Below are 115,937 nucleotides of genomic sequence, written 5' to 3' on the forward strand. Positions count from 1 at the left end.
TTATTGAAACTTGATTGTAGAGAGAAGTGAAGTTATAAGAAATAATGTGAAAATGTTAAAAATGACATTGTTTTTATAGTTGATTTTTGACTGGTTCGGGAAACTTAATGGATTGTAGGTAGTTTCGAGTCCCATTCATCCGTACTGGTCCTCGTTCCGGGCTTAAGTCAAATCTGTCGAGATCTCAAGTTGGTGAGATGAAACGAAGGGACCCAATTTCAGGGGTCCTTTCTGTATGATTATCTACCAACTGGATAAGAATCGAATATGACCAGAAGACAGATGTCAATTTACAAAGAAGTGCACACAAATAATTAATTGAAACAGATCTATATCACACAGACCGAATACCAACACTAGTTGTTAGTACACACAGTAGTGATCTTTCGATACACTACACCGGATAAATATTTCTCAGATCCTCATAGCTTTTACCATTTTTAAACGAGTCTTCAAAATCATAAAATATGTCACTGAACTGGTCCTTGCAAAGAGGGACCACTCCACTAAAAACTACACATGCACCACCAGAGTTACGCAACAAGATGATGCTACAGAGATTACAATGAAATTTGAACCGTATAATTAAATTCAAAGGGAAAAAACACCCAAAATGGTCCTTGAAATTACAACATTACGACCAGAAATATATACATTTTACAACACTTAGATGTAAAGACGATTCCATAAATACAAAAAGAAACAAAAGATTATTTATTTCGGCCATCATTGTCTCAGAAATTCTGAAATAGCTTCAATAAGCAGACTTCAAGATGTACAAGAATTTACATTTTTTTGGATAGAAATTATATTTACCTTCCCCTGTTTCTACCTAAAGCTTAAACCTCTGCCAGTAATAAATCACAGCTGGGTTCTTATCAGAGGTGGAATAAACCACACAAGCCGCTAAATATGAAATTTTGAACAATCATTTCTTGATCCAGAATGATAATTCCCCAAGAGTTGATCACTGCCCAGCCTTTTGGAGAAAACGCAAATGAATTACCTCACATGCGTATCATAAGCATCAAATAGAGTATCAGGGACCACCAGAGGCAGTTTTTCAACATACAAGAACAGTCGCTTCAAATTCTCCCTTGTTATAGCCCCCATGTCTATCACATCTTTGCTATCCAGAAATATCCATAGATCGCCAGAGTTAACCCTCTTTAAACTGTCACGGCAAAAGGGACAAGATTGTGATCTTGAGTGCCTGCACTTAGAAGAGCTTTCATGTTACTAACCAGAAGTAAAAAATCGATGAAATGGAGAAGCAAACAGCAGCAGATGCATAACATGCTATGAAAGAATGGCATCTCTACTCTCCACAACATTGTGTGAGCCCACATGTATAAGATTCACAAAATCGGTACAATAAATTCCGATTTCTGACAACCAATGCTTGTAACATGGAACTAACTCAGTGGAGGCCTCAAAATTTCCTCTGCCAATGAATTATGAACTTTACAATAGAACACAAGTAAATGTAGGAAAAGAAGAGCGATTCAGAAGACACGATTACTGTCTCTCTCATTTTATCAGAAATATTCCATAGACACCTATGACCAGACAGGTAAAAAAGTTACGAATTTCCTATGTATTGATCATAGGACATGGGAGATCAGGAAAGCACGGACAAGACACTCCAAGAATGAAATTAACAAAATTGTATGTTTCTTCACACGGATCCAAGAGACATACATAAAAAAAGTAGGGGGCAGAACGTACCAGTCCCGATAGCATTTAAGGCACATGGCATGGTTGCAGTTTGGTAGGACTACCTTACTGTTCATTTCCATGCAAATTCCACATTCTTCTTCCCTTTCAATATCTAAATCAGAACAGTGCCTATGTTCTTCTTCATCTCTTCTCCTGTATCTCTCGAAACATACAGCTTTCTGCTTTTTATCTTCTGAATCAGTAACACCTCTTTGAAGTTGCAATAAAGAGGGATAAATAATGGCTGGAAAGAAGACATAATTGCACATCAGAATCCACATCACTTGTAGGCCTCTTTAAGTTAAATTGCTATCTGCAAGCAAAAATTAAGCTTACCGTAAAATTCCCTAATGCTGGCTTTCCTCTCATAAGTGGACATGGTGGTGGTGCCATCAACATATACCTGCGCCATGGTCCAGTTTGATCAATTGATTGCATGCATTCTTGGGCAAGAGAAGGTAAATGCTTCGAGGACAACAAGTACCAACACCTTTAGGTTGAAGGTACTTTACACAAAAAATAACGGGAGGTGGGCGATAAACAAACACTCACTTTATATATCAGGATTCTCAATAATCCAAGTGCACCAGCAAGGTGGCAGTCAGTCCACTGCACCAAGAAAAGGAAAAAGTGCGCCGCTGGACTATACGACATCCTCATTTGTAGGCAAGCGCCATCATACTCACGTGAAAATTCAGATGCCCTACAATGCCAATGAAATTTCCAATTTTTCAAAATATGAAATTTTCGACAGAGTATCTAGCTCGTACAAAGCAAAAAACACTATAAGAAATCAGTCAAAAACTGCCAATAAACATATCAACAAGTATAACAGACACAAGAAAATTTAGCAAAAACTTCAATCCATCTAGACGCAAATTGATTCCATATCATCACAGAGCTCATCACTAGAAATCATGAACAAACCTCAAATGCTCCTAAGCAAACAATTCAAAATTTCAAAACAACAGTTAGTTGGAGCTGAAAATGATACTTTTATCACAAAAAGAAGCAACCGAGAAAGATCCAGCCCAGCATTATTCAATTAAACCTTCCTTAATATCTAATTCAAGTCGAGTAAAAAGACGGGCCTAAAAATGAAAATATCTAATTCTCAACGGCCAGTGCTCCAGTACTTGAAGGCTAGAAAGACAAAAAAAATTCGGGGAAAAAGAAAAGAAAAGAAAAGAAAACACCTAAAAACTACAGATTTTTTTGTTAAAAAAAAAAAAACAATAAGCAATTAACAAACAGAAACTCAAACCAAAAAGTGAACAAAATAGACTGATCATCAACTACTTTTACAAAAACAAATTGCTCATAAAGACCAAAAAAATTGAAAATTTCGTAATCAGATACAAAGGAGGATCGGTTACAGAGTATTAGCATGCTGAATATCTGCTTCAAGCAATTTCAGCGAATCCTTAAACGACTTCCTCACTTGAGCACCGCCGCCGCTAACGTACATCTCGGCCACCACTCCTCTAACTTAATTATACCTCGGGAGATATATGAATGAAATGACCATCAATTTTGATCAGTTACCCTAAAGTAGATGAAGATTAATTTATCCAGTGAAGGTGGGAAGAGTGAGAAGATATTTCTGAATTTTCATTTATTAATAATAAATAATAATAATAATATTTGGTTTGTCTCTCTAGAAAGTTTCCAAGCGAAAATATTATTGTTTTATTATTTAAATAATTATTTTTAATAAAAAAAATTTATTTTTATTATGTACTTTTATATTATTATCACATAATAATAAAGTTATTATTTTAATTATTAATATTAGATATTAATTGATATATAAATGATAGTGATTTGTTTATTTTGATATTTTAATTTTTATAATTATAATTATAACAAAATATTATCATTTTTATAAGATATAAATGTATATTAGTTAAGTTAAACATTTTATAAATATAGAATGAGTGGGAATGTCGCTACCAAGCATGCCCTTATCTTCGGTAGGACACAATTCATGGATAATATTCTTTTTTTTATTATTATTATATTAAGAAAGCATATTTTCAGTTATTTTTGGCAATTTTTTTGAATATATACGAATTCCAAACAATTGATTTGGAAAGAAAGAGAGATACGATTCAAAATGGAATCCAATATTTTGTTTGATGGATGGTGGGGATATTGAATTTTGAGTATGTCTTTTGTGAGACGGTCTCATTAATATTTATCTGTGAGATGGTCAACCCTACCGACATTCACAATAAAAAGTAATACTCTTAACATAAAAAGTAATAACTTTTCATGGATGACCCAAATAAAATATGATATGTGAGACCGTCTCACACAAGTTTTTACCTCGAATTTTTAGGTCATATTTTGATTTTTTTTCATAAATATATTTAAATCAAATGAAATTGTTATTCGAGGAGTTTTAGGAGGATTGCTAACCGACCCACTTATTTTTCAATTTTTTTAAAAAAAAATAATATGGTTGTTAAAAGATATTTGGTGTTTTTTTTCTTTTATTTGTTTTATTTTTGTTTTATTAGTTTATCTCTATTTTTCATAATTATAGTGATTTAATTTAAATATAACTAATTCAAATTGCAACGTGTAATAATTTCAAATTGTATTTGGACCATTATTAATTTTTACAATAATAAGATTACTCATATTTAATATAAATCTAATTAATTATAGAAAATAATGTATGCACAAATATATATAATGAAATGTTTATGTATATATATAAACTAATGTCCCGCTTACTTAATATATTATTATTATTATTATTATATATACACATATCTTATCGTATAATTATTTTATGAGTAATAAATTATAGTTTTTTTTTTATTTATAAATAGGCACATAGTGGGTTCTCTTGTTTTATTCTTTTGTCTATTATAGTGGTTACGTTAGGTTTACGTCTCGTCCTGTTGATTGTTACATTGAATTAGTTTTACTTTTATACCCAATTTTTTAATATCCATTTAAAAAAAAAGACAATTCGTATAATAAAATAAAATAAAATTGATGGGTTTGAATATTTTAATCTTGAAATCATAATACTAATAAAACTATAATCTTGAAATCATAATACTAATAAAACTATCTTCCGGTGATGAGGAATAAAATTTGGCATGATTTATAATTAATTAAAGCGAAAAATTAATAAAATATTTTTTTAAAATAAAATTTGGCATGATTTATAATTAATTAAAGCGAAAAATTAATAAAATATTTTTTTAAAATAAAATTTGGCATGATTTATAATTAATTAAAGCGAAAAATTAATAAAATATTTTTATATATATACAAAAAAAGGAGCACCTGCTCCTGTAAAATACTCTCTGATTCATAAGATTATCACCGGTTCAATTTTCATATTTAGGACATGTATCCTGTAAATAGTAATCAATTTAGAACATAATAGTTACAACAATTTTTACATCACAAAAAATTTAATTTATTAAAATCTCATGATATATTAAATACAAAATCTCACGAAATCTCAAATTCATCATATGATACTTATAATTTATTTCAAATTTACTCACAAATCTGTGATATGTTGAATCATGACTCTGTGTTCCCATAACATAAAATTATTCACCATTAAATGCACCCTTAAAATAATACTCTAAAGGTAACTTGAAATTTTGAACATGGAATTGTATTAATAGTAGGATATTCATGGCGGTATGGATTTTGCAAACAAGTATTAAAATGAAATTACGTTTCTCGCCATAATTATATATGCCAATTTTGATATCTATGTTCACTAGAAAATGGGTGGGCACGGATGCATAGTCAGCAGTTAAAAAAAAAAAAAAAACCCATTTTAAAAATACGTCAAGATACATTTACTGACGAAAGTGAACCAGATTACTATTACATGGTAATTTACCTATTCAACTTTGACGTAAGGCATACTTACATTCGACACAACAAATCAACGCCACACATTATCAATTAATCCCTAGTCCTGGGTTAGTGAAGTCAGCCATGGTAGCATACAAATACATGATACTCGGATATCACCCTCGATGCCTAAATTGTATGTTGTAGACACCCTACTGTACTGTTCCCTATATGCTGTTTATGGTACACCTAAGTTCCAGCTACTTACAGAAACAAATGATTCACGTAGCATACAGTCTTTTTCATGTGCAAGGTCAAAGGAGGAGTCATTGCTCCGAGTTGTTCTCGCTACATACATCTATCTTCAAAAGAAACCGTACCTTCCATGAATAAGCAAGCCACATGTGACATATTCAAGATCATTAGCGTGTTGTAGAACAGAAAAGTTCAACAGATGCTACACAACTCGAACCCATGTTCCACTACACATGGGACAGCCATATGCCCAGCGGCTGATCCACCACGTCTCCTTCTCATTCTGATTAGTATTGCCCGCACCTGGAGATGCAAAAGCAGATGTCTGCCGCAGGCATCTGATGCACTGGATCAGTAACAAAGAAGATAGATGAGTACATACATGTATCAAGGATCCACAAATAAGACAAGACTACAACTTAGTTTATTGTATTTGAATAGCAAAGATATAACGTTTTTGGATATTATCCTTCATGGGACAATAAGCTTTAACTATATACATCAAGTTTGAACAATAACAAGCGGCTGGATGAATGACTTTCCACTATACCAATTCGGGCAATTAAATGTTACACATGGAAATTCAATTTACCGCGTCATTTCCAATTATGGATGAAGCAATTCAAAATAGATAAAAATAAAACAGAAATAAGTTGCAACATTCAAAAATTTTAAATATTCATCTGGGACGTTAAAAAAGAGTCATTATGCTCAGGTTAGACTTCTATTGACCATAAACATCTTTCTATTGATCATAATCATCTTTCTATTAATACACACACATACATATATGCAAAGAAACTTTTAACAAGACATTATGGCACTAAAAGAAAGCTGAGAAAATAATTGCTGCTTTATGGATAACAATGGCGAAGAAAAAGAATGATAGGCCAACAGTATGTTGAGTTCAACATGACCAATATGGCTATACCTTGTACCACACTCCTTCAAGTCCAGTTTTCCAAACAGCTGTTACAACGTCTCTTCTGGATCCCATGATACCATAATAAGCTCCTAAACCAACTGATGTGTTCAGTCCAAACGCTGCATCTCTTTCAGAGATCCTACGCTTCCTTGGCCACAAGCCATAAACTCCATTATAAGCATCACCATTCTCAGATGAAGCAGAGTCGAGTAAATCCATTGAGGTGCTAAATTTAGAACTATCATCTGAGAGACTCGTGTCATCAGGATCAGACCAGGGTCCACCAAACATATTCCTCTTGTGCCACTCTTCAGCTGGAGGATGTAGTTCCAACTCCCTGAGAAGCAGACCTGCAGCATCTGCACCTCTAGGCCGGGGCATATTCTGCTAAAAAAGAACGATTTTTATGGATGAAAATGTGCATCTTTCAAATCAAGATATTGGCTCGTAAATTCATAGGCTACGCGTTTAGGGTGTAATTTCACCCCAGAAAACTGGTGGCTGATGGTACAAGAAGCCATCAACTAGGAAAAATGTTCTGTATCAAAAGACAAGTACCTGCATATGAGGGCCAAGTGATGCTTCCACAACCTCTGGTAAAACAGTATAGTTTCCATCAATATAATGAAGTCGAACTTGAATGTTGCTGCTCCCCACCTGGGAAACTGGTAGAGGATGTACCAAACCTGATGTCCTCCGACAGAGATCCATAAGTATAAGAAATAGAACCTTCACCTGCATGACAGTCGTAATAAAACTAAGACAATTAAGAGGACAGAGTATCCAAAAATAAAAACTTCCAAAAACAAAGGTTCCCCTTGTGACCCAATGGCTGCAAACAACCAATGTGAAATCGGTCTTATTCTTAGCTGGATGCATAATCTAATTCATACAGTTAAGCCTTCAATATCTTGGTTCTCAATGACGAATCTAGTGCTTCCTTCCCCACCCCCAAAAATAAGAATAAGGCCCATTTTATGCGAGGTTTGAATTAAGTAAGAAAGAGAAATCTTCCTTTTCATTTTCCCCTTTTCCATAAGATGACATCATATGATAACTTTAAAAAGTCTGCCACATCCGTTCTTGTTGCTCATTTTTTCCATGTAAATTTTGCATGTATTTGCGTACCTCCTCAAAGGTGTATCCTTGACCAGCATTGCCAGAACCTAATCTTGACCGACTGGTTGGACCTTCTTCAGGTCCCTTTGGTCCATTTCCCACCTGTGCAGTTCTTGCGGCTTGTGTTTCATCCAACCTGACTACAGCCATAGCTGGTTTTGCAGTAACTGTGTGTGTTTCTTCTGATTTGCCTTGCACCCCAGGTTGGGGTTTTTGGATTGTTGAATCAGTATTTCGTTGAGCAGCCCCAATAAACCGCGGTAATTGTGTTCGCCGGAAGAAAAAACAGAACAGTAGAAGTTGGCATAGCCGGTGAAGAAAATGACAGTCTCCAATAAGTCTAACAGCTGGAGTTCCTGGAAATGTTCCAGTGTTGATACTTATTGGCATAAAAGTTGAAGGACCACTTATGGGGTTTGGTGCAGAACTAGGAACCCCTTCAGGTGTATTACTGATCTTGGCAATTGCTCCTTGTACCCAAGCTTGCATCTGAGTGCTTCCTGTAGAGCTTACAGTTCCACCTTGCGCACCTGAGCATAAAAAAAAAATCAGCTTGCGTCAGACATCGGAATAGAGAAAATAGAGAGGCCAAGCTAAGAATTAAGAAGAATAGAACATGAAGTCAGTCATTCACATCCATACTTAGGTCTTAGTCGGCAGTCACCAAAATCAGGCACACCAGGAATGACAGTGATATTTTCGTGTTTAAACACTGGAAATGAAACGCGGGGTTTTTAACTGAAAAAACAACAGTACATTTCCAATGTTCTGACCAAATGCAGAAAATAGTCCACGACAGGACAAAAATATAAAACGAGGAAAACTGCAAACAAGCACATACGAGAGAATAGCACCTAAAACAACACACATGAAACAACATGCTGCTGCACTTTTTACACACGACTTATGCCTCGAGAAAGGTATTCACGTAGATAAATCTTTGGAAAGGGAGGTGCCAGAAGGTTCCTGGGAGCCACAGCTGCGGCCAGAGAAGCTAGGTGCACCCCCTTAATAACTGTGATTAAACTTACATGCTACTGAGGCTAAAATAATAGCAAAACTTGAATTCTAGAGTGGACTTACCCGAAGTTGTAGCCGGTGTAGAAGTGCTTTGGGTAGGGCTTGTCACCACATTACGGTTCCCGCCCGTGCCTGCAGTGGCAGCATGACTTGCCAAAGTGCGGCAGAAACTCGCATAACGTCGCAGACGTGTGATGAAGTGTGATGCTAGATCAAGGACTGCATCAACATAAGCCTGCAATATAGGATGGCATAATTAGTTCAAAAACAAGTCAGACAGGGATATAATGGGAAATTGAAGTGTCTAAAACTACACCTGGATGCTAAGGACTAGAGATGGGTCAACAGCCATTGATTCAGGATCAATACCAGACAATGTCTCGCCTGATGCTTGCCATGGTTCTTGCACCAAGGCAGATGGATTCATTAATGCTGATTCAATTCCTTTGCCAAGCATGTCCAATAACAACCTTGCTTGCATGTCAAGCACCATAGCTCGAACCTCTTGAGCTGTAGTACCTTCTAGTAGCCTGCATTTTATTCTGTCCAGACTCTGCATCATCCATACACATCATAAGATACTAAGAAGAATTGGGTTAAAAAGTAGCTCATCAACGCACAAGCTTAAATAAAAATACTAAGCATGAACATGACAAGCAACCAAAAAGTGCCTCGTCAAAGTACAAGCTTAACTAAAAATACAAAGCATGAACATGACCATCAATCAGACTTACAGGTCCATACTGCTCTCTGTGTTGAGTGGACGGAAGGGAGTGGAAATCAGCATCCAACACAGCAATAACACTGTTCAATGAAACTAGAATACCATATTGGACCGTCAGCGAGAGACAAAAATCAGGAAGCAAGGATATGATTCCTATGAGGCAGAAGCCATATGGATGAGATATTTTTTTGGCTTCTTAAACTTGTCGTCATATAGAATCCTTAGCAGACTAAAACATATAATTATCATTAAATTCTCTTACGGAACACTGACCACTGTACCCTTGTTTGAACTATTTCTCCATTACGGAACAGCACTGACCACTGTACCCTTGTTTGAACTATTTCTTCATAACGGAACAGACCCCTTAGTAGAATGATAATGTGCATTATACTTGGAAGATTAAGATAAGATTCTGTTTTAGACAAAAATATCCTCCCTCCCCTACTGAATTGAATAGCATAAACATTATCATAGAAGTATCGATCATAGAGTCATTTTACTCTGTCGCATGAACACATTTCACCCCTTCTCATCACGTCTGGCCATTTGTCCTTCACCTACACTCTCAAGTCACCATGGAATTGGACAGAATAGCTCTCCCATCAATACAGATTAAATATACGTACCAATACGATTCTCTGCGGCACTCTGAGTACAGCCAACAGCATCCCACCAATCAACCCCCACCAATAGACTCCACCAAAATCTGCCAAGAAAAGACAACAGCAAAACATTAAGTATCTTCACACCAAGATGCCATAAACACCAAATCGACTCACAATAAAATCAAGATTTTATCTGAGACTGTCCTATGTGACCAAATTCAGCGACAAACTCACAACTAATTATTAGGGTACCTCTCTGCAATAGCCCTCTCCCATGAAGCAGAATTAACTTTCGCCTGGCTGATAGGACCAGGAGGTGGAAGAACACGGATAATTTTTAGTATAGTGCAATCACTGCTTGTATCGTGCCAAACAGAAGCAGAACAGCAACTTGTAGAAGAGAAAGCAGGAGCAGCTATAGCAGAGCCAACATGAATCTGATAGTTATCAACAGATGTGAAGTTTGCACCAGAGAAGACATGAACTCCACCCCGTAGAAAAGAAACCGCAATTTCACCACCATGCGCAGAATACACAATTCGCGCAAGAGTTCTAACATCACTAGGAAGATCAAAAGGATCGAAACTGACCCTCTTCGAAGCCTCGGGAACAAATTCTGGTGTATTTTTCCCATCAGAGACTGATCCAACTGTTGCTGCTATAGGACCCTTGAATTCGCTGGATGCTGGAACGCATTTGATTACTTTACTCACCCAAACTGTCTGCTTAGGTGCCTGCCCACCAAAGCTGGAACTAGGGTTTCCAAATATCTGATGGATCACTACGTTCTCAACAGATGATTCCCAACGTTGAACTCTCCATCCAGTGACAGAAGGACCCTCATCAGGATCATAAGGGGACATGTATTGCCCTGTACAATCAACATAACAGACCAATGTATCAATAAACACAAAAGGAAATATGCCCGAAGGACGATAACGAGGATGCTGATAACTGATGCTTTAAAACAGATGTAAAACACTCTGAATTCAAATCCATCGAGAGCACATAAGAAGCCAGTAAATTATATTATACAAGAATGATTCAAGAATAGTAGATGAAGAAACATTTTGATATTTCTTTTCCTTTTCCCATGTTATGTATCAATGTCGACCGCAGTTAATAGGGTGAAGGGCAGAGATAAGGAGCGGAAGACAGAGACAATGGAGAAAGAAAAAAACGGGATGGATAGAGATCGGCAATAGCAAATGAAATCTAAAAGGCAAGACTGGATCCGCCAATAAACTTTGATGCCGCATCAAAAGACCAACAACTTGGACCACCAAATAGTAAATCAATCAGCAGGTACATAATTCTATATATATATATATACACACACGCGCGCTCAGCTTGCATTTCCGCAAAAGAATACCTTCAACTATGACAACTGATATCACTGAACCACCACGTGTTGGATCAAAGGCAACTGCAGTAACACTAGAACCCCAAGTTGTAGTCGCAGCTGATTGAGCTGCAGCCTCAGGACTCACGTATGCAGAAAAGTTTGAAACTGGAGAACAATGAAGTGCTACAATATCACTGCAATCATGTTCAGCTTGTTTCTTGCCATGCTTTGCTTCTAATAACAGATACTCCTGCCACCTAAACAAATATGCAGCCAATGGAGCATAACCATCCCAGGAAGGAGGGCTAAGTGATGGTGGTGGGACTTCATTATTCACACTTGCTTTTGGAGTAACGTGAAAACCATTCCCAGGGCCAGGAGTGACTTCCCAAACAACAACAGTTGAGGGGTTCACAATCGGAACACCAGCCACATGCATGGCTCCAGAATCCGTCACAATAGCATCAGCAGCCATAATCCCACTAGGCCCAGCTCCCAAAAGCCCTTTACTTGTACAAAACCACTTAGATGGCGCACCACTCTGATTAGGTGGCCACTGAGACCAATGGATCTGAACAGAGCCCGATGAGAAAACAGTGCAGACACAGAGAAAATTTGGCCAACCAGCTGTTGCCAAAACCAAAGGAAACTGCTCAGAGACGAATAAACACACAATTTTGATCCATAAAGAATTGACGGTGTATAGTTGCTAATTTAATCAAATGATGAACTGGTACATTTGCAAATAGTCAATTAAAAGAGTAATAGCTTTGAATTTCAGATTTTTATCAACTGCATCTTGTGGTAAATATATTGCTATATGCAGGAAAGGTGATGCACAGAGGAAAGCGCAACATCATAAGCAGATTGAAAGCATAGATGGAACTTGGAAATGACAATTGTGAGCAGCGACTGATGGACTACTAAGTCCGAAATTTAGCTTTGGCCAATTAAATAATTGCAAATCATACATAACTGTAAATAACATCTAGTAGATCGTGAAGAGCGTGTTTATTCTTAATCAATGCATGCTATATAAGTTAAAGTTCTATGATTCAACAATTTGTGACTAGAATAATTTTCTATTTTCTCTGATGAGTTTCTCTCAATTCTTACATTCAATCTCAAAGAAGCATCTTCAAAAACAAATTCTTCATTCTTCCACAATTGTTTCTCTCTCTTACATTTAGGGTCAAAGTAATTTTTCGTTCTTTTTTCTTTGTAGACGGGTGAGAGGGTTGATGACCTTTTACTCATAATTGGCAAAGAATAGAATATCAATTATAACAAAAGTTTTAATTGGCAAACCACTGTCATGGTCACATATATCAATAGTCTAATACTCGCAAGAAACATAATGCACCTTGTATAAACAGTGTCCACTCTAGTTTTATTTCCTTACAAGGCCTCCCAGGTTTGGCCCCAACTAGCAAACAACTACCAAGTATTGCAAACTGAGCAGTTTTACCTATCTGCTGCAAACTGTAAAGTATAAACCAGGATAAATCTCGCCCAGTTTCAACCCCTAACGGAGAACAACACCGACCATTGAAATCTAAGGATTTTCATATCATGTGTGAAAACATGTGAAGGAAAAACTGAATCTCAAATCTGATGAAAATAATCAGTAAGCTAGGCGAGAAATATGAACCTGGAGCATGAGGTTGCTGTGAAAGAAATTTCTCCTCAAATGTGGACTTTGTTGAACCGCTTGACCTAACCGAGAGCCACCTATACTAATTTTATACAAAACATGTCAACAGCAAACCAAATGTATTAAATACAAAATACTTACATTTAAATGAACAAAAAATAAAAGGTTCCGTACTGGAGAAACTCCTGAAAGCCACTTTGTAACCACTGCAATATCCTGGCGCCACTCATATTCCAGCTGCCAGCAACTAGCATCTTTTACAAGATTTGCAGGTCCCTGACAATCAAAACAGTCAGATACAAAGAAGGCAATCAGAAATCTCGTGTACAACCAAGAAACAGTAAAAACCCAATTATAACAGTTACGGGAAAACATAATTTCTCAATAGGTTAACAATCATTGAGACAGTTCATGGTTATTTCCTTATTCAAGGTGCTCAACATGAGTAGCACACCTGAGAAGGTTGAGTCCATATGGTTATCCTCCCGTGGAAATTAGCTGCCAGCAGCGCTCGAGGGCATGATGTCGGGGACCACTCAATGAACTGAATAGAATCACGAGGAGAATCTGTCAAACATCAAATATCAGAGGGAGAAAATTCACAACAAAAAAATATAAGTATCCCACCAGAAGAGATGGTCAAATAATCGTCAATCTCCGATAGAGTGATGATTTACGTTTCTAGCAGTGTTATAAATGGCGGTCGAGGCAGCCGCCTAGGCGATAGGCGGCCCTCGACCGCACCGCCTATACATGAGGCGGGTGTTTTAGCGGCCCAAGCTATATGACGTCGGGGAGGCGGGCGAGGCGGCGAGCAGGCGGGCGAGGCGGACAGTCAAGATTTTGAAGTTGTAGTCAACAAATTTAAAAACCTAGTCAAACTCAACTAATTTTAAATATCAAAACCCTAGCATACCTCACTTTCTTTATTTTATTTTTGGTTTTCACTCTCAAGTCTCAACCACCACACACAGTCTGTCGCCCACTGCCCGCCGCCGCCGACCGCCGCCGGCAGTCAGAATATTTAGGTTAGGCATTGCATATTTATTATTTATCATATTTTTTTATAATATTTCAGATTTTGTGATTTCAAAAATTAATTTTTTTCCTATTATTATTTTATTATTGATTTATTGTTGAAGATTAATGACGGAAAAAGATAAACAACTGGAGTTGGAATTTAAGCTAAAGTCTAATGATATTGTTTGGGAATATGGGGTGTTGTATAATAAAGAGAAAAAAGATTGGATCACATGCAAGTTTTGTAAGGGGCTTATTAAAGGAGGAGTTTATAGGATGAAGCATCATAGTGCGGGTATTGTAAGACAAGTTGAAGCATGTCCTAAAGCGTCCGATGAGGACAAAAAATTATTGAGAGACTACTTGTTCTAACGATGGATAATCGATTGAAACTTTGAAATTTAAACTTAATTTTTTGGTAAAAGTAATTATATTACTTTGTTAGCATAATAGCATTAATATGATGATGAATCTTTATTAATTGCACATTATCTAGATGATATTATATTGTATGAAACTTCTTTGTGCTTAAACATTATTTAATTGCATATTTTAAATAAAAAAATGATAACTATTTATGATTATATTGCATGATTATCTAAAAAAATTACTTAAAAAATTCAACCATCTAGGCACCGCCTAGGCGGCCAAGGCGATAGGCGTTCACCGACCGCCCCGCCACCGCCTCCCGTCATTTACAACCTTGGTTTTTAGTGGTACAGAAGTTACTATTTTCAAAAGAATCTCATAATTCATTGGGTTTAAATTATAAGACCCACAAATGCATGTCTTAAACATTGTCATGTTTCTATTTCGGTGCTCCAGCTCATCCTATTTAATAAAACTGACATTATGCACTTCAAAATATGTGCAGTTAAGTTCACAACCCGATTGTCATCTCATTGTTCAACATGTCAGAATGATGTTAAGAGACTTTCAATAACTCAACACACATCAGGTAATAACTTGTGAATCAATACAGGGTAGATGAGTCAGTATATCAATAACTGTAAAACTAAGCCCGGATGATCTGAAAACCTGCCCGCTTAAGTAAACGGTCATATTGTGCAAACACCGAATAATTCAGCATCACAACACAATATCATGAGTAAGTTGCAAGGATACCTGCTATAACATTAAAAACTGTGCATTCAGTCGGTCGCTCTGGAATGACTATATGTATAGGGATCCAAAATGGAGGATTGGAAGACAAACTACACAGAAAATGATAATGAATCAGGGTTCGATAACAAGTTGAGCTATCAGGTCATCTATGAGCAAATTGCATCAATGAAAAACCTTTCCAACTTTAGAAAGAAAAACAACAGAGTGAAAATAAAACCTCGGGATTCTCGCACAAGTTTCTGAGGCACAAGCTATGGCATTTAACTTCCCACACCAAGCAACAGCACTGCAATATAAAAAAAATGGCTCCTCAAAAGGGTAATAAAAATGAAGACCTGACAGAAACAAGAAGAATATAAAGAAACAAATGGTAGCGCCAACTTTTCGAAAAGAATACGAAAAATAAATATATGGATTCATGTTACAATGATTCCAAACAATTTGTTTCTCCGTGACCAAGATTGGAATACTTCAAATAACAAATAATCTGTTCTTCAGTATAATAAAAGTGTAGCAGTGTAAAGCATGGTCAACACCGCAAACAGACCGCAGCATCTAGCAGCTTATATTTATAATTAAAAAAAAAAAAACTCATCAACCATCATCAACAACTGTAAAATTACAATTAGAAGGCAAAAATTTTTGCATCTCGAAATTGAAGATAAGTCAAGATTCAAGACCACATAGAAACCTTATAACTGTCCAATTATCCATCCCCCTGCCTGTAGGCTTTCATTGCCAACATTACTGACACATAGAGTACCGAGTAGTATAAATAAAACCCAATATCGAGAAACCAAGCTTCATACTGAAAACCAGTAGAAATACAAGACCCAAGTTCTTGAACCATACCAAATTTCCAAATCGAGAATTGCACGCATCAAATATTATTCAAACTACAATTCATTAGACGAAACCATTCCATCAAGCTCCAAAACACAAGAACGTCACCTAAAAGTGCGGCAGAGCTCGGGAACACTCATTTTATGCAGCAAATTGGACTTCGGCTGGTTAAGCTTTATGCAGAAAACAGTAGCTGGAGTCACAAAATCCTCATCAACGGGATCATCGGCGGAATTCAACAACGCAGCCGCCGAATCCTTCTCGGGTGCGACCTCCATCACCACGTCGTCTTCGCAAGCTAAGTTGTCGGATGTTTCCGCAGAAGGAGGTTCTGGGAGGGCATACGTGGCGGTAGGGAAGTCTTCCTCGGAGTCCTTGGCACCCGCAACTGGTGGTTGTGGGGACTGGGTCGAATTGGCTTTATTATTAGTATTATTCATCTAGGATACCAAATGACCAAAAACCCTAAAATATAATATAGTTGCGTGTGTGAAGGTGGGATGGGAAAGGCCCAATTGAAGGCGACAGCAAGTACTGTAGTTGGGAAAGAGAAAGGAGTTTCGCTCGGCGGGCGGTGGGGTTAGGGTTTCTTTAAGACGACCACGCAAGCCACTTGGGGTCTATGCCCAACAATGGGATACAAGGTTGGGTATAATAGGCCTGATGGAATATCTTGTGTGTCATAACGCTTCAATTCGGAAGGTTGAGCAATTTTTTTCAATCGGCTAACTTTTATAAGCCCGATCGACGATTAACTACATGAATCTAAGAACTCGACAAATTTTATCTTCGATCCAACCTATGTGGCTCGACATCGATTGTAAAAAATTTAGAAATCCATAACCATTGTTCAATTTCTTCTTAACTTGTTTCCGAATTATAATATAGATTCTTTGAATTTTAAGCCATCATTGAAAAAAATAGGGATAGATATCAAGAGAATAATTAGTTAGCATTTTATTTCTCAGTTGTTTTTATAGCTACAAGAGACATGATCATGTTTGTTAAATTAATGATATGACAAAGCATATGAGAAGGTGCTACATCGAGTTTTCAAGTATTATGACATCTGACCATGACTTTAAATAATGATTAAATAATGAGAGTCGATATTTACACTATATTTTGTGTTGTCTATATTTTACTTCATGTGTAAAATATGTGTAAAATTTATCCACAAATGGTGTGCAAATAACAAAAAAAATGATTTGTAAATATAAATTCTCTTAAATAATATATGGATTTTTTTAGCAATTATCAGAGGCCGAAAACTTGTATGAGACAGTCTCACGAATCGTATTTTGTGAGACAGATCTCTTATTTGAGTCATCCAAGAAATACTATTACTTTTTATGCTAAGATTATTACTTTTTATTGTGAATATCGATAGGGTTGACCCGTCTCACAGATAAAGATTCGTGAAATTGTCTCACAAAAAACCTACTCTTATTAGAGATAACAATTTCCTTTCAACTCGACGGATATTTTGATACCCAACTCGAGTGAAGGAGAGTATGTATGGGATTTTTTTTACCAAATTAAATAAGTGAGTGATTCGTATGGGGATTTTTCGGATATGAAGATGGAGTTCTCAAGGAATCCTACTCATGTCTGACCCGAATACCTGATTAAATTTTTATATATTAACATATACATACATACATACATATGGCTAAAACTTGTGTGAGACGGTCTCACGGGTCGTATTTTGTGAGACGGATCTCTTATTTGGGTCATCCATGAAAAATATTATTTTGTGCTAAGAGTATTACTTTTTATTGTGAATATCGGTAGGGTTGACCCGTCTCACAGATAAAGATTCACGAGACCGTTTCACAAAAAACTTACTCTATATATATAGTTAATTCTAATGTAGTTTGTCGAATGATATCAAATGAATGGAATGAATAGATTTATTATTATAGAATTTATGTTATTTTTTAGGATAATGATATTAAGATAAATAATTTTTAATATTTTGTTGAATAATGTTTAATTTGATAATTTTTATATTTGATTTTTTTCTTTATTATTCTCGACAATTTAATAGATATTCACAGTTTACTCGAAATAATTCAACGTTAGAAAAATACAATTATATGTGGTAATAGGATAAGATATAAATATCTCAATCTCATCCGACATGGATGATAACGAGGATGAAATTGACATCCAACGAGGACGAAGATGTAAAATCATACTCAAACTCGACATATTGTCATCCCTAGCAATTATGCACTTTTGTTTCGAAGCCTTAAAAAGTTTATCTCACTCGATAACTTCATTATGTATTGTATATATAAACTACTTATGAATCAATAACTCGTTTTATTTCAAGGGAATATTAGCTAAAATTTTAGCACAAGCTCCAAAATTCCAATATAATCTGGCATATTTATTGCTATCAGACTCATATACGAGTATAGCACGTCAAATTTTTTGTGGCTATTTATCGATACTCAGAAAAAAAGTTACATTTTAAAATATGTTATTTTTCTTTCCCACATTCAAACAGGCATATCGGACACAAATATTAAACTATTTTTTAATTGAACATAATTAACAAACAAATTTCCCCCCACGTGACAACTGATCCTGGTTATACAATGAATATCATTTATTACAAATTCGGAATATGTAATATGTAATAAAATAAATGACCAGTGATCCTCGTTAAAATTTTGACAACAAATGTCATCATTCTCGTGTTAGGTATCGAAGTGAGCAAGCATATATTTATAAACTCTTATACTATGTATTTTGGAGAAACATTTGTCGATTGTAACATGGATTATTTCAATTGTATTATCATGTAATCCATAAAAAAAATTATTCACAGATGTCGGTATCAAATTAAAATTAAAAACCAGAGTGCAATGTCATTCAATTTATATGTGAAAATGAACAGACGTTTTAGAATTTTTGCTTCAATAATAATTTATTTTTTTAAAAAAAAATACAATTTTTGAATGAAATTGAAACTTATTTACGTTGCGTATTATTATTTTGGCAAAAACATATGCAAGACGGTCTCACGGATCGTATTTTATGAGACATATATCTTATTTGGGTCATCCATGAAAAAGTATTACTTTTTATGCTAAGAGTATTATTTTTTATTGTGAATATCGGTATGGTTAATCCGTCTCACAGATAAAGATACGTGAGACCATCTCACAAAAACATACTATATTATTTTTGCACTTGATAAGAAAAGCAAGTGTCAAATACACTAAATACAATGTACATGTTATTGAATTGGATTGGACCAGTTCCAAAACAAATTACACTGTTTCGAATGGCATGATAATTAAACCCGTTCCCATTATAATGAAAGTGAATCAAACTCTCATTTGATACGATACCATATCGGAATTACCAGATCTGTCACCCAATCAAATTAAAACATAATTTGAATCAATTTTTTAATTTTTTCAATGACTATGTTATTTATAGAGTAAAACAAACAAAAGAAATATATAATTGAATCATATCAATCACACCAAATTAATATGATTATGAATTCACTTCCTACCAACTCAATCTGATTCAATATCCATGCAAGATTCATTTCAATCCGAACTCGGTTCATATCGGTTTCGAAATCTGACCAATAAAAATCTCAAATATAGAGAACATGAACGCAAAAAAACATTTTTTTTATATCCGTAACGGATGTCATCCTATTCTTTTCCGAACAATGTCTTTGGGATTTATTCCCTCTTTATTGTTTTCTTTTCCAAGAGCATATAATGGGAACGGGTTTCGTTTGGTTGTTTAAATGGTCAACCGAATAATTATCTCGTGGGTACCCAACATTATATCTTTTTCCAGTTTTTCTATATAAGAGGCCATTGTTCTAGCTAAAATCCAGATAAAGACTTATATTCTATCAATTGACAATTTCATATGTGCAATGTGAAAAGTTAACTTTTCTAAATTTAAAAAAAAAAAACGTATTGAGCAACTCAACATTTTCTTTTAAGAAAATTTCCATTTTCTACTGTCAGTTTTATGAAGGAAAAAAATTTTTAGAATTTGGAAGTTCAAATTGGGACTAAATAGATAATGATATTTTTAAAATCTTGTATTTATAAAATTCAAATGTAAAACTCCTTAAAAAATGTACATGAACAAGGTTTGAATAAAAATTTAATTTTATATATGAGTTTTATGTTTTTTTGGTTTTTTACGACATGACATACGGACATTAAAACGAGATGACATGCAAAACATTCTTGCGACTCGCTTTGTAAACTTAAGGAAGATGGAGACATGAGTATTGAGATTTTGTTGGCTTGAAACAATGTATTTTTTGCTAAGACACTTTGGATGATACACAAACAGACTGACTGGTTCATTGTTTGTTAAATGAGTTTGTCGAACTCGCATCAAATTTGAAACTACCTGGGATTGGAGATGCCACAAGGATGAATCACCACGTATTAAACAACTATTGAAAATCCACGACAAATTGATTGTGGGCAGGGGTCGGTTGGGAATGCAACAACAATACTTGAGAGTTGGTTCTATCATTGTAGAGGAATAAGTCGTGCATATGATTTCTTTGTACACAAAGTTGGGAATTGGCTTTGGAAACCTCTAGTGTGGAAACAATGCATCCTGCCAAAATATCGTGTCACACTTCGGTTGTTCGCTCATGGAAGCTCCTCACACGAGACCGACAATGCTATATTCATGATAAGAAATGTGTTTTTTGCAACGGGGAGGATGAATCAACATCACATTTAATCTTCTGCTTGAGGTAATAAAGTTGATTTGAAACTAGATTCGAGAGTGGCTTAGAATGAAGAAATTCATGGGACCGACCAATACAATTTTGAAGGCATTTCATGTTAACTACAGGAAATGGCGGAGCCAGGATTTTAAGTATACGCGGACTAGAATTCTAACGAAAAATAAAATAATATATGACAATTAAAATAATAAGATATATGTTCATTGTAATCTAAAAACGTTTCTCATTAATAAGATCTTCCATATTTTTGCTATAAAACTCGTAAAATTTGAAAAATTCGGTCAAAACTGTGACATTGTAATATTTTATATCTCCATCACCTTGCAAAGAAATTTATGAAGTTTAAATAAAATGGTTATATTTAAATATTTCTTAACTAAAAGATAAAAAGATGAGCTGAACAGACATACTATATTACTGAATATGTGATTTAATATTGTTTAAATACAATATTTATTAGTTATAAAATCTTAGTCAATACTTAAACAAACTCTCTTTCGCTCAATACCGATCAGATTATAAGGTTGCAATTTTTTTTTTTTTGTTTCAAACAACTCTCGGCACAAATCACAATTATGAGATAATGGATATTTTCTAAAAATTCTCGTGACAAATTACATCGAGCTTATAATGTTAAAGCTGACACCTCAAATGATGCTTTTCATATTCCATAAGGTGCTCCTTTTTAGCGATAGTAGAAATCTTGTCAATGTCGAACCATTTAAAATATTCTTTTGGTTCCAAACCTAAGCTAAACATAAGTAGAAAATAATGCAACTGAAGCAAGTTTATGAGTTCAAATAGAATAAGACGAGGTCAGCTCAAATATTAATACATATTCATTTATAAATTGGAATTAATCGAAATGATACAATGAATTGGCAAGATTTCAAAACTCGAAAAGAACATAAGATTTGAGGTGATGATTTTACCCAACTTTGTACAAATATATAGTTAGTATACTTTAGCAAATTGGTTTAAGGTTGAGGATTCGAGTGATTGAGAACAAGACAAATCTAATTACAATTTCGTATCTTGAATGTTTTCATCTTTAGGGTAGTATCATGAAGCTGAATGAAATGGATCCAAGTTAAGATCGTTGGACTCTTTTATTTATGGATATGTCAACGAGCTAGAAAATCATTTAGTTTAACTTAATACATAATTTTAAAAAAAATAGCACCCGGACTACACCCTAGGTACTCTTACATGTAGCTCCGCCCGTGACTACAGGGGTACATCTACGTTGACGAAGATGAGATCCACCATGCTATCAGCTTGCATTTATGAAGTTCGGAATGTCAGGAACCGTGCACTCTTTAAAAATGAAAACCAGCTATCGAAAAATAGCAAGGGAAATAAAGATCTTCACTCTAAATATGCTATCAAACATGCTGAAGTCTTTTACTGTGTTGAAAACACATCATTAAGTGATGTACATTTTTTACACGACATGATCACATGATCATCTTGTTTAATCTGACAACTTTATCCATGCATTCGACGCAATGTTACATTTTTATTGGATTTTTCCTTAAAAAAAATAATAATAAAACGCGGTGGAATGAGTCAAACTAATGTTGTTCAGGGTGTCAATTGCATTGGTTTAATTTTTGAGTTCGCATACCGCTCGGGCTAGAAATGACTCTTGACACTTTCTCTCTATTCTCGCCAAAGTTCTTCGCCTCTACAGCGACCAAAAACGCGATTCCACACCGTATGATTGAATCGCTACACGCGATACGCCCAAGTTTGCTGGCGCTCTTCGCTCTCCAGCTGCAGCTTTCAGAGTTCGCAGTCTCCTTCATTCTTATCGAGCTCCGATCTCGCTGAATAATTTGTTAGTATCTGTATTGACTGCTGAATTTTACTTGTTTGTGTGTTTACTAATTGTTTTAGTGCCCCTGGGTTTGTGTTGCCCGCTGAAATTCAAGTTAGGCGAATTGTGTCTAAATCAAAGGTAGGCGATCTCGGTGGAGTGGTTGCCTTGCTTTTCTGTATGCACCTTCTAGTGTTATCAAGAGGAGTGTGCACTAATCTGGTCAAAATATGATACCGGTTTAATCTTGTGATTCTAAGAGGTTAAGCGTTGTGTTCGTGGTTCGTGTGTTTATCTGAGCGTAGGCGGGCGTGGGGTGGAACTTGGTTGGTTAGTCAACTGGTGCATTGGAACTCGTTACTGTAAAATTTTCATGTTTGGAAATTGTGATGCTGAACCTTTGTAAATATTTGCATGAAAATAGTTGAGTTTTGCCAAATTAATTCTGAAACCAGGGATTTGAGGGATGGAGGGCAATAGACGTGAAGTGGAGGCTTAACATATTTGGGAAGTGATCCTTTGATTTTTGAAATTACTATAAATTACCAATGGATACCAAATTCCAATTCGCTGTATGAACTGTGCTGTCCTTTCGCGAGATAACAAGAGAATGCTGTTCGCAACACGTGAACTTTTGAATACAATCATGCTTTGGATAGTGTGCTGGGCTAGCTGATGGCTGGAGAAATTCTGTGGAAAAAACTAGTGATGTCTGATAGAAATGTCTCATCTAGCTCTTTGTTCTACAGATTGAGACACCAGCGTTGGAGTAGGCAGATTAGTGCAATAGACCAGTCAGGGACATGGGCTGTTGCTGCTTTGGTGCCTTAACTTTGCACCAGAAGAAACAGAATAAAGATGCTCGTCAGTCGACAGAAGACCAAGAAGGTTTGTTCTTCTTAACTCATCCACATTCTTTGCAATGTTCAATGTAAAACTACTAAGTTCTAAAGGTTCCGCATTGTAGTTTTTGGTGAAGATACACCCTTTATGCCAGAGGCAGAGGGTGGGATTTCATGATTGCTTTTAATTTCCACGGATGCTGATTGCTCAGTCACAAAGCGGCTTCATCATGTTGGCATTGTTGCTTTTTGTGAAAGATGACTAACTTCTAACTCAAAATTTTCCACCATGTAGACCATTAACTGAAGATTTTGTTTGCGCTATTGATAGTTTGGTGAAGTTGGATGAAGAGGCTGTAAGTTTGGAATGCTAAAAAGAACCGTTTGAAGTTATGTAGATGGAAAACGAGGATTCACATTGAGGACCTTACTTAAGGATGTGATCTGATGTGAATATTTTGAATGTAGCGAGATGATTAGTGTTGTGACAATGGCTATAGTAGCAATCATATTGACATTTCAGTAATAAAGCATCAATAAGTATTTCAAAATATCACCGATGTAACAAGTTACGAGCTTTACATCACCGAACCAATTGTTCAATCATTATGAGATGCTCAATGGTCTTTGAGCATTGGAATTTAAACACTTGATCAAATAAATTACATGAAATGAACCTCATTCACTGTTGTATTGTCATGTGCTGCCACAGATATATGAATGTTTGGACTGCATGGAAATAAATCTGAGTGTTTAACATCAACTTAACCTGATTCTACCACACAAAGTAGGTAAGGTTGCCGTGGGAAACGTGAGTATGAATGAGCTTGCATGTGTGACACACTCGTTGAACTATCTCCAACTTTCATCTATAACATATTTGGGATCTGGGCAAGTGCTTGGATGTGTAAACGTCAATCTTAATTTAAGAAACATGTAGGGGTACTGAAAATATAATCATGTGGTTGGTAATGGTGCTTATTTCCATTCAGTATTTTTCTAACGACGGTCCAGAAATTATTACTTGGTATATTTTTTTCCTTTGATTGATTGATTTATTTTATATATCTGTCTAGGGCCCCAAATTGGTAAGACAAAGAACTTCTCATACAATGAGTTAAGAGAAGCAACAAACAACTTCCATCGCAGTAACAAAATAGGACGAGGAGGTTTTGGGACAGTTTACAAGGTATTAACTCAATGCTGCATAGTTTCTATTCATCATGTCTGAACGACGAACTTTAAAATGTAAATATTACACAGCAAAATTTCATCTTTCAGCCAGTATGTAATCTGATTTTCACCACCCTTTGCTGGTATTAAGATATAACATGCATTGAAGCTCTAACTACTTTCTTACTGTTTATCATCTTTCTAATTTAAGCAAATAAACATGCATAGAGGAAATCAAAGAATCTCCAGGCTGGTTTTTCTCTTAATGGTCTGTATTGTAGGCAGAGAAAATTGCTTCAACCAGTACTATTTTGTTTGATTGTCGCATATTTATGAACTATTAAGTTGATGGGACATTGAAACGTTCAACTATCATTCCTGCATTGTTATTTTCTTCGTATTAAACCCACTGCAATCTCACAGGGAACCCTAAAAAATGGAAAGAAAGTTGCTGTGAAGACACTTTCTACCGGGTCAAAGCAAGGAGTGCGTGAGTTTTTAACTGAGATTGACACCATATCCAATGTTAAACACCCAAATCTAGTTGAGTTAGTTGGGTGCTGCGTTAACGGTACCAACCACATTTTGGTCTATGAATATTTAGAGAATAAGAGCATCGATCGAGTGTTGTTAGGTAATTGGATAGAGTACTGTGACATTTGAATCTATTTAAAAGATTCCCACAGTATCCAATGTAGACTGAACATAATGCTTGCCTGTATTTCAGGTATGAACAGGTCTGTTAATCTGAACTGGGAAAAGAGGTCTAACATCTGCTTGGGAACTGCTCGTGGACTTGCATATCTTCATGAAGAACTTGTACCTCGCATTGTGCACAGAGATATCAAAGCTAGTAATATACTCCTGGACGAGGACTTCCGACCTAAAATTGGAGACTTTGGATTAGCTAAACTTTTCCCTGAAGATATCACCCACATCAGCACAAAAATAGCAGGAACAACGTATGTCTCATTTTCCTCTTTGATTCTACACCACAACAAATAATGGCACTGTAATCCTGACAGCTAATTGAAAGTTGTATTTACTGAAACGTTGAAAGTTATGGTCCTAATTTGTACCTTGGGGTTGTTCTAAGCAGTGGCTACCTGGCACCTGAATATGCATTAGGTGGCCAGTTAACTATGAAGGCCGATGTATACAGCTTTGGGGTTCTAACTCTCGAAGTTGTAAGTGGCAGGAGCAGTGGAAACACCAATCATGGGGGAATGCACAAATTGCTTGTCGAATGGGTTAGGAATATTTGGTTGTAATTTTTTGTTTCACTTTTGATGTTAATTATCCTCTGATAACTGAACAGCAAAAATGAGATTGAGTCATTTACCCTTTGTCTATACAGTATCTCCTCGTAAGTTGATAAAATGGACTGCTCGAAATTGCTTATTTTTTTCCTGAAGTTGCATCCTTCCAAGCCATTATATTATTTTGAGTTCTTTTTATTGTTTGTGCCTATTACTATAATTCCTTCTCTCATCGGCATTGGTTGCTTCACAGGCATGGGAGCTACACGAAGAAGGTAAACTCTTGGATCTAGTCGACCCAGAATTGGAAGCATTTCCAGAGGACCAGGTTCTTAGGTACATGAAAGTGGCCCTTTTCTGCACCCAAGCAAATGGTAGCAGGAGGCCCTTAATGAGCCAGGTCATTGAAATGCTCTCCAAAAATGTACGTCTTAACGAAAAGCAACTCACACCTCCCGGTTTCTTTGAAACCTCAGGTCTGGTAAGTGGCACAACGGTTAATAACAAGTCTTCAGAAGCTTCAACTAGCCATCAAATGAGTACTTTTCCTACGACAATCACTCATGTGACCCCAAGATAACACCTGAATTTTCGTAAATATTCCTTTTCATTATTTGCAAGCGCAGATGGGATCCTAGGTTCTAAGAAACCAACTGATTATTGGGATTGTTGGTTGGTCACACCCTTGGATTTATTTGATGGAGAAAGATGCATAGACTTGGGAGAGGACGTTTCAGTGACCAAAAAAGGTTATGCTGTTGAGTTGATAGGATTGCACGACTTTAAATTGCATGGGTGTTAATTCTTTTTCTATTCGTTTCCTGGTATAAGAATACATCACACGGTGGCAACTTTTGATCTTCCGGAGTTAGGGGTGTCAATCGGGTCGGATGAGTCGGGTTTCGGGTCAACCCGCGAAATTTTTTTTCAACCCGAACCCAACCCAAACCCGAAGCAACCCGAAAACCCCCAACTCAAACACGAACCCGCCTAACCCGCCTAACCCGAATTTTATTTATTTATTTTTAAAAAAATTAATGAAAAAATTCGAAAAAATAAAAAATAATAATATTTTAATTTAAACACATAATAACAAAATTTTCGATTTAAATTTGAAAATTTAATTGTAAAAAATTAAAATATATTTACTAAATCAAATAAACAGTTGTTAAAAAAATAAAAATATACAAAATAAATATTAAATGATGAAAATTTATCATATAAATATACAATAAATTTTGTTCAAACATACAATATATAAAATATAGGTAATATTTTCAAAAAAAAAAAAGTTTTCGGGTCAACACGCGACCCAACCCGAAACCCGTCTAATCTTGCACTAACTCGAACCCATCCAACCCGAACCGAACCCGAAAAACATCAACTCGAACCTGATTTTTTTCGTGTTGGATTGTGTCGGATTGACGGGTTGTGTTGTATTTTGACAGCTTTATCCGGAGTTCATTGTTTTCAAGCATTTTTCAGTGATATATATATCAAACAAATCATACACCCCTCGTGTGGAACTTTACATTCCAGATAGCAAAATTAACGGTGAAACAAAATGATGATAGCTTTTGTAAATTCGTGTAAATTTATATAAATCAATGACATGCATTACACTGATCAGGTTACTCTGAATACATCATAAATTAAACTATTTTATGTTATAATTAGGCTGTGTTTCCTGTTAATAATCGGAAGAAATAAGCATATAGTCATTACTCTCAAATCAATTAAAATTGTGCGTGTGAAGGGATGATCTTATTTTAGGTTTATTAGCTGTACTTGTATTGGAAAATAAGAAAGTGAGGAAAATGGAATCCGGGGTTTTCGGATTATTCTATTGGTATTTTTTCCTCAGTGATGTGGTTCAACATTAACCTTTGAATTACCAAGTACCACCAACATATATTTCAACTTACATAAGAGATCCACACAATCTAATGGCATTAGAATAAGAGATGAACAATCCCCGTGAAGCATAAACTAAACAGCTGTTTTTTTTATTTTTTCAGGATTTTAGCATCTTCCAAAATGATCCTTTTTTAAACTTAGTTTGTATAGTTTCTCTGTTATATTTAACAAAAATATTCCTTCCGAAACAATATTTAAATATGAGACAAGCCTAAATGCTATCTCTTGTATTAGGCACACTTAATTCTATATAAGTTGAAGGGATAAGAATTTATTTATTTTTTAACTTGACACATATTTCGAAAATTCCTCCCGTAAATAAAATTGATTTCCATGACTTACAACTTATTCCCTCGGAAAAAAAAAAACAAGACAACTTGTTTCTTCATGCTATGTTGTTATTCGTGCTTTATGTCGAAATCAGTTATCTTAAATAGGAACAGATGTGTATCTATAACGTCAGCTATCGATTCAATCAAGGGCATGTACATGATGATATATAATCACGACGATGCATAATCCCATCGCTTGAGAAATGAATTCTGTTGATTGAGCAATGAAAGAGAAGAACTGTTGGACCCATCATTTCTATTATCACCAGTTTGATTGTCAGTATTATTTTCCTGATTATTCCCATGCATTGATTCATGATCCTTCCTCGAAAATATCCCACTATTGGATTCCAATCCGATTCCATACGAAGAGGATATTATGCTGCCCGGCATGGCCGTGGATAATTCGTATATTATGTGTGGATTACCATGAATCCCAGATAACATATGGTAACAGATCGATTTTCCGCTGTCGTCATGTATGAAACTGTGATTCGAGCCGGGTTTAACCATCCCCGGATAGGGATGATGAAACATGTTCATGGTTTGTGATGGAATCGAAACAAACATGTCTTCCATATTAGATCGATCGCCACTTTCGCTTTCGTCTATAGGTCTGGTAGTGGACTAGTGGTAGATGTGTTTTTCTTGAAAATCCGGCATAAAACCCAATCATCAAGCTATAATTCATAAACCCAAAAATCAATCAGTAAAACCACTAATTACGTTAAATAAATTTAAGTAGGATACTAACTATATGGTTGCTGCAAATTAAGATCTGCCAACATCTCTAATGTCTATCTTTCCTATTTAATGAAATGGTAACATAAATCATGACACGAAAAGTGACTAAAATTTGGAAACAATATCCTTATTATATAACATTGTTTTTATTTGAAATCATTACATTCTACTGCTTTAGGTCTCAATGTTTCTTGGTAAGGTAAATTTTTTTCCTTAGAAGCAAACTTACCCTTAAAGATCCCTTGCTGCTAAAGGGCATCCCAGGGACTTTAACGTTGAAATTATTTTCAACTAGACGATATTCATGCATTATCCAATCAGTCTTGATGTCTTTTGGTGGCTTCCAACAATAGAAAACCAAGGGTTTCTTCACTCCAACCTTTTGAGTCTGATCCTTAGCTGTGAATACGGGCTTGTCCGTGCCTGTGGCCTTCCAATAGCCCGAAGTGGCGGCCCGATTCGGCGGGGCTCCGTTAGGGTATTTCCGATCTCTCGGGCTGAAGAAGTACCATTCTTGATCTCCAAAACTCGCCTTACCTAATACCAGAAGCATCAGCAATTAATGTTACTACTTACTAGCTACTACTAATTCCAAGAGTTGAAGTTGGTGGAAAATTGACCAGGTGAGATATACATGCACACTTATGTATACTTGTTTTAATATATATAATATACATACATACTTGGAAGTTCCCATGGATCATATTTATAGAGATCAACTTCTGTTATGATTGTGTTCGCGGGCAAAGGCTCTGAGGCAGCTCTTTTCTTGAGATAGTGAACTAGGGATGGCAATTTTCTCCGAACCCGTTGGAGGATCCGATACCCGATCCGAATAGAAGAGGGTATGGAGGGATTTTTAGACCCGATTAAATAATTGGGTAATCGGGTATGGGGATTTTCGGGTTTGGGTATGGAGGCGGGTTTGATATTATCCGACCCACACCCGACCCGAATACCCTTTTAAAATTTATATATATATATATATATATATAGTGAAAGTGAAAGGGAAGAGAAAAGAAAAAGTACCGATTCATCTTCTCAAATACAAGCAAATCGGTACTTTTTCTTTTCTCTTCACTTTCACTTTCACTTTTACGTGTCAATGTTTTCCCACTTTTTTATTTTTCATTCAATTTCTCATCTTACCCACTGGATAAGTTTATTTCATGTTTGACTTCAAAAATTGAAAAATACTTTATTTCTTGATTATGGTTCATTGTATTCCTTTTTTGTTTGCATATTTCTCAATTCATTTTAGGATTTTTTTAACCAATTAATTTTGGGATTTTGAAATGTACGTGACTTTGTTTTTTTATTGGTTTTGGTTTTGGTTTTTTTTTTAACTTAGGCTATTTTTAATATTTTGTTATTTTTTCTGTAAAGTTTATTTTGCAAATTTTTATCATTAATAATTTTTCTTATTTTTCATTTAAATAATTTTTTAAATATTTATAACTTCGTTGAAACAATTTAAATTTGAAAAAATTCAATTGTATATGATAATAGGGTATTTGGGTAGGATATGAGTATCCGATAATCCGATAGATATGGGGATGTGGATGAAATTCAATACCCGATGGATATGGGGATGAGTATGGAGATGAATTTAATAAATGGGTATGGGGATGGATGTATGAAATCCGACCCATACCCTACCCATTGTCATCCCTAGAGTGAATCACAAGTTCCTCGTCCGTGGGGTGGAAACGAAATCCTGGCGGCAGATGCGGTTGTCCGCAGCTCGAACTCGGGCTCTCCATGGATATTCAGATCAATTTCTAAGAATCTCTGATGCCTGACCTGTATTATAGATTCTCTCGTACTTTTCTTTTGGTAATAAAGAAGATTTTTACTAGGGTTAAACCTTAATCATGAATGAATACAAAATGATGAGAGGCGGTTGCTTAGACCACTAGCTAACCTTATACACACACACATGCGTTTTTTAGTGGAGGAGCAAATATATATAAGAGTAGTCTTTTGGAGCCAAGCTTTTAGTAATCCAATCTTATATTCGGGTAGACATTCACTTTGATATATATAAGAATTGAAACAATGACGAAATTTGGATATTTAGTTGTTTGATCAACTTTCTTATATAAAAGTTGAAAGGAATATTTTGTTAACACCGATACACAGTATCAAAATCTGATACACACAATTTGCTTTGTTTCTGCAATTTTATGTTAAACAACCCTTACAAAAATTATAAAAATGACTCGATTAATTTTCATAATTCAATATTTGAGATTAGTGGATACTTGACAAATTTGGTTCCGTCCATCCCTTATCATTAGCATGAAAACTTGAATAGATTTAGTTTATGCTAATAGAAAAATGAGGAAAAATTATCATTTTCCTTAGAATATTGGGCAACAAAATCTGTATCCAGACATATGTCGTTAGAATGGTTTTAATCAAGAAACCAAATTTTTTTTGTAAACATGTAAGAATAAGTTTTGGGAACTATAAATTAAATAGTGTAAAGTTTCTAGGACTGAGAATTCGTGGGGTATATGTATAACAAGGAGTATTTCTTAAATGATTCATCTGTTTCTGTTTCTGTTTCTGTTTCGAGTGGTTGATATTTACTGGAAAACCCACTTAATCGGACCACTTTTAAAGTGGGCTCTTCCAACAATTTCATCTGCCCATTTTGGTGTTAAACTTACTAATCTCAATTTCAAGATAATCATGGACTGGAAATTAACGGGGTGGGGGTGCGAGCTTACTTAATGGGCCTAGTCAGTTTTTACTTATATTAGGCCCACCAATTATGTAGATTGGAAATATTTCAACCCAATCTACCATAAGTTGCCGGTTAGAGAGACCGACCAATCAAAAATTCAAGACAAAAACTTGTGTGAGACAATCTCACGAGTCGTATTTTGTGAGATGAATATCTTATTTGGGTCATCCATGAAAAAATATTACTTTTTATGTCAAGAATATTATTTTTTATTGTGAATATCGGTAGAGTTGACCCGTTTCACAAATAAATATTCGTGAGATCGTCTCACAAGAGACTTACCCAAAATTGAAAGGTAAAAAAACTAAAGAAAAACCAACTATATATATACATTTATAATCCATATAATAATAATTATATTTAATCAAATGATTCAATAATTAATATCAGTAGCATAAGAAATTAAGAGTAATTAAAATTAAAAAAATGTCTTAAAAACTAAATAAATAATATGTATTTGAGATAATAATAATATTATTTGTTTTTAATATGTTTTTTCCAAATAATAAAATTTGTTTTTAATATAATAAAATTAATGTGTGTAACAAAAGTCTCAGACACACACATACACATATATAATAAAATTTGTTTTTGATATAATAAAATTAATATGGTGCAGGTTCCTGCTGATCCAAACTTTATTATGATTCTTCTCTTCAGAGAAGCAAAATCAGGCTGATGGCAATGACACCAATCTGGTGTAGATATTTATAGGTATTATGTGACATATATACTTTTGATTATTCTTTTGTTATTTCGTTGATATATACATTTCGATGCTTATAATGATATTTACGATAGATTTGAAATAAATTTAATACAAATATCATTTCAAACTGATTTTCAAATCAATCTCCTAACTTTAAATCGAATTATTCTATTCAAACACAACTTTTGCTTGTTGCCTCTCTCCCGCCACTATTAGGCATCATACTAGAATTTATATATAAATGATGGTCGCGAATGGATCGACTAATATATCGAGTTCATGTACTGACTGATGCGATTCAAGATCGAATTAGCACATTAAAATATTTCTAGTTTTTATTCTATTCAATTTGTTTATATCTATGTTACTATTAGTTGATCTCAGATGAAAAATAAAGTAATAGTCTAAAAATGAAATCTCTATTTTTTTTAACAGGGATAAAAAATTTGAAAGAAGCCAACAATCAAGATTACAATGATTTATTTGTCTAATGTACCCACCTTCCTACAAAGGGACAGGACAACCCAACTAACATGTCCCCATTTACCTCCAAATAAAGCAATGCACATTATTTCTCTTTGGACCACACAACTTGTATTTATTTATTGTTCACTGGTTAGAAAGAGTAGGTTTTTTATGAGTCGGTTTCACGAATATTTATCTGTAAGACGGGTCAATCATACCGATATTCACAATAAAAATTAATATTTTTAGCATAAAAAATAATACTTTTCTCATGGATGACTCAAATAAGATATCTGTATCACAAAATACGACCCGTGAGATCGTCTCACATGAGTTTTTGCCAACTAGAAAAGGTTATCATCATTAATGGTTTCTATGGAATGTTAGTTTAAGTAAAATTCTTGAAATGGTTCAAATTTTCCTCTAAAAAGAGTCAAATAAAAATTTCTACAAATCTTTAATGTGTTTTCTTTGAATATTAAAAAGAGCAAAAAATTTATACTCTATTGCGAAAACGAAATAAAAACTCTTGTAGATAATTAATTTTGCTCGATTCTTGATCGTTTGTAATCAATCTGCGTGCATTTTTCACATCTAGGATGCGTTTTTTTTTTTCCGTCAAATCCTCTAATTATTAGCAAGTGACTCTATTACGTTAAAATGTCCTTTTTTTTTTGTCTGATTCAATACTTAAATATGACCAATAGTCATATTTTTGTTTTTAAATATGACCAGTATTGTCGACAATAAAATTCAAATATTATATTATAAAGATAAAGGTGCAGGAAAAACTCCAATTTCTAATAATAAATTTTTAAAAATTTTAGAGTGTACTCGAGATGAATCTGAAATTTATGTATTTCTATTATAGAAAATGAAACAATATATCTTATTAATTTATATATCAGTTACATAAAATAGAATGAATTTCAAATAACATCATTATCTGGTTATTTTGAATTACATCATAATTACTATAGACAAAAACTTGTGTGAGACGGTTTAACGGGTCGTATTTTGTGAGACAGTTATCTTATTTGGGTTACCCATGAAAAATATTACTTTTTATGCTAAGAGTATTACTTTTTATTGTGAATATCGGTAGAATTGACCCGTCTCACAGATAAAGATTTGTGAGATCGTATTACAAGAGACTTACTCATTAATATAAAACACTATATAAATATGTAAATGTGAATTTGAAGTCTATGATTTTACTTTTTTTAAACAAAAAAATATATTTTAATACATTTGAAATTCATTGTCCAAATGCAAAGCATATCAAACAAAATATTGAAAAAAAAAAGGAATTTGAGCTATAATAAACTCATCTTGTACTCAAAATTTTAATTTCGTTAAAATAAATTTTAAATATTAAAATATTTTATTTTTGAGATGAAGCTCGTGTATGGATCGTGCTCGTCGAAATTCGAAAACCTCTTGAAAAGCAATTGTAAAATAATGGTGGGAGGTGGGGACAACGTGAAGATTGGGCCCCGTATCCATATAATCTAATCAAGACAACCGCTCCTTCGCTGAAAACCTCCAATCCAATCCAATTTCCAACTCCATCGCTCTCTCTTTCACCAGTTTAACACAGATCCCATGTGGACTGCTGCATCAATTCTGGCTGGCTTTTTCTCATCCAGTTAAGACTTTGAAAAGCTTGTAAATGTCACATTCAATGAACTCGTACTCGTGACATATTACAATCTTAGAAGTTCATTCATTTATCATCTTTCTTGATTGTGAGTGAGTATGGATTCGAAGACCCTTCTTGACTACGCTCTGTTTCAGCTCACGCCAACAAGAACAAGGTACACTTTTTCTTGCTGCCCTCTTTGGTGCAAATATCGTGAAATGTGTGTTTATTTTTAGTTCTCTGGGTGAAATTTTGAAAATTTGTTTACTTTTTTGATGTGGCATATGATGAAATTGATAAAAGATGCGATCTTGTGGTGTTTTCTGGGAAGATAAGTGAGAAAATTGCATCTGGGCTTGTGGAACCATTTATCTCTCACTTGAACTATGCAAAAGATCAGATTTCAAAAGGTGGGTATTCGATAAAACTTCTTCCAACGGCTGCTGATGATGCTTCATGGTTCACCGTAGCCACATTTCAGAGGTAATTTAACAATATCTCAATTAGTCTCTGAAATTTTGAACCTCACTCAAGCAGATCTTTTTTTCCCGACTTTGATGCAATATCGAAAAATCTATTGCTGTTGCTGTGAACTCTTAACTGGTTTTGGTTTAATCGCAATAGTTTTAGTTGAAAACGGTGATAGATTTTGATAACAAGATTTTTAGTTGACTAAATTACAAATGTTGAAGATGAAATTTGAGATCCAAATCATAGGAAGTCACTTCTTGGGTTTAGATCAAATTCTTCTGTGAGTTTTGTGAGAGGTTTTATGATACATATCAAAGAAGATTCAATTTACTAACACGAACTTGTTTCTTTTCCGCTTCATGGTAGGTTTGTGCGATTTGTGAGCACACCTGAAATTCTTGAAACGGTTGTTCGAATAGAACGAGAAATTTCACAGATTGAAAGTGCAATTCAATCTAATGAAGTTCTTAAGAAGGAGGTGACAGAACATCCAGGGGAAGGTAAGCTGCGGCGTGTACTTATTGAAAGTATATGGTTTACATACACGTTCATGAACACAAAAAAGATAAAACATATTGCACACTTTCTAGTTCTGTAATATTTCACTCATGTCAGACATTTGTATCAGTCTTCAAGCATGATGCCAATATCTTGATCTATAGCTATGTGTGTAGTGTTCGAATATTTACCAAGCTACTTGTTTTTTGGCCTTTTTTTAGAGAAGCTACTTGTTTTATCAGTAGGAAGTTTATCGGCTGTTGATGGGATCACAAAGAAGTCGGTCAATTCCACGAAGGTATTTTATTTTGATGTCAATAAGTGGTTAGTAGTTCAGAGCATCTTTGTTACTTTCCCCCCCTTACACCCTTTATTTCCTCGTGGCTCTTCTAGTCATCCTCTGAAGAAGGACTTAACGGGGCTGCACCGGAAGAAAATTCCAGGTATCTGTTGTCACTTGTCAAATGTAGTGCATCACTACTGTATTTAATAGCTCTGTTATGTGAATCAGTAAGTCGTTGTTTTGGGTAGGATTCGCCTCCAACGTGTTATGGATACTCGAAAAGGATTACTCCTTAAAGAGCAAGCCATGGCTTATGCTCGTGCAGTTGTAGCAGGATATGAAATGGACACCATTGATGATCTCATTTCCTTTGCAGACACATTTGGAGCCACACGTTTGAGGTGAACTTTTATCGATCTTCCTTTTGTTGTGCACGCGTGCGTGCATGAAGAGATGCTTCAAACTTATTTCCTTATTTACTTACAATATTCATGTTTTTATCCTGGTCTTTCCATTTCAAAGTTCTTGCAGAAGGAAAAAGAATGTTTAGTTTTTGTTATATTTTGTCAATGATTTTTTTATTGCATAACTTGTTCTACAAATATGTTTTTTTTCTCTAAATGTTTTTACATTGTGGAACACAGTACATGTGTCAATGGCTTGGTAGTCTGGCTCAAATATAAGATTCTAAATGCTAGGCTAAGATATTGATTTCTTTAATCATTCAAATGTTTTCCTCAATAAGAGTTATTTCTTGAATTGTTTGTATAAAGTAAAATAATTGAGCCCGTTTTAATGTGCATGATCTTATATTGTCAAAGGTGGATTTTTTTAAACTAACTGTATTATTATAAAAAAAAAAATTGTTGTATAGAGAAGCATGCATTGATTTTAAGGAGCTGTACAAGCAGAAGCAGTCAGATGACCAATGGATGGATGAATTAGCAGCAATGCAAGCATCTGCTGCAACTGAATTCTCATATATGGGATCACCTGGAATTTTGCTCGCGAGTGAAAGGATTAATGGGAATGGTTTTTCCACTGGCTTATCTGAATCTCTCTCTGATTTGGCTTCCACTCCAATTTCAGATGGAAGTAAAGGTGCTTTTTACTTCCTTTCTTTTTGTTTTTACAAATTCTTGACTGGATGTTTTTGTCTATCAATGCTTATGAGACAAATTTCTTGGCTTGCATAGCATGGGTAGTGAGTATCCCTTTCAGAAAACTTGAACGTTTTATGAGAAAATTGGGATCATGTGTATCATACAATTGATATGTCTTAAATCTTTAAAATTTTCTCCCACAGCGAGTAATCTGCCTGCACCAGAGCAGACACCTCAGCCGCAGTTACCATGGACGAACCAGATTCCTCAATATATGCACAACTTCCAGGGTTATCCTTTTCCAGGGATGCAGCCATATTATCCAGGGCATATGGGATGGTCATATCCCGGTGGGATTGTTCCACAATCAAAAGATAGTCAAAACCGGAAATCACATAAGAAGAAAGAGAAACCTTCGGATGCAAAAGGGACAGATACATCTGAAGGGGATGAACAAACTGAATCTAGTGACTCCTATTCTGGGACAGATTTTGAAGAGGTTAAAGAGAATGATAAGAAGCATTATTCAAAGGGGCAAGGATATGTTAAAAAGAACAAGAAAAAGTCCTCCAAAACAGTCGTTATCCGGAACATAAATTACATAACTTCCCAGAGGCACAACGGAGAGGAGAATGAAATCTCGGATGGTTCATTGGGAGGGGCTTTTCCGTTTGATGAAGAGTCCATTAGAGAGGGGGTAGACAATGCACTTGCGAAAGCACGTAAGAATAAGGGGCCACGGGGAATCCATGTGCAGAATGGATCAAACAGTCATGATGAACAGAATCTAGAAAACGAGTTTGATGCTAATATTTCTGGAGGGAAAGTAAATAATACTTGGGATGCTTTTCAGAATCTTCTAATGAGTCATGAGGAGCCAACTTCTAATGGTGTAACTTCAGACTTTGAATCCGAGAAAATTAAGAAACAACCTTTGAATGTTGATGATTCTGTTTTTGCCATTCAGAGAGGTGGAGACTATGATGGAACAGAAATGACAGATTTTATGAACGTTGAAAATATTCGTCCCGGTATAAAGAAAATTGTTTCTCAAGATGAGAGTGCGATGTTTTCACGACAACTAGAAGACTCAAGAATGAGTCAACTGGGAACTCCCGTAGATTTTGCTGCCGAATCATCTGTTCTGAAAAACCACAAAGAAGAAGATCGGTTTGTTGCTAATTTGTCCCAAGTTTCAAGAACAGGTGACATTAAACGAGTAGAATTTAATGATCATGGCCCTGCGCCCTATGAAGGGGGCTTTGTTAAAAAAGAAACAGCTGTTAAAACTCCCGTGGTTGATGATTCCTTCATAATACAGTCTAGATCAGCAGTTGATGAACCTTATGTTTCTGACTGGAAAACTGATATTAGCATGGTTTCAGAAGTTGAAAACTCAACACATCCCGGAATTGGAGATTCAAATATTTCCAGGTTTGAAAAATCGGTGTCCAGTGAGCCTGATGACCTTTGTATGGTTTTTGTTAGGGAGTCGCAGGATTCAACGGGGGCATCCTGGGCTCCAGAAATGGATTATCAACTTGAAATTTCTTTCGCTGAAACTGATAAAAAATATCCAACCGTTGAAGCCAATGGTCCCGTGGGAAAAGGACTTCCTGTGAATGGTAAGAGCACCAATGGCAAGAAGGCTTCAAGCTCCCCTGCAAAAAATCCTAAACCTTTGGCGGGATCTCTTGTCAAGAGCAGGACAGACCTTTTATCCAAGAGCAAGAAAACATCCTCCACGAGTAGATCAACTGTTCAAAAGAGCAAGCTTGAAAAGGTATCGCAACCATGTATCTTCGAGGTGATTTGACTGTTATTTATCATCCTTTATTTTTGTTTGACATTGAGTAAGATGCATTTTTTTTCCTTGCAGGAGGAAGAGGAGCGCAGAAGAAAGGAAGAATCGTTGCTTGAGCGCCAAAAGAGAATCGCTGAAAGAACAGCTGCTCGAGGTTCGACTCCTGCAGTAACTAAGAAAATTCCAGTCGCTAAGAAGTAGAGTAGCTCTTTCAAAGCTCAAAAAATAGGCCTCAATCCGCAGTGAATGAATTTTAAAAGATAATTCATCCTACAAATACAACACGGTCCAAAACAGAACATTAGTGCATCTTGTCACCTATCGAGAAAAGCTGAAGTAACATGCTTCGAGCTCTATTCAACATGTATCCATTGATGTTATATCTTCCATTCTTCATTCCGCCTAGCCCCTTGTACAGTATCATTTCCTGTTTTTGCCTTCCACATTCATTTACCTAGTCTTCAGCAGGTTTGGATTGTTTACAACAAAAAAATGTGTTGAATTAAAATGCACAGTGCTTGATCAATGGCGTGAGATTATATTTTTTTCCACTGGCCAGAGATGCATCCAGAAATTGATATGTTTTGGATGGATTTCGCTCCTTGGTAATTTTAAAGAGCATTTGTTATTAAATTTACATTGGGTTTGTATAAAGCATAAACAAATTGTGTGCAAGTTTGTGTTATAATTTTGGGTTTGTATAAAGCATAAACAAATTGTGTGCAAGTTTGTGTTATAATTTGTGTGACGCATATATGTTGATTTTTTAGTGTCTTGCTTATATCATTCATTATTATCCACATCGATAAAGAATGTGTTTTCCTTTTCTTTTCTTTGTCTCTGCTTCTATTCATTCACTCCCTTGATCTTTTCATTTTGTTTAGTAATAATAAAACTAACATGGTCCTTGTATCATTATGGAATAATTTGATTATCATAACATGCAACGTCGATTGACAATTTCCATCGACATACATTCTTGAAGTAGTTTAGTGAAAAAAAAAGAAAAAAAAAAACAACTAAATTGCCGCAACATATATTGAAAAAATCAAGAATAGATCTTTTGAGAAACAGTCTCACGAATTTTTATCTGTAAAACGGATCAACCCTACCGATATTCACAATAAAAAATAATACGCTTAGCTGGATGACTCAATTAAAAGATATGTCACACAAAATACGACCCGTGAGACCGTCTCACACAAGTTTTTGCCAAAAATCAAATGGATAGCTCATTAGTATTTCTAAATTTCAAATTAAATGATAATTAAGAAGCTAAACAAATTCATAATAACAGACTAAAAGGAACAATATCTCAATGTTCAGGTACTTAAAGTTTTAAATTAAGGATAAGATAAATTAATGATAAATAGATAAAGATAGCTTAATGAGATTTAAAGCATAAAAAAAGAGAGAAATAATATTGCAGTTGTTTTGATTATGAAAGACTGGATTATAATGTTTTAACTCAATGAAATGCCTTGAATACTCTTGATAAATAAATAAAAAAGAATACATAAATTGATCAAAAATCCATATGAGAAGATCGACGTTGCATGACGTAATCAACATAAAAGCCAATTGATGCTGCATGCCGTAATCTAATGGGCCAGGAAAATATGCAACCAAAAGATTAGATTATCAAATATAAAATAATCAGTGAAGCACCTGTCATAAACTTCAAACAAATCCTCGGAAATATTATACGAGAGTAGTATACCATAAAAGATCTGTAGGAATACAGGAAGGATTTGCACTCGAATGTCATCAAACATAAACGCACTACACATAGTACAAGGATTCTTCAAAATGTCACAGCACGCAAGTTTAGCATGAGAACTTGCGCACACCTAAAACTTGAAATTTTTCTTCTTTGATTTGTTCTCCTTTTCCTGCATCTTTCGTTTTCTTTTGTTCTCATTCTGGACAAATGTCAAAACAAGTTAAAGAAGCTCTTCCCTACAAAACATGGAGAGAAAAACAAAGGAATAAATGATTGTACCTCGGCAACCATGTCACTGAAATCCTCCCGCTGTGTACGCAACTTCTCTTCTTCTCTCGCCTCCTCGTACCTGGAAATAAATGGCATAAGAATAGATTATAATACAATCTGCAGTCACGTGAATGAAACAAATGAGCGCTAGATTTACTTGGCAGGCAAAACATTGTCCATGAGTTCCAACTCTTCGGGGGCTAATGTGACATCGACTTTATCTGCTTTCTGACCTCTAAGCAAATCAACCTGATGAAAATAAACAGTAAGATTATCTATATTATCAAATAAGTATGCAAAGCTAGTAAACTTTAATTGAATTTCAGTTCACGCTCAAAATAATAGAAACTGAAGTCACACTTTACGTGTAACATTTCAATTCCATCGCATATATTCCTCCAATGTAGACTGCGGAATTTTTAGGCTGCATCAAATACCCCAATCACTGAACCAACAGGAGATAATAACATGCAACTGCAAATTCAGGGTATGTGTGGTCAAAGAAGATAAATCTCCAAGCCATCGGTCGCCTGATCAAAAATAGATTGAGGGAGAAAGTTCAAATGGAAAAGAATGCATTTTGAATTAAAAATCAAAGGCCATCACAACAGCTTAAGCACAGTTAAATAATGTTAACACTACGCTTCCAGGATATTCACAGGATGCCTACGAATGAATCATGTTCGTTTTATATTTTAGCCAATTAAATAGTCAGACAGGCCAACAAGAGTCCTTTTGCATTTCATTGTTTCATCACCCGAGAGAAAGTTATGGTCAGATCGAATAAATCTTAACTACAGAAACACTAATCAGATTTAATTAACAGCAGGGGTCTACTAAACGAGATGGTTGCCAAATAACATCACCATCACAACTTGTAGCCATGCAATCAATAAATTCAAGAAAAAGAACCAAGATATCAATTTTCTCACTCTTTTAGCACCAGCCTTGTCCTGTGTGCCAGTGTTAATCACGTACCTGACAAGAAATGAGTCTAATATCAGCTCAAATTTCAAAATGCAAAAGTTCAATTCACAAAGAGGTCGATGCTTTACGTATGGCTTGTTCCAAGTAAGGTTCCTGGCGCTATCTTCTCTTCTTTTTCTTCAAGCACCTTCACCAAACACAAAACAAATATAATTTGCTTCAGAAGCAATAAAAGAAAGTGTTCCCCAACAATTAAGAAAAATGTCAAAAAATGTATTTACTTGATAGAGAGGCCTATCAGGTTCTTTCCTCTGTTGCTTACGAAGGTCGATAACATCCGGAGTTTCAACGCCAGTAGGAGTACTAAAGCACCAACAAGAACGAAGCAAAAGGTGAGAGAACTTCAGGTCAAGTAGAAAAAGGAAATATACACCAAAAGGCCACATACTTTTATGCCTACAATGACAGTGGTCATTCCCAATTCACAAATTTGTGAAATATTTTAATCTCAAGGAAGACATCAACCAAGGGAGTAAAGCAGATAATTACCTTGAAAGGCTATCAACAGATTGAATGCCATCTTCCAGTTCCTCTTCCTCAATCTGTTCTTCCTCTTCCTCTTCTTCTTCCTCCTCCTCCTCTTCTTCCTCCAAATCACCCCAGTGCTTGGTCTTATCAACTGGTTCCTCCTAAAAGTCAATTCAGTATGTAGAGTAAGAGGAGAAGAAAGCCGGAAAGAAAATATATATAATTTTGTTATTATAGAGCAAAAAAGCGAGCATAGAGTACTATTGTTATCAATTTTCACATTTTGTTTACCTCATAATTAGGCTGTTCTTGTTGCAAAACACCAAAAACATCTCCATACAGAGGGCGTCCATACTATTCATAGTTAAAAATAACATGAGGTCAGGGGAACTTAAAAAATAAACAGAACAGATTGAAGTAACCAATAAATAAAGATAAAACCCACTTCATCAACAGGAGGTTTACCCCAGTCTCCATGGCCATATCCAAATTTAGCTCCAGCAGGAATTGGAGCGTTGAGACCAGGGATTTTCAGATGAGGGTAAGAAGGTGGAGGACCATATCTCTGCCATGGGAAAAGAAACAACTAATAATAAGCTTATTGAATCTGTTACTTGGAAAATGGCAAGAGACCTCACAGCAGTATAGATAAAGAAACTGAAAATACAGTACTAAGTGAGACTGCTAAACCTGCATATTGATGAGCCAAGGTGGAGGGGCACCTTCAGGAATGCCTAGAGCCTCCTTTAACTCTTGCGACAACATGCCTGGTTTCATTTCTCTGAGTTTAACCTGTGCATGATCATGATCCAAATAAAAGAGAATGACAGAGACTTGAATCAGAATAAGATCGATTGCACTGATAGTGTATGATTTGTGAAACTGTAACACAATCTCTCCATTCAACAGAAAGAATAAAATATATGTACATATGTATGTGTATATATATAGTCCACAGCTTATTCATTAACAATCACCTTTTAAAGTCCAAACACAAACACCAATATTTCATTGCACAATCATTAAGGCAGCAAATTTAGTTTAACGCCATAACCCAAAATATTAGATTGTATCACAACTAAAATCATAGGTAACATTATAAATACAAATAAAACTTACACAAGTATATCATAGAAAACCAATAGGAGTGTATCATTAATCTTAAAGGATGGTCATCTCAGAATTATCACAGCTTTGGATAACACATATGATATGAATTTCATACCTCAAATTCCTTTCCCTCATAATACAGATCACCATGCGATGTCAACTTGGGTTTAGTTTGATGCTTGAAGAAGGCATCATGAAGGACCTATAAAAATTAAACAGATAGGAGTGTGTAGAAACTACAATTGAAAATTTTAATAAGACAAGGCAAGATTTCCTGAGCTTGTTGACATAAATGAAGACCTGATAATCGATGTCCATTTTTCCCATTTTTGGCAGCATCCTCTCACGCTGTTTTTGTTTCAGCTTCTTACTGTCTTCCTTTTCGATGTATGCCTGGCATATAAACGCCAAAACACAGGAAATTGTTAACAGACATAAGACAAAACTACAAGACAAAGATCCAAGAGAAAATGCACCATGATTGTAGCATAACTTGTCTAGGTGAGTGTCAAGTGAAAACCACAACTATACAATGGCATAAAGCTAATTTCATTCAACATATTGTCACGGATTGGAGATTAAATATGTCATGGATCAAAGATTCAAATATTGCACCAGCAACAAAATATAATTTAATCATCACATAAGCTTTGAAAACGTGAACATCCAAGAACAAGGTGAAAAATTAACCAAAATAAGGTGAAGTATACGGAAGCCGCAATCTTTGATATAAATCATAATATCAAATAACAGACAAAGAGAAGACAGATATAGACCACAGTATACAAGTGTTTGACGAGCATTTATGATGTGATTGGCTGGGACGGGTGCCTCATAGTGTCATACAATGTGCATACTTTGTGGGGCTTTTTTGGTACAACAAAATAAAAGGCCAATAACAGGCTTTCACAATCCTCAAACCACCATTAGCTTGCTGCAGAGTACAGAATGGAATATATATGTCATGTATGCAGATACGCATTTAATAAATGTGATGCTGGCCCATAAAACTAATAATTCAACTAATATTATACCTGGGCTACCGATTCCACCATTATCAAACACTTAGATTAACAAGAAACAAATACCATTACAGAGAGGAGATAAGTCTCACTTGTCTTATTTTCTCAATTCCCGTGGCAGCGATAAAGTCGGGTAGTTGAAAGGGCAGCTTTTCTATACCTCGCTTTCCCTGAAAATCAATAAAACAAGAAGATGATGAAAGAGAAAACAACTAAAAAGACAACGAATTGTAGACAGATGTACCAACAAAATCAGTATAAAAATCTTAGGAAAGACTAGAGAGCATGGGTGCGTAACAAAATCTCAAGAAATTCATTGTCATCCTGCTGCCAAAAATTACAGAATTAGATCCTGAATGGAGTACTTTCCTATGGCACTTTCATTTATTACGACAGAACATTATAAATGAATCAAACCCCAGCCCAAACTAGCAAAGTCTACAAAAGGAAGTTCTTGCAAGGTTCCCCTTGCCAAACACCTACATGTTGAGGCTCCACAAATGCCACAGCCGCTCCCCTGCAAGAACCACATATAGGTATAAGACAAAACCTCATTGACTTTATCATCCATCACACTCTTCCCTAAACCCATCATGTAATCAGACCCAAATTTTCCCTTCCAGAAAAATTCTAACAGATAGATTATACACAAACCTCGGTTATACAAAGGTATATTTAATGAACTGAGTATATCATCTGCGGTAGCTCACCTGTAAAAATTTCCTCTTCTGACACCAGTGTCGGGGAACCGCAACAGAATTGCGATATGATTTCAAATACACCAGCAGCTTAGGGTCTGAAGAAGTGGCATCCCACACCTAGAAAGTCAATAAGTGTTGGATAATTACTGCCACAGAATTGATTTTGAAACAATAACCATCACAAAATTAGGTTCAACAGAAATTGATCGTCACGTCTTCATCACACTGACATAAGTGCCTAATATAAAAGAATATGATTCCCTGTTCTCAAGAAAGGAGGTTTTCATGACTTGGAAAATCAACATGGTTGCAATTTGTTTAGGAAAAACCATTTGCTAAAACTATTACCAAAAAACTTAAATGGGGTTGGGAGGTCTAACTCTAGGTTTCACGCCAAAGTAAAATGTAAGTGCCAACATAAAATATCAAAGGCAAAAGAGTGCTCAATTATCAAAATTTGAAAACAAAAATTACATTAAGCACAATGTCCACAAAGTATCTAAAATGTCAAACAAGTATCATTAATGCGAACATACCTCAACAACATCAGGCCGGGTGGATAATTGCTTCAGTTCAGCAATCTTCATTCGACGTTGGAGCTATAAACAGCAAGGGTGGTTTAGCTTGGTAATGTCATTGAAGATTTCACACAAATAACAATTTGATTAAAAAACACCTCCTTCTCAAAAGATGCAAAAAACAGTTGCATCATGAATAGAGTATAAAGTAGCAACCTTTTTCTTTTTGTTAGAGATCCCTTTCTCCTTTTGTTGAGTATCTTGTTCCTCCTCTTCAGAATCTGAGTCACCCATCTTCTTGGCTGCTGCATCAGGTGCAGAATCATCCTTTTTTATATTCTCCTAAAAATTGGAGTTATTACTACCCAGAAGAACATGGAACAAGAAAACGAGGAAGAAGGAAACCTCAAGAACCCAAAATTAACATCAAATCAAGTAAATTATACTTCACATTCTCACCTCAGAAACAGCATTTTCCTTGAAATTAAATTTCTCAAAGACTTTTCTGAATTCTTCAGTTAATTCACCATCTAATTCTGCCTTTTCTGGCACATACTCAACCTCTACTAGCTCTTGAAGCTGTCAATTAATGACCATAAACAGAAAGTAATGGTAAAATCCATGATAAAGCTGACATCATCTTAATCACGTCCATGCTATCACATTATTAAAACAGATAATAGTTTCATCTACAGTCAAAGATAGATATTATTTTTAGTTCCCACAGAGAAAAATAAATGAACAACATTAGGGAAAAAAAGTTTTCAGAATAACAATAAATCATGATCGTTCCTGGTGCTTCTTACAGTTTCTATAAGATGAGAAGATTCAAGGTTTTGTCACCAACCTAACAAAAAAGAGAGGCCTTGCACACATAGTGGTGACAAATCACGCATGAAATATACATATTAGAATGAATTAGTTAATAGGATTTCAAGAAAATATTAAGAAACACCAGGACACATATCTCATCATCAAAATAAATATTCAATGGAAAGACATAGATTATTTTTCTCGATCACGAAAGGTTTAAACAAAACAAGCATCACCGCAAGTGTTTATAATGTAATATAATATAATATCATCAGTAATATATTTTTATCCAAGAAACTAGGGTTACAACCTTCAGCGGATCGAAGTTTTCTTTGGAGTTGTCACCAACAGTTCCCTTAACGTCCTCCGCAGCGGTGCCACTGTCATCATCGGCGGGGTCATTTTTTGACGCCTTGTTCTTCTTCTGCTTCCTCCGCCTCCGGCGCCCATCGCCATCCCGTGATTTCTTGGTGGCATAGCCAATGTCTTGAGATTTCAAATCACCTTTCTGGTACGAGACAGTGTCGATAACACCGTTAGCCATTTCCGCTGGCATCTTTAGGCTCACTTGCAATTTTGTGTGAATTCGAACGAACGATATGCGGTCGCGGTCTTGCTGATAACGCAGGAAATAAAAATAAAATTGGACAAGAATTTATATAGTTTTGTATGGGCCTGATTTGGGCCCACGCGTGGTCCAAATTATACTACCTTTAATGGGCTTCTTTCCTCTAAATTTTAAAAAAAAATCCAACTTCACTCAAAATCATATGGTATTTAGGCAGCCTCATGATTTTTATCTAAGATCTATAAATATAAATCAACGATGCAAAATGATTTTCATTGCATAAATTTTTAATAATCATAAACAACAGATATGAGCAATTGCTTGTTCCTCAAAACATTAAACACCTTTTTATATTCTATAATAATAATCTAATTTACTGACACACACACACACATATATATATATATATATATATATTATTTTTTTTTTTTAAATCGTTATTTTTTCATGTGAACAGACACAAGCTTACATTAATTTAATACAAAGAAAAATGTAATAATATTAGGTTCCAGAGGAATACACATACTTATAATATATGATATAATAAACTAATTCAACATTGTAACAAGAATTGATTTTTGATTTATATATTGTCTTGACTATATAAAATATATATAAATGTGGTACCTAAACCTTTCATATTCATCGGTGACCACTTTTAACTTCACTGCAACTCAATACATTTAGTATCCTGAGTGCTCATTAATATTTATTCGTAAGACAAATCAATAATACTCATATTTATAATAAAAAAATAATATTTTTAATATAAAAATAATACGATTTCATAAATAATATAAATAAATCTCATAAAATTAAATTATGAAATAATCTTATAATAATTTTTTACTCATAAAACAATCTCACAGTAATGATTTTTTCTATTGATGTGTGATTGATTATTGACTTGCCAATAATGTGTGCACAATTATTTCAGCTAACAGCAACTACTAAAGATTGCACATATTCTTTTATAAACCTCGTGTTCTTGCATCTATCTGTAAACATTATTGGCGATAATGGAAGAAATAAAGCACGAGCACGTACTAGTCAATGGACTGAAGCTCCACGTGGCGCAAATAGGGAACTCTTCCTCGCCGCCTGTTGTTTTCTTGCACGGCTTTCCTGAAATTTGGTACTCGTGGCGCCACCAAATGATCGCCGTCGCCACGGCTGGTTTCCGAGCCGTTGCATTCGATTACAGAGGATATGGGTTATCCGACCCGCCTCCGGAACCCGAGAACGCCTCTTTCTTGGACTTTGTGGCTGACCTCCTTGCTCTTCTGGACGCCCTTGCAATCTCCAAGGTACATTATAATGGGAGGTTCAACTCGAGGTGTTAGAAAAAACTGTGGGGTAATTATTTTTTTTATCTTTTATGTTTTTGGGTGAAATTGGTGTCTGAATTGTATTCAATAAATATCAGGTGTTTCTGATCGGGAAAGATTTTGGAGCTGCCGTTGTGTCACTCTTTTGCCTACTCCACGGAGAAAGGGTTTCTGGATTTGTGACCTTAGGCGTGCCGTTCATGCTGCCGCGGCCTCCCATACATCATCAGACTCTACCTGAGGGCTTCTATATTCGAAGATGGCAGGTTATTTCAATAATATTTATATAGCCAGACTTCTAACTTCGGGAATTAATGTTTGACCCATATGCGATCTCTATTTCCTAAGTTAAGAGACTGATTGCATTATGAGAACAAGATTAGGATGAAAAGTCCACCTGAAAATATGGCCGCAAAACCCGTTTCAAAGACAAGCCAAAAGCCCCCATCATCTTCATCGTGGGTGGAATATCAAATAGAACAAACACAATTGATAAAACACAATTTGAAGTGAACTAGATTTACAATTATTTTGAGTAGTTGTATGTGGAGTTTTAGAGGGGAAGCTCGTAATCCAATAAGTATTCTTAGTAGGAGAAAGGGTATTTTTGGATTCATGTAGTGGATGTACAAATTTAGTTCTATAAAGTCAGGTCTTCTCACTTAACATACAAGTGAGAGAGGAGGGTGTGAGCTTCATTTTTCAGAATCTGCAGGGTTTTTTAACCTATTCGTTTCAACATGGTTTTTGGCCAATTTCATCTTAATGTGGTTTTACTAGTGTAGTGTACCCATTTCAACTCTTGTTAACTTTTCTCATAGGAACCTGGGCGTGCAGAAGCTGATTTTGGTCGACTCGATGCGAAAACAGTGGTTAGGAATGTCTATATTCTCTTTTCCAAGAGTGATATTCCGATAGCCAGTGAAAACCAAGAGATCATGGACTTGGTGGAGCCATCGGATCCTCTGCCTCATTGGTTTAGTGAGGAAGATCTTGCAGTCTATGGAGAATTGTATGAGAAATCGGGTTTCAGAACTGCATTGAAGGTTCCATATAGGTAATTGGTCTCTACTATTATTATGCAGGAAAATATTCTAATGTTAACACAGGTGTTGAGAATATATGCCTGTGCCTTGTAAGACTTGTGATACCTTAATTGCGGATGTGCAATGTCAAATATAAACTATAAGTGGTTATGAGCTTAGAGTGAGAAACTTATGTGTTTTATCAGACATCCAACTTGGGTAGTGGTAATATAGCTGAATTAGGCAGCCTTACGTGATGTCCTATGGCACGAGGGTGCGACATTTGGCATTAGTGACTACCTTTTGATGCTATCTATGTGGAGCTGGGTAAGAGTCGTGGACGAGTCTTCATTAGACTTCATGTTCTACCTCTCTGCATGGGGGGATGCATATAGTGAAGTTGGCCAAATTTGGGTATTGGATAAGGAGCTGAGATTGTGTAAGGTAGAAAACTTAATTTGGTGGTGATTTAAACAAACGAATTCCAGGATGCACTCATCGAACTTTGTGACAACTCTCATGTATAAGTAGCTTGCTGACTTGAGAGCGTGTTCTCCAAAAGCCCAAACCTCCCTCGAGCCACCATGGACCATACCACGCCCAGCCCCTCCTGGACCCTAACTGACAGTACCCTGACCAGCGCACCAGCCGCTCGTCCCTGCATCAAGCCACGCGCACCTCTCCTCTATTCCCCAAAGTCGCGGCTCACCCTAACCAGAGCCACCTTGGACCATGTGACCTTTTCTATAACTACGCAACGAAAATCAGAAAACGCTTCGGTTTGACCATGTGTCATCCACGCTGACTCTTTTTGTTTGATGGGAACGGAACAAATCTAACGGGATTGATACATAGACAATTACAGGATTAAGACAGTATATTGATATGATTCAGTTTCTGTGATGGCTCATGATTGTACATGCCGCTGTAGGTCATTCGGTTTGGAGCTTGATATACCAGATCCGAAAGTTGAAGTCCCAGCTCTGCTGATAATGGGCGAGAAAGACTATGTCTTTAAATTTCCAGGAATAAGTGACTACATAAAGAGCGGAACGGTGAAATCGTTTGTTCCGAACCTGGAAATAGTGTACTTGCCCGAAGGAACTCATTTTGTTCAAGAGCAATCGCCTGATGAAGTGAACGACCTTATCATCAACTTCCTTAAAGGCCATGTCTAATTACCATGCTGTATTCGGGTTGATGCTGTTGAAGAAGGACTTTGCAGTACCAGTACTATAACTTGTGTGTGTAATAACTTATGTTTTCTACTGCAGTACCAGTACTGTATCTTGTGTGTGTAATAACTTATGTTTTCTACTTGTGAGACTCGATCCCTCCTTATATGTACAATTTGAGCTCTATTTGATTTCGGAATGTGGTGAAAATAACTAAATTTCATCGGATATTCATGGCAAATGACATTAAATAGCGGCTATATAGTTGAACTTGAGACTTCACTTAATCGATTTTGTGTGAGTGACAAGAAAATCTGTCGAAACCAAAATGAACCTTGTAGCAGTTGGTTTAAGTCCAAGTTCCCATCAAATTTTGCTTTGGCAATTTAGTTTGGCTATTAATCATTTTCGTCGATATTGTGTCAATGGAAAATACATATATTTATAATGGTATGTCATTATCTATTTTAAGTACAAACTCTCGTAGATTTGTTTTTGGACTTTACCCAAAATGTCTCATACAAGTGAAAATATTATTTCATTGATCTTCTTGATCTTCTAACTTGAAAAATTGGGTGTATTTCTAATAATTCTCCCATCAAATGAAGTTTCACCATTTTTTAAGTTTTTTTAAGGTTTGGGCCTCTCCTCATGTCTTATTCGTCCTCCAAACGAGATCACTTCTCTTCGCCACGTTGGGGAGAACGTTTAGGATTTTTACCAAGAGCCCTCATCTCCTTCATTTAAGTATCCGAGTATTCCACCAATATTATTCGATCTATATTATGGTTCTGATACTATTTGTTGTGTTATGAAACACACATATCTTCACAATGTAATGATATTGTCCATTTTGGACATAAATCTTCATGGATTTATTTTTGGACTCTAAACCAAAAAATGTCATGTCATTGGAATATCATTTCATCTTATTAACATATTATCTCCTTTTATATATATATTTCAACATGGAACTTTAGCTGCATTTCCAACTTTTCATTTGCAAAGTTGATAAATTTTTCAGGAGATTTCAAACTCACGGAAAATTACATTTTTCGACCAAAGCTTAACAGTGTGTTTGGCAATCAGGATTTAGGAGGATTTTATTGGATTTGGAATTGGAGGATTTGAAATTCCATCTGGTATTTGGTTTAAAATTTAAAAATGGTATTTACAAATCCATTTCTTGTTTGGAGAAAAAAAGATTCGAATTTGGAATTGTAAAATTTTACTAAATTACCCTTAGAAATCATATAAACAAAATTAACCCAAAGAAATTTAGAAATTAATAATTCTTCTCTATTATTTGTGTTTGTAAATTCAAAAATTAATTATTATTTATTAATCATAGTGCACATAAAATAATAAATAAAAAATCATCAAACAACTTCAAACTTTAACATAAAATTAATTATTAAACGTAAAAAGAGACTTTGGTAATTACTATAATTTTTATTATATTAATCAGTAAATAACACACGAAATTTATAAAATTTAAACGAAATCTTTCAATTTCAAAAAAAAGTAAAAGGAAAAAAAAATTTAACCATGTAGAAATTTTTGGTGGAGAAAATTGACTATGAAAATGATGTGTTGAATGGAATGATGTGTTGGATAAAAAAGTAATTGTATGTTTTTAAAATCCAAATCCCACCAAATCGTATCAAATTTGATAGGATTTGGATATACTTATTAAAATCCCATGAAATTTTAAACAAATCCGAATTCTTATTTTGAATCATCTTGCCAAACAGTAAAAATAGGATTTTGAAATCCAAATTCCATGAAATCCTCTCAAATCCTGATTGCCAAATACACTGGAAGGATTATCTTTCTAGTTATTTCTTCGTTGTCAGAAAAAGCGGTTGAATATGACTCATTCTTACATAACGTGAAGTCCATGATTTTACATGACCTCACAAGTGAGAATTTTAAATAATACCATAATGCTAGCATCTAATTAATCAAAAAAAACTATAACATTCAAAAAATTGAAGATGGGTTTAATTGATACGTTACATTTTTCATTGCACCATATATTTTCTGATTTGTATATAGATAGATACTTGAGCAAATTATCAATAATTTTTCATCACAAATAGTTAAATGTGTGTACAGTTCTTATCCGACCGATTCTCTCTCTGCAGCCCCTGAATAAAACAAAAAATATTATGTACTCTCTGGGCTCACGTGTGTTTTTCGGATGAAATTCGATACAAAATATTAAAAATCTGGAACAAATGTAAGATATTTTAGAAGTGAATAGTTTATATCTGACACTAACTAATATATGATTTTTGTGTACCTTTTTATATTAATAACACACGTCTTTTCGAATGAAAATTTGATACAAAACCTGAAAAAGACTATTATTATATGATATTTGAGTACTAAATGTTCCAGATATGATACTAATATATGATTTCTGAGTATCCAATCATGTATAACAAATTTTAGTATTAATTAATGACACATTTTTTCGGTTGAAAATTCGGTATAAAATATTGAAAATATGATGTTGATATATGACATTTGAATATTAAATGTTTTAGATTTGACACTAATATATGATTTTTGAATACACAAACATGTATAACAAATTTTGGTATTAATGACATGTTTTTTCGGATGAAAATTGATGCAAAACATTAGAATTGTACTAATATGTAATATTTCAGTATAAAACTCTTTCAGATCATGTACTAATATATGATATTTGAACACACAGACAAGTGTATAAAATATTGAAATTAATATAATTATTTCAATTTTATACTCAATATTTTATCTTTTGAAGTTTGAACCATAACTAAAACAATTTTTTCTACAATATCATATACATGTTTTAGATTTTCAATGTTTTGTACAAAATTCTATCAAAAAAATAATTGTGGGTCAGGGAGTGCGTAAACATTTTTTGTCTGAATAGATTGCAGATAAATTATTTTCGGTCTGACAGAGACCGATCACACATTTAACTACAATGTTAGAAATTTAAAAGAAATTCCCCATATATACTCGAGGGGAATAAATAAAACCATTTTAGCAACTATTGTAATTTCAATTTAATCAATTATTTAGTCATGATTAACAGATCATATCGATCGGGAACCGGTTCGGCATAATCCGGTTCAATCTGAAACCAGTTACTATGGTTTAGGGTTAAAGCAAATTCGATATTCTAATTGGATTGGAATGGTTCTTAAAAAACTTGATTCGGAACCAATTTGGACCACTACAATCAGGTCCTGAACTGGTTTTTAAAAAATAATTTTGGTACTTTGTTGTTTAATAATTGTCACTTGTAGTCTTACCTGTATAAAAAAGAATCTGATTTTTAATACATTGCTTGATAAATGAAAAATTCGGGTGCATATTGATTGAAGATAAAAAAAAAATTTTGATTTCAATCCAATCTTAACCAGCTCCTATACTATTTAATCCAAGTCAAATCCAATCAAATCTAGGAAAACCGGTTTCATTTTGAATTGCTTTTGGTTTGAATCATACACATAATCTCATAAATCCGAAACCAATCTAATCCATTATGCTATTGGATTGGTTTGGCCTTTTTACTTTATATAATCCGAAATCGGTTCAATCCGATCCGATGAAATTCCTACAACTATTTGTGTTGCAAAATAAAACAAGACAAAAACCTGTGTGAAACGATATAACGGATCGTATTTTGTGAGACAAATCTCTTATTTAGATCATCCATAAAAAAATATTATTTTTTTTACTACTTTTTATTTTAAACATGAAATAGATAAAGATTTGTTACTATCTCATCGTACTAAGCAGATTAATTGGGTAAATACATGAACTGTCCCCAATCCACAGTAGTAAACCAATTAGATTACTGGAAGGTCAATCAAGGAGGGTGAGATTAACATCTTTAGATGGGGTTATGAAGGCGAAAGCTGATGTCATTGTTCTGGATCGTTGTTGGGCAACTCGCTGATATCCAAGCCATGGTAAATCCCTCGACTCCTCCGCCGTGGCCAAAACCCAGTTGAAAACGAAGAATAATGATGTTGTTTCACGTTGTTGAACCCGAATTTATTCCAACTATGAGCAGATTTTATCATGGATTTGTAGTATTTACTTACTTTTGTAGTTATGTTTCCGACCCATCATCCGAATCTATAATTGTGCCAATATTTATTTTTTCTGTTGTTTACTTTTCTTCTTTGTCTGATTTGGTTTGGAAATGCATATTGAGTATGGCGTTGGATATTATGAAATTCTTGATGATGAATAAATTTTTTTGTCGGAATAATGCCTTGTTGCATACGTCTTTACGGGTTCATAGTCGGAAAGATTAGAGGAATTCATCTTTCTTCCTTTGGGTTTAGGGTTTATATTTTTCTAATCGCATGGTTGATTATTTATTAATCTTACCACTGATAAATGCCTGTTTTCTGTAGGGTATTTTGATTATTTTAAATGTATTTACTTTGTAGATTGGTTAATGTTTGCAGACTACATCAAAGAAAGTTATAACTAGGGATGAATGGGAGAAGAGGCTCAGTGATGTCAAGGTTAGAAAAGAGGATATGAACAAATTGGTGATGAACTTTCTGGTGACCGAGGGTTATGTGGAGGCTGCTGAAAAATTCCGAATGGAATCTGGGACTGAACGTATCCTTTTATCAATTTTTTTTTAAGTGATAATTTTTTGTGCAAATCTTTTCATATTTTGTGGCAGTCATGTTTTCTAAAAGTACATTTGATTCTCCTTATTGAAATATACAGCAGAAATCGATCTTGCAACCATCACTGACCGCATGGCAGTGAAGAAGGCAGTGCAAAGTGGTAATGTGGAGGATGCTATTGAGAAAGTTAACGATTTGAACCCCGAGGTGTGTTTGATCTTTATTTGGTTCTTCTGGTTGTTTTCATGAGAATTAAATTGGTTTAATTTTGACAATCTAGAAGAACTTGGAATTGTTTGGTCGGTTAATTTCCACACTAGGTGATCAAGATTTTGATTTTAATATTTTTTGGTATTTTTGGTCGCATAATCAGTGAACTACATGATAATATTTGACAGTTGTAAAGATCTTCCCTGGGATCCGATGCGATCATTCTCTTCATGCCTTGTTTGTAGTTGTTTGTTTTACATTCACAATTTTATTCGAGGAATTTGATAGTTTATCTGGGAATTCATAATTACGGTAAGTTGAGATGTTCGCTACCTGGAGTTTTTATGCAGTCTAGTCTTGAATTTTTATTAAATACAATTACACTAGCTGCAATAACTTGATTTGACAGCTTGCTTTTCGGGTTTTAATATTGCAAGTATGAATTTAGATGTTTTTGAATGCAGATATTGGATACAAATCCCCAACTGTTTTTCCATCTCCAACAGCAACGGTTGATAGAATTGATCCGTAATGGAAAGGTGGAAGAGGCTTTGGAGTTTGCTCAAGAGGAACTTGCTCCAAGAGGAGAGGAAAATGTACTTTTTATTATTTGTTTGTTTTGATGTAGATCTAAAGAGTTTCAGCACTATTTAAGGATTCTGTCTAGGTGTATTTTTAATCTGCGTGCCTGCAGTCATGTTTTCCCAAACATTGTGCTGTAGTGTTAGAATGTTCCTTTAAAAAAAAAACTGATGCTCATTAAGAACTGTTTATCGATTCAGCGAGTCTTTCTAGAAGAGTTGGAGAGAACTGTTGCGTTGCTTGCTTTTGAAGATGTCAACAACTGCCCCGTGGGTGACCTGTTAGATATATCACAGCGTCTTAAGACTGCTAGTGAGGTGAATGCAGCCATCCTTACCAGCCAAAGCCATGAAAAAGGTCAGTCTGACACATATCATCAAATTTATAAAGTTTTGAGATCTTCGTTGCCTCTGCTCAATATTGTAAATCCTTGCCGTTTTTTACTTTTTAGGAACTGACGACTCTAGGTAAAGGAAAATGATTATTTCATGTGGTGATCTATGAGCCCATTTAATTTTTTTGTTTGTTTTGCCAAAAGAGTGGCACTAGGACAGACTGAAGCAAGGCCATGTTTCTCTCTCTGATGACCTTCTGTTTTTTTTTTTAAAATAGTTTTCTCGGAATACTTTTAATGATGTTACCTTTCTTTAATTTTTATTAAGCGGTTATAAAAAGTGCATGATGATGCATCCTGAAAACTAGGTAACTTTTTGCCCTGATATTTTTTGGAGATGAAAATCCTCGTCTCTCTATTTTTTTCCGACAATGTGTACCATCACCGATTTTTGGAGAAAAATATCTCCATTTTTCAAAGCATGAATCATTCCCAACTCATTCATCATTTTTGAAGTACAGCAACTGCAAGACTAGTGTATTCCTAAAATTTTCCCAACGGAGGATTAAATTAGTTGTCACCATATTACATTCACTCTAAAAGAATATCACCAGACACCCATCTCAAGAATTTCAGTAATTTAAGTTATTTGTGAGTTTACGTCTTTCAATATTTTTACAGCAGTTTAATTAGTTCAACTTCCCCATGTTGGTATTAACCACTCCCATGCTCCAAACCCTTTTGCTCAGGTGTTCATGGAGCGTGTTCTTGATATTTAATTCTGCATTGTTGTCATTGTTGACATTTCATATTTCTATGATTCTACGAATAACTATTGAGATTGCTTTCATTTGGTATTGTCACAAAAAAAATGTTACAATTGTCTCATTTGCCACGAAGCTGCTGCATTATATGGAAAAGTGAGGGGAATTAATTCTGTTATGCATTTGATTTTAACAGATCCTAAGCTTCCAAGCTTATTGAAAATACTGACATGGGTGCAAAACCAGCTAGACGAGAAAGTTTCTTATCCTCGAATCAATGATTTTTCTACAGCTATGCTCGAAGATCCTGCTGTCTGAACAATTCAGGTTTCCCCACCTGGTGGTGCGGAAAATGTATGAAAGCTCCAAATGGTCGGAAGCAGGTGAGATGATTCGAAGGGAATTTACGTAGTCCTCTACTTATAAGATCATGTGCTGGTGTTAGGAGCATTTGATTTTTTATTTTTTTAAGGTTCGTGTATAGACTCTCATAAGATTATGTAAATGTGGATTATTGGATTCTTAGAGTTGAACTCTTACACAGTTACACTAGATGCTTTCTGACAATTAATGTAGTTCGTGTTGGACGTAAATTGTTTTGTGTTTCCTGAACATAGAACTAGAGTTGTCAAAATGGACAAGTCCATCTCACTAAATAGGTGTGTTCGGTCGACAATTTCTTGAGCTCATCTTATCCCACCAAATGGTGGGTCGGCAGGTCATCCCACCTTGACCTGCCTAATATAACTAAAACCTGTCTAGGTCTGTCCTGCCATTGGGTTGATGATCCGGTTTGCTAGCTCCAAAGAGCTCAGCTGCCCAAATCAAGTTTTCAATGTGGATTTCAAATGGGTTACAAGATGTTCTTTAAAAAAAATAAATAAATAAATTACAAGACGAAAACAATATAAAATGAATGGCAACAGTGAACAGCTACTCAGATCCGATCCAAATGCCTCTTCTTCTGATTAGATATTTAGATCCCTCCAAATTTTATCAGGTTATTGAACCAAACGGCATGTGGAGTATGACAACATCGAAACCACCGCCGGCACCTCCACGTGCCACCCTCCTTCGCCTTCTGTTCGACCTCGACGCAACCGTATCCCTCCACATCTACACCTTCTTCCATCCAATCATCCCCTTCCCACTCCTCAAATCCCTATAATTTTCCGGCGACGGCCATCTCTTGTTACCCGTCATTCTTTCTCTCCTCACCACCGCCACCGCCAATCTTCTTCTATCAAACCTTTTACTCGGATCCTTGTTAGACCTTCTCTTAATTGGCCTCCTCAAGCACCTGATCCAGGGCCCCCGCCCTGTTTACAACGAGAACATGTTCCTTTCTTTTGCAGTTGACCATTGGTCTTTTCCCAGTGGCCACTCCTCCCGAGTCTCATTCATCGCCACCTTATTTTATTTTTTTTCCGATCACGTGAGGCAAGTTTTTGTTGCCCTTTTGAAAATCGACGCCGAGACCGAGTTTGTGAAGTATTTCGTTGTGATTGTGGGGTTATGGGCTGGAATCACATCGGCTTCTAGAGTTCTTCTTGGCCGGCATTTCATCCTCGATGTGGTCGTTGGTTCGTGTTTGGGTGTTGCTGAAGGGTCCTTCGTCGTTCGGGTCTTTAACTACGATAAACTGAGCTCCTTACTTAGATGACAAAGGGATGCATCGACTGTAAGTCTTTCAAATGGTTTGTTATGAATTAGTTGACCCACAAGATTGATGGCTTCTTCCTTTCCTGTTGTCTAAAACTGAGCTTTGGAGGGTTAATTGCATGCAACTCTAAGCATTATAATGAATCTGCTTCATTACTGCTTTCATCTGCCACAATGAGCGCCTGCACTCTTTCTTGCCATAACTCTGCAACCAGACGAAATTTCCAACAGACCCCATTATTCAAAATGAGCAAACTACATTCGAACTTGGTTTTGAAATACAAGATTATACCCGAACCTCCAAATCTCTGAGCAGAAGAAATTAGAGGTTCTGCAATGGAAGTGTTTTGTGAAAATAGTTTATTGAGGCCAGGAATACACAAACTGTATGAACTTAATACGCTTTTTGTGACTTCTGGAATGCCAAAACGTTGTAACGAACAATAATGATTTAATTTATGGTTGCGCTTGAATAGTAAGATTTGAAATTCATGTGCTTGAATGGAAAGATTTGAAATTATGGTTGCGCTTTAAAAAGTTATTATGCTATGTGTTGATCGGTCTACGACTTCTGTAGAATTGAACGCTGGTTGTTTATGAAAAAAATATATCCGATTGTAACATGATATTATAATATTTTGCATTGTACAACAGCTCAAACACAGTACATGAATTATTTAAATCGTATAGCAACTCAAACACCGTGTTTCGATTGCTCAACTCAGCAGGGACAATAATTATTACACCTGATACTCTCCCTCCCAATAATTGCACTCATTTTAATTAACGAGAATCGAACCTGCAACCTTGACAATAATGTCAATTGTAGAAGCAAGTGTTTGCCGTTTTATCAAAAATTAGAACTCGCGGATACAAAGCAACTCTAATCTTTAAAATCATATTACGTTTCAAATTGTTTTACCGAAGAATTTCTAAATTTCTGAATTCCACTGTGAATATAATTTGAATTGTGATTGTTACTCATTTCAAAGCCAATTTTCAAATTTATTCCCAAATCAAATCACTTCGTTTAAATGATCTATCCAAGAACATCCTAAAAATGGTTAGAAATTTATTGGCGATGATCACAATCCTAGTAGATAGCTATATCAAATGTTTCTTCTTCTTTTTTTTCCTTTTTCTTTTAAGTGGGGGAAAAAAGATAAGTTGCTTTTGATTTTGTCTTCCATTATCACTTTTTATCCATGGTTTTTAGAGGCAAAATAATTGATATTTGGGACCTCGTCACAGATTAAAGTTATTTTCCCTGTCTCACTCGATCATTTTCTTATTTTTTTTACACTACACTCGCGGCAGCCTATTTTTTTTGACTCGTACGCTGTAATTTGATTATCTTTGATCTACGGCTCAGAAAACTTATAAAGGAATCTGTGCCGTTGATTAAGGAACGATTCCTATGAGACATTGTCTCGTTTGTGTTGTGGGTGGAAACCTCAGAAGGCCCGCAATTTTGGAGAGTTCATGTGTCGGCTGGATGTTGATTATTTTAATCAAAATTAACTTTTTATTTATTTTTATTTTTGGCTTTACTAAATAAATTATTTAGTATTTTTAAAAAAAAAAACTAATAAATTATTTAATTTTGAATTTTATATAAACAATGAAGCCGAGGTCGAATTATAAATCATTAATATATTCGAATTTGATAAAGTTTTATTTTAAAAAATATACACAATTAATTCACACGTTATATATTCTCGAGAAAATTACTCCAAAATCTACTCTTAAAAATATTAATATGTTAAAAAAAATTTCTAAAGCGTATTTTTAAAAAAAGAATGTATTCTGCTATTGTTAACACAGTAAACACCTTATTTATTAAAATCTGATTATTTTTGTTTTTCAATCAACTTTCTCTTAATGAACTTCATCCATCATTAAGATTTGTACTTCCCACTTGAGGGAATGAGTAAAATTTGAACTTTTGAAAAGGTCGGTACGACTAGGGTATGTTAAAATCAATTATTTTGGAGTAATTTTTTTTTTTGTGACGGTGTCATGAATTTTTATCTTTAAGAGATGTTAACCCTACTGATAAAATCAATTATTTTGGAGTAATTCTTTCGTGAGACGGTTTCACGAATTTTTATCTGTAAGAGATGTCAACCCTACTGATATTCAAATTAAAAAGTAATAATTTTAGCATAAAAAATAATACTTTTTCATTGATGACCCAAATAAGAGACTCGTCTCACAAAATACGACTCATGAGACCGTCTCGCACAAGTTTTTGCTATTATATTGATTATTGGATGACTCAACTCTTGCAAATATTGGATAGGATCAAAATGTTCAAATTCAGTAAAATTTGAGTTTGAGTATAAATATAAATACAAATAGAATTTGATTCGTTTGCTGCTACGATATTGTTTGTAAGAACTAAAAAAATCAACTTCTAAACACAATTTTCAAACATTTAATTTGTTAAAAACTAAAAAATACTTAAAATAAGCTCTTGCAGATATTACTTAAACAGAGAGCTCATAATTATTGAAATCACAAATCGAGTAGAGTAATTTGCAAGTTGTTGAAGACTGAGAAGTGTAATTTCATTCCTTGAGTTTAAAATTATGATATTATTGCATGCTTTTTGGGGCCACAAATGTTCGCTGGTTCCTTCGGCACCTTTCCTTCGATAAGTCAAATCCATAATTTTGTTTTCTCTTGTCTCCAAATCGACCAACTTAACCTAATTTTCTTTTATTTTTCGCAATCCAAAAAAAAAAATATTAAAACTAACCCCACTGATAACTCATATCTTAAATTATATCATTATCACAAATTATAACTTTTGATAAAACGACAAACATTCGATCTTACAAAAATAACAGATTCGAGATTTAGCTATAACCAATCTTCCATCAGCATTAAAACACTAACGAAAGGTTCATTTTTTCAGTTCAATAAATTTATGTGTATTGTGATGTTTATATCAAGTTTAGAACAAAATATGTGTATTTGATGATGCCATCGCCAATTATTTTGCTAGGTTTGTACCTTATAGATGTGAGGGATTGCAATTATAGAAAGTTTGAGCTAACTTGTAATTGACGATCGACTGCTTTATTTGCATTAGAATATCTTAATTGCATTAACTCATTCCACACAACTTCTTGGTATCAAAAAAATTTGTTAGCTAATTGTTAGAGACCGGTTTTAGTATCCGGTTAAATTAGCGACCAAATTTACTGCATCGGTCACATCAATATTCCGATAAAAAAACAAATTATAACTTAACTTACATGATTAAAACTCAAATTCAAAATATCATTTTGTCTATTTTCTAACGTATATCTACCATTTTATAAATGACATGGATGGTGATATCTTAATATTTAAATTATACTATGTATTTATTATCTAAATCAAGCAAAACCAAACTATAACCACCTTGTTATACAAACAATTAACTTTAATACTGATATTTAACTTTTAAGAGTGTGAATATTAGATTTTTGGATCTATTTCGAGCAGTGTTTTAAAAAGCCCGTTTAAGCGCGTTTAAGCTCGAAGCTCGACAAAAACGCTCCGCTTCGGAGAAAAAAAGAAAAAGCGATTAAACTGTAGTTTGATCGAATTAAGCATAATTAAGACGTTTAATAAGTGTGTTTAAGTATAATTAATCACATTTATTTATTTTTAGATTTTTTTATTTTGAAGGTATGTCTTTTTATTTTAAAATAATAAATTAGGTTTATAATTCAGATGTTTATTTTTTTAATTATGATTATGATTAAACATGTCTGGGATGATTCGATAAATATTTAGCATTTTTTAATGTGGTCTAGTTGCAAAAACGAAGGATTTTTTTAAAAATAATTTAATTTTAAAATTAATTTCAAAAATAATTTTAAAAAAAAGGTTTGCAAAATTATCACAATCCGCGTTTACGAAGCGCGGACACTGCTCACGTGGGTAGCGTCCGTGCTTCGTAAACGCGGACGCTGCACACGTGGAGCCACGCCAGCGCGACGAAATATTTAGCGACGAAATATATAAAAAAACGTCGCTAAAATTGAATCCGCGACGATTTTTCAGAACCGTCGCTAAAATTAAATCCGCGACGGTTTTTCAGAACCGTCGCTAAAATTAAATCCGCGACGGTTAATAAACCGTCGCTCATATTACCGTCACTATTCTGAAATTTTGGAATTTTCATTAACGTCGTACATTGCACGTTACGGATAATTGTATTAACGGCGTACATATGCACGCCACAGATAATAGTATTAACAGCGTGCAGATGTACGCCGCGGATAATCTTGAACTTTCAACGGTTTGCATCTTTGCAGCATGGAATGTGCGCTGCGGAAAATGAAATTGCGCGCTGCGAAAAACCATTTTTGTAGTAGTGAAGACAGAGAAAAAAAACAGACAAAAATTCATCACGAAAAAAGTTTTTTCAGGAACCTCTACTATCCAACCTTGTTTTTTCAGTGATTCAGGGGATGACTGACTTTATTGTCTGTTTTTTTCTATGTTGAATAATAGAGGTTCCTGAAAAAATCAGTTTGAATAGTAGAGGTTCCTGAAAAAACTTATTTCGTGATGAATTTTTGTCTGTTTTTTTCTATGTCTTCACTACAACAAAAATGGTTTTTCGCAGCGCGTAAATTCATTTTTCGCAGCGCATATTGTATGCTGCAAAGATGCAAGCCGTTGAAAGTTCAAGATTATCCGCAGCGTACATGTGCACGCTGTTAATACTATTATCTGCGTCGTGTATATGCACGTCGTTAATACAATTATCCGTAGCGTTACGATGGAAATTCCAAAATTTCGGAATAAACCGTCGCTGATCTCATTTTAGCGACGGTTGTCAAAAACCGTCGTTGATTCAATTTTAGCGTAGGTTGTCAAAAACCGTTGCGGATTCAATTTTAGCGACGGTTGTAAAAAACCGTCGCGGATTCTATTTTAGCGACGACTTTTTTTATATATTCCGTCGCTAAATGTTCCGTCGCGCGGACGTGGCTCCACGTGTGCAGCGTCCGCGCTTACGAAGCACGGACGCAGCTCCACGTGAGCAGCGTCCGCGCTTCGTAAACGCGGATTGTGGTAGTTTTGCAAACCTTTTTTTTTTAAATTATTTTTGAAATTAATTTTAAAAATTAAATTATTTTTAAAAAAACCCCAAAAACGAATAAAGATTGCAATTTTGTGATTTTTATGATTTTATAAAAATTAGAATTAATGCATCAGACTTAAATTTATCATATTTATGTATTATTTTATCTATTTATTAGTTTGAGATAATTTAAATTACACTAAAAATAAAAAAAAAACGTTTTTTCACGCTTAAACATGTGCTAATCTCGTTTAAGCTTAAAAAACTTGGAGCTCGATATCCGCGTTTCAGGGCGCTTCGGGCTTTTTAGAACCTTGACTTCGAGGAGACAAGAATTCCTAATAAACAATAATCATTATGAAATAATTAAAACCCAGAAATTTACAGTAAAGCAAAAAGCATGTATGATAGCAATAAAGTGTAATTCAAATAGCTCGTAAATTTATTTTATTTAATATTTTATAAGCATAATAAAATTTGTACGAGTTTGGGGACTTGATTAATTAAACTCTTTAATGATTTTTGTTTTTTAAAAAATTAAAAATAAAATATAGAAAATTATTATTATTCAATTATATTATATATGCTATAGCGAGTGGCAATGCTAAACTTAGGCAGATGTCAAAAAACGCGGCGGCAGCATCAGAGGTACGCTGTTTTCCAATCCTTCATTGAAGACTTGAGGCAATCGATTTCCCCTCTAAGCTCCAAATCCCAAAGCTTCACTTTTTTTTTCCAATCTCCGCCTCTTTCCAAAAATTCAAGTCACCCCATGTTGCTAGTCTTCACCTCTCTGTCTTTGTTTAGTCAAAGAACCTTGCGCATCACCACGATTTGAAACGACTCGTGCTTTCATAAAATGCGTGTTCATGCCCCCTGGAAAAGCTTCCGCCCGTCTTCTTAAACTGTCCCAATTGTATGTTGAAAGAGTGTGTTTTCGGGTATGCTTTACCCACAAAAATCCATTGTTTTAATTTTTAAGATGGTAAAGCTGGAATCTTGCTGGGAATAACTCTGTGTTGAATGTGCTGAAGCTTAACTCTTGTGCGAGGGCACGAGGCGAAATACTTGAAGAGGAGTTTACGTTCCAATATGGGAAGTGAAGGAGAGGGTTTCGGGGAATGGCAGCTGCCGCTGGCGCCTAGTGGTGCGCCGTTGTACTTGCAGAGAGATGAACATCTGACGCATTTTGATAATTCTGTGAATGCAGTTTCTTTTGGGTTTGTTGCCACTGCTATTCTCATTTCCATGTTTATTGTGATGGCCATATTTGAAAAGTTCATTAGAACTACCTCACCAGAGGCCTCGCCACCCCGTGGTGGCCGACGGGGACTTTCCGACGTTGAGGCGCAAAGTCATGTTGGAGGCTTAAATTCTAAGGTCGGCTCTAATTCTCCTAAAGTATGTTTCTTATTCGTTTCACTGTTTTTGCCATATCGGTGGTATGTTTGACACTTCCGATGACAAATTGTGATAGTTGTCTGGTGATGATTACTATTACTACAGAAAGTCGTTTCTAGTTTCCTTTTTCTTCCCTTTTCCTACGTTATCTATTTGACAACATTGCTTATTTTTAAAAGTTAGTTTTTCTTCACGTTTTTTCTGTTTCCCAACCTGCATTCTCTTTTTCATTGACTGAAGTGTGGAGGGGAAAAAATCCAAATAAATTATATTGAAATCAGAGTTGAGTGAAGCAACTTGTATAATTCCTTTGAGGGGTCTTTGTTCGGACCCACAAGAACACTATGATATATATAACACATGCAGTGCTATTGTTTTCGAGGCATTTGTTTCCGGACTCTATAGGTCCCATGAGGCCCAGAATTTTCGAAGAGCAAGTGTGCGTGCGAATATCCTGAAATCTGTAGGTTCTGATTGACGTAGTTTTGCTATGGATCTATCTAGTGGAATTCGGGAATAATATGCCCTTTTTTCCCCTTTAAACCTGGTTGTTGATCGGTATTTGGTAAGCTATTGCCTAGAACAAAATTAGATAAGAGTAAACTTTAAGTAAATATGGAAAAAATTTAGGCAACTTTAGGATTGTTGAGATCTGGTTTTAGAAAAAGTCTTGGTAATATCAGAGCTCTGCAAAACATACACAGAAACAGCCTTTCCATGAAATTGTTTTGCTGGTCGATTGGTCTACATTTCCATTTCAAGTCTTGTACTACATTTGTTGTTGCATTGTCTCAATACGAACATGCTAAATGTTCAGAGGTGGGATTGATACAGTATACCTGAAGCTATGATCGATCAGCCTGACTACGGTTCTTTGTTCTGGGGATCAGTCTCGACGATGTATATAATCTGCTCTTGGCCCAGTGCCCATCATCGCTGTTTATGATTGATGTAATCGGTCCATATCCTGGGAATTTCATCGTTTCTCTGTTCAGTTATTTCCTTCCATTCACCTTTATCATATCATACAAAGAAGCCCTTGAATAGCTTCAACAACTGTGTATGTTCCCACGAGTGTTTACATGTGAGTTTAGTAAGATATGGTGCCTTGAAAGGAACTGCCCTGTCTTTACATTGGAGAACATGCGCAAGAATGCAAAGTTTTATGTCCTGGATTATGACTTCAGCTGAGATTTAGGCTTTAGGTAAGATACATATGCAATTAAGCTCAATAATCAGGGTCGACTAGTCCGCTTTTGGTTTGATCAGTCCTTATTTTAAGGTGTTGTTATAATAGGGAAGGAAATTTACATATGATGTAGAGGAAGTATCACCAAGGGATACAGCATGGATGGTTTTTGGCCAAAGGTGCTGCTTCTAAGCACCAAATTAAAACCATTCATTTCTCTTTTATAACTCTCATCTAAATTTTGTTGGGATTTCAGATATCTATCCAACCCAAAGTTATTTCTGTTGTGATGCCCGGTGACAGTGTTCCAAAGTTCATTGCAAATCCTGCCCCTGTTCCATTGCCTCCAGAGCAGGTTTCATGGCCTTCCCATCAACAGGAACGACTATAAAGTATTGCTTTTTTACCGATTTCTACCTGAAAACATCGTGCCAGTATTTAGAATGTGGATATCTTTAGACATTGAGCCCAACTTGAACTTTATGATATGATGAATTGATGTCGCGTATATAATCTATAAACTAGCACTTGACTAGTGTTTCTAAAATTGTATATAGTGTTGAATCTAGTCGAGTTCCAAGACTTTTTGTATCTAGCTATTTGCGCTTTTCGCTTGTTTTGTTTATAAGATATTTCGAAACTAAAAAGGTGCAAGTATTTGGTATAACATTTAGTCCGGTTGAGGTGGAAGTTCTTGGTAGAAAGCGCAAATGTCATCTCAAATGAAGTGGACCATTTCAAATGAAGTGGACTTCACTGTCTTGTTCTAGAATTGACAATAAACTCATTCAAATCCTATCCATTTTTTTTTCATTTACTCCTGCTTCCAATATTCATATTTGAAAATGTCTGCGATACACGTAGACTGTAGATCAGAGCCATAAGATTGAGCTTGAGCTTCTCGGCTCCTGACTCATTCCATTGGATTTTTATTAAATTAATTACACCTTTCTATGATTAATCAAGAGCTTTTAAGCATAATATTCGAAATATTGATTATAGATGAACCACTGTTGTAATTGTAAATTACAATACAATTAATAGTAAAATAAATTAGACTTCATATAATAATTGAATTAATGCATACCGATTATGCAGAGATAAAGTTAAAAGAAAACGAAATCAAACTGAGGTATGTAATATGTTACAGTTTCCTTAAAATATATTTGTCATCTCCTATGGTGCTCGGAGGTTTATTGTGGATAATTGTTTACAAGGATGCAATGGTGATACCTGCAAAAACTCAGCAGAAAGTTTGATATGAGAGAGATGAACATTACTTGAATTTTATCACGATTTAGAAGAAATTGCAATGACATAAATCGAGAGGAGAAGAAAGTTCAGACATGAAGTTTTTTCAAGTTTTCTTTTTGAAAATGAAGAGGATATGAATACATATAAGAAAAAAATCGACTTTTCAGAATGTCAAATCAGAATGTCAAATGTTATTTGACATTTCAAAAAAAAATGTGATTTAATCATTCATAAAATGTTATTTGGCCTCTCATAAAATCAAAGATCATTTATTCTTTCATAAAAGCAAATATTATTAACATTTTAAAAAGTAAAGGTTATTTGACATTTCATAAAGTCAAATGTGATTTAAAACCCAATATATATGTACATCTCATTTAATAAAAAATGATATGGTTCAAGCCCAATATATGAGCTATTTAATTTTCATTCACTATAAGAAAAATCAACAATTCCCCATATGAATAAGAATTTAAAGGTATATGGAAATTATCATGATAAAAGTTCAAGAGTTGAATATTTCATATGATAGGTAGTTGTGACCCTTTGAACATTTTCTTATGAAAATACTTTTATTTATTAGCTGACATTGGACGTGGTGTCCTTGAACTGTTATGCGTTTTGTGTAATTTAAAAAATACTTCACACAAGATTCTCTTTGATATAGTTCAATTATCACAATTTTGTTTTTTATGACAATGACCACACGCCTGGTTCTGCGAGATGATCCAAAATTGAGCCATGCAATTCTTTCGAAGCAATCCCGCTTCTCGATCAAATAGCTGATTCTAAATTAAGAATAATCAATATTGTTCCGCTCAATTATTGACACATAAGAATCATAAAAAGTCATATAATTATCCTCCAAATTTACCGTTTCACCTTAGAAATGGATGATGGATAACTCCCCCATAGTGATTCACCAAATCAGTGCAATTAGGTTACCCCATTGAACATGGTTCTTGTGATCTCCAATCAGCATGTGTTTGGTTTTCCTACGCACCAATTTATTATAAGGCTTCGGTGTCATTCATGTAGATGGTTACACAACCAACTCTCCGTTTAACCATTTGGTCAGTGAATCCGCTAGATTATCTTTTGACTTTACACAATCAACATTGATAACTCCAGTTGAGAGTAGTTGTCATACGATATTATGTTTACGATATATATGTCTAGACTTATCGTTATACATATTGGTTTGTACCATTTAAATTGCAAATTGGCTATCACAAAGAATACATATAGTTATCATAGGTTTTTCCCATCCAGAAATATCTTCTAAGAATAGGATTTAACCATTCAGCCTCTTCATCACATTTTTCAAGGGATATAAATTCAAATTCCATTGTAGATCTGACTATTAAAGTCTAGTTAGAAGATTTTCGTGCAATTTTTGCACCTCTTAGTGTGAATACAAATCCACTAGTAGAGTTTGAGTATTTCATATCAGATATCCAGTTCGCATCGCTTTATCCTCTAGTTATAGCATGATATATGATATACTGCATTCTATAATCACGAGTGTACCTTAGCAATATCACGATTGCTTTTCAATGTTCAGTTCTTGGATTACTCATGAATATACTCACTTTGCTCACTACACAAGTGATGTCTAGTATTGTACAAATCATTAAGTACATCAAACTTCCAATGACCCGAGAATATTCTAATTGAGACACTCATTCACTTTGATTCTTCGATAGATAATGATTAAAATATATCAGAGTTACAGCAAATACAGAATCATTCTTGTTGAATTTCTCAAGTGCAGAATCATTCTTGTTGAATTTCTCAAAAATTTTGTCAACATAATGGCTCAGAAGAAGTCCTTATGAGATTATGTGGATTTTAATTCCACGAATCACATGAGCCAATATCTTATGTCTTTCATACAAAATCTTGAGTTCAACAAATTTTTTGTGGATTTAATCATCTTATCATTGCTCTTAATGATAATCATATTATCTACATAAAAACATAACATAACATAGGCATTTTCATTGTTTTTAACATGTGCACATTTATCGCACTCGTTGATCTTAAATTCACTGTCTATCACGATTTTATCGAATTTCTCGCACCATTGGTTTGGTGCTTGTTTTAAGCTATACAAAGAATTCACCAGTTTACAAACCTTGTTTTCATGTCCAGGCGCAGAAAAGCCTTCAGATTGTTTCATGTAAATTTTCTCTTCTAAATCTTCATTTAGAAAAACTATTTTTACATCTATTCGGCGTACTTCAAGATTCCACCAAGTGGTAATTGCAAGTATCACTCGAATTGATGTTATTCTCATTACCGGAGAATAATAAGTGTCAAAGTATTCAAGCTCTTCATGTTGATGGTAATCCTTGATTACGAACATGAAAGTAAAAAAAATCTGGGCCAAAGGATTTTTCCACCCAAGCTCTCTTACTATGTTTGGGTTCAACTTCATTATGAATTTCTTGTTCGTTTTCCATTGTCAGATATGTTGTTTTAGAGAAACTTGATTCTTCTTAAATTTGTATTGAAACGCATGTTCATTAAACGAGGCATTTCTTGATCACATTATCGTATTTTTGTGGATATAAGATATTTGATATTCAATACCAAAAACGATAAGCACTACTGTTTTGTACATATCTAATAAAAATGCAATCAACAGTTTTTTGTCCTATTTTTACCTTATTCGGGCCAGATACTGTTACTTTGGCAAGACACTCACACACTCACAAGTATTGATAAAAGGTGTTCTTCATTTCCATAACTCATGTGGACTTTTATTTTGTTTCTTTCTACACTTATTTAAAAGGTAATTAACTATTAAAATAGTTTCGTCCCACGTGTTCTCTAGTAAACCAGAACTCAACAACAATGTATTCATCATTTTTTTTCAAATAATGATTCACAACACATTGTTGAAAGTCAATTTTTTCTGAGAAGTCATTTTCAAGATCACTTTTGCTTGACCCTTGATATAAGATGTAGCAGAGTTTCTCATGTACACTTTTTCACAATTCTCGAATTCATCAAGATTCGCAAACATTTCCTTATCAGAGCACACATGGTGAGTGACACCAATATTAATAAACCATTTTTATGGGTTTGAACCCACCAAGTTCACTTCAGAAATAACATCACATATATTTTATATGAGAAACCTCTTGAGACATGACCTCAACCATATTTATTTATCTATTTTTCTTTGGTTTCTTGCATTCAGGAGCTCTGTGACTCATATCACCACAATTGAAGCATTTTCCTGGGAATTTTTTCTCGAATACATTTTTCTTGGGTCCCAACTTGTTACTGATATCTTCTGACCTAATCAATATCTTTACTTTTGAGTTCTGTCTATCCTCAACGATGTTGAATTTAACCATAGAAAGATTGAAAATCCTTATCTCAGATATTTTGTTGTTTTTTTTAATATGAAGCCTGTCAACCAATTCTTCAATATTAATCTCTTTTCGTTTATATTTCAGATAATTTTTGAAATCTTCCAAGCCAGAGACAGTTTTTCAATGATGGTTGCCAACTGGAAAGTTTCATTCAACATCACGCCCTTTCATGAATATCATGCAAGATCACTTGGTGTTCTTGAAAATGACTGATCACTGTTTTGGATTCCAGCATTTTGTAGTCCAATAATCGGCCAACGATAAATATCTCGGTCCCTGCATATTTGGTTTTATATTCTCGATCCAGAGATTCCACAAATCTCGAGCCGGTTTCTTTTAACTACGCATTATATAGTGAATCAGCAAAGCAATTCATTACATAATATCTGCACAAGAAATCTGAATGGTGTTATGTATCAGCAACAATAACGTTCTTAATATCTCATTCGTCCTCAATAGGGTCTAGAGCATCAGTCAGAAACCTTGGAAATTTCAAGGTAGTAAGATAACATCTTCTACTGTCATCTCTTGAAATTCGATCCAATGAATTTCTCTTATTTGTCAGCATAGTTCACTGGCATCGCAGTAATAGGAGCAATGACTTAAGAATTAAACAGAGTGATTCTTGGCCCATTCGAGCCATTCGAACCACTAGTTATATCTGAAAGACATATGACATAATGAATATTTCAAAAACCAAATATGTTTAAAGTTTTTTTTTTTGGGAAATGAGGATAATATTTGAAATATGATTATAGATGAATTAGTGTTACAATTGTAAATTACAATACAGTTAATAATATAATAAATTAAACATCATATAATATTGAACCAATGCATATCAATCTTGCAGAAATAAAGTTAAAAGAAAACGAAATCAAATCGAAACCTATAACGTGTTATAGTTTTCTTAAAATATATTTTCTCCTTATACGATGCACCGATGTTCAATATGAACGATTATTTTTAGGATATCACGATGATATCTGCAACAATTTCGCACAAATTATGATGCATGCGAACTGAAAAATACCTGAACGTTGTCATGATTTAGAAGAAATAGCAGTGATAGAAGTCGGAAGAAGAAAAAAGTTCAGAGAAAGAGTTATTTCAAGTTTTTTCCTTAATTGATAGTATATATATATATATATATCCAACAAAAAAATTTATTTAATCTTTCAAAATACCAAAAATCATTTAATATTTTTTTAAAAAAACTAAAGATCATTTGAAATTCATTTCATATATATCTCATTTAATTAAAAATGATATGATACAAAACCTAGAAATATTTATTTTAAAAGTCAACATTTATCACAATTCGAGATGTGCTTGTACCTTCCTCCATACTTCAAAAATCACAGCCTTTTGTTTTAAAAAAGAACACGACCTATGACTTTCACTGTTTAATAAACCACAAATCTTGGAGGAAGACAAGTTTAAAGACCAAAATAGCCATCACTAAGCTAATATTTACAATCCCTACACACCCCTTACACTAGAGAAATATAAAACATTCCAGGGATACAACTGGGTTTTCAAGCATCTCATTACTTGTCAGTGACTTGTCTCGACCACTCTCTTTCCCTTCCTCCACCTTCCGGAGTCTATCCCCCAACCCGGACCCGACCCGTCCAATAGATTTCCCCAATCTTCTGGATGATGGGCTCCGGCCTAGATCAGTTTTCGACGAACCGCCGTCCGTTCGGCTCACCGGAGACCTTGACCGTCTTCCGGAGATTTCACCGATGTCCTTTCTCTTTCCATGCCCGGACGAAGATATGGATCCGGGTCTTGAACGATCCACTGAAGATTCGGTCGCCCTACCCGGAGATTTCCCCAACGTCTTTTCCCCCTTCACCTCGCTAGAGGGACGGTTCTTGAGCCTCGCCGGAGACTTTTGGTATACATCGAGGACTATATCGTTTCCATTGCTCTTCTTTTCTCTCTTCTCCTTGATCTTTTCCAAACCACCAACACCGCCACCACGGGTGCTGCAGATCTCAGGCATCTCCTCCGGGAGCTCGTTAGCCGCGAACGCCACGCAGGGTTGCTTCTTGACGGTACCTTCTGGGTGCTTTTCATATGGAATCTTGGAAAAGTTTGTCAAAAAATGGGCGGCCTTAATGAACGGAGTTTCGTTTTGTTTGGGTAAAGGTGACAGTTGTTTAGCAACGGTGGGGATTTCGGAGAGGACTTCTTTGACTGTTTCTTCATATGAAAATGGTACAGTGTGCGGCGGGGATATGCCGCGAGCCTCGCCGCCGCCAGTGCCACGGAATTGTTTTCTGGTACTTTTCGATTTCGATTTGCGATGTTTCTTCACTGTCTTCGGAAGTACTGAGGTGAGGTTGGTGCTAATGCAGCTTCCCATCGGGACTTTTTCAGCTAAGAGTTGGTGATAGAGCAACGGCGGCGTCCCGGCGGCGGAGATTTGAGTTTGGAGAAGGGTAAGTGTGTTTAATGAGAATTAAGTTGAAAGAGGTCTATCGTAGATTGCATGAATTTATTAGCTAGGTTGGAGAGATTTTGCGGCCTTCTGTAGTCGGCAAGGAAATCGACCAGACAGAGACATGGCAACAGTAGTTTTTAATGAACAGTGCAAAATCTTTGTTTTTTGTTTTAAATATAATAAATCAAATCAATCAGTTCGTATTATATTATGTATTACATCTCTATCATTTTTTTAATATCGAAGTACACATAACACAAATTTGATTCCACAGAATTCCATTTATAATCTGGATAATTGTTATTAATGGACAGTACATTTTAAACCTTATATAATTGTCTTTTCCTACATAAGAGATATGGGTTTGAACCAATTGATCGAGGTGACTAGGAGAAAAAGTAATAGTTTTTGTTAGACGGTTTCACTTGTATTTTATTCGTCAATTATGTTCATATTCACAAAAAAATAAGTAATATTTTTAGTATAAAGAATAATAATTTTTAATTGGTAACCAATAAAAGACTTGTTGGATAAATGAATTAAGAAGAGTGTTGAAAAGAAAAGGGAGTGAGACTTGTCCCACATCAGAAAATGAGACAAGTTGGGTCTTCCTTATAATCTTCAAGTTTGAGTTATGAGTTTGGGTCTCAAGGGGTACCAGAAGTTTTTAGAAAGGGGAAGAGTATAATAGATTGTGTCTCGGTAAAACACACGCGTTCGGTTCGGCCCGGCTCGGTGCGGTTTTTGACAAACATTAATCTTTTTGGACCAAATTTATTTGAAAAATAAAGTCAAGATGATGCATTGGATAGAGCTAGGCGCGCTAGTGCGCCACATCTTGCGCGGATGCACACTTGTTGCTGGATTTGGAGCCGTCGAACATAACAAGGCAGTGCGCGCAACGCTGTTTCTGAAAAGACGTGTCCCTTGACTAGAGTTGTCACTCTTCTACGCATCCGGTCTGGAAAGACGTGTCTCTTCTACGCATCCGGTGATCATTTATAAATAGTCCTCTCATCCATCATTCAAGAGGTTCGAATTTTCATGCCATCTTGCTGCATTTTATTCTCTTTTATACTTAAAAGTTGTTGCATAATATTATTCGCTGGTTTCGAAACTTTGAAGTGCTGCGAACTCTCGATTTGAAGTCGTTGTATCTTCGGGACGATTGCCTGCAACGTATATCACTTTATACGGGCAATTTCTTCTTGCGGAGAAAGGAAAATCTTTGCCTCGACTTGCTGTTATTTGTTGCTGCGTTTTTGTATTAGTTCAAGATATCCATAGTATTCTCAAATCACAAGACTTTTACCATTTATCATTTGAAAGTTTAAACTAGAAATTAAAATTCTTGTGTGTGAATCGTATTTTGAGGATAGCTCCATCAACATCAATGGGCTAGTATTCCAAGTTACGGCAATTTAAAATCTGAGCTACTTCCCAGTTCAAGTCTCTCTCGTTCGCCCTACAACACCTAAATGCGCCACATGCACCCCGCTTCTGCAGTTACGTTCCGGTCAGCTCTTTAATGCCCAACATAAATGAACTTCTCGCTATTTCATCTGATAATGATAATTAAGCACTTTTGTTATCTGACAAACGCGTGCATGCGCATACATCCACACACAACCACACACAACCACAAACGCACACACATATATATATAATTAATGTAGTTTGAATTTGAAGTTTTATCTGTTGTACATAAATGAATTCTCTTTACTATCGAGCTGCATAGAATTTTTTAGTATTGATGTAGCCAAATAAATGGTATTAGCCCATTCGTAGGGATCTTGTGATTAGCTAGCTAATAAGGCATAGTTTGGTACATGTGATAAGGAAGAAATTGATAAATAATCCTCCTTATCTCATGTTTGGTACATTTTTAAAAAGTTCATGATAATATCATGGGCCCTTGATAAATAATTTTTTAGAAGGATAAAATGTCTCTTCTATTAGGTGTGATAATTTTAATTTAATGATAAAATACACTACAAATGACTTAATTGCCCTCAATTTATAAATGATTTTTATAAATCTATGCTAGTAGGTAGAAATTAAAATCAAATAAATATTTTTATTTATTTTTATATATTATATAATATGATAATTATATAAATGAATTAGAGATAATTATATAAATAATTTTTATAAATATCACTCGATTAACCTTAAACATTGATATTTGACTTGACTCACAAAATCAAGAGCTCAATTATCATATTATATAATATATAAAATTAGGTAAAAATAAATAAATCATGCAAGCACTATCGGCGCATTAACAGATAAAAAATATGAACTCAAGCAATAACTTTGAAATTATAAAATTTATTATGATAATGTTAATTTTGTCATTACAATCTAATATATAAATTTAATCACTCTTATTAAAATCATATCAAACATTAAATATAATATCCTACATCTTATTTATCATTAACTTATCCTTATATTATATATCACATGTTTATCCTATCACGTGTACCAAACTATGCTTAGAGTAGACAACTGTCACCCCATCAACTTCTAAAAATCAAGATTTGTGGGATTACCAGATGAAGTTATCTCTTTGAACGTAAAATGAGAAATTACCTTGAGAATGAAGAGTGTATTATTTGTAGAATTTTTGGAGGTTTTTGGGCTTGGGCCCTACGTTTTTATGTGCTGGAACATCTATTTTTTTTAACTTCGAAAGACGTTTCTTATCTTAAGAATTTGAGTTCAAACTTAACCACAAATGATATCCTATTTCGTGAAGAATTTGAGTTCAACTTAAACTAAGATGGTATCCCTTATCTAAAATTTTTTGAATTAAATTTACTCTTAAAACTCTCTACCAATTCAATTATTTGTTCCGCAACACCTCTTTCGCTATAATTCCAATGAACTCCTAAAAAGCTTGCAAAATATCTACCACAGTTTCTTCAAAAAACTTCCATTACCAATTTAGAAAATCTTGTATCGTCTTTTGATTTTTCTTCTACAAAAATCAGTTAACCAAAAAAAGAAAAAATATTCCCCGAGTTAGTTAACCATCGAATGATTTTATATATTAAAAGGAAGAGTGGTCATTTAGTGGCCACTTACATTTACCTGCATCCCTTTTTCTGCCACTTACGGAATGAAACGTGAGATTGAATTATTAGAAACTTGTGCAGTGGGATAAAGAGACTAAGATAGCTCACCTCTCCCTTTAAAAAAAAAAAGGGGATAGCTCGCCTCTTGTAAAAGCTATATACTTTTGGCTCTTTGAGAATTGAGAGTAAATGTTACTATCTAAACATGGAGTACACACTTTTCTTTCATTTTTCTAATCAAGTCCAGATTGAAAACTATCAAATATCATTGTCGTCGTTTGTCATACAATAATTGTTATTCTGATGCTAAATTTTTTTTTTTTTGTCTTCTTCTGTCACACCATACAAATTGGAAATTATAGCATGAAAATATATGTAATTTAATCGAGTATTGTGGCTGATCGTGATGGTAGAATTCAATTCATAATTATCAAGAATGAAATATATAATCTTATTTTAAAAACCAGTTACATAATCAAACCACTGTTACAATACCAAAAATTTTAATGGATGACAACAAATCTTTTTAAATCATATGAAAATCTTGATATAATATTCTATTCGTTCCACCAACAAAGCAGACATTGCTTTAAAGAAATTGTTTTTTATTTTTAAAAAAAATCCTTGAACCATCCATATGATATCATGAACCCATGCCATGACTTCTGTCTTTAAGATCACAGAACTCATGATTGATTTATAATAATAAGACGATAAATCAAATATAATTAGATAAGATAATGATTATAAAGTGGATTTTTTTTTAAGATCTTAAATCAAATATTTGACAAAATGATAGATAAATAATTAATCGATATCTTATTTTTCACATCAAACGGTTAAGTTTCATAAAAGATAAAAATTTGTGTGAGACGATCTTACGGGTCGTATTTTGTGAGATAGATCTCTTATTTGGGTCATCATGAAAAAGTATTACTTTTTATGCTAAGAGTATTAATTTTTATTGTGAATATCAGTATAGTTGACCCGTCTCATATATAAAGATTCGTGAGACCGTCTCACGAGAGACCTACTCTTCATGAAAATATATCAAATATTACCCAAATTTTGTCATTTTGTTTATTTATAGTTGTTTTACATGTAATAATTAACGAAAAAAATGCTGCAATCCACGTAATTAATTTTAAAGTATAATATAATCCAATTGTCAACATGAGTAAACCTACACTAGATGTTCGAGAAGCCATTGCACCACACCAATATCACAGCTTTTTATTTTTATAATCCACTTTTCTTTTTTCTTTCAAATTAATATGAAGTATTCCACAGAAGTTCCAGCCTTCCGGTCCCCAGCAAAACTGCGTCATTTATCTGCCCCTTTGTTATAGATAAGTATTTGTTTTAACAGAAACGTAATCGGATCAGTGCTAATCCTAATCAAAATTTTTTAAAAAGAAAAGGGATATTGGCAGTAAGTCTGTAATTCACCAACATCCAAACGTCAAATTCTTTAAAGTTGTCTATGAGCACTTTTTGAGAGGGAAAGCAAGAAAACAGAGTGCAAAGCCCCTACTTTTATAATCATCCATCACAGTCAAGATTTCGCGGTTTGGTGTATGCGTATATTTTGCATTGTTTTTGACAAAAGGAGTTCTTGTTAAGGCTTTTCCCAAATGCCCAGATGGTTGGCTTCTTGTTGTTGAATAATTTGCTTTAACAAAGTGTGTGACTTGTGTACGTTCGAGGAGTCTGCAGTTCTCGAATTGTCTTGGTTTCAAGATGTTTTGCGTTGGGATTTAAAGGATTTTGGTTTCTGCTTTTTGGGCTTTTGAACTCTGATCCTTCGGTTATTCGGGTTATTGAGGGGTTTTACTGAAGATTTTTGTTGAAGAATCTGGCAGAAAGAAAAGCAGGAAAGTTTGAACTATAGGCTTGCCATAGCTGATGACTGATGAGGCCTAGGTTGTATTTGAAGATTCGGATGTGGGTTGTTGTTTGTTTGTTGTTTTATTTTGCAGCGCCTTTGGTTTGTGGATACACCGACCCTCGTGACTGTATGCAAAGAAAAACTGTTCTCTTCTTTTATTGGTTCAGTATTCCAGTTTTGATTTACACTATGCTCTTCTGTATTCGCAGTCTATGCTGTAATAAACTTATATGCTTCTTTGGGCGTGCCACCTCCTGGACCGATCATCTTTGGAGTAGACCCGTGCGGGCTTCCGAATTGGCAAGGATTGGAGTGTGAAAATGGGAACATAATAGGGATGTAAGATTTCTTTCTATACATATTTAATTTTAATTTTTACGCTCGTGTATGGTATGGAACTGATTTGTGGATTGACTTTCGTACTCTCTGATTGATAGAACATTAAGTGGTGCGAATTTGGGAGGTGAACTCGATGATGATTTGGGGTCGTTTACCTCAATTAGACTACTGTGAGTTCATTTCCATTGGCATCTTTCCTTTATTGCCTTGTTATTTGTCCTGTTATTTCGCCTTTACTTGTGAAGTCGTTGAAAGGAAATTCTGTGTTTTCACTTCATTGAATGGGCCATTACTAGTTATATGGAACCTCATGAAAGAATTTGTTCTTTCTCAAAAGCAGAGACCTAAGCAACAACCACATTGGAGGAAGTATACCAACTGATTTGCCCATCACTCTTAGAACCTTGTATGTTTCTTATCTCAAGTTTTCTTCCATTCGGAATAAACTTTTGTTGATACACTATTCTGAAATTCCTCCTCGTCCCCCCTCCCTAAAACCACAAACACTAGTAATCTTTCAGGTAATAAGTTGGTTGGAACCATTCCGGATACTCTATCCTCTTTAAGCGAATTGACAAATCTGTAAGTTTTTTATTCGATAAAACTGTTAATGATGAATGGTGGATTTTGTTGTATATTATTGGTCATTGAACTTTTAGCTTTCAACATTCTCAGTTCTCTAAGCGACAATCGTTTGACCGGACCAATTCCAGATGTCTTTCAACAGCTTGGCGGATTGGTTAACTTGTGAGTTATCTCTGTTCATGGAAATGGCAGATGCCACAAAATCTACTAGGTCTATTTATGTTTGACGTAATTTATTATGATGACGCAGCGATGTATCAGGAAACAGTCTGACCAACGAATTGCCATACTCGATGGGAAATTTATCATCTCTTACCACACTGTGAGTAATTGCCTTTTGTTGCTCGTAAATTAGGCAACTTTCAGTTTCCAACATTATTTTTCCTTGTAATAAGCAATTGAATTTAGCTTACTTTACTGTAGAAAAATCATCAATTTGCAGAATCTATAGAATTGTCCCCCCAATCTTGTGGTGATTCAGTTCAAATTCTGTCACAGGCCTAGTATGTCATTATCATGAAAATAAAGTGGCCTATTTTGAAGCAATAGTCGGGGAATTTGAATTTATTTATAAGATTTCATATGAAAGCAAATGTTTGGTATTTGTAAGTTGAAATAATATACCATTGAATTTTGATTAAAAACATGGTACCCGAAAAACATTTTTTATTAGTGAAGTAACATAATACTTGCTGTTACCCATATTTGTTTAATGCAGGCATTTACAAAACAATCAGCTTTCTGGAACACTTGATGTTCTTCAAAATCTTCATCTGAGAGACTTGTATGGTTCTTGGATATCTGAAATTAGTTTTTCTGAAATACAATCAACTTTCTTTTATGAAGTGTTTATCTCTATGCTTATTGGTTTTTCGAATTCTGCTCAGGAACGTAGAAAATAATATGTTCTCTGGGACTATCCCTGAGAAATTGCTGAGCGTTCCCAATTTCAGGTAAAACTCTCAATATAATTCTTCATTGTTTAGCTATTTCCTCTCTCTTGGAATATGAACCTCTAAATCTGTTACTTTTCCCTTATTGCAAGCCTTTTTTTCATTATTTTGCAACGTATTTCACATTTTTTTTGTGGTGCAGAAGAGATGGAAACCCTTTTGACTCTACTATCTTACCATCTCCACCAGCCTCCCCTCCCCCATCGCATTCCGAAGTACTTTCTCCTCTTTTAGCTCCTGGAACTAAAGCAGATGGACCATCAGCATCTCAGTTACTAGGTGCTAGAAGGAAAGAGAAGAAGAGTAACATTACTTGGATTGGTATTGCAGGGTCGCTTGTGACTGGAATACTTGCCTTGGTGTTATGTCTGTTTATGTCTCGACATTGTAGAAGAAGATTGAGTGAAAAAAGCGCCAACAGTCACAGTATGGGCATGGACAATGTTCTCATGGATACTCACACACAGGACAAGTCTTTGGAAAAGCCTTTTAACGAAGCTCAGAAAGGTGATTCACTTTCTTAATTTTGTTTCATTCCCTTCCCAATTCCACGATCTGCACAAGCAAAACTTTTTATATTGCCATTTTATTAAGAATTATTTTGCATCTATTTCCATTCACAAAAATAATTAACCCATCCTACTAGAAGATGCTGTGCAATAGATTTACAAAGCCAACTAATCTTGTTTCACAGTTCGATACGCGACAGGGTATCAAGGTTTTTGTTCTTTTCATTTGAGGATTATCATTTCCTTTTTCACATTAGTAACTCTAATATTCCCAGTGCCCAAGGAAGTGGTTTTGTATCCAATTGTTGAAGATAGTCTTAGAAAGGACGTTGTTATGAAGCAAGGAATCGATCATAGCTCAAGTACGACAAGATTGGATGAGAAACGACTTCCTCCTGATGCCCCTCCCACGGCACCTGTTCCTTCTGAAAGCGTTGTTACAAATCCAATAGTTACATGTTTAACCCCTAGAGAAAATGCTTCCGAGATTGTAGACTTTGCCAAGTTATTCACAATAGCATCTCTTCAACAGTACACTAATAGCTTTGCTCGAGAAAGTCTTATTGGAGAAGGCACGCTTTGCTCGGTTTACAGAGCCCAGCTTCCTGATGGAAAGGTAAGTAGTTTAATTTAGTGGACACCTTGCTGAATGAGAAGGTTCTTGTGCTTATTGTGAGGACTACAGTGTAATGATAGAAATTATTTTTTTCGTGTAAAGATGCACAATGCTATCTGTGCATTTTTGAGAGAATATTACCATGCCCGAAAAGCTTCCAACAAAAAGGACTGCATCGTGGCCATGGCTCCCACTAATCTAAGTCAATAAGTTGGTCTGCATGCTTGTGCATGTGGCGGGGGGTGGGGGTTGGGTGTTGCAGAGCACCTGATATACTAATATCTATTGTGATTGTACCTTAACATGATCTGATTTTCTGGGCGGAGCTGTGGTTTTCACTTTTTGTTTCTAAAAGGGATAGTACTTGTTTATTGTACCTTAAATTTTTTTGTTTCTTGTTCCTAACGTGTATATATCTTTTCACAAGGTTACTCCTCTGATTCTCCAGGTTCTAGTGGTCAAGAAACTAGACAAAGCCGCTTCAGGGAGACTGAATGATCGGCAATTCCTCGCGCTGGTGTCAAGTATCTCCAAACTTCACCATGCAAATATAGTTGAACTTGTAGGTTACTGCCTTGAGCATGGACAACGCCTTCTTGTCTACAACTATTGCAGTAATGGGATGCTTAATGAGGCACTATCATTGGATGACGAGGTCAATAAAAAGCTTTCGTGGAATGATCGCATGCATTTGGCACTTCAAGCTGCAAAAGCCCTTGAGTAAGTTTCATCAAGAATGATGTTTGAGAGGTCACTGAAGTTTCTAGTTTGATAAATTCTCATAGACTCCCGAGTACCTTTTCTGGCCATTTCTTGAACTGTTAATATTACGAGTCTCATTCTCCTTGTTTTTGCTTGAAGATATTTGCACGAGGTGTGTCAACCACCAATTGTTCATGGGAACTTTACGTCTGCTAATGTGTTACTAGATGATGATCTTGCCCTAAAAGTTTCTGACTGTGGATTGGCTCCTTTGCTGTCATCCAACTTCTTCACTCAGGTATACTCTATTTAGACACTTTACAATCTTATAGTTTGTAAAAATTAGATACATAAAGAAAAACTGAATCTGAATAATCACCTTTAAATATTAAGTTCGGTACTGCATTGACTCGGAACTTAGATAACTATTTTGATTAGTTGCAAGGTTCGGGTTATGGTGCACCAGAACTCGAGTTGGGAAACTATTCTTGGCAGAGTGATGTGTACAGCTTTGGGGTTGTAATGTTAGAGCTTCTTTCCGGGCGAAAAGCTTATGACAGGTTAGAAAATCTTTTGCTGGAACACAATATAAAAGATGCCAATGCGGATGTATGAAAAATCTAACATGCACTCTCAAAAACAGGTTGCGTCCACGAGGGGAGCAATATTTGGTTAGATGGGCATTTTCACAGCTTCATGATATAGATGCATTATCAAGAATGGTTGATCCTTCTTTAGCTGGTGCTTATCCGACCAAGTCTCTGTCTCGGCTTGCTGATATAGTATCACTGTGTATCCAGGTGACTCGATTCTTTATCCTTACCCATCTTTTATCAAACATATCGAACGGCCCTTGTTAAATTTATTCGAATGTTATCTTCCCCAATCCCAAATCAACATTTGCTGCATTTAATCTTTGATTTGTTGAAATTAAAGAAATTAAAGAAAATGGTACGTTTTAAATCATCTGTTTATTTCTGCCGCACAGCCTCAACCAGAATTCCGGCCACCAATGTCTGAGATTGTACAGAAGCTCTTGCGCATGATACAGAGAGATCTCTGAGTATACGTCCAAATTAAGTCTTGAAAAATATTAACTCTTGTTAAGACACTCAAATAGCATTATTGTACAATTTTTACATTTAATGTGCAGAATGGCCACAGCTCGAGCCTTGATGGCCTAACCATCTTCTAATTCCATAGGGTCGATTGCGACTGCATTTATTTCTCTTTATTTAATGATCTCAACATTTCTAAAGAGATTTAATTATCCACTTTTTAAAGTACAAATTTTTTCCATTTTCAACCATGCGATGATATGGGTTTATTTTATTACAATGTGGTGGTCTTTTAGCTAGGATAGGACTCTCGGATAGATGTTTACGTTACTGTTACTGCATCATTGAGGAGGTGTATTCATTCTATGCTTTTAGGCATAGTTTGGTACATGAGATAAGTGGGGGATTGATAAATAATCCTCTTTATCCCATGTTTGGTATCTTTTTAAAAAGCCCATGATGATATCATGGATCATTGATAAATAATTTTTTAGAAGGATAAAATGTCCCTTCTATTAGGTGTGATAATTTTAATTTAATGATAAAATATACTACAAATGACTTAATTGTCCTCAATTTATAAATGATTTTTATAAATCTATGTTAGTAGGTAGAAATTAAAATCAAATAAATATTTTTATTTATTTTTATATATTATATAATATGATAATTATATAAATAAATTCGAGATAATTATATAAATAATTTTTATAAATATCAATAAAATTATTAGTATCACTCGATTAACCTTAAAAATGGATATTTGACTTGACTCACAAAATCAAGGGCTATTATATAATATATAAAACTAGGTAAAAATAAATAAATCATGCAAGCACTATCTGCGCATGAACAAATAAAAAATATGAACTCAAGCAACAACTTTGAAATTATAAAATTTATTATGATAAGGTTAATTCTGTCATTACAATCTAATATATAAATTTAATCGTTCTTATTAAAATCATACCAAATATTAAATATAATATCCTACATCTTATTTATCATTAACTTATCATTATATTATATATCACATGTTTATCTTATCATGTGTACCAAACTATGCCTTGAATATTTTTTTTAAATGATGGACTTTTGTGGAGTTATGGATTTTTATTGAATTTTATAGAGTCTCATAGAATTGTAAAACAAATTTCATAGACTCTTATATAAAGACTTTCATAAATTTTTTCATAAAATTATACGAATTTTGTAATTTATAATTGTGATTTATTTTTATTAATCTCTTTTAAATAATTATTGGACATATATAACTTTTTCAATTTTAAATTATTTTTTATTTATGAATGTAAAAGAATATTACTTACTTAAAAATTAAACCAATTTAATTTGTGAAAAACGACAAATGAACTATCCAATTTATTAAAATAAAGTTTCAATTCTTTATGTCAATTCAACATATTAATGAAGAATATTTTTATAAGTTCAATATAAAATTTTATTAAAGACACCATCAAAATAATGAGTAGTCTTTTATATATATAAAAAAATCTAATTATTATTGAAATTTTGATCAACATCGCTCAACATTCCATTGGCTATGGTATCTCTCCATGCTTTAGCATTTGCTCGTTGTTGTTCTTGAGTATCAAATAACTGACCACAATTGTCACCTTCATAAATTTGTGTCGATGAAGACAATTGGGCTTCATTATCTGATTCAATTTGAAATTCATCAAATCGACACTTATTACGAAGAAAATTGTGTAATACAGCACAAATCAATACAATCTCTCTTTGGGTCATATATGGAAATGGAGAATTCAGCTGGAATATTTTGAACCGTGATTTAAATATATCAAATTTCCACTCAATAACATTACTCAAATAATCATGACGAAGATTGAAAAACTCTTTAGCATTTTCAGAATTATGACCTTGACTTGTGAATTCTTGAAGATAATAGTTTACATCTCGAAAATGAGCAAAATATTGACGCCGATTTGGATATCCACAATCCATTAAAAAATATTTACCTATCAAATTAGAGTTAATTAACAAATGAATAATATACACAATCTTTGAAAACTTCAAAAATATAAATATTCATATAATATACAATAATACGTCAAAAATAAACAAGATAATTATTTTTACCTGAAAATAAATAATAAATATGTTAAAATATCTGTAATTAGGATAACTTTATAAAATTTTAATATATTTATAGTTATTCTTGTATGTGTGTTTATAAACTTATAAAATTATATATCTATCACACAATCATATATATATATATATATATATATATATATATATATATGTGTATATTATTATTATTATCCAAGTTAATGAAAACATCACGTGCAATAATTTTGAGTTATAATCAAAATTTAGATATAGATTAATTAAAATTATAGAAAATAATTAAACATCAAATGTTATATAATAATTAATAAAAAAATTAATTTCACTTATTAAAAATAATAATTATTTTTAATTTATAGGTCAATAAAATATTATAAATTTTTATTATGTAGCTTAATAAGTTTTTTGAATTTCTAATAAATATAATTTTAAATTTTATGAGGTTTTGTGGCACGAACTTCTAAAATAAAATGAACGATGTTAATAATTTTGATTTTAAACTATATGTTTGTATTGAGTACGTGAATTTGAGAGATTTCTCAATCAAATGTACATTCAAATCTTTAAGTTGAATCAACTTTTTTGACATTTTATTGTTGTACATTAGCATATAATTATTGTATTTGATAGAATTTCATGGAGTCATTAAAAGTCTATTGACATTATGAATATCTATAGACTTTTGTAAAGTTTTTAAAAGTCAAGCCACATGACTTTTTAAAATTATACAAAAGTTTACATTGAATACCACTAAAATTTTGTAGAGTATATAAAAGTCTATTTTGAATATCTTTATAATTTTAAACTCCATAAAAATCATTAAAAGTTTAGAACCAATATACCCCTAAAATGTATGTTGATTTAGTTAATCTTTATATAATATTTTATGGCTTGTGATTTTATAATTATCTTCAAAATTATAACGAATTGATTGGATATTGTTTACATAAATTTGGTAAAAAGAAATATATTATTAGAATCATTTCACGTATTTGTTTATAAATTTCTACAATTTTCACTAATTCTAAATCGAATTTTTGCATTCATACTTATTATTTATCTTTTCTTTCTATTACATGGACAACCTTAAGGTAGTTTTTGTTTGGTCGGATAGGTTATTAATATTAGTGAGAAATTATACAATAATTTTGATATATAAATTTAAAAATAAATAGAAAAAAAAAGAAAAAAAGACTCTAATAGAAATTGAACCTGCAAGTTGATGTTTAAGAAACAAACTCTATCCATTGAGCTAGATGTGACACACATTAAAATTTTAATAATTTACTAATATATAATTATTGAAATAGACGATAACACAAAAAATTTGTTACTATAAGTGTCTCAAATATAATAATATAACTAATAAAAGATGCACACGCGTTATGTTGTATGTGTTATTATTATTATTAATTTGATCAAATAATATTAAACAATTAACACAAAATTATTTTTAATTTAAAAAAGTCCGATTTAAAAAGGAATTTTTGTTTTTTTTTTCTATGTAAAATATGGAGTGATTTAAGAATGTTTTTAGTAGGGTAAGAAGATTAATTATGAAATTAAATATTTTGGTGTCCTCTAAGTGTCACACTTAATAATATAGTATAGATAATACAAATGTAAATAGTATAAATATATAATAGATGACAAAAATTTGTGCGAGACGCACTTACGAGTCGTATTTTGTGAGACGAATATCTTATTCAGACAATCCATGAAAAATATTACTTTTTATGCTAAGAATATTATTTTTTATTGTGAATATCGGTAATACTGACCCATCTCAGATAAAGATTCGTGAAACCGTCATACAAGAAATCTATTCATAATAGATATTATAGATATATTGACGTAATAATTAAATTTGTATATTCTGAAAATATTATAGTCGAATCATACACGATGCGCGAACAGATTTTTAGAATTTACTTTAAATATACTTATGAGTAACAATCCAAATTAATTTTGCTTATTGTCTCTTTCATCCCTCCCGAAACACACAACCCGTGTGATAAATTCCCACAATTTGAAAATAATAATTCTTAATTTGAGATTTGTTTGCCCCGACTCCGGTGGATAGGTCCGGCGCTGTTGTTTGTTTCTTTCTCCCCGTCGGCGCTTGGTGAAATGCATATCACACTATAAAACCTGTATACGTGGTACGCTCGGGCTCATCTATCTGCTTTTTTAAGGTTATGTTCTGTTTCGAAGTTAATTGATAATACGAGTCCGTGATCTTTATGTCAAATTTTCTAGCTGGGTTTAGTTCTATAGTTCAAAGGGAACTTCTTTGTCGAATTGGTTTAATCGTAGATGAATTGCTACTTGTTGAGGGTGTTTGCTTTTAAAATTTATGTTTGAACTGTGATGATGACAGGTAGAGAGTACACGATTTGAGTGTTTTCTTGCAATAAAATCTTGAGAAGACACTTTTATGATGGACCATCCACAATTGTCCTCTGGCGTAGGTGAGGACAATTTTGGGATTCCTGATGATTTGCGGTGTAAGAGGTCCGATGGGAAACAATGGAGATGCACTGCCATGTCCATGCCTGATAAGACAGTTTGCGAAAAGCATTACATCCAGGCAAAGAAGAGGGCAGCAAATTCTGCAATACGTGCGAGTATGAAGAAAACTAAGAGGAAATTTGTTGGTGGAAGTGATGTCAACGTGGAAAGCAAGAGTGGCGTTATGGATCTACCGCTCAGTGCACAATTTGGGGACCATTCTGGCTCGGCCTCTGGTACGAAGAAAAAGGATAAATTACTAAAAGGGCAGGTTAATTATTCACCTGAAATACGCTCGGGAAGGAGCTTTTCAGCTCGAAGTTCTCTAAGGTCAACCGATGACCTTGACGGATCAGAGTATGAGAAAAGTCCAAGGTCTTGTAGAACACCGCCAACATCTGCTGTGGATTCATCCAAAAGCAGATCACAAAAGACAATTGAGGTTAGTCCTACAATGGTGAGTGATGTGGTCGATACTGCGCAAAATCAAATCATTCTACTTTCCCTGTGTTTCTCTAGTCTGTCCTACCTTCCAAAACTTTTTAGAACTTGATTGGAAGTTTTTTTTTCCACCGTATGGAGGTTGTGATTGAGGTTTAGACACAATTACATACAACAGTTGTTCAGTTCCTACCACTAGTTTCTTAAGTAGAATGCTTCTTTGTCATTTGTAAATTCTATCGAGGGGCACTTTTCATTTCAGGGGACTTCTGATGGAAGCTTGGAATCTTCTGATGATACTAGGGGACAACCTTGCCATCAATGTCGTCGTAGTGACAGGGAAATGATTTGGTGCCTTAAATGTGATAGAAGAGGATATTGTGTTTGTTGCATCTCTACTTGGTGAGACAATTATAATTTTCGAAGGATTTGTTTCTCGTTTCCCCCCTACATGTGACCCATTATTTGTCAGGTATCCTGGCATCCCAGTGGAGGAGATTCAAAGGGTTTGTCCTGCATGTCGTGGTACATGCAGTTGTAGGGTTTGCTTACGAGGGGATAATCTGATTAAGGTTTCATATTTTCCCTAAGCAGTTTGTCCTAGGATCTTTAATAATTTGCAACTTGTTCAAGATGTATTATGAATTTCCTAACATTTTTTTATATATGTTCTGGGAAGACGAGGATACGCAAAATACCAGCCAAAAAAAAATTGCAGTACCTCTACTGTCTTTTATCTGCAGTGCTTCCGATAGTGAAGAAGATCCATTCTGAACAGTGTTCTGAGGTACATCTGGAAAAAAGACTTCGAGGTATGTTGCATTTGAATCTTAGTAGTATATTGAGGCTGATCCGGGGATTGCATCTTCCATGTTGGTAATTATTTTTTATCACAATTGCAGGAAACGGAATAGACCTTGTCAGGACTAAAATAAGTGCCGATGAGCAGATGTGTTGGTAAGTGTATGAAGATTATCATACTGAAAATGTTTTATTCTTCTATCAGTTTTCTTCTCCCTGGTGAGTGGGGAATGCTAATGGCATATTTATGGTCATAAATGTGTTTTCGCTTCTTTCTGTATGCTTATGTTGAGCCGATTAAATTTCTTTTGATAGAATAAAATATGATTTGTGAATCTTTGTAACACCTGTTTTTCAGTAATTCCTGCAGGATGCCCATCATTGATTATCATCGACACTGCATAAAGTGCTCATACGATCTGTGCCTTAACTGCTGCAAGGATATTAGAAAAGCATCTGACCCTTCGGAAAAGTTGGAAATGAATGACATTACCGGTGAAAGTGATGATCAATTTGAAGTAATGATATCTGGGCACATAAAGTTAGCAGATGTTAAGCTAAATTTGTTTAGAAGGTATCCTGATTGGAAAGCTAATGCTGATGGCAGCATTTCGTGCCCTAAAAAGGAATATGGGGGTTGTGGGTCCTACCTTTTAACTTTAAAGCGCATCTTTAAGATGAATTGGGTTGCAAAACTTGTAAAAAATGTTGAAGAAATGGTCGATGGTTGCAAGGTACGTAATTCTGATAGCCTGGAGAAAACTGGATTTGACCTCAGGCAATGCCAGGCTGCTAATAGAGAGAAAGATGATAATCTTTTGTATCATCCATCTTCACAAGATATTAAAAATGAAGGGATTGGAGACTTCAGAATGCACTGGAACAAGGGGAAACCTGTTATCATTAAAGAGATTTGTGATACATCTGCAATGTCCAGCTGGGATCCTCTGGTCATATGGGAAGGAATTAAAAAGATGAACGAAGAGAAAACTAAAGATGCCGACATAGTTGTGAAAGCTGTTGATTACTTTGATTGGACTGAGGTATATTGGAAATTGGAATTAACTTACTTAATTTTGTTGGTATCTAGTGTCGTGCTTAATCTTTTATCCTCAAATTTGATGCTGCTCTGCCACTCTCTAAAACCTGCATTTTAATTGTTTTGCTACGCGAATTGCAGATTAATGTTGAACTTGGGGAGTTTATGAAGGGATACTTTGATGGTAGAATTAATGAAAACGGTCTGCCACAGTTGTTAAAATTGAAGGATTGGCCTTCTCCAAGTGCTTCAGAAGAGTTTCTGTTGTGCCATAGATCTGACTTCATCAGTAAACTTCCCTTGCTCGAGTTCATCCATTCCAAGTGGGGTCTCCTAAATGTTGCTGCAAAATTGCCTCATTATTCCTTGCAGAATGATGTGGGTCCTAGGATATCTATTACTTATGGGATACGCGAAGAGATTGGTCAGGGTGATTCGACAGATAATCTTCATCTTAATATGCGTGACATGGTGAGAGACGAGTTTCTTATCTCTGCAATCTTTCTAGCTAATGGCGCTGTATAATTGTGTAATTTCTTGTTCTGCGCTATTTTTTCGACCGACCCATTGCACATGTTCATGAGTTAAGGCCTTAAGGAATCCTAAAGGATGAGAATAGTGGATAGAAGGACAGAGGTTAGAGCTTTTTTTGTTTTGCCCTTATTCTCATCTGAAATTCCCGCCGAGGAATTCATCATACCCTGCCTTTTTCTTCTCAGATTCTTTTTAATTTACATCCAACTGCCATGTCGAAGATATTTAGAGGACTAAGCTCTTCCCTTCTGTGATCAGGTATTCCTTTTGGTTCATACTAGTGAAGTGGACTTACTAGGTATGCCTACCAAGAATGAGACAATGCAAACGTCTGGAGGAATATCTGCTGACAAAAAATCATGTAGTAACCCTGATATTCACTTGAAATTATCACCTGGTGGAGAGGATGGTCCTGTCACAAGTGTTCATCCAACTGATACAGTGGAAAGGGATGGCCACGAAACCAACAGAAGTTTCCTTGACAAAGAGACAGCTGTCAATTACGTGGAGAATAGAGCTGGAGAAAACAGTTCTCACAAGTCTCAAGTTGGAGGTTTATGGGATGTGTTCCACCGAAAGGATGTACCGCTACTGATTGAGTATATAAGAAGTCACTGGAAGGAACTTGGGAGGACGGACGATATCATTAATGATAATGTGATTTATTTTTCTTAGTTTAGCAACTTAAAGTTGATCCCAAAGATCATATGATTGTCTTTGTTGCTAATGTACTCTTTTACTTTAGGTATCCCGGTCTCTTTATGATGGGGTAATATATTTGAATAGGTATCACAGAAGACAGCTGAAAGAAGAATTTGGTAGGTGGCAAGTTTTTATGATTATGGCTTGTTTATAACTGTTGCAGACTATAGAGTTGCTTGGGCGACTGGTTTTTTGCTACGTATACGGTCGTGCCAAATGTTCTTGTCTTGAATTCATCTTTTACTCCATAATGAACAATATTTTGCATGTCTAAAATGTATTGGTAGTTTGCTACTATAGAGAGTTGTATTTTTTTTGTTAAATTAGTTTTACTCTTTTCTCAGGAGTGGAGCCTTGGTCATTTGAACATCGTATAGGTGAAGCTATCTTCATCCCTGCTGGATGTCCTTTCCAAGCAAGGCATATTCAAGTGAGTCACAGATTTTATCCTTCTGTTAGCATGTTTGGCTAGCCATTTACGTGTTTGCTCGAGCTGAAAAGATATCAGTCATATTAGTCCCAAATGGTTCTCATCTTATTCCATCCTTAAGATTAAAGATGTGATTATACTTTAAGTGAATATGTCCTTAATATATAACAGTTTCTTCAAGGAGCCTTATCTCGATATCTCTCTCTGGCCTGCTTGGTTCTTTAACTAACATGGTATCTTGGATCCGCTTTGATCCTTAGTAGCATTTTAGCATGAATTTGGGGAGTAAAGTTTTTGGGGATTCTGTTGTGTATATCACTAGGGAGCAACTTGTATAAATCTGATTGTCGAGGCACTTTTTTCATATAGTTAAGGATCTGAAGATTTTTTGAAAGTTTAAATGTAAACCAAGCTTGTTTGTTTCAATCGTGCAATTTCCAGTCCTCAGTTCAGTTGGGCCTCGATTTTCTCTCTCCTGAAAGTCTACCAGAGGCTGTAAGATTGTCTGAAGAAATTCGAGGTCTTCCAAATGACCATGAAGCAAAACTTCAAATATTGGAGGTCAGGCTTATTCTCGTTTTCTTCACCACCTATCCCATGGGTCGCTTAGTTGTCAGTCTTTATTGTTTTGTTGAAGTAATCTGGACCATATAATCATTTCAGGTGGGAAAAATATCGTCATATGCAGCAAGTTCAGCCATCAGAGAAGTTCAGAAGATAGTTCTTGATTCAAAGTAAGCATTCCTTGAGATGCAACCTTGTTATCATTTCAAACTACGATAGCTATAGAAGGTACAGCAAAGGATTCATAGGTTAATGGGGTCTTTTTGTGTGTGTATTTTTGCTGCAGGCTCGGCCCGGAACTTGGTTTTGAGGATCCTAATCTAACCTCATTGGTATCTAAACATTTGGAAAGCATGGTTAAACAAAGACAGGTCACTTGTTCTTGACCACCTTTTAACATGTACATGGAATAGGTGGAAATATTTCCCAAATTTCTTCTTGGCAAAACTGCACCAAATTGCTTTTTCCAAATTTTCCATGTTTATTTTAGCCCGTGAACACGCTAAGTTGGATATATAGAATAATTATTGTTTATGTATACAGATGTTAATTTTTTTGTTAGGAAAATGTATTCTCTTGGTTTTCACATATTTCAATCTAAAGCTGCTTTAGAAGAAATTAATGAAGGAAATGCATTTCTAATGGAGTTTTGCAAAGGCATAAATTAAAATTGACTTCAACTCGAAAGTTGGAGCATAATCATTTGACTACCAATCAAGTTGTATCCAACGTGAGAAATTTAAGAACCAAAAACCAACAAACAAGTAATAAAATAAATAATCATTTCAACCTTTTAAAATGGAAATAGATGTATCACGATTTATAATTGAATTTTGTACGTGCGTAAAGAAATCTAGATTATTTTTACTTTTATTCATGAAAAATTGGATAACCAACACTTTTAACCAAGTAAAGGTTGATTTGGTCTACTAGGGGGTTTATAGCTTGAATCAAGTCACAAAAATCAAATGCAAATAAATTAAAATTTAATGCCACAAATTTAGCCAATATTTTTTTCATTTTCAAACAAAAAACGTCAATTCCTAATTTTAATTTTCAATATCATCTTTTAGATGTTGGAATTCTCCGGTGTCCAAATATTATTCATATATAATGTTCGGACCTTATATCATATATAAAGTTTATTAGATGAATTAGTGTCATGATTATTTTTCTCAATCCCCAAATTACATTTTTTTAACGGAAAAATAACTTTATGTAAATTTTTTTTAAAAAAACTTATTTAAAATAAACAAATTTTAAATTTAGTGTCTTGAATAGGATTGACAATTTTCCACATAGATAGGAATCTCGGAAAAACCTAAAATGAGGTGGGTTTGGAGACTAATTTTTGTGTTTCGGGTTCGGGGATATTCTCTAAATAATTCAGGGACCTCAAACCGCCTCGATAATAATAATATTAATAACATTAATAATAATAATAAGTTCATATTCGGGGATTCCCCGAACCCGCTCATACCTTCGCAACATTACTATTTTTGAAGTTGCCAAGTCATTTAGTTTTTCTTGTAACATATTTGATCGGAATCCGAATTAAACTTGGAGCAACTTCAACTTTAAAAAACTCATTTGGACATTTACAATTTTTTATGGATCACAAAATTTATGCAATCAAGTGTCGGAAAATCGCATGAAACGAATTTATAAACAGAGAAATCGAATGGTAACGACCGTGATATCGCCGTATAATATATAGTAGATGAATTTTTTTTTGGCGATAACTCACGAGAGAGATGTATTTTAGATTAAAAAAGATACTTTTGATGTATATCCATATTTCCCTTAATTAGCTTTGCCTCAAAATGTCGGCCGTTTTCGAGAGTAACATCAGTGACCTTCCAAGCCGTGTGTTGGAAGAAGCAGCTGTTTGAACTGCTCCCCACGAGAATTTGCAGAAACTTTTCGTTCTTGGAGATCTGATTCCACTCTCTACAACCTTTCTGATGGAAATTTCTCGGCTTTTCACAAGAACATGAAAATCCAGTACAGCCCAGGTATGAAACTTTTCGACATTGGTATAGTACGTTACATTTGGCGCTCGTTTTTTAATTTTTTTACTGATCAATTATGGTGATATGTTAAAATTAAAACTCAATATCAAAAGCTAAACATGGTAAGATTGAGATTTGAACTTAATATAATTCAAAATTTAAAGTCTAAGAATGAACAACTGGAGCGTGAAATTTACAAGATATCATCAGATGATTTATAAGATAGTCAAACATATAACGGTGAGTCGTAACTCTGATATAATGTAAAGATTGAGACTTGAACTTAACTCAACATAAAAGTTAGTTTAAGGAAGATGAATGTTCAAGTTCATACATACAATTCTCAACGATTTATTTCAGCCGACGCAAGACATTTAATACACCTTCTTCACACTTAAGAATAAATAATTAAAATGTGAAATTTATAAAATATATGACAGTTTAATACATAATAGTGAGTCTTGACACTATATCATGTTAAGGTACATGGGATATTTAAAATGAGACGAGATATCCTGCCTGTTTTGGGGGGTTAGGGGCTTTCGAGACAAGCTACGGAAGCCATTGTTATAGTGGAAGCCTACAAGGTATTGCCGGATCGTGCTCTCATTCTGTTTTATTGCAAAGACTCGACTCTTTTTCTTGCCAGGGTTTGTGTCGTCTCCAAATATTTGTTCGAGATCAACAACTAATTGTCGTGATTCAAATATCATTTCAATGAAGTCACCATTATACAGGACTGCAAAATATCATCTCTTCGACAAACAGGGACAAAGAAAAGTCCCAAAATTTTATACAAATCATACAAACGATATATATATATATCGTTTGTATGATTTGTATAAAATTTTGGGACTTTTATTTGTCATATATATATATATATATATATATATGGTCATGAAGCTCAGAACAACAGAAGACACGAAAGAATGCAGCAGAACAGAAAAATGGTAACCCTGTTCAAAGATTTATCAGCTTGTATCTCTTGCCTTCTTGACCGTGCGCTGTTGCTCCCAACAGAGTGATACGAGTTTGGATACGTATATAAACTTTGCGAATTGCCAAATACTCTTGCATAGACCATTTCCCCAAACATACCCACCGAGTCAGAATGAAAGGTTGATGAAGAATCTGGTATATTCCGCTCATTCTGATGTGAAGGGAGGTGCTGTATGCCACTGGCCGATGGCCTAGGAGGGATGGTGTCGGCTTCTTGTTCAGGTTTGGAAAAAGATAGTCCCCTGCCGTATAAAGGGATCATGGTTTTCTCAGAAATTTCGGCCTTGCAAACTGGGCACTGAGTGAGCTCATTTGGGGGGAGCGACACGCTCTGGGAATCAAACCATTTGTATATGCAGGGCCAGCAGTAGAGGTGGCCACATAGCGTCACCACTGGATCACGAGCAAAATCCAAGCATATGCTGCAATCGAAACAAGCAGAAATATTTTCAGGTCTCCATTCTTGCACAAAGTACTGCTGAAACGCCATTAGAGGAATTTTCGTACTTCTTTATAGCTTGGGATCCTTTAGACTCTGCAAAGAAAAGAATCTGTTGTCAGGACGAATTTCTTCAGGTAGATACATATGTATGGAACTACTGCGTATTATGCAAGAGATGAAGTACTAAAAACCGGTCAAATTCAATACAGAGAGGTCTTTTGTGATTCTAATTGGACGGCTACAACCTACATGGTGGAAAACTTCAAATTTTCAACTTAGCAGGAAATTTATTCGCGGAAAATTGTTTTATTGGAATAACGATGATTGTCAAAGGTGATAAAATTACATCATATAGAAATAAACTTAATTTTTGAAATAAAATAACATAAGATAAATCTTTGCATCTCAATAACAAATCTTTCAGACATAACAACTTCCATGGTAAATCAATGGAAATTTTCTTGGATAATCCCGAACAAGTACCCACACATTATTCACACATTCAGCGTGATTCGTATCCAACATAAACCACAGAGAAACCAAATTTCCTACGTCGACCTAATTGATTGGCCAGCTGATGCACAACTCTGCTCGGAGCTTATGATCCAGAGTACAGCAGTAAAAGAATTTGACAGTGATGCGCGCGCACACAAAACACTCCTTTTGTTCAAACTACAGATCGTTACCAGTACTTTCCCAAAAAAAATCATCCAAGCAACAAAGAGACGATAAACCCCGAAATTCTTTTGATAAATTTACATTTAAAAAAACAACCCAAGAGGCAAGAACACAATCAAGAAGCAAAACTTCCGATCGCTAAAATTAAAGATTGAGAAAAAGATGGAGATCAAATTTAAAAATCAGAATTAATAATCAGATAGAACACAACCAGCAGCTCGATTTGGTACCTCAAGCGCAAAGGTTGAAGGTAGAGAATTTGTTAGATCAAACAATGATTCTCGCATGAGCATTAAATAAATGCGCATTATTATTTATTATAATAAATGCGTATTATTTATTTATTTTTGATAAAAACTCATGTAAGACGATCTTATTGATCATATTTTGGGGGTCATCTATAAAAAAATATTATTTTTTATGTTAAAAATATTACTTTTTATTGTGAATATTGATAGAATTGACCCGTTTCAAAGATAAAAATTGATGAGTTCGTTGCAAAAAAAAACATCCTCTTTATTTTTTAGTTTTTGAAAGGAAATGCGCATTGTTTATTAAAACGTTTACAACACGACAAGTAAAAAAAAACATTATTAGATGTTGGCAGCCGAAAACACAGTAGAAAATCATTATAATATACATATATATTAACAGCCAAAAACACACACGATATACATAATAAATTACATTAAAAAATTTATTAAATCATCTCATAATTCAATTTTATAAAACATATCTTTACTCAATCTAATCTATCAAAAACAGTATTTTTTATGTCAAAAATATTATTTTTGACTCTAATTATTTACCGAGTTAAAATGTCACCGTCTCACGAGAGAGCTAATCAATAAATTAATATGAGACATCGTCTCACTATATATAACTAGTCAATAAATATGATTTTTTTTCTTTAATTTCACAAAAATAATTCTAATATATGTAATATTGGATTTGTTACTTTATATGTAGTGCCTACAATATATTAAAATTATTATTATTAAATGTAATTAATGATTTATTGGTGTGTGTAAATATTTAATGAAATGAATAAATCGTGTTCTTTATATTGGTTTATGCGTGTAAAATGTTTTTATAAAAAGATGATATTGTATGAAATATAATAATTAAAGTAAAGATGGTTGCGTAATAATAACATTCAAAAGGAGAAAGAAAAAAGAGAAATAAATGAGCAACGAAATCAACATGGGCCGGCTCCTGAGAAATAATTTTTCTTCTAGATCCGAAATAGTTCCAAGTTATTCTAGAAGAAGGCAACGAATGTGCGCGATGTGGCAGATGCAACCCACAAAGTAAACACATGCGTTTGACTCCCCCGATCCAGTCATTATCTTTTTTCCTAGTTTGTTTCAGTCATCTGATTATTATATTATTACTACTATTGCAAATCCAAAATTTTCTTATTTGAAAGAGTATCACGGATTTTTACATGTGATACGGATCAATTCTACCGATATTCACAATAAAAAGTAATGCTCTTAACATAAAAAGTAATACTTTTGTATTATAAAATACGACACATAAGATCGTCACACATGACTTGTTATCATTAATATATGCAATATATTCACTACCATTTATACGAAAACACAAAACCCAAAAAAAATGGATGAGTTAGTTAGACCGTACATATATCACACAAGGATCATGGATTAGGATAAGCTACAACCCACCGTAGACTCAACATAGATACGGCCTTGTGCGTGATTCTGCTGTATTTTTTTTAAAAAAAAAATTATTTGAATTGTAAATAATTTTGTGTAATTAGCTTGATTAACATTATGAATAAAGTAATATTATAATTTTGAAAATTATTGTTTTAATTTTTAGAGCTTGCCGTGGGATATATATTTTTCAGAACGATAAAATTTTAATATATAATACAAGAAAACTAAAAAATTAATATTTTTTTTGAAAAAGAAAAAGAATGTTATTAAATATCTTCCTCAATCCAATTGGGCTAAAAAATGAAGGTTCGACCCAAATTTAAGTTGGACTAACTCGTTTTTACTTTTGGCAGTCGGCCCACCCCGACAGATTTACAAATTACACCGCAGCATCGATGTTGCGGGGGAAGAATCAGAGCCTAGAAGACTCGCACTGTCAGCAGAAAAGGAGATCTCCAAACGAGTGATGGAGTCGATTAATCTGAAACGAAAGCGAGTCATAGTCGACGATGATTTTGATGCCGCTATCTCCAAGTTGGCTTCCGTTTTCCGATTATTATTGTCGTGTTCTAACAAATTCCATAAGATGATGTAGTTTTAAGTGAAAATCCAGTGACATCAAAGGAATTTTGAGTGCTCTTCGGCATATCAAAGAGAAGGTGCAAAAGGATGATCAGAAGACGAACGAGGAGACAATTTCAAGGCAAGACTCTGCATTTCTCTTTAGATCTAAATATTTATGCATGTTTCTGCATCGATTTTGTCATATGATCAGAATGTGTTGAATCTTATTACGAAGTTGTTGATCTTTATAGTTCCTTGTTAGCTATTTTTTTAAATCTCAGATTTAGGCGTATTTGGATCTCTGTACATGTAGAAGAATGTTCGAGAACTATCGTGATTTCTAAATTTCTGTAGTTAATAGTGGGAGTAAATGTAATTTATCTTTGCAAATATAACATCAATCAGGTTGATAACGTAGAAACGTTTACCAGGTCCTTTCCATCATGTGTTCTTCAGAAATCTCACCGATAAAGGAACCTTGTTATACTTATTTACCCTGAATGCATATGCAAGTTATCAGAATCACAGTATGTTAGTTCACAGGAATATGTATGCATATCAAACAATTTTAGGGCAACATAAGCAGAATTATATGAATTCAAATAATTTATTCACTGTTGTAACTGTAGAAGAGTGTGCATGCAATGCAAAGAGAAAAAGAAGGTCAAATTCATGTTCATGACTTTTGTTTTCTCATTTTCTTTCTTAACATAAATAACTTCCAATCAGAATTGTGTTCTATAATAGAAATAAACCCGCTTCACAATGAGTGATCATGTTCCTATGCATTCACAGGATTGATGAAAATATGAAATGCTGGGTCACCTTGGCTATAAGAAATTCCAAAATTTCAAGCCAGGTCATGACCTTATATGTGATTTTCCTGACAGTGTGTCTTCAGAGATCAAGTCAAGTTTGGATGAATTGAAATCAAAGCTTGAGAAAGAAAGGTGATAGCACTTTAATTATCTGACTCTTGCCTGTCATTAACTTTGGGTCACTTCTTCAACCATGACTTGCTTTGACAGGCAGAACTTTGCAAAGACACTCAACAAGAACTCAAAAGAGGTAACACACACAGAGAAATGAAAGGGACTTTTCTGAGTATTTCAAGATCATTTCATTTTCCACGCTTCAGTTTAAATGCATGTATTTCTTGGATCCCTGCAGTGTGAGAATCTACTGAAGAAGGAGACAACCAAGTTTCAAGAAATTTTTGAGTAGTTCTGCAAGGAGAAAGCTATGCATCTGCAGGCCTTGAAAGGTACTTCCTATGCGTATTATTCATTCATCTCTGACCATATAAAGAGTACCTGATTTGCATTATACTTGGGTATCGACAGAGGTGATCTCCAAGTATGAAGAAGAGAAGGAAAGATCATTCAAACGATACGAACAACTAAGTGAGAGATCTTCTATAATGTTCTATTTGGTATTTCCTACTATTATAACATATGCATCAGGAGAAATTAAAATAAGATTACATTTTCGCGATTGAATAATCTCGGCAAAGAAAGAGAAGAATATGTTAAATCAACTTGAGAAATCAAGCCCTGCAAGAATATGTCAACTGGAGGAGTCACTGAAGAAGAAGAAGCAGGTGACATATATTAATCCTTTTGCTTTGTCGTCAATATCCATATATGAAAATAAAAAAATAACAAGAATTACTTCGACATGTTTCACGTGTATAATAATGTAACGGCGCTGCCATTGTTATGGTAACTTGTCACGATCAATTGTTCATGAATGATTTGTAACTCGCTGTAGGACGAAGTTTAATTGAACGTCTGTTATTTTGCAGGATGATAAAAATTCAGCATTCATTCTAAGGAAGACTCTGGGCTCTTTTCTGGGAAATGCTTCAGACGAGGACTTCCCTCCTGATGACTGAAAGTTGCTCTTCCGATCATTTGTCTGTCCTTTTCAAATGTCGCACTTCCACTGATGCTTTTAAAACAAGACACCTTGTGAATTTCCCGAATTTCTTTAAACTAGTTATTTTGAGACAAGATTAAGTTTTTTTATTCTTTCCTCGAACAAGTTTCATAGTCAAACCAGAAACTTTATTTCTCTCTTCATGTTCCATTTCAAAAAAAGGGTGATGCATTTACAAATTCTAAACTACGGGACACGAACAATTTGCCCTGCTACGTATTCAATCGGTAAGTTTAATTTTTGATACACGTGTATGTAAATTTTGGGTAATATGAATTTTAAATTTTAGTCACTTCTCCTGGTCTTTGAACAAGACCAATGCATACATGCTGATCTCCATACACACTGACAAAGATAAAGGAGGCAAAAAAAAAAAAAAGAGTTAGGTCCCATCCTAAGTTCTCAACCGGTGAGCAGTTGAACTGCCAAGACAACACTCAAAACGGTTTTTTTTTTTTTAAATACGAAGAGTTGCAAGAATGTCGTAATATTACGTGAGCACTAACTCTATGAAAATGCCCCAAACCAAATCTTAATCAATTGCAATGTTTTCAAGTTTAATTTCTACAACTTACATCATATTAAATGTTTTTTTAAGAAGATATCAAGTTCTTTAAAAGCAAAATTCAACTAGACATCAAATGAGTAGTGATGCATCTAGATTTCTTTGATGAAGATTAGCAATTTATTTTTTTTTAAAAATATAATATGAAATAAAAACTTTCTTACAAATCGAAAAATATAATTTGAACTCGGGTCTTGGCTTCACGTTTGAGCTCTATTTTGCACACCCATTATCAAGGTCAAACATTTGTACACTTGTGCTGTTGTGCAAGTCAAACTCCAAAAATCATAAGAATAAATAACAAGATCACATTTTTATTTTTCTATATTATATAGTATCATTAATATTATCTGTCTTTTTCATTAGGTTACCAAGAATATAAGTGCCCCATCCAAGATTTTCAAGAAAACAAATTCCACCTCCCAACTTATCAGCCTTTCCTAACACTCAATTTTCTACCTTAATCCTAACCCTCTTTGCCAAAAAAAAAAATCAACTTTAAATATCTTTGTACACTTCAAGTTTCAGTTAAAAAACATTATTGTCGATGGGTTTAGATTATAGAGGCAGGATTCCCATGTTTGTGCTGAGGCTGTTGGCCTTGGCCGCCACAGTTTCTGCAACATTGATCATGGTCACAAGCCATGACTCGGCTGAATTTTTTACCATCAAATTCGAAGCCAGTTACAAGAAATCTCCGGCTTTCAAGTAAGTTCATTTCACTGGAACATTTTTAAATCTATTTTATAACATATATATATTCGTTAATGAACGTATGGCTCCTTGTATCTTTGTTTGGACTGGGAACGGATTTTGTATCAGATTATTTAAAAATGGACGTGTGATCGTAACAGTATTTGATTGTGCAGCTATTTTGTTATAATGAATGCAATAGCAAGTGGCTACACCTTTGTACTATCATTTCTCCCAGTTAAGACTTCTTACGGCCACTTGGTCTTTCTTCTCGATTTGGTAAGCTTTCTTTGTTAATCCTTTTTTTTATATAATACTCGTGGAATAAAAGGGAAAAAGTTCTATTTTGTGATTGTAAAAATGTATATGCTTCGAAAAGTTTTATTCGTGCGTATTTTCCTTGAAGGTTATGACATTGTTGCTTGATTCTAGCATATCGGCAAGCTTGGCTACAGGCCAAGTGGGAAAGAATGGAAATAGTAATGCGGGTTGGCTACCAATTTGCGGCCAAGTTCCTAAATTTTGTGACCATGTTACAGCTGCTCTTATTGCTGGTTTTGTGGCTTCTATTGTTTATTTTATCATACTTGTTTACTCTCTTCATAATCTCATTAATTTATTCACTCTCAAGTCTTAGATTCGAACACTGTTTTATTTTAATCATCCATATTTCCTTTTGTCTGTCATGGATTTGTTGTGTCTATGATCCTACTGATTTTGGGATTTGATAGCTGCTTTTTATTGGTGTAGGGTTCTGTTTTTTAGTAGTTTTCCGAAATTTGCTTGGAGTCTCAGTTTAGATTTTGAATTTTTTTATTAATCTTCGTGGCTTTATGTATATCGTTCTGAGTTGCTAATTAATTCATTGGTGGTGTTTAATTAGATTTATTAATTTAAAATATTCGAAAAAATGAGCATATCTTTAAGCGTCCTAAATCCGAAATTATGCTTTAACCCTCTAAACCAAAATCCTGGTAAAGTCTTGATATTGGTTCTGCGAATAACCTGCTTTTTTATTCCTTCCCGAAGAAAGCGAGTGTTAAATGGACGCCAAGTACCCTGTTGCAGAAGATCTTGGCGGGTAAGGTGGTTGGTTACTCTTTTTTCTACGACGCTGTAGAAGCACGGTAAGTGCAAAAAGCCTCTTCTCCCCTTCCAACATGAAAGAGTCCGTCTGCCTTACTTGTCTCAAATAAGGCGTGCAAGCCTGCTCTTTTAAAGAGCAGGTGTTTGCAAGTTGGGAATATATCCTCTATATATAATACTGAATTGAGTTGAGAGTTTAAGCAGCACATATATGATATTGATAACGAAAAATATTTAATTTTTTCAATTACAAATTAGATTAAATTCCCAACTCATTACTGGGATGAATTTGCAGTGCATGTATGTCTGCGTGCATGTATGCATATGTCTATGTTACCACAATAATTTATAGTTACCATGATATATCAAAATGAATAATGTTGAGAAAAACAGTCATCAACTAAAAATAAAAACTCACATATTCTGCGACGTCTGATAAAACAAGCTGATGTACAGATTTTTATTCCAAGCCATCATTTTCGACGAACACTCATCGACAATACTGCAAGCCTTCTTCGGTTTCTTACAAATCAACACACAAACACAGATCACACTTAAAACTATTCTTCACACATTATTCTACATTATTCAAAGCTCCAAAATGTTGTACACCTCATGTTACATACATGTATAATTTTTTTTCTAGATATATGAACAAGAAGTATAGCATATAGTTGGAACAAAAGATCATAACAGAGCCACACAGAAACTGATATTATACACATACATTGCTAGAGAATGCTTCCACAAGCTTAGGATAGAGCTTGCCCAGCATAATCTTGAAACCAGTGGAGCTTCCTTTCTGATTTTCTTGTTTAGTTTCCCTGCTGCTGAATGGATAACCTACTGGAGCTCCTTCCATATATGCGTTACAAGCCAATAAAATGCTGCTGCTGCGTTGACTGAAATGTTCCTTGACAAGTCCCTCAAAATGCTGTTCAAAATTTCGACAGAACTAAGTTCGAGATTCAAGAATTCATACATAAGACTCGACTTGAAAGATTAATATACCTTAGGTGGCTTGCGTAGTATGTATAGCATGGATGTGCAGCTGACAAGAAAAGCATTTTCGTTATAGTTAAGGGAGTTCTTTTCACCCTCGGCTTTCCCTATCTGAGAATCATAACCCGCTTCGTTGAAATAAGGCTTTTCATTAAGCACCAGGGCCTGGAGAGAAAGGAGGACTTGAAGTATTGTGGAGGATGCTGGATTCCAAATTTCGGTATCTGATCCATTCCATGTGTTGAGAAGACTCAAACAAACTTTTCCCGACTCATATAAGTTGGGATTGATCCGAAGTCCACCAGAGTTATAGTGCACCATCTGCATAAATATGGAGTTTATAAATAGTGCTACTTCACTCAAATGTATACAACTAATTTTTTTTGCTTACGGGTGGTTCATTGGGATATTGTGGAGGTAGGTGGACATCGAAAAAGAATAATCCATCGTGATATGGAGTCCCAGCACTCCCAACGACTGCAGCTCTAAGCAAGTCTATTCGATCCTCGTACACACGTGCATAAACCGTTTCTGTCAAGAACATAGAGAAGCCATATTTAACTGTTTCTCGGTTTCTTGGATGATAGGAGAACGGATTTTCCAAACAATTTAACATTAAGAATATGTCATCAGATATGTAAGGCCGTAAAAATGTGGTACTTCTCACCTGGAAGATTTTTTTCAAGAATGTTCCATTCTTGGTGAACCTTCTTCAGCCAACCTCTTTTCATCTGTACGTCAGAACAAATAAAAATTAACCTAGAGTTGGACAAGAGGAGCTAGTTTTATCAACTTATATTTCTTTCTTTTACCTGTGAACACTGAAGGTCCGTCCCAGATGCATTGACAAAGTGGTGTTCCAAGCAACCACTTACAATATCAAACTGCTTGAAAGGTATTGGATGCTTGCTGCAAGATGGTGATGTGGTATCACCACTTGATTCTTTACTTTCTTCTGAAGTAATTGATTGACGTGTCTCCGAGTCACCTATCAGAAGTTGGCCACCGACGTGCATATTGCAAAGTTCCAAGGCATCCTCCCCCTTGAGTTTCCCATGATTTCTGGCATCCGTAGATGTGCATCTATACGCGCCAACTAATGCTGTACTTAGAGACTGAAATAGGCTTGAAGTGATGCTAGTGTAAACACTAAGAGCAGCTTCAGAAAAGGAGATTGAGCCCGAGTCCTTTGAATTGTCGCGATCCAAACCTAGCATATCCTGGCAGGTATGTTTACCTTTAGCTCTTAAAAATATCTAACAAAGCTATAGCACAATGAACAGATCCAGTAAACTAGTATTTTTTTGAAATTTTATGCATAATTTTTCTAAACCATAAATTTTTCCATCATCTAATCTAAGCCCTTCTCCTAAACTGCTGAATCCGTGCCTGTCAGAGATTACGAGGATCATCACAGGCCATCTTTGCCCAACTGCAAGTGATTGATTCTTTTACACTTTTCGCGAGAGTAGCAGGTATTAACTGCTACAAGTTTTACGTTCTTGAAAGTGTAAGATAGTACAAATTCATGCAACATACATAAAGGGAGAGAGTATCTTGGTGCTACCTTTAGTTTTTGGCCTAATGACTTCTTGTCCTTCACTTGAATAACCTCATTAGGTTGCAGAACATTTTCACTGCTGTGCATAGGAGTAGAAGTCGTGCCTTCACACTTGTCGACCTGATAGATCTCATATGGTGCAACCTGTTATGATGTTGAATATTGAATTAGTACTTCAAGAAAAGTACAGATAGGAGTTTTTAAATTTAATACCGAAGCTGCAGAATTTTAATAACGAAGTACCCAGAATGCATACCTTACTTATGGTACCTGTAGCCCATTTTACTTCAATTTCTCCATTTCTTAAATCAAGTATAATCCCAATGCGAGATAAGAAAATATTTCTGAGATATTCAGACTGATCGCCGCCATTTTCAAGGTCAGAGTTTGTCAACGAACTGCAATCTGTGACACCACCAACACACCCATCCTTCCTAAAAACTGCATCCCCTATACTATACGAATGATCTGGATGCTCAATCAATTCGTAAGCACTCACAATCTCTTCCACATGTATTTTGTCATCAAAAGTTTCATTCACAGAGGACTTGCACCATTTCACCTTTACCATTCGTTCTTTACAATCCACACATCTGACAATACCTAATTTTTTGTTTTCACGAGCCTGCAAATTGTCAACTGTTCCCTTTTCCAGCACAAATGAATCTGGCAAAAAATCATGGACATCGAGAATATTGACTGGGCGTAGTGTACATGAATCAAGTCCTAGTGATTGGCTGCTATCCTGCCACTGTACATCAACCATAGTGTTTGTCTTCACAATAACAACAGTCTTACTTTCACTTGCTGTTTCAGGTTTCTTATTTCCTTCAACCAGCTGAGACGTGTATAAGCTTGGCAAACTCTGCTCATTTGGAAGAACACACCAATCACCAAGTTGCCAATTTCCATAGGGAAAACATGGGAAAAACGATAAATCTCTTGAATTTTGCAAACAAGGGGGAGCGGGCCATTTCTCACCGTTTATGCCAACACAATCAAGCCAATCAACATACACTAACCCAGCATCAACTTTGCAGACGGTTCCTAGATCTCCTTTACCCCTTCTGTCACCACACAACCAATTAGTCGACTTAGATAAAGAAGACTCGACCTGAACTCTTTGTCCGGGATAGAAAGGATACTGGGGATCTTCAACCAAATCTGAAGATAAGGAAATAATCCTCTCTGGGCCATTGGCGGATAATTGTCTCTTTCTACCATCGTCAAATAAGACAGTCACGCTGTCAGCTATCTTTTCAACTTTTCCGAGCCACATTCCACAAACCACGAAGTCGTTAACTGAAATGAGACGTATTTTCTGGAGTTTCTCAGAACTGATATTCTGAATTTTGTATCCACAAATGCTCTCCAAATCCACGACCATGTCCACATTGATGACCTTTCCCATTTGCGCTGATGGGTCTGATGCCATGCAAACTATGTCCCCATGCAGGTATCGGTGTTCAAACAAGAGAAAATCATCAATCTTTTCGATGGTTTCCTCAAGACTTGAAAATATAGAACGGGCCTGCCCTCCATATAAGGATTCAAGGTCGTCATGATCATCAGAACTGCTGGTTTCGCTGTGGCTATCAAAATCACTGAGCAGAGAATCCATGGTACTGTTTCTTGATAGACAGATGCTGTAGTCCACGAAAGATAATATCAACAATAGACAGATTTTTTCAGGTTACCTCTACGGTTTATCTCTGCTTGTAATCCAACTATATAGAGTTTCTCCAGTTATGGAGAAAAAATGCCAAAGGAGATTTGCCCACGAAAGGAATCAAAGGAAGTCTATTCAAAACTCTGGTTCCCAATGGAGATTGTACAAAAAGTTCCACCAATAGATACGGCCAAATTAATAAAAGAAATCCCAATTCAGCAATCAAAACAGTTGGAGTTCAATCTCATGAGTACTGGAAATTTCTTGCTGCCCTCCTCAACTGTTGATGCAAACTGGCACGGCCTAGCTGGAGTTACTATTGGAAGATAATATATGTAGTTCAATGGCTTGAAAGAAAGTTCTGGTTCTTTCTGAAGCCAAGTAAAATTTGCCAAAGGAGATTTGCCCGAGTGTAGTCAATTTTCAGTTAGCTCCACTTTACGCCAAAGAAGTGAAATTTGCCTCTCAAACAAGTGAAAGTTCAGGTTACATCAATTAAGCAATGGACAATAACAGAAATCTGGTTTTATTGTCTGCAGCATTACACTGAATATCTTGGCTTTTTCACATGGCGAGCTATGCATAAACATGAAACCTGCATGTGCACAACATAATAAAATAGATAATGTAAGCAGAGAACCACTCAATGTACTTCCAATCTACGCAATTTTCGCTTTACTCTCAACAAACAACCCATTAAGTACTAAAGCTAATAACTTGGACATCAGAACAAGAGTAAAATAAAAATCTATGAATGAAAGTAATGAGCATCACTGTAATGAATTGACTGAAAGATGACGAGGGGCTTCTTTGGAATTCTCTCTATTATTACGATCGAGTACCGAAACAGAAGATCAATTATTTCACACGAAGCCAATACAATTGACATGAATAAAAGTCTCACAACTATCTATCAAAAGGGTATCATAGTCCAAATAAAATCCTTCACAAGTTTCATTATCCTGTCTGTATATTGAATAGTACTAAAAAATAACACATGACATATTAATAATGAATACATGAACATCAGGATCTTTACGTTCCATCCAAGACGAAAATCATCATATAAAACATGAAAAAATGACATTCCAAAGAAAATAACAACAAAAGATAATAAAAAATTAATGTGAAATGAAAATAAAAATAAAACTCAAGATGACAAAAAAGCTTACCCGTTTATAGTTTTACTGAAGGTTACTGAAGGAAACACTTAACCCAAAAGAAGAACACTACCAAATGTAACCAGACAGCACTAAATCAGAAACCTCCTCCTCCAAAAGCTGTCAGAATCCAATAAAATGGAACACTGACCACCGCCAAGTTAATTTTCTCCCACTTTGTTCAGTTCTTTAGCATCCCGCAAATTCTTGGCCAGAGTCCACAGCAAAAAGGGAAGAAAAAGACAGATGATGAATAAATGGTTTCGACGTAAGAAGAAAAATAAAAAGAAAAAGCTCGAGGGAATTTAGAGAGGCCAACAAGAGACCCTCCAAATTCCCTCCATCAGTCCATTTTTGCAGTTCTCAAACATGGCAAAAGATGATTCTTTTTCCTATATTCTTGAAGGAAAAAAAGCAATACTCCACTTCTTTATTTCTTCCGTGTGTTGTGATCATCTCAGTGTGTTGCGTAACGGTTGTTCGGGAACCGGTAATTAATCCATAGGGATCTTATCGAATACAAGGAATATACCATAGAATGTTTTAATTTTTGTTATATTATATCGTATAAAATCGAATAGTAAATTTGTTTTAAATCTTCAAACCTCTTCAATCATTGTCTCGAAAATTATATATTTGTACTTCCTTATTAAAAAAAAGTTTTTTCATTCCATAGATCTATATGTTTTTCTCGATTAAAAATCGCTACAAATATGATATTAATATATGATATTTGATTAACTTTCAAAAATAATATTAAAATTTGATTAATGAGTAATCAAACTTGTATGGCAAATTTTAATATTAATGACATATTTGTCTTTTCGCATAAATTTATTACAAAACATTGAAATATGATGCTAATGTATGATATTGAGTATCGATTGTTTTAGATCTGATATTGATATATGATTTTTTTAGTACTCAAATATATATAACAAATGTTGATAATAATAAAATTTTCCAATTTTATATTTAAAGTCTTATCTTTTGTATTAGATCTAAAACAATAGTATACTTTTAATGAGACAGTCTCACAAATTTTTATCTGTGACACGTATCAACACTGCTTATATTTACAATAATAAGTAATATTTTTGACATAAAAATAATATTTTTCATGGATAAAACATAAATAGAAAATATGTCTCACAAAATTGACTCGTGAGACCATTTTACAAAAAAAATTGTGTTAAAACAATTGATACTCAAATATTATATATCAATATTATATTTTAAATTTTGTACAGATTTTCATTCTTGAAAAACACGTGAGCAAGGGAGTACAGAAATTAGGGGGGGCTCATTATCCCTCATTACGAAAAAAGTTTAAATTTTCTATTATATTTTTTCTAACTTATGCAATCTCAAATTTTATTGTAACATTTGAAAGTTTATATTACAATTAGAATCATTATTCATAACAAATTTGTTTTTCTCTCTTTGGTAGGCCGTTTACCACTATAAAAGAAAACATAAGCTTTAAATCAATCAGATAGCTGATTTAATCGAGTATGTGAAACTTGAGAAAAAAATCTTCTCAGTTTGAGTTTGTCAGCAATATTCTGCATATTTATATTGTGCGTGTAGATTGAAAGCTACTACGCATATTGAGTATTTGCTCGACGCACATCTAAATAATAATGACAGTAATTCCTAATCATCAAACAAAACTAAAGAATAAGTATTCATGAAAAAAAAGATGATAAGTTTTAAACGTTATTGTCTGTGACTGTGCGTATAATAAATCACTGTACGAAACACTATGTTAGTTGGAAATACCACATTAGCAAGTGCATATATTTTACTACTGAAAATGACATACATAGGTCTCGATGTTACGTTTTGATGTAAAATATTAGAAAAAAATGTAGTATTAAATTTTAACGTAAAAAAACTAAAATATAGAAGAACCCTTTCCTTTAAAAAGAGAGAATATGCTCCTCACAATTCACAAAATTTTCCACTTCTGTTTATGCCGTGGCCCTTTTAGATTGTCATCTTATTTAGTGGATTACAAAGGGATTCAACACTTAGTTTTCTAAGGATTTCAATCCCCTGTTTTTGATAAAGTGAATAATATTATGGGCCAGAGCGAAAACTTGGGATCTGCTTTTCAACCGAGCACTATCTATATCCATTTCTAAACCGTCCAAATGTTTGGGGATATATCACACTTGGGACAAGACATCATGATCCTATCAAGAAGGTGGCAAACCTAAGAATTGAGCCATTTTCTATGTATAAAATTGTAAAATATGTTACACTAAAAAGGCAGCACTTGAGTCCACCTTGTTGGAACTGCTTGAGAGAATAATATTTAGATATGCTCTTTAAAGCAAATGAGTGTATATTTTTGGTCTTTCTGAACTAATGGGAACAGTTGACAGCTTCAGGAAAACTATGCCACCCCACTTTTAAAATAGTTGTCTTATTTGTTGACTTTCTTGTTTGATTCTTTTATATTGTGAGATATGATGGATGGATCAACTATTTCTATTGTATATGATAAAGTTTATTAGGAATATGCAAAGCATATCTTTGCGAACGACTCCCCTTTCATGTGGTAGCATACTCATCTCTTTCGACACATTTTCCTCTTGTTGGCTGACGGAAAAGATGGTGGATCATAAGGGGGACGCCTATTTTTTAAAATAAAAACACAGAGTAGGCTTAAAAATCTAACTGATGTTTTGATTCTTGTAGTTCATGCAATAGCCTCAATCAAATTTGAAGTTCTAGATTCGATTCAGTTGTCTTTATTCCAGGGGGAATATCAATAATGCATAAGCCAATACCTATAACCTAAAAAGGTACAATTTTTTTATGGCTGCTTTCTGTAATGGGGATTAAAATACATGCATTTTAAGAGTGGAGAAACTGTTAATATGACACAGAATTCCATTATATCATCACGAAGTTTCAAAAAGGGCTCCTCAAAATGCTTTAGAAAAGTATTTGAATATTATATTCCTGGAGCTTTAGAAGAAAGTTACCATAGAAGGTCTCCGTTAATTTTATAGAATACTAATGATTTGGCACACGGGACGTGTGTTATTAATTTTTAGTCATTGGAAAGATAATTTTTGAAACTTATACGATGATTTTGTAACTAGTTAGTGAAAGTGGGTTTTCCTTATCTTTAAGATTGTTTGTTGCATTGTTTTAGTTAAAATATAAAGGTTATAAATGTAAATTTTGTTTGATGTCATAGTATAAAAGCATAGACATTATTTACACAGAACGAGAAAGATTTCACTTCATAAAATATAAAAATAATTGGAGAAAACGAGATGCAAACATGACATTGATTTGAAAAAAAATTCATGTGAAAGGATTACATCATCCCATGGGAGGCAGTGCAATTCCATTTTTCAAAGTTTCAACAATTAAGAATAAATTAGCATTACACAATTATTCAGCAAACGTAGCCGAAAGATAGCAAGTTAATATAAGAGTAAAATGCTTCTTGTAAACCAGTGACTGTAAAATCTTCATGACTGGGATTCACTCGATCAAAGTTTCTGGAAAAGGGACTCCCATCTCGACACCATTGATAATTTTCAGTGTAGATTTAGATTTGGAAGTTTAGAGACTTCCCACTTGCCAGATATTGCATCCATAGCTGCTTGCAAGAAGTTCATCCGGAGAATATAAAAGTACAAGAAGTTCATCCAGAGAATAAAAATTTACACGTTTGCCGGCAAAGGTAAAAAAGTAATAACAAATTGTCTTCGATAAATACACAGAACGATGAACAGCCATAGGAATTCACGACCGCGGCCTAGAAAACAAAGTAATTTGAAAGAGAATGCAAGCCACACATTCTCTAGTCATCAGAGGTGCTAGGTGCATTAGGGCACAACTGTTCTGGGACTTGAGCTCAAATACTTAATCAGAGGAACGCTCAAGACATGCCTTGAGCCTTAAGGTGGACCAGGCACTAGCTTTAGGGCCAAGGCATGCGCCCAGAAAAGGAGTGTGCTCTGGCACCCCCCTAGTGCTAGAACCGTGGCTTAAGCCTATACGCAAGGCTTATGGATTTTTTAACAAATACGAAACATCATACTTTCTTCCAAAAACAACTCATACTGAATTGGAAGTTTTTTGGTCTTTAACTGACAAATTTGCCAATATTTAAATACAAAATCTCTAGAAAGAATAAAAAATGATGAGAAAGTAGAAGGTTTTGTAACGAGTAATAGGTAAAGAGTCTACCATGCAAACATGGAGTTCTAAATAGCTGCAATCTCCAACTTCCGCAGCTTCTGTTTTTTTTCTGTCTTTAAAGGTATTACCATTTCTGGCTTCTCAATTCCTTGTATATCTGTTATCCTTAACTTGGTCAACTCCTAAAATTTCCAAGGGAAAAAGTCAGATTCTTACTTTCAGAAATGAACTACAAGTTCCAAGCACTGCATTAAGAAAAATCAAGATAAAAAAGTGAAGTAACATAAATCCATCGAGATTTAGCATTGGAATCTATCTAATACAAATCCCAATTACCTGTCGATGACCTTTTGTTCTTCTATAGTTTTTCCTTCTCTTTTTCTTGAATATAATCACTTTTGCATCTAATGCCTGCATGATAAAAGAAACATCAGAACTTCAACTTCTTGGATAAAAAATCCGAGACGAGATGGCGAAAATTTGAAAAAAGAAGAAAAGGCAGGCTCGCAAAATTTTCAAGCGTAAGTGATGAGCAGTCAGACGTCGGAAGCAGCAACCAATGAGTAAATACTAAACATAATCTAGAATCTCTTACACGCTCCTCGACAACAGCATGAACAGCTGCATCCGGCAAAATTGGCCGGCCAATGATTGTCTGAGACTTTGAGCCTAACATAAGAACCTTATTGAGAATCAACTGCAAGAACATGTCAATAAAGAAAATTAATTCAACTGAAACTACACCAACTTCAAGCAATTAATTAGCGCTGGTCACTTAATATATAGATGAATAAAGCCAAATGGTCCTGAATTGGATATATTTTCCAGCAGTAAAATATAGCATCGTCACTAACATCAGCACAAAAGGCAATCAGAAGCATTGAGGATATCTAAATGAACCAACTTGAAAAATGAGTAGAAAAGATCAACAGAAATACAAGTAATATTGATTTTTAGTCCACTTAGTTTCAAAACCATTCGAAAAAATGGTTAACCATATAGATATGTCGAAACTTGTTACATTGAGGGAAAAGATCAAGACTTTTTTTTCAATTACCTACAGGTAAAATGTAGAAATCAAAACAATATTTACAAGATATTAAATTTCATCCAATGCAAGTCCAGAATTGTGCACAAAATTTATATCTTAGCCCCAGCCCTAGCCCTAGTCCTAGTCCTAGATAATAAATATTAGAGTTTTCCTGTGAATAGAATGCAAGGATGAGCACCAGATTGCCGATTTACGTAAAGCAATTTAACCAAGAAAGCCACAAACACGTTGATGCTTGAAAAGGATTTCACCTATTCACCTAATGATGAGGTTGCTGTGAGGGATAATGCAGTTAACACGTTATCAGATAAAGTTGTAACTTAATGCTGGCAAAGGCTTCAGAGACCAGGGAACATAGGCTCAGAATCAATCGTTTTGGCCAGGAATGCAGGAGCCTTAATAATAACCAAGACCAACTTAATGAATATGACCTCCAATCCCATATACCTTAGAACTCAAATTTTTGAAAACTCGACCTTGCAGGTAATGGGACAATCATAACCTCATTCTTTAACATCGTAGAAGGAAAATTAACAACTACTCTACACTAACCTTGTCATTGACATCACAGAACTTCAACATCTCTGTGAAAATGCTATCCCCGTTGCTCACTTTAAACTGATGCGACCCAATCTAAGATATTAGAAATCAAATGGGATTAATGGGAATAATTATCTTAATCTTAAAAACTAAAGGGGCTCGATTGGGAGAAAAACATAAGATCAAGGTCTTGTGCACACATATCCTTAAAAAATATCTAATTCAATACAGTAATCATAAACAAAACATTTTCGCGAAAAGGTACAGAGCTCTCTCAAGTTCCCAGCTTTAAAAAAGAAAACCGAGAGAACGTATAAATGGACCTGAACAATAGCGAATACGGGTTCGTAAGGTTTGAAAACCCGATCAGAGTCCTGGAGCGGACCTATGACTTTGTACCCAATTTCAGCAGCTTCTCGGTCTTTATCCTCAGGTGACAAAACAGCTTCCTCATCCCCAATTTCAGCTTCCTCTTCTTCATCGTGAGTTTCATCGGTGTCCTCGTCATCATCCGTGGGCGTGGATGAGAAATGCCGGGAAAACAGAGAGCAGTGTGAAGAGGCAGAAAAATATTCGCAAATGCGATTGACAGGCTTCGGGTTCTGGATTTGGTGGAGGAAGCAGATTGAGGCACGGGTATGAGAAAGGGGGATTAGGGTTTTAGAGGACCGGAAATAACGGGTCAAGGATTGAAAGCAACGTCGAGTTGCCATTATTGTCACTTCCCCGTGAGTTCTTTTGCGGGGTTAAGAGTGACCTGAATCTAGGGTTTAGTTTCAAATTGAAATCGCGCTTTCTGTTAGCGCTTCTTCGTTCCTTCATAGGGTTTTTCGTTAATAAATAAAACAAAATAATTAAAAAATAAATAATTGTAATAAACCGGGTTGAGACATGTGCGTCTTGGAAAGTTGTTGGGTATGTAATGCTTTATATGTTGTATGACTTGAAAGATTTGAGCTGCATCATTACCACAAAGTATAATTTTTATTTAAAACGGCAAACTCAATCCTACCATTGATATAAGAGTTAAGGTCATAAAGTCAATTTTCATTCATTGCAAAGAATGCAATTATTACGATGGAGATTGTTGATTGCAATAATTATATCTATTAGATAGAACGATCGAACCATTACGTGTAGGTTGCTATATGGTTTAAACGAGGGGCGGTGGTCTCAAACTTGCCACCACCTTTTATTTATTTTTTTCTTACTTTTTAATTATTAAAATCATATCATTTTAAATTATTATTAACAAGAATAATAATAAAATATATGAAAATCTACTTAAGAAATTATATTGTTATTAAATTATAGACATGACAAATAAATGAGTTATATAATAATTATTAAAAATAAACTAAGAATTATAACATTACGAATACAATAATAATATCTTGTTGTATTTCGACAATTATCGCATAAATGCATTATTAGTTGCAACAACGTACGTTAACTTAAATAGCGGAGGTCGCAGCAAGCTTCACTTTCTCTGAAAAAATGAAATTACGGTTGATGAGATGATATCTTCAAACGCTCCTTAATATATGTTCCACAAAGTCCAATATAATTTTGAACGTGACCTAAATATTTAGATTAGATCTAATCTAGAATCTCGACGCTTCTAATATTCAGTCTGATTAATTAAATATTTATAAATGTAACATTAGTTTCACACACGCACAAAAAAAGAAGATACAATCACAAATGGAGACATAGTACTCATTGACTACAAGTCTCATCTTGGGAAGTTTGAAGGGTCACTTGTTAATAATTCGAAATTCCTAGCCAAAATTTCGCTCCATGCGC

General features: G+C 34.5%; 15 protein-coding genes, 1 long non-coding RNA gene and 3 pseudogenes across 34 annotated transcripts; 10 read left to right on the forward strand and 9 right to left on the reverse strand.

Moving 5' to 3' along the window:
* Nucleotides 1-602: 602 nt before the first annotated feature.
* On the reverse strand, nt 603-3,308 carry LOC142542624 (E3 ubiquitin-protein ligase AIRP2-like). Its single transcript, XM_075649356.1, has 5 exons — nt 3,096-3,308; nt 2,272-2,422; nt 2,056-2,122; nt 1,729-1,963; nt 603-1,213 (listed from the first exon to the last, which is right to left on the reverse strand). The coding sequence occupies exons 1-5, from the start codon at nt 3,185-3,187 to the stop codon at nt 1,003-1,005; spliced, it is 756 nt and encodes a 251-aa protein (XP_075505471.1). The 5' UTR covers nt 3,188-3,308; the 3' UTR covers nt 603-1,002.
* A 2,204-nt stretch (nt 3,309-5,512) lies between these two features.
* LOC142542626 (mediator of RNA polymerase II transcription subunit 16-like) lies at nt 5,513-16,790 on the reverse strand. 6 transcript variants are annotated; one of them, XM_075649357.1, is made up of 17 exons: nt 16,303-16,790; nt 15,569-15,637; nt 15,352-15,440; nt 13,661-13,773; nt 13,381-13,482; nt 13,204-13,288; nt 12,916-13,077; nt 11,580-12,179; nt 10,460-11,078; nt 10,229-10,308; nt 9,610-9,692; nt 9,192-9,428; nt 8,939-9,110; nt 7,865-8,385; nt 7,295-7,471; nt 6,743-7,120; nt 5,513-6,157 (listed from the first exon to the last, which is right to left on the reverse strand). In XM_075649357.1, the coding sequence occupies exons 1-17, from the start codon at nt 16,632-16,634 to the stop codon at nt 6,014-6,016; spliced, it is 3,963 nt and encodes a 1,320-aa protein (XP_075505472.1). In that variant the 5' UTR covers nt 16,635-16,790; the 3' UTR covers nt 5,513-6,013. The 6 variants fall into 6 exon arrangements, with proteins under 6 accessions (XP_075505472.1, XP_075505473.1, XP_075505475.1 ...); XM_075649358.1 differs by lacking the exon at nt 12,916-13,077 and having other exon boundaries at nt 16,303-16,788; XM_075649360.1 differs by lacking the exon at nt 16,303-16,790 and having other exon boundaries at nt 13,204-13,283; nt 13,661-13,750; nt 15,569-15,601.
* A 5,770-nt stretch (nt 16,791-22,560) lies between these two features.
* Nucleotides 22,561-26,901, forward strand: LOC142542627 (cold-responsive protein kinase 1-like). Of its 2 annotated transcripts, XM_075649364.1 has the most exons (7): nt 22,561-22,793; nt 23,522-23,660; nt 24,691-24,803; nt 25,211-25,421; nt 25,515-25,749; nt 25,887-26,037; nt 26,300-26,901. In XM_075649364.1, exons 2-7 carry the CDS (start codon nt 23,576-23,578, stop codon nt 26,624-26,626), a joined length of 1,122 nt encoding a protein of 373 aa, XP_075505479.1. In that variant the 5' UTR covers nt 22,561-22,793; nt 23,522-23,575; the 3' UTR covers nt 26,627-26,901. The 2 variants fall into 2 exon arrangements, with proteins under 2 accessions (XP_075505479.1, XP_075505480.1); XM_075649365.1 differs by lacking the exon at nt 22,561-22,793 and having other exon boundaries at nt 23,503-23,660.
* Nucleotides 26,902-28,401: 1,500 nt separating this feature from the next.
* LOC142541459 (NAC transcription factor 25-like) lies at nt 28,402-30,927 on the reverse strand (annotated as a pseudogene).
* A 3,515-nt stretch (nt 30,928-34,442) lies between these two features.
* On the forward strand, nt 34,443-39,592 carry LOC142542628 (COP1-interacting protein 7-like). 3 transcript variants are annotated; one of them, XM_075649368.1, is made up of 9 exons: nt 34,443-34,782; nt 34,911-35,090; nt 35,445-35,578; nt 35,822-35,874; nt 35,970-36,019; nt 36,108-36,260; nt 36,734-36,960; nt 37,166-38,745; nt 38,842-39,592. In XM_075649368.1, the coding sequence occupies exons 1-9, from the start codon at nt 34,724-34,726 to the stop codon at nt 38,965-38,967; spliced, it is 2,562 nt and encodes an 853-aa protein (XP_075505483.1). In that variant the 5' UTR covers nt 34,443-34,723; the 3' UTR covers nt 38,968-39,592. The 3 variants fall into 3 exon arrangements, with proteins under 3 accessions (XP_075505483.1, XP_075505481.1, XP_075505482.1); XM_075649366.1 differs by having other exon boundaries at nt 34,444-34,782; nt 35,798-35,874; XM_075649367.1 differs by having other exon boundaries at nt 34,444-34,782; nt 35,819-35,874.
* An 822-nt stretch (nt 39,593-40,414) lies between these two features.
* Nucleotides 40,415-46,998, reverse strand: LOC142542629 (uncharacterized). The gene is made up of 18 exons (XM_075649369.1): nt 46,689-46,998; nt 46,025-46,144; nt 45,782-45,907; nt 45,584-45,646; nt 45,057-45,164; nt 44,439-44,516; nt 43,625-43,717; nt 43,440-43,526; nt 42,905-43,006; nt 42,660-42,779; nt 42,506-42,568; nt 42,236-42,375; nt 41,968-42,049; nt 41,815-41,873; nt 41,692-41,737; nt 40,917-41,008; nt 40,769-40,838; nt 40,415-40,688 (listed from the first exon to the last, which is right to left on the reverse strand). Exons 1-18 carry the CDS (start codon nt 46,932-46,934, stop codon nt 40,617-40,619), a joined length of 1,767 nt encoding a protein of 588 aa, XP_075505484.1. The 5' UTR covers nt 46,935-46,998; the 3' UTR covers nt 40,415-40,616.
* Nucleotides 46,999-47,891: 893 nt separating this feature from the next.
* On the forward strand, nt 47,892-50,668 carry LOC142542631 (epoxide hydrolase 2-like). The gene is made up of 4 exons (XM_075649370.1): nt 47,892-48,253; nt 48,373-48,540; nt 49,096-49,331; nt 50,231-50,668. Exons 1-4 carry the CDS (start codon nt 47,966-47,968, stop codon nt 50,475-50,477), a joined length of 939 nt encoding a protein of 312 aa, XP_075505485.1. The 5' UTR covers nt 47,892-47,965; the 3' UTR covers nt 50,478-50,668.
* LOC142542632 (uncharacterized) lies at nt 50,275-50,777 on the reverse strand. The gene is made up of 2 exons (XR_012819562.1): nt 50,569-50,777; nt 50,275-50,516 (listed from the first exon to the last, which is right to left on the reverse strand). It is a non-coding gene; the product is annotated as an uncharacterized LOC142542632 (long non-coding RNA).
* Nucleotides 50,778-54,257: 3,480 nt separating this feature from the next.
* Nucleotides 54,258-57,593, forward strand: LOC142542633 (protein GID8 homolog). Of its 3 annotated transcripts, none has more exons than XM_075649372.1 (6): nt 54,258-54,451; nt 54,959-55,118; nt 55,233-55,339; nt 55,807-55,938; nt 56,125-56,281; nt 57,219-57,593. In XM_075649372.1, exons 1-6 carry the CDS (start codon nt 54,401-54,403, stop codon nt 57,338-57,340), a joined length of 729 nt encoding a protein of 242 aa, XP_075505487.1. In that variant the 5' UTR covers nt 54,258-54,400; the 3' UTR covers nt 57,341-57,593. The 3 variants fall into 3 exon arrangements, with proteins under 3 accessions (XP_075505487.1, XP_075505486.1, XP_075505489.1); XM_075649371.1 differs by lacking the exon at nt 54,258-54,451 and adding an exon at nt 54,491-54,574; XM_075649374.1 differs by lacking the exon at nt 54,258-54,451 and adding an exon at nt 54,491-54,574 and having other exon boundaries at nt 57,315-57,593.
* Nucleotides 57,594-57,809: 216 nt separating this feature from the next.
* On the forward strand, nt 57,810-59,192 carry LOC142542634 (putative lipid phosphate phosphatase beta; annotated as a pseudogene).
* A 5,193-nt stretch (nt 59,193-64,385) lies between these two features.
* On the forward strand, nt 64,386-67,053 carry LOC142542635 (uncharacterized). 4 transcript variants are annotated; one of them, XM_075649376.1, is made up of 3 exons: nt 64,386-64,714; nt 64,808-65,174; nt 66,620-67,053. In XM_075649376.1, the coding sequence occupies exons 1-3, from the start codon at nt 64,692-64,694 to the stop codon at nt 66,752-66,754; spliced, it is 525 nt and encodes a 174-aa protein (XP_075505491.1). In that variant the 5' UTR covers nt 64,386-64,691; the 3' UTR covers nt 66,755-67,053. The 4 variants fall into 4 exon arrangements, 3 of the variants coding, with proteins under 3 accessions (XP_075505491.1, XP_075505490.1, XP_075505492.1); XM_075649375.1 differs by having other exon boundaries at nt 66,667-67,053; XM_075649377.1 differs by having other exon boundaries at nt 64,808-65,153.
* A 5,286-nt stretch (nt 67,054-72,339) lies between these two features.
* On the reverse strand, nt 72,340-73,594 carry LOC142541460 (uncharacterized). Its single transcript, XM_075647995.1, has one exon. The coding sequence runs from the start codon at nt 73,375-73,377 to the stop codon at nt 72,502-72,504; it is 876 nt and encodes a 291-aa protein (XP_075504110.1). The 5' UTR covers nt 73,378-73,594; the 3' UTR covers nt 72,340-72,501.
* A 4,195-nt stretch (nt 73,595-77,789) lies between these two features.
* On the forward strand, nt 77,790-83,410 carry LOC142542636 (protein STRUBBELIG-RECEPTOR FAMILY 3-like). Its single transcript, XM_075649378.1, has 16 exons — nt 77,790-78,550; nt 78,633-78,762; nt 78,861-78,932; nt 79,103-79,168; nt 79,273-79,344; nt 79,438-79,509; nt 79,598-79,669; nt 80,066-80,131; nt 80,235-80,300; nt 80,443-80,807; nt 81,085-81,425; nt 81,874-82,145; nt 82,287-82,425; nt 82,566-82,687; nt 82,771-82,927; nt 83,116-83,410. The coding sequence occupies exons 1-16, from the start codon at nt 78,448-78,450 to the stop codon at nt 83,188-83,190; spliced, it is 2,190 nt and encodes a 729-aa protein (XP_075505493.1). The 5' UTR covers nt 77,790-78,447; the 3' UTR covers nt 83,191-83,410.
* A 3,851-nt stretch (nt 83,411-87,261) lies between these two features.
* Nucleotides 87,262-92,902, forward strand: LOC142542637 (E3 ubiquitin-protein ligase JMJ24-like). Of its 4 annotated transcripts, none has more exons than XM_075649380.1 (14): nt 87,262-87,489; nt 87,675-88,262; nt 88,509-88,648; nt 88,719-88,818; nt 88,926-89,058; nt 89,149-89,203; nt 89,406-90,090; nt 90,228-90,557; nt 90,879-91,277; nt 91,366-91,438; nt 91,667-91,752; nt 92,194-92,313; nt 92,416-92,486; nt 92,603-92,902. In XM_075649380.1, the coding sequence occupies exons 2-14, from the start codon at nt 87,732-87,734 to the stop codon at nt 92,700-92,702; spliced, it is 2,823 nt and encodes a 940-aa protein (XP_075505495.1). In that variant the 5' UTR covers nt 87,262-87,489; nt 87,675-87,731; the 3' UTR covers nt 92,703-92,902. The 4 variants fall into 4 exon arrangements, with proteins under 4 accessions (XP_075505495.1, XP_075505494.1, XP_075505496.1 ...); XM_075649379.1 differs by having other exon boundaries at nt 87,262-87,456; XM_075649381.1 differs by having other exon boundaries at nt 87,262-87,456; nt 89,418-90,090.
* Nucleotides 92,903-95,187: 2,285 nt separating this feature from the next.
* LOC142542639 (E3 ubiquitin-protein ligase RMA1H1-like) lies at nt 95,188-96,754 on the reverse strand. Of its 3 annotated transcripts, none has more exons than XM_075649384.1 (2): nt 96,659-96,682; nt 95,188-95,862 (listed from the first exon to the last, which is right to left on the reverse strand). In XM_075649384.1, exon 2 carries the CDS (start codon nt 95,815-95,817, stop codon nt 95,233-95,235), a length of 585 nt encoding a protein of 194 aa, XP_075505499.1. In that variant the 5' UTR covers nt 95,818-95,862; nt 96,659-96,682; the 3' UTR covers nt 95,188-95,232. The 3 variants fall into 3 exon arrangements, with proteins under 3 accessions (XP_075505499.1, XP_075505501.1, XP_075505498.1); XM_075649386.1 differs by lacking the exon at nt 96,659-96,682 and adding an exon at nt 96,257-96,652; XM_075649383.1 differs by having other exon boundaries at nt 95,189-95,862; nt 96,678-96,754.
* Nucleotides 96,755-98,494: 1,740 nt separating this feature from the next.
* Nucleotides 98,495-100,795, forward strand: LOC142541462 (uncharacterized; annotated as a pseudogene).
* A 518-nt stretch (nt 100,796-101,313) lies between these two features.
* Nucleotides 101,314-102,700, forward strand: LOC142541463 (CASP-like protein 1C1). Its single transcript, XM_075647996.1, has 3 exons — nt 101,314-101,907; nt 102,069-102,171; nt 102,299-102,700. Exons 1-3 carry the CDS (start codon nt 101,747-101,749, stop codon nt 102,527-102,529), a joined length of 495 nt encoding a protein of 164 aa, XP_075504111.1. The 5' UTR covers nt 101,314-101,746; the 3' UTR covers nt 102,530-102,700.
* Nucleotides 102,701-103,379: 679 nt separating this feature from the next.
* On the reverse strand, nt 103,380-108,883 carry LOC142542640 (putative ubiquitin-conjugating enzyme E2 24). The gene is made up of 8 exons (XM_075649387.1): nt 108,383-108,883; nt 105,798-107,805; nt 105,548-105,685; nt 104,793-105,200; nt 104,648-104,711; nt 104,372-104,511; nt 103,990-104,301; nt 103,380-103,912 (listed from the first exon to the last, which is right to left on the reverse strand). The coding sequence occupies exons 2-8, from the start codon at nt 107,160-107,162 to the stop codon at nt 103,694-103,696; spliced, it is 2,646 nt and encodes an 881-aa protein (XP_075505502.1). The 5' UTR covers nt 107,163-107,805; nt 108,383-108,883; the 3' UTR covers nt 103,380-103,693.
* A 2,794-nt stretch (nt 108,884-111,677) lies between these two features.
* Nucleotides 111,678-114,938, reverse strand: LOC142542641 (large ribosomal subunit protein bL21m-like). Its single transcript, XM_075649388.1, has 6 exons — nt 114,455-114,938; nt 114,144-114,224; nt 113,136-113,237; nt 112,877-112,951; nt 112,589-112,722; nt 111,678-111,995 (listed from the first exon to the last, which is right to left on the reverse strand). Exons 1-5 carry the CDS (start codon nt 114,842-114,844, stop codon nt 112,606-112,608), a joined length of 765 nt encoding a protein of 254 aa, XP_075505503.1. The 5' UTR covers nt 114,845-114,938; the 3' UTR covers nt 111,678-111,995; nt 112,589-112,605.
* Between the last annotated feature and the right edge of the window lie 999 nt (nt 114,939-115,937).

This window comes from Primulina tabacum, chromosome 4 (assembly GCF_025594145.1).
Source record: "Primulina tabacum isolate GXHZ01 chromosome 4, ASM2559414v2, whole genome shotgun sequence".
Classification (NCBI taxonomy): domain Eukaryota; kingdom Viridiplantae; phylum Streptophyta; class Magnoliopsida; order Lamiales; family Gesneriaceae; genus Primulina; species Primulina tabacum.

What these genes read in the sequence shown, in the direction of transcription:
- LOC142542637 (XM_075649380.1), top strand. Translation starts at nt 87,732, where the DNA reads ATGATGGACCATCCACAATTGTCCTCTGGCGTAGGTGAGGACAATTTT. An exon ending in GTTTGTTGCATCTCTACTTG is followed by an intron (nt 88,649 to 88,718) that starts GTGAGACAATTA and finishes ATTATTTGTCAG; the next exon opens with GTATCCTGGCATCCCAGTGG. An exon ending in GCCGATGAGCAGATGTGTTG is followed by an intron (nt 89,204 to 89,405) that starts GTAAGTGTATGA and finishes CCTGTTTTTCAG; the next exon opens with TAATTCCTGCAGGATGCCCA.
- LOC142542635 (XM_075649375.1), top strand. Translation starts at nt 64,692, where the DNA reads ATGTTGAAAGAGTGTGTTTTCGG. An exon ending in TTGAAAGAGTGTGTTTTCGG is followed by an intron (nt 64,715 to 64,807) that starts GTATGCTTTACC and finishes AATGTGCTGAAG; the next exon opens with CTTAACTCTTGTGCGAGGGC. An exon ending in TCGGCTCTAATTCTCCTAAA is followed by an intron (nt 65,175 to 66,666) that starts GTATGTTTCTTA and finishes GCCCGGTGACAG; the next exon opens with TGTTCCAAAGTTCATTGCAA.
- LOC142542629 (XM_075649369.1), bottom strand. Translation starts at nt 46,934, where the DNA reads ATGCCAGCGGAAATGGCTAACGGTGTTATCGACACTGTCTCGTACCAG. An exon ending in AAAACTTCGATCCGCTGAAG is followed by an intron (nt 46,145 to 46,688) that starts GTTGTAACCCTA and finishes ATTAATTGACAG; the next exon opens with CTTCAAGAGCTAGTAGAGGT. An exon ending in AAATGGACATCGATTATCAG is followed by an intron (nt 43,527 to 43,624) that starts GTCTTCATTTAT and finishes TAATTTTTATAG; the next exon opens with GTCCTTCATGATGCCTTCTT.
- LOC142542627 (XM_075649364.1), top strand. Translation starts at nt 23,576, where the DNA reads ATGGGCTGTTGCTGCTTTGGTGCCTTAACTTTGCACCAGAAGAAACAG. An exon ending in GTCGACAGAAGACCAAGAAG is followed by an intron (nt 23,661 to 24,690) that starts GTTTGTTCTTCT and finishes ATATCTGTCTAG; the next exon opens with GGCCCCAAATTGGTAAGACA. An exon ending in CATCGATCGAGTGTTGTTAG is followed by an intron (nt 25,422 to 25,514) that starts GTAATTGGATAG and finishes CCTGTATTTCAG; the next exon opens with GTATGAACAGGTCTGTTAAT.
- LOC142542631 (XM_075649370.1), top strand. Translation starts at nt 47,966, where the DNA reads ATGGAAGAAATAAAGCACGAGCACGTACTAGTCAATGGACTGAAGCTC. An exon ending in ACGCCCTTGCAATCTCCAAG is followed by an intron (nt 48,254 to 48,372) that starts GTACATTATAAT and finishes AATAAATATCAG; the next exon opens with GTGTTTCTGATCGGGAAAGA. An exon ending in GCATTGAAGGTTCCATATAG is followed by an intron (nt 49,332 to 50,230) that starts GTAATTGGTCTC and finishes ATGCCGCTGTAG; the next exon opens with GTCATTCGGTTTGGAGCTTG.
- LOC142542626 (XM_075649357.1), bottom strand. Translation starts at nt 16,634, where the DNA reads ATGAATAATACTAATAATAAAGCCAATTCGACCCAGTCCCCACAACCA. An exon ending in GAGAGGGCTATTGCAGAGAG is followed by an intron (nt 10,309 to 10,459) that starts GTACCCTAATAA and finishes TTTTCTTGGCAG; the next exon opens with ATTTTGGTGGAGTCTATTGG. An exon ending in CTCTAGTCCTTAGCATCCAG is followed by an intron (nt 9,111 to 9,191) that starts GTGTAGTTTTAG and finishes CCTATATTGCAG; the next exon opens with GCTTATGTTGATGCAGTCCT.
- LOC142542628 (XM_075649366.1), top strand. Translation starts at nt 34,724, where the DNA reads ATGGATTCGAAGACCCTTCTTGACTACGCTCTGTTTCAGCTCACGCCA. An exon ending in AATTTCAGATGGAAGTAAAG is followed by an intron (nt 36,961 to 37,165) that starts GTGCTTTTTACT and finishes TTTCTCCCACAG; the next exon opens with CGAGTAATCTGCCTGCACCA. An exon ending in AAAAGAGCAAGCTTGAAAAG is followed by an intron (nt 38,746 to 38,841) that starts GTATCGCAACCA and finishes TTTTCCTTGCAG; the next exon opens with GAGGAAGAGGAGCGCAGAAG.
- LOC142542624 (XM_075649356.1), bottom strand. Translation starts at nt 3,187, where the DNA reads ATGTACGTTAGCGGCGGCGGTGCTCAAGTGAGGAAGTCGTTTAAGGAT. An exon ending in TGAGAATCCTGATATATAAA is followed by an intron (nt 2,123 to 2,271) that starts GTGAGTGTTTGT and finishes ACCATGGCGCAG; the next exon opens with GTATATGTTGATGGCACCAC. An exon ending in CTTAAATGCTATCGGGACTG is followed by an intron (nt 1,214 to 1,728) that starts GTACGTTCTGCC and finishes TTCTAAGTGCAG; the next exon opens with GCACTCAAGATCACAATCTT.
- LOC142542641 (XM_075649388.1), bottom strand. Translation starts at nt 114,844, where the DNA reads ATGGCAACTCGACGTTGCTTTCAATCCTTGACCCGTTATTTCCGGTCC. An exon ending in CCGTATTCGCTATTGTTCAG is followed by an intron (nt 114,225 to 114,454) that starts GTCCATTTATAC and finishes CTAATATCTTAG; the next exon opens with ATTGGGTCGCATCAGTTTAA. An exon ending in TCTGTGATGTCAATGACAAG is followed by an intron (nt 113,238 to 114,143) that starts GTTAGTGTAGAG and finishes ATGTTCTTGCAG; the next exon opens with TTGATTCTCAATAAGGTTCT.
- LOC142541460 (XM_075647995.1), bottom strand. Translation starts at nt 73,377, where the DNA reads ATGGGAAGCTGCATTAGCACCAACCTCACCTCAGTACTTCCGAAGACA.
- LOC142542633 (XM_075649371.1), top strand. Translation starts at nt 54,506, where the DNA reads ATGATGTTGTTTCACGTTGTTGAACCCGAATTTATTCCAACTATGAGC. An exon ending in GATTTTATCATGGATTTGTA is followed by an intron (nt 54,575 to 54,958) that starts GTATTTACTTAC and finishes TAATGTTTGCAG; the next exon opens with ACTACATCAAAGAAAGTTAT. An exon ending in AATGGAATCTGGGACTGAAC is followed by an intron (nt 55,119 to 55,232) that starts GTATCCTTTTAT and finishes TGAAATATACAG; the next exon opens with CAGAAATCGATCTTGCAACC.
- LOC142542636 (XM_075649378.1), top strand. Translation starts at nt 78,448, where the DNA reads ATGAGGCCTAGGTTGTATTTGAAGATTCGGATGTGGGTTGTTGTTTGT. An exon ending in TTAAGCGAATTGACAAATCT is followed by an intron (nt 79,345 to 79,437) that starts GTAAGTTTTTTA and finishes CAACATTCTCAG; the next exon opens with TTCTCTAAGCGACAATCGTT. An exon ending in CAAGCTGCAAAAGCCCTTGA is followed by an intron (nt 82,146 to 82,286) that starts GTAAGTTTCATC and finishes TTTTGCTTGAAG; the next exon opens with ATATTTGCACGAGGTGTGTC.
- LOC142542639 (XM_075649384.1), bottom strand. Translation starts at nt 95,817, where the DNA reads ATGGCGTTTCAGCAGTACTTTGTGCAAGAATGGAGACCTGAAAATATT.
- LOC142542640 (XM_075649387.1), bottom strand. Translation starts at nt 107,162, where the DNA reads ATGGATTCTCTGCTCAGTGATTTTGATAGCCACAGCGAAACCAGCAGT. An exon ending in CATTAGGCCAAAAACTAAAG is followed by an intron (nt 105,201 to 105,547) that starts GTAGCACCAAGA and finishes CATACCTGCCAG; the next exon opens with GATATGCTAGGTTTGGATCG. An exon ending in TACTACGCAAGCCACCTAAG is followed by an intron (nt 103,913 to 103,989) that starts GTATATTAATCT and finishes AATTTTGAACAG; the next exon opens with CATTTTGAGGGACTTGTCAA.
- LOC142541463 (XM_075647996.1), top strand. Translation starts at nt 101,747, where the DNA reads ATGGGTTTAGATTATAGAGGCAGGATTCCCATGTTTGTGCTGAGGCTG. An exon ending in AAGAAATCTCCGGCTTTCAA is followed by an intron (nt 101,908 to 102,068) that starts GTAAGTTCATTT and finishes TTGATTGTGCAG; the next exon opens with CTATTTTGTTATAATGAATG. An exon ending in TGGTCTTTCTTCTCGATTTG is followed by an intron (nt 102,172 to 102,298) that starts GTAAGCTTTCTT and finishes TTTTCCTTGAAG; the next exon opens with GTTATGACATTGTTGCTTGA.